The following is a 144,179-nucleotide window of genomic DNA, read 5'->3' on the forward strand; positions in this document are numbered from 1 at the left end:
TCTCAGAGCAAACACAGAGCAGGGTTAATTTAAGTTGCAGAGTTGTTATTTAGGGAAAAGGTTTGCCCAGAGATTTCAAACCCATGTGCTGACCAACCACCAGCGACCCCCGCGCTGCAAACAATTACGCTCACTCGAGCATTCATGTTGAAGCCCGGTGCCAAATGAGGTCGTTTTTTTTGCAGCGATTTGACTTCCTTTGGCAAATCTCTGAGGCACTTTTGAGAAAGGACAGACTGTTTACTAACAGTCTCTGATTGCATGTAGTGAGAGAGGAGCACACCTGTCAGACCAGCACCTCACACACACACACACACACACACACACACACACACACACACACACACACACACACACACACACACACACACTTAATAACTGATGTTAAATGATGCAGACTTTAATAAAAATCACCTGAATGACAGAAAATGCAGGTTTGAACTTCTAATAAGGCAGCTTTATCCGCTCTGTCAGCTCCTGAATGAAGGCGCTAAGTCTTTTTTTTCCACGCCGTATTCGCCCCCCCCCCCCCACCCCCACCCCCACCCCTTGCCTCACATTGCTGTTTGATGATTAGCGTCTGCATAAGTAATTAATCCTAGTTACACAGAATATTTGTGAAATAGCTAAATGAGGCCTCTTTTTCCAATTTGGCTAACATATTTGTATTAGGATTAAAGCAGCGGCGTTTAAGCGGCCGGCTGAAATACTGGCTCAGTGTGCTCTCTCTCTCTCTCTCCCCCCCTGCAGCTGTGAGTTCCAGAGCCGGGGGTCTGCTCAGTCTAAATGTGCTCTGATAGTCCCACCAGAGGATTTCCTTACACCAACTCCCGGGCCGCCGCTCGCTTGATCAGGCCCAGGCCCTCAGTGCGCTCATTCATCCCATGCTCCCCCCCTCGTACATGTGTGTGTGTGTGTGTGTGGGTCAGTGTGTGTGTGGGTCGGCGTGTGAGAGCTCACCTCGGCGGTAATGACAGCCCACTGAAAGGGGACCTGTGGCGAGCCAGAGCCGGCCAGATCTGTTCAAGATGCCTGCAATCAGGCGCTCAGGACCGTGTCATTGCTGTGCCCTTCGCGCTCGCACACACGCCTGTTGGAGCTCACTGATGAGCGAGGTTTCCTCAAACTGTGCCACGGCGAAAAATACACGAGTGTGTGGCCTCGCTGATTCAAACTGAACATGTCCTTATACCGCTCTGAAATGCTTTTTGGCTTCTTAGCAGAACTCCCACTTTGCATTCAGCTCACATTTTGCGTAATCACAACTGAAAGCTGCTGGATATTGCTTTTTTTGGGAGAGTTCAAAGCTTCAAATACTTACCATGGTAAACATCCAACCCATTAAGTCTGTTTTACATAATCTGACTCAGGGCAATGGTGAGGTGTATCTCTCTGAAGTTTATTTCCTGTAACACATCATTTCGGGGTCAAGTCTTCCCAACAGGTCATTAAAAATCTCTATAAAAGGACTTAAACTGCAAATGTTTGTGCCACAAGCTGGAAAAACAGTGTTCAATCAAAGCACTTTAATTTTAATCATACATGTTTCCTTTGCAGTTTGGTGCCCACGCTTTGAAACCGAAGAAACAAAAAATAAACACGGCGCTCCTGGTAAAGAAAACACGGACAAATTCACCCCGCTTGGTCTTTCTTGTCTGGGTTTGTCCCGTGTGTTCCCCCACAGCATGAGGCAAACTTCACACACCTACACAAGTAGATTAAAAAGGTTTCATAACGTAAGAAATAAATCACAGATCGAATAAAACATTTGTATTTGCAAATCAAAAATGCATATTTATAATTCTGTGCAGGTCCTGTTTTCGCTCTGCAGTCAGGTCTGCCATGTGAGGTGTTGCAGCAGACTCTGGCCATGTGTGGACACTGTGCAGGCCAGTCTACGGCCCGGTCCCTCTGCAGCCCTCTCTGTATTATTACAGCTGTAAGTGTGCCAGCCGGGGGGAAATTTGTCTGCAATTCACCTGAATTAGAAGCGCTAACCCAGCTCTCCTGTGGCACAGCCCTAATGGTTTGTTTATTTTTGAGGTTTTTTGCTTTTAGCAAATCATTCCTTATCTGTCATTTGCTTATTGTCCCATTGAGTAGCTGAAAAAAGGGGAGGTTGTTGGGAGGAGGAGGGCGCCCCGCCACATGGCCCTGGAAACTCCCACCTTTACACTCTTTTTTAGTTCAACAGTCCAACTTTGTGCAGGTTACACATCCATCCCCGAATGCCTGTGCGGTGCGTCCTCTGCCTCACTCATTTCAGCCTTTTGTTTATCTGACTTTGTTAAAGGGAGACTTTGAACAAATGCCGCAGTTATTCTAAATGAAAGATTGAATATGTCTAAAAATAGAGTTTCTCCTTGCCCATTGCTGACTGCAGCAACACATTGTTTAAGCAACACAACTCACTCTGTAATCAGTGAGGCGGACTCTACAAATCCACCTCAGTGAGCCACATGAGTGAGGCCATGGAGATGTAACTTATCTCGAGATTGTCTCTAAATCACGTCACACGGTGCACAAATATGGTAATGTGGTAAATATCTTGAGTCACCCAAATGCTATAATTGTCCTCAGACATTTCAAATGATTATGGGATAATATTCGGCTTATCAATTTTCCATTACTCATTTTATTTGTCCATGTCGGGTCATATAGTGGTTCTTGCTGTAAACTAATGTAGAGCACGCAGAGAAGAGGGGCCAAGGATAGAAAAAAAAAGTGCAAAAATGGCCCAAAAGTGAAGAGATCATTAAGAGACGAAGGAACATTTTAGGGAAGTGAAGCAGGAGCGTTCATTGATGTGCGGCTGAGTGTGCGTAATGGTCCAGCAGATGTCTTTAGCGTTCCTCCCCGTTGAGATGTGGTCGGTGTGGGATGTGGAGTGAGTTTTTTTTTTTGCTGCTGCAGGGTTGAAGGTTTACACTCGCTGGTCTAAATCAGCCCGTCACACACCACTGGCTCCCTGTCAGAGACCTATCTGCTACCACTTACTCAGAAATGCAACAAATTTACTTATAATTAACTTAAAAATTTTGCCGTGCTTGTAAACACTTGCGCACTGACAGTTCATTTATTTTGTTTGATTGCTGCCGACTATTTATAGCGGAGGGCCTTGCCTGCGTATGGACTCTGCGTGTCATCTAGACTCTGCAACGAGACAAAAGTGCTCCTGATGATTATCCACTAGTTTCAGGGTGTTTATTTACTCACCGAGGTTGAGGAGAATTTGGCTGTAATTAACGCACATTAAAGTGTAGGATGGCAACCTTTAGGGAGTGTCTGACAGCAGCAGCGACGAAGTCTCATTACCTTATAGAAACCTGCAGAATGATTGCTTCCCATCAGTCTCTGCTTGTAGTTTGACGTCTTCTAAGAGCAGGTCTCTGCAGGCTGGTGCATTGACCCCAAACAACTAGTGGAACTTTCGAGATCCAGAGAAGGTGTTAACTGCGCAGCAGTGACCAACAGGTTTCAGGGTTTAGCTTCATGGAAAGAGTCTTTTAACACTTTTTTTTTCACAATTCCCCACTGCAGAAATATCCAAGTGTGAACAGCTCATTAAGTACATTTGTTTCCATCATTTTCGTTCTTCTCAGGCTGTAATGCAAAGCCATTACTTGGAAGCATTTGTCACAGATATGAGTCATAGGCAGTTCAACTAAAGCTGAACCAATCATTAGTTTTATTAAACATAATAATCTTATTATTAATCATTTTCTTATTTGTACTATTAAAGGGGATAACTGTAGGGATTAACCCAAAGCAAATGGTCCTTGGCTTCATGCAGCCTTTTAATCAACTTTTACTACATTGTTTTGTTTTTTTTAAGGTAAATTTAATCGGTCTGGTGTAACTTTATACAAAGGTAAATGATCAACCTCATTTCAAGCTGCAGTTGGATGCTGTTTGAATAGCTAGTGTAGTAGGCACTGAAATCCAGATGTTATCCTCGTCGTTATGGAGAAATCAAAATGTTTTGAACTAATGTTCAACCTACATCAGTGAAGAAATCCAAATGTGTATGTTGTCTCTGCTGGATGTTTGTCGAACAACTTCTCTCTTTAGCTGTTTTCACACATGCACTCCTTAACGTTCCTTGGATTTCAGAACAGCCTGGCCAATGTATTTATTCACACATTTCTTAGAGCGTGAAGTCTTCCCTTGACAACGGGGGCGGGGTCAGGGGTCTCAGGAGCCAGGGAACAACATAAAAGTCCACAGCAGCCGTAATTATTACAAGATATCCAAGATGGCGGTCGAAGCAGAGTCTGACGCAACACTAACAGTGCTACATGTTATTGGATGTATTTACAGTATCAACTCAAGAACGAAGCAGAACAAACTGGTGAGGCCGCAGTGAACTCTTCTGACTTTATGCTGCACTCACACATCGGCTCATCCCGACTTCACACAGACATTTTACTTTAAAAATGTTGTGAAAATTTCGGCCATTCACATTCACGTCTTTTTGTCACTTATGTCATGTTTTTATGCTCTCTGTGCGAGGTAAATTCCCCTTAAGGTATATAAATATAATAAAGGTATTCATTCATTCACACATGCAGCTCAACCTGAAACAATTCAGGACACTTTCAGGAGTTTTGTGCATGTGTGAAAACACCATTAGCCCTCTGTTAGTCTCTTGTCATCAAGCCTTTTGCCCACCAGAAAAGATAACAGCAGCCTCATCCCTCACATCTCCTCTCCTCTAGTACACGGACAATTAAGCACAAAGGGGGTGACAATGTGGCTGCTGTCCATCTCCTCAGAGCCTCCAGCTGCCGCCACGCTCCATTTCAAGTCCACAAACACACAGAGATGTTTTACTGATTAAAGCGTCACTGATACACGAGAGAGCCGTGAAGCCAAGTTGAGGCCAAGATTACTTTGACTAGATAACGTCCACTTTAATTGTCCCAATCAAAACTCCTCTGATTGTACTATAGTTTGATTTCATGGCCGCTGTTTTCCTTTTAAAGGATAAGCGTGTTGGACAGATTTGACACCAGTTAGTTGTAATTTGTCATGAGTCATTTTGGCATGATCTCCTGGATCGTTCCTGCTCGGGGGCTCATATGGTAAATATACACATCTGCTCAAAAGGATCTGAGAAAGTACAGAGTTGCAGATTTGAAGAGAGAAAAGTCTCAAGACCACAATCTAATAATTTCCAGTCCGAAGTCAGCTGGTTCAAGTAAATTTCTTAAAAATCATTTGAATTTTTTTTTCTTTCGCTGAGGATCTGGGTTAAAATCATGTGCAGAGATTGCTTTGTAAAAAAAAAACCTCTGTCGCCACGGTGGCCCTTAAAACTCAACTCTGTTTTGTATCAGAATCCAAAAGTCTGCATGATAACTGCTCCGCATTCATCTTTTAAAAGAGCCCCGGCTGGATTTGTCCCCTCTAAGGAGCCCAACTTAGCTGGGTTAAAGGAAAGCATTACAGCCAGCAGGCATGTGACCACATAATTTCAGCCAGAGAGGCCTACGCTTCCTCTGTTTGCTGTCATTATGCCCTCAGTAAAGCCACATAAAGGCCCAGCCATCCTGTGGAGATCATTGCACTCCTCGCCGCTCCGCCTGATTGGCTATTATCTAAATGAACCAATGTTCTATATCAGGGCTTTTGACTACATAACTACCCTGTTAATATTCAGAGGAAGTGCTGGAGGTCAGGGAGCTCTCTGCCGCTTGACCTCAGGGTCGCAGGAACCTGAGCCGCAGAGTGGCACATGGCAATGAATGAGCCCTAATGATTTAGATGGTATCTGTTACACAGCCCCGGAGAAAGCCAATCTCTCCGGGCAATCTGGCCGTGGAGAAAAAGCAGAGGTTCAAAAATAAACCCCACTTGTTTCAGAGAAGGGATAATGCTGCCTCCCTTGCAGCGCACGTCATTGGAATCCTATGCAGAATGATGAATAATTACACACAGATGAGCACACAGCAGCTTTCGGATGTTCTGCCCGTTTTGGTGCATTTTGCATGCAGTTGTTTAGGAAACTGAAAGCAGGAAATTCAGCAAATAATTGGGATTGTTTGTTTGCGTTGTTGTGCTTAAGTGACTTCAGCACCTTGTTAAAAAGGCCTTTGAATGCGGGGGCCCGTCACAGGATCCCCTCGAGAGGATTAGGTGAGCGTTTGCTCCAGTTGGGTTAAAAAAACGAGGCCCTTTGTGCAGCCATTTAAGACACTTGTTGATGCGTGGCGTGGCTTTGAGTTTCCCTAAAATACTCCGGTAAACATTGGGCTTATGCACAGCAACAAAACCATGACCTTAAAGAGCACTTTCAAAAGCAATTTCCCTCCCCTACTACTGCATGTAAACAGAGTAATTGTACTTGGGAGACTCCCAGTGCCAGCTGAGAGTGATTTATTTCCACGTCATCCACAATGAAATCAGGATCACGATGATAACGGCTGTGACAGCTCTAACTTTGTCCAACACTACACTTCTTTCTACTGATGTTATCTTCACCGCCTGACTGATGATGGATTCTTCTTTCGAACAATATGCAAAGAAATGTTTAATTAGCCGGAAAATACAAACATGCTGTTTGATTGAGTCTTTAATTTTTGCTTATTGTAGTTCTGAGGGAATTTAACGACTTTAAAAGCTCTAAAGCATGAAAATGAAAATCAACTTTAAATAGTAGGACAATAACAATAAAAAATATTGACAAAAAGATAGATTGTTTTATATTACATTTCATAAATTATTCCCAAGTTTAAAATTAAGTTTAGAAAAAAGATATTTAAGACAATTAAATCAACTTTTTTTTTTTATAAATGAATATCTCACTTTTTACATATTGGACTTTGGGTCCACCATCTTTTATTTCCACAGGTTGATCATCATATTATATTTAAAACATAAATCAATACAGCCTTGATGTTAATAGAAAAACTCATCTATTTAGCCTTCATGGGTTGAATAACTTCAAGGCTTTTTCCCAGCGCCCTGTGTGTGGGTCATCCAGAGGTCCCAGGTGAGACAGATGGCTCAGGAAACTCTCCGATGTCGGGAGAAGTCGGTGGTTCTCAACTGGTGGTGTTGGGACCCCTAAAGTGGGTCATGGAGCCATTTTCCAGAGGGTAGCAGATGTGTCCAAACGCCTGTGAATTGTTTTCGTTCATCTCCATGTTCTGTGACATGTGTTGAACCGTCCGAGGGCCAAATTGTAAAAATATAAATTTTTTAAATTACCAGAACTTTGGAGTTGGTGATTGGTCCTGAAGCTAGACCAGTAGAGAACCACTGGTTCAAATCATACACTCTTAGACCGAAAAAATCCAACTCACCCCATTCCCTTAATTCTTTGATTTCCTTTGCTATGTAAATGTGTGTGTGTGTGTGTGTGTGTGTAACAATGTCAAACTAGCGTATGCATTTATCAGTATGGCTTCAATTATCATTACTACTACAACTCACTTCTTCTTATCCAATAACTTGCGATACATTTCACCACCATCACCATCGTCCCAAGGTCACGACCCCTTATTCACCATCATAAGCTAACTATCTAACTAAAGGTAGTTAATCAAAGCTTAACTGTTACTAACCTGAATTTGTCTTGAGTTGATTTGTTTTGTGGAAAAACTGTCTAGAAATAATAGTTCAACAACGGTAACAGATGTTTGCGTTTGTGTGTTTCAGTTTAAATATGTTGCATCTGTTGTTGGCTTCTCTGTTTACCGAGATCTATCACACGGTGTGGACCCGAGATGTTTATGTGAGGAGGCCTTGGTGCAATGACAGCGTAAAACCCTTCACTCACTAATTCCCCTCTGAGTAACACACACACACACACACACAAACACACACATTTGTTTGCCGTGTGGAGCTACACGTGTCCTGCGGTCGAGCCAGCACTCGGAGTAACTGAATAACAAATAGAGTGAAATGAAAGAGATACAGGAGGTCTTTAAATTAAAAAAAATACCAGGAAGTGAAAGAGTCATTTACTCTCAAGGATCTGTGAAAAGATGTAAATGTGTTGCAGCTACATAAATATGAGTTAAGAAGCACATTTTGAAAACAAATGGAAAGTAAGTAGTCGATCAGAATGCTCGATGTGTTCTTCCTGGTTATTTTTTTCTTTTGAACTGGTTTGTTTTGATAGCTCACTCTCATTAAATGTCCTCACTTGTCCTGTATTCATTGGTTCTATACGTGTGGTGTATATGTGGTGTCGCCGTATAGTTAAAACCACGAGCGTGTTAAATTTACCTATTCAAGCTGCATTTACTTTCAACCTACAAGGTCATTTATTTATCCTGCAACACAAGTTGTATTAAAATCTTGACTGTAGGGTCTTTATGCCGACAACAAAATGACAATAACAAGAATCTTTATTTATTCAAAACCTGCTCTACACCTGCCTCATCGGGGAAAACACAAGTTCAGATCAAGAACAAATCAACCAGAGTTAATGAACAGCTGATGAACCACAGGCAGAGAGATGGATCTGTGTCCGATGATGATCACCCCGTGTCCCCATGTTGAATGTTAGTCCATGACTTTATGATTAGGCAGTGCGGTAGGAGGCAGAAGTTGAGCCTCAGCAACATCTTAAGTTATTTACTGACATGAAAACACATCTTGCTGTTCTAAATGGACATTTTAGAAATCTGAATTTGAACACTTGGGAATCCTCGCAGAGAGCTCCTAACTTGGCTTAAAGCATCCTATCAAAGGATACTTAGAGCAACTCTGAGCAAGGAAGAGACGGAAACTTGTATTTTAGTGAGGAGGCGTGGTCGACCCTGTTGCTAGCTATGACAACTTTATCCCAAGTCAATCATAGAATCTATAGTCAGACACGGTGTGTTATTATGAACACTATGAAATTAACATCTCTGTGTGATTAATTATAAGACATACTTTAAAAGTATATAGTCTACAAAATGTTTGAAATCACATCTGTACTCTTGCAGCAGCTTCTTCACATGCTGAGAGTTGACGAGCATTAATCAGTGATTGGACGCACCTGTGGAGGTAACCACATGTAGAGAAACCCAACGACTCACTTTGCACGGAAAAAAGTCATAGATTGAAATGTTTGCGTGAGTATTTTTTGTCTGTTCGGCCCGACTATGAGTCAATAATATTCTTCATGTAGTGTTTAAAGAACATTTCTCTGTTTTCTCCTCAGCTTCAGAAACTCTTCATCCTCTTTAAATTCATCCTCACTACTCCTCACAGTTTGACACTGTAGGAGCTCTCTAAAGGACTAAGACACTTTGTGAATAACTTTCATCTTCATCAGGATCCAGTCTTACCTTTAAGGGGAACTTCTTAAGCAGTTTGTCACGAGGAGCAACTCTTCTTACTTAAGAGGCTTCGTGAATACGACACCTGGTGTGACACAAAACAGTTTGATAGCTGATAACAGCCGATACATTTTCCACAACTTTTTTTTTGTGCCTTTATTGGAGACACAGGACAGTGGATAGAGAGTGGGGATTGACATGTTGGAAAGGAACCATGGGTCAGATTCAAACGTGGGCACAGAGGACGACAGACTCTGTACCACTCGCCCCTAAACTCTACAACTTTTAAGGACTATATTGCTGTTACTGGGATGCTAACAAGACTAGCTAAGACGTGCTAACTGCTGGTCTCGTTCTCGTTTATGTCTCTCTCCATTGCATCTAAATTCATGCAGCATGCAAAGCTAACACTACTTCTGCTTATCTTGCTATAGCTACCATTCTGGCATATTATTCAGACAATAGGCGAATCACAAGCGGTCAACTGGGAAAACGAGAGCATCAGTCGTCGAGGCTTTACGTGGGAGAAGTCAGTGATATCAGGAATTCATCAAAACTTTTTTCAGACTGGATGAAAAGAACATCATAAGGCCTCCATCATTCATTTGTATCTAATGTTACATGTCAACAACCTGCTGCTGCAAGTATCTCACACAATGGAAAAGCTAAGACGGTTGTACATTTCTTTCATCAGTTAAAGGTAATGACAGGTGTAACCCACTCATTAATTAAATGGAGACATCATAAGACATTTTCATTCCACTGACATGATGTATGGCAGCTTCATAAAGCCTGCAGTGAGGCTTGGTTGTAAAGGAGCAATATGTAAGATATCTTCTGAATTAAATCATAAAGTGACTTCACTATACGATCAGACTATTATTATTATTATTATTATTATTATTATACCATCAGACATGAAGGAAACATGCTATGTTGAAGTGCTGGCTTCTCTGACAACAATGCAGCAGCCAGTGTGTCCTCCTTCTAACTTTAGATTCTGATCCTGAATGCTCTGTTTTTATTTTGACCAGAGAAGGTAAGCAGTTTCAGAAACATGGCCGTTTTGGACGCCCCTCTGTTTGCCAGGCAAACATCAAACCAACAGGTGTTGCAGCGATGGTCAAGAGAAGTGGTTCAGATAGAAGTGATTGTACCCGACCTAAAAAGCGTCTGCATGTTTCTAATAAGCTCCACGAGCAGAAACGTGCTCAAACTAGGATCAATATCAGAGATGCTTTTTGAAAAATGGAGAGAGGTTAGAACACAGAAAGGTTTACAGACCGATGCAGAGCTGGATAAACACTGAAGCTTCCGTATACGCAACAAGGCAACTAGTGTGTGCATCGACTCTGCGGATGAGAGGACGGAGCGAGACAGCACTCTCTAATGTTATTGAATTTGGACTGCAACACCAATACCTTTCAAAACCTTTACAGTTCATGTTTTAATATTACAAAAATGTCAGGAATGTCATAATGTGGTCTTGTTTAGTTTTGTGTTTTGTCTATTTCAGAGTTTAGGTTTCCTTGTTTTCATTTCTCCTGTCTATCCTAGTGTTGCTTGTTTCCCTGGTGTGTTCTCTGTGTGTCTCCAGTGTTTCCTGATTTATATTGTAGTAGTCCCCATGTGCTTCTTGTCTTTATTCCTGCCTCTGTGTGTTTCCCTCCAGAGTTGATTGCCCTGATTTCCTTCACCTGTGTGATTAGAGGAATTCAAACAAGGAAACCTAAACTCTGAAATAGACAAAATACAAAACTAAACAAGACCAAATCATGACAAGGAATTGAGATTCTAGTTCATCTTGAATATTAGTGTTTGAGCATAATCCTGTTTTCTAACATGTGTTAGGCCTTTGTCAGTTTTGAATTGGAAAGCTGTATAGTGTTTATCCTTGAGCGTGATGAAGGCCTTATGTCATAAAAAAAAAACACAATAAACCTTTTCTGTGCAGTTGATGTATTTGTTAATCCAAAAAGATGTCTACTCGGGTCTAACTGGCATCAGCACGGCAGCTCTCTCTGTGAGCAGTTCGTGAATAAAAGAGCCTTTCCACCGAGACCTTGATCACGCTCACATTAATAATACTCTCATTTGGGTGGGCTCTCACCTCACTCCTGACAGTCGTTTCCTTGATGGGCGTCAAAACTTAACGATGAAGTGTTGTTTTCCAGGTTCCAAAATTTCAGGCCTGCCAAAGGTTAAGGAAACACGGCACTATAAAACAGAGCCGCTGTGTTTTTTTTGAAAGCGGGCAGTGTTTACGTGCAATTCTCAAGCTGTCGGACGTATACGCTTTTTTTTATTCTGAGGCAAGAACTGTGCTCTGTTTGACAACGTTTCTTAAGTTTTTTTTGTTTCCTGATGATCTTTAGGCCTTTAAGTGGAGCAGCAGTATGTTTTGGAGGCAAAACAAGTTTTCCTGTCTCAACTTTGATCCCAGTTAAAGTCACCTGTCCAGGCAAAGGTGACATGGAAAACCTCCCTGCCTCAAATGCAAATATGCACCATGATAATAACCAGTCATAAAAAATATTATACATCTATTTAAGAGTAATTACATTGATACTTCTTGGGAAGTAAACCAAAATACACAGAAAAAAAGACACAGTGTGTATGTGTGTGTCAGCAGAAGCTAAACGTCTCTCCGCACGTTCGAGTTCTCTGAAACACCAGCAAAAGGAGTTCCTGCTGGCTGACAGAGCAGTTAATCCGCGCAGAGGGAAGCAGCTCCAAACAACTGCAGAGAAACACAAGCTTCGGGTCTGCCACTTTTCATCACCGGCAGCCTACGACTCTTTGTGCACAGATCGCTCCAGGGCTGGTACAACAGTTGCAGATAGCTCAATAGCTTTACCAATCTGTTGGCAGAGGACTCAGCGAGATTGCTAACGACAGGCCTGCACTCGGAAGAAAGGGATGAATAAAAGGCAGAGCGATGAGGGGGAGGAAAAAAAATAAAAATTTCAGCAACTTGTGTCAGTGCGCGGCCACACAAAGGCAAAAGCTTAACCTGACATTCCTGTGTAATTAAGACATCTCTCACATGGCACGTTTCTCTTGACCACTTGGGACTCTCGCACAGGACCGGAGGGTGTTCAAAGCGACCAAGGGCAGCCCATTCACATCTGTGAGCACTAGAGAGTGCAACATGGCCATGAATGCAGTTAGACTGTAACACTCTGCAGGCATTGTTTTTAATACTCTGACGTTTAAATTGTGATCCCACTTGCCCTTTCCTGGGGACCGACTGCAGCGGAGGAACTGACAAAAGAAACAAGGAGGACGGAGGAGAAAGTGTTCAGGGAATTCAAATTAAAAAAGAAAAAAAAATATCAAAAATGTATTATGAAAAAAAAAATGATTTATTTATGTTTTTTTTTTTTAAAGGTTTGCCCTTCTTTTTTTTTTTTTTTACCTTTGGTGAATAGGACAGCTGGAGAGAGTCAGGTAATGTTGGGGACGACCTAACAGCTCGGATATCTGGCGCCCCAATAATTTCTCTAATTTCTTTTTGCCTCTTTCTGATGAAATGATGTGTGTGCACGCACTGCTACATGGAACTACTGATATGAGTGTACAGCTGCTGAATCAATAAGATCACTTGTAATGTATTGTAACTTGTCATGTACCTGGAAACATGTTGCATTAATCTTCAATGGAAAACAAAATCTGCCACTGCAGTGATTTTTTTTCCTTAAGTATTATGATTTGGGCTGGCAAACGAATCAGTTCTTTTAAATCTAAATTAATTGCGAAGTTTCAATCGTTCATCACGAATAATGTAATTGTTTTAATCACATGTTTAAAAGTCTATTATTAAGCATTTAAAAACAAATATTGTTGACCTTCTATTTGACATTTTTGTACTGCCTTAAGTTTAGACGACTTTACTTTCTGGATGAATTCATCCCTGCTTTTATTTTGAAATATCGATTGAGCTACCTTCTGGTAGATTGAAGGTCATGACATTAACCTAAATGAGAAAAAGCAACTCGTTATAAACTAAATGAAAACAGCTCAAAGGAACAGAAAAATTTAAATCATTGATATCATGAGGTGGATATTACTTTGGACTCGTCAGCTCAGCCATCCAGGAGTTTTTTTAAAGTGATAATAATAAATGTGAAATAAAATGAAATGAGATGTAGCAGTGTCCTTCTTTTCCATCCCTGTGACTACATGGAGACACTGAAGAGGCTCATCTACGGTGCGCCTTAAGGGTCAAAATAGCATGAGATAAATCACGATTAAAATAATGACTGCATTCATTTCAGACCATAAATAATCATGATCAACTAGTTAATGCTGACAGTAAAATGTAAATCTACTTATTTCAGGATTTTTTTTAAAATCTAGTTCTTCAATCATTGAGTCAGTCAGCTGCCTTATTTCTAGGAAATTGTTTGGGCAAATTTGTTTGGGCTAAAATGAGTTTCACATGTTATGATAAAAATAAATTCTTAAATGATAAAAGTAGAATAGGAGATTTTTGTTGCACCAAAATTACTTTTGTACTTTTGAGTGTTGTCAAGACTCGTCAGTATCCACAAAATCTTATTCAATACTTGTATAAGCAATTTAAATACACAGAAAGAAATCTTTTTTTTTAAAGAATGTGGAGTTACTTCTATTTTTTTGCGACAGCCTACATCATACATAAACACTTTATGTTTAATCCAAATTATTTCTCCTTAAGTTTTTTCTTCATGCCTTAAACAAAACGTTTGATTCTTCTGAAATCCTTCTCGTATTAAAAAAAATAAATGTCCCGTGGTTTTGTCCCACTCTCATCCCGCCCGGTGTGAGCTCCCTTTCATGTCTGTGTGTGAAAACGTTCCTGAGAGGACAAATTATGTGATTGTTTCATTTTCTGATGCCGGAGCACTTCACGTTCTTGTGTTAACAATTAGCTAACAATAACAACTCACTTTGATGCTAACCAGGGTGGAAGCAAGGTCACGACCTTTAACAGCTGCACGGCTTCACTGCAACCCCCCACCCACCCACCCCCCAGACCTGATTCACTTACAAACACACACACACACACACACACTGATTTAGAATTTACATTTAAAAAATCCACTTAGAGAAATGCAGAATCCCATGAAGAACACTGCACACTTTTTTTTTTTTTTTTTTTCTGTGATATCGATGGTGTCCAGATGTTTTAAGGGCCGGGATTAAAACAACAAGAAACAATCTGCAGCGAGCATGAAGGCCTCACGACTTCCCTTTATCTGTAATTAGTCTTTAAACTAAGAGTTAATTGAGTTATTTTTGTTGGAGATTGTAATTTACAAATGTGCTGTGACTAATTCTCTTATAATCTCCTCGTGGATGTTCACATTTTACTTGTTAGAACTAGTTTTTCTTTTTCGTGTAACTGTGGATACAATCTGGATGTCATTGACTTTTTTTTAAAAATAACTGGAAAGAATCAGAATGTGAATGAAAAGCTTTTTTGAAATGTCAAACCTAGGAAAACAGTCTAAATATTTTCTGCTCTTGAAGCTGACTCCTGCAGGTGTGGCCTGTTTGGACGTCATCGCTCTAAGTTAACTTATAAACATGGATCTGTTACAATATTCAGATATTTTTGGACTCCATCTAGTGGCATGAACTCGCTGTTGCTGAAGAGCTTTAAAGTGATCCAGTTGCTTGTGCAGGCCGAGGACAATCTTCAGTACTGTTCAGGGTGTTGATCAGCTATTGTCTGGTTTATTTTTTGATCAGGCAGTCTTAGATATTAGAGAGCACTATCAGGTCTGATATCACAGCATGCTTTGGCAACCTTTCTGTGCAGTTAATAACCAAACTGACTCAGACAGCACGGGGATTTATGAGCGCTAAACATCACACGTCCCTGCAGACTGATTTTGAACAGACTACTCTAAAGCTAGCCAAAAAGATTATCAGTGACCCATCATCACATTTTCTACATGTAGAGAATTGATCCCTGTGTCTATAAAACTTTTAAGTAGTGTAAAATAAGTCAGGATAGGCTCTGGAGTATCATTTGTCTTTGCGTGGTATTTTAAGAACTGGATGTTATTTATATTCTTATTTATTTTCTGGACATTATTTCACAATCTTCATTGTTTTATGTTTAATGTGTATGACATTGTTAGGGGCCACAATGAAGAAGAAAAAGAATTCTGATATTAAACTCGTGAATGGATTAAAATAAGCTGGTGATGGTTAAAATGATTATTCTGAAAGGTTGTATCAGAAGAGCAGCCGTCCACCTGCGAGAAGACGATGAAAAGAGAATCCTTAAAGCCACAAAAGAGATGATTTCCTCCAAGTCTGTGTGGTTCTTTCTTTGGAAAAGCCCCGTAGTCTTGCAGCATCTTTTCATGGTCCTGATACTTTACGACAATGTGATGCTGATGCAACAAAAGCCTGTGCAGTATCATATTGTCATAAGTAAAGCTCCGACACAACTAATGGGATATTTAAAGACATAAAGCTTACTTATTTGTGAAACTTTTACTAAAGTATGACTTCACAAGATGCTCCACGTTCCTCATGTTCAAACAGACGGCTGCTCATCTTCTGATTTAGCTATAGACTAAAATAATGACTTTATGCTCGTAAATTTGTAACTTTATTCTAGTAAATGTATGACTTTAATCACAAAATCTAAAAACAAAAATCCCTGTAAGTGTGTCCATAATACTCCGTGGTAAATGTGAATGATGTTTGTTGTCTCTTTATCGGCTGCAGCACGGGTGTAGAGCCCAAGACCCACATTTCTCACTTTTTGAGACAACAAAGTTCATCTTTCATCTTGATCTACGAGTGAAAAGTGTTCGTCTAGGCCATAAGCAGTTGGAGGAGTTGTGTCAGTAGCTCCTATATACATTCAGTGTATGACTTATTTCAACTTTGTAACACCTGCTCTGAATGGTGAGAGGGCGTTCTTGAGTCAAAACACTGACCTCTTTAGAGCCATTCAACGTTTATACATTTTTAATGGAGTTGACTTTGGCTTGGTTTTAATTAATGACTTGGCTAAAGCAGCTGCTACAGCTCCAGGAGGCGGAGAGCCCAAAGTGAGTCCAGCAGCTAAAAGCTCGGTTGATTGATGTGTTAAAAAGAAGAAAAAAAAAAAGAGAGCGAGAGAAGAAGAAGAAGAAGCCGAGGTCAGTTTGTGATCAGTGTGGTGCTGGATTCGATGCGACTACAAAGCATGACAATGCGGAGCAGGAAAAAACAAACATGTTTAGTCGTCGTCACCACAGAAGCCTTCACTTTGCAAAGTGGAGGAGGAACACATTACAACGAAGGTTTTCCACAGTAACTGTATTGCAAAAGTAAACAAGGCGGACAATCATATCATTCAATAACAATATGTTTGCTCCTCGGAGTCTGCCATTTTTCCTCTTTATGTCTTAAAAAAGTGAGCCATGATCTCAAACAGAATCGTCTAAATACAGAAAAATATAGTTTCAGGTCAAAAAGGATTGTAAATACTTACTAGTACTGTAAATAACAGTGAGGGAAGACAGCTACAACAGGTATCATTCACTGTCCTGGCACAGTGGATGCATTTAATAAGTCAGACATAGAAAAATAAACCACGACAACGAAAACACACATGTTGTACAAATGGAAAAAAAAAAAACAGAAAAAAAAAAACCTGAAGAATACAGTATGTCCTAACGGCAGAGTTTGATCGGAGCGCATGTCATACTGTATCTGAGAGGCGGACGCATGGTTTACACTTCTGACTCAAACACTGCTGCTATATGGAGCACATGTAGCGCCGTTTGAATATGTCCGGACCAAAAATGAAAAAAATCAGTGTGATGGAGGCGTGGACGCAGTCGCTTATAATGATAATATGAACAATAAGAATCATAATGAACTGTTTTTATCATGATATCATAGACATTGAATGAAGACAGAGTGGAGGTTAAAAACAAAAAAAAGTTTGCTTATGTAGATTCGAGCGTGTAACATGTTCATGATGCCCCCCCCTCCCCCCCCCTCCTCCTCCTCCTCCTCCTCCCCCGTCACATACATCCAAAAACCAAGAGGAAGAAACGTCCCAAAAAAAAACAAAAAAAAAAAAAAACGTAAAAACAAAAATATTCTGCTAAGGGTCATTTCACAAGTTGATGAAATATTCCAAACGAAAAGAACTCTTAAGAATTGTACAAGTATAAAAAAGCTACAAACATTAATAAATTACATCACTGACACATAAACACTTCACAAGGTGCTAGTAAAATAATTCCGAAACCCTTCAGGATACTAGAACTCGAACAAGAGGCTGGTCATAGAAACTTTTAAGTGTCTTTTTTTTGTTTTGTTTTTTCTTTGTTTTTTTCCTTCTTCTTCTTCTTTTATATAATTTACACCCCCAAAGCTTCATCTCTTGCTCAAACAGAATCACAATACAATTAGCTTTGTGTATGTAAGGCCATATGACAATAAAATGTTTTTTTTTTATTTACGTCTTCAGTTGTTCTCCAGGCAACACCTTCCAATCTAACAGGACCGGAAATAATACAAAAATGAATCTCTGCAATTAAAGAAAAAAAAAAAAAAAAAATCAAAAAAGTTCCAAAATGAGGACTATAATGTATAACCATATATATATATATTTAGATTCATTTATTCATAATTAGCAAAACTGGTAAAAATGTAGAATTAAAAGCCTTAAGGGGATGAAAGGATAGAAAAAGTGGTAATTGAAAAGGCTATGTACAAGCTACATTCTACATACTGTACTGAGTGAAGCCACATAAAATGCAGAGAGAGGAGTGGGAAGGTGTCGGGTGCTGCCTGTGAAAGCAAAAGAAGAGAGAAAGTATCCCCATGTAACTGCAGACCTGACATGGATGAGGCTTATCATTAGCTACAGGTTCCTATGATGGTCATGTTTCCAAATACCCACAATCCTGTTCAGCAGGCGTCATCCACTCAGTCCCGTGGGAGCCAAATCTTTCAAACGGCGGGACTCGTCATGACCCTGCTGCTGCTTTGATACGACTTGTGCTTTATAATTTGTGGTGTGAAGTCTCACTTCCTATAGATATATATATATATATATAACAACAGGAATAAATAAATACCAGCGCTGATAGTGCTCTGCAACATAAGTGTTGACGTCATGGAGATAAATGCTTGACTCGACACAAATTCAAAACCGAAGAACGGAGGCGATTTCCTTTTCCTCCGTTTCAACCCGTGCATCCTCAGTGTGGCAATGATAAGCTGCATCCATTACGTAGGACTTAATGTGTAAAATCCCTCCCCCCCCCCCCGCCCCCCAAACCCACGACCCCCTGATCCAAGCGCACATGCAACTGAATACATGCAAGGGATACTTTCGAAAAATCTTGGAATGACTGCAAATGTACTTCTACTTCATGTTTTAGCAACCCCTGATAAACTGACAGCTGTAGTAAAATGAGACATGTTCTCTTAAAAAATATTTATAGTAGGTTCTGTACACTTCAATATCTGAAAGTTATAAAGTATAAGTAGAGGCAAAAACCTATTTGAGTGATGTTCTTCTTAGAAATTGAAAAAATGCATGATTTTCTGTTTCGTTTTCTCCTCTCCTCATTGTTGGCTTTATTCAGTGAACACGGGCTGAGTTTGGGATTGGACCCAGCTCGTGAATTCCCAGTCCCTACAGCAGTCTCTGCTGCGTGCTACAGGAGGAGCTTTCCATTTCGATGGATCTTTAAAATCTTTCCAAGTCTCTGTTTGGCTGTTGCCATGCCTTTCTTTAGCCGCTTAGCTGTGAGGAGAAGAAGGAGAAGACAGGGAGATGAGATATGAGTGTTACAGCTCCTTGTGTTACTTGACAGATTTCACTCTTTTCTTTACTTCAAAACAATCAATATAACAGGTACTACAGCGTGCAAGTCTGCAAGCATCACATTCTTGACCCATTACTGCCACCTATTGGCAACAAGGGGAATCAGATGAAACTCTTGGCAGTGATATGATTACAGCTCCTTCCTGCTCCTGCAGAGAAACAACAGACACAGTCTTCCATACATGCAGCATTAGAGCTTATAGTTCCTCCTTGTTGCCAGGGGAGACGGTCCAAAATTCTGACTGATAGGTTAATTCCATAAAAAAGAACTGATGGAGTTATTTCAGGTCAGTTTATTTTGAAACTGATCACTACGTGTAAATGTGGAAAATCAGGTAATTAAATGAAATCAAGCTGGATGAACATTCATGAGATAAAATCCAGGAGAGCCGACCTGGTCAGTGCAACAAAGTTAGATTCAGTGTGAAAAATCCGCTTCAGAGGTTTTATTTCCAAGAACTCTTTCGTCCCCCTGGCCGTATGATTGGCTGGAGGTTTAGCACACAGTGACTCTTGGATTAAGGCATTTTTTTATTTTTTTCCCTAAAGGAGAAAGCCTCTAGTATGACACTTTAATTTCCATCTTTACAAATAAAAAAATGTGCAACATTGCACCTTAAAGTTTTCACAGACTGCACGACCTGTTTTCAGAGTCTGCTGCTCCTTGCAACATAAATGCTGCTCTGTCACTCTGATCATGACCTGTAATTTGATAAAATCACTTCATAAAAGAAATCCATCTGGATGTACATTCAGTGGATGAATATTAATACTCTTCTTTACATTATTATATATTGGACCAACATGGCATGCAGCTTAGAACAAAGGGTTCCCAGACTTTGCCATGGACCCCCATATAGCATTAGCCACCGACAAGGATCCCCCTCGGGCAAAATGTTTTTGGCAAGTATTTTGGCAGAAATGAAACCTTGAAAACCTGAAATGATCCTTACAGAATCTAAATATGTTTCCTACTTTTTTTGATCATCTCATATGAATCGTGGTTATGATGACTCACCTTTGGCCTCCGCTGACCCCCCTCGGTCTGCCTTGGGCATGCTGCTGCTGTTGGTGCTCGAGGAGTTGTTGCTGTTGTTGGGAGAAGACATGGATGGTCGCCTGTGGCTGAGGAACACGCCCGGCGCCATGGGCTGCGGGCCTCCCGGCGACTTCACCGTGCCAGTGTTGAACTCGTGGTCGATCGGGCTGCTGTCGTGGGAGTCCAGATTGTGATCCGGCGAGCTGCTGTCCTGAGAGATTCTCTGGGGCTCCTCCATTACTATTGCCTTCTTTTTGGTACTTTTCTTCTTCTTCTTGGTTTTCTGCTGCTCCTCCTAGTGACACATGTTGTTTTGTTGAGTGTTTCTTAACAGGACCAGGTGCTCTTTAATGTAAAAAACACACACGATGACGACATACCTGATGGGACAGCTTTGCTGCAGCCGCTGCCAGCCCCGTCTCTATGGACGCCACTCTGGCTCCGTCTCTCGCAGGTCGCTCCTGTCGAGGAACCGAGGGTCCTACCCGGGCTGTGACGACATGGATGGAACGGTTTACAGATCATTCGGCTTTTATTAACTAAACATTACAGACCTTTGAATCCACAATCCACAGTATTCACCTGTCGGGCTGTACGGAGTGTCGTCACTGCTTTTCCGCTTTTTCGATCTGGATTTGAACACAGGATTATCCTCTTCGGACTCCAACGAGGGGTAAACTAGAATCCAGAGATGTCACAGATTACTAACATGTCATGCGTGTAAGGTCTTCACTGAGAGGATGTGGGAAGAAAAACATCCACCATTACAAGGTCATTATTTTCACATATGTTGAGCATGGAATGTGACTTAGGAGCACTTAATTCTGCTCCCTGGAAATTTCCAGTGACAGCATGCAGGACAGCTGTGAGACGGCTGTGGACTTCCCCTGTCTCTCTCTGTGTGTCTGACTTAACAAACCAATCCAATCCAGACCTTTTGATAACTGATAATTAGCTGATCAAGGTTAAAAAAATCCTGTTTACAGAAGAACAAAAGAGTCCCATTATGGAATAAAAGCTTCATGCAGGCTGTAAGATTTCAGTGCATGAACGTTCGTGCGACGAACAACTAAGTAGACACCAATTGGAAGTTCAAAAAAGCACGTAAAATAACTCGTGTTAATGGCTTATTAACAAGCTGGGAGGGTCCGCACAGATGTGTTTGGACGGGCTTCACAAAGAAAAGAAAAAAGAATTACAAATTGGAGCAGCACGAAAAGGAATGGAATCACTGCACGGAAAATAAACCTAAACCATCATCATCTCCTCCTGATGAAAAGTTCCAGGCCAAACTTTCAGAATTAAAGACCCGCATGTTGCTCCATCAGCGGGTCGATGTGTTTTTAACAGCAACCTGTTTGCAGATAATTATTTTCTCATTCAATTTGCTCAGAAAATCACCCTGCGATCGTGTCCTGACCTCGGGCCAGCTCCGATCACCTACCGCCTTTTTAAAAAACAAGTAATTTAAGAGGGAGGAGTCAGCTTCCACTGCTTACCATAATCAGAGTCCTTGAAGCATGCGTCCATGTGATCGTGCTCGTCATCGTAGTCCAGACTCTCGATGCTGCTGCTCTTTCTGGGTTTCTTCGGGAGCCGTTTGGTGGGCCGCTTGCCGTTGCTGCCGCCGCCGCCTCCTCCTCCGCCCGACTTCTTGCCGCCTTGCGCGCCGTGCGAGTTGCTCTTCGACTGGCTATTGCTTTTGGACTGGCTGTTGCTCCACGGCTGCTGCAAGCTGTCTGAAGACGACAGGTTGGCCATGGACAGCATGCCCTGAATGGCCTCCTGTGTGCTGGGAGATGCAGGTGGCTGACTGTAAGTACGTCAATAAAGAATACACAACAATACAGCCATTACACAGCAGTCGACACGCCGGCAGAGGAGAAGAGTGAGAGAAATCAAAGAGCTGCTGGGGGCTACGAGTCATCGTTATCTGAAATGATAACAGCTGCAGAATGTTTAACTGAATCTGGGCGAGCGAAGAAGTGTCGAACCTAACAAACGTCCACCTCGTTCCAGCTGGGCTTCAGAATGAGCAAATTGACCATCAAACGCGAGGTCCCTTCGTTCCCCTCACACCAACACAACTTCCTCTTCAAAAGCGCCAAAACAATTTGAGAAAATTAACATATTTCTGCCAAAGTCTTCCTCGGTTCTTTCATTGCTCATTTGTAGCTTTCAGTGCGGTGGAAGTAGACCATCAAGAGCCGAACAAAACAGCAAACAGCGACTAGGCGAAAGGGAAGAGCCTGGAGCCGAAACACGCTTTGATCGATGAAGGCAGGATGAAACAAACATTGACTTTACACAAACTGCTGACAGATTCTGACTAAACTGTTGCTTCAGTTGTTGCCTAATTTTTCAGCTCCGAGCAAAGTTATCGAATTAATCTTTTTTCATCCAATTACGTTCTCGTTGAGCGGGCCGTTTGTTTGTCAGTGAGCTGCCCCATTAAGGAGCAAACGTCTTCAAAGCCATGTACCGTGAAGACAAGAGGTCCAGCGGGAGCCATTTAGGGAGTAACGCTGGGCCTGTACTGTACTGTGTTTATATGTAAGAGTTCAATTGGCGTTGAGGGGAAATGGAGTGAAGAAGTAAAGGGGGGAGGGGGAGAGGGGGGGGGGAAGTCAGGGAGGTCAAGTCTACCTGTTGGCGCTGTAGTCGATCCCACCCACTTGCTTGCTCGCCTGCAGCAGGTCGAGAATCCCAGCGGCGCTGCCGCCCTTTTTCTTCACCTTGGAGTTGCGACCTTTGACCTCCGGCTTGGCCTCTGTGTCTATGTGCAGAGTCTCTTCGTCCGAGGACTCGACACTCTTTGATGGTAGAAAAGAGACGATTAGGACTGTGGGACAAAGCTAAGAGCCATCCATCATCTTTACAGCTTTTACAGATCAGGGTCACACGGGGGCTGGAGCCGATCCCAGCTGTCATAGGGCGAGAGGCGGGGGTTCACCCTGGACCAGTCGCCAGTAAATCACAGGACTGACATATAGAGACAGACAACCAGACACACTCACATTCACACCTACAATGTAGAGTCACCAGTTAACCTAACGTGCATGTTTTTGGAGTGTGGGAGGAAGTCGGAGTAACCAGGAAGCTCCTCGCTGTGAGGTGACAACGCTAACCACTGCACCACCATGCAGCCCAAAAGTTCAGATACCTGCAGTCTATTTGTTCTGAGAGTGATTTCTCTGTTTGAGCGATTCCCTTCTCTGCGTTGTTAAGTATTTATTTCTAATGACCGTGTTCCTGCTTTTTAATTTGATGTCATCAGTGAACCCGAGACTTCTTTAATCTGTAAGATCTTTAAAAACAGGTTTATTTACTCCTGCCTTCCCATCAGTTCAATCATTTTTCAATCTAATTTTCATTTAATTTCAAAGTGAACTGTTATATATATGCTGTGTAATGATTTTACAGTCTAACTTAATCATTTTAATATGATCACTATTTAGATATATTTTTGCCAGACGTCTTTCCTTCTTTTGGAGATTTTAATGTCTTGATTTAGTTTAATGTCAGATCTCTTTTAATGCTCTTAATGTTCCTAATGCTCTGTTTTGAACTCTGTAAAGTATGAATGCTGCTTCATAAATAAACCTGCCCTGCGTGGTCTTACATTAACTGAGCCTAAGAAAGAGGGGGGGCAACTGTAGACCCCTTTAGACCTCCATTAAACATGTAGGAATGTAGTTTCAGACACGTAGACAAAACATGTTGAAATACAGACGAGCCTTCAGACATTCCCAAACTAACGTGCGTTCACTAAAGTCACCAAAACACAAGAGACACAAAATGAATGTGGGACACGGTGAGTGTGGAGAATCTGGGTCAGTGGGACAAAAAGCCCATTTCAGTGACCCAGCCTCGGATCTGAGAAACTATAAAACATGAACGACATTGTTCCAACTTGTGACCTCTAACGTCTGGAGTATAACAGTTTCTTCCTCTGCCTTTCTTCATGCTCATCAGTGTGTGGCCGTCCACACTTACAGTGATTTCAACAACACCAATGTTACATTTTTAAACGATGCTGTGATCGGTGAGCTGGTGAGGAGACTAGCAGAGGGAACTGAGGGATCTTAATCGTCTCTTAAATGAAGTCCTCCACAGTTATCAATCAGGAAACTGTTTCTCACATTAACAGATATTAAACATTAAGTAACATGTCACACATACCTTGGTCGTCATGGGTTGGAACTTTGGTTTCTTGGCTGGTTGAATTGGCTCTCTGATGTCAGACAAAACTAAAAGAAACAAAAAATCAGTCAGTATTAATAATTCCCCCCCCCCCCAAAAAAAACACATAGAGGCTTATATGCACATTTAAAATGAATACAAAAAATACAAATAAATACACTTAATGCGAGAACTGAGCTGAAGATGTAGTCCACAGTCAGGTAAAAGTCACATGGTGGTGATGATGTTAAACAGTCTGACTGTTGTGAACAGCTAAAACAGCTAAATCACAATTTTTCTAATCTGAAGAGACTTTTATTTTGAAAAGGTGTCATTGTGCAGAATCTTTTGAATGAATGCTAAACATCATTCAGGGGATTATAGTGCCTGTAACAAAAACAAAAAGAATCAGTTTGGCTGTAGATACTTCAAGAGTGATCGTGATTCAAAAGTCAGGATTGAAAGTCGTCAACAACTCGTTCGCCTGGAGCGAGCTCGTGTTGTTAGAATTGTTCTTTTAAATACTTATCTGACTCACTTTTTATGATTCTTTTTTTTTTTTTTGACTTTCTGACAACAACAAATGAGCTCAAGGAGAAATGTTTATATATAATGAATCCCCGTGGCTCAAAGAAAGGAAGGAAGCTTATGTAGCTAACTACGTATGTAGAGCGATGATGTCACAGTTCTTATTCAGGATCACAAAGCTGTGATGGCTCCATTTGGGTTTAAAAAAAAAACAGAAAACTGAAGTGTGCACATCGAGGCAAAATGCAAACAGGTGCAGGACAAGAAATGTACAAACTGCAGAAGAAGAGAAAGGTCAGCGCGCTGCTCGGCTCCAAATGGGACAATTTCATTTACGTAAACGGGGCAGCGTTTCGATCTATCTTCCTCTGGTCTTAATGGGATTTTTTAAACTACAAAAAACAGTAAACCCAAGAGGAGGGAAAAGTTGCTCCAAGGGTCTGAAATTGATTTTTTTCAAAAAATACAAAAAAAACATAATTATCTGGCCAAACATGAAATGCCAATTTTTAACTCTTTTTTTTTAACCCAATGCTGCATTCATCCATCCATTCAATCCATTATCTACACCGGTGCTCGCGGGTGGGGCTGGAGCCGATCCCAGCTGTCATCGGGCGAGAGGCGGGGTCGTTGTGTTCACCAGCCAATCACAGGGCTGACATATAGAGACAGACAACCAGACACACTCACATTCACACCTACAATTCAGAGTCACCAGTTAACCTAACGAGCATGTCTTTGGACTGCGGGAGGAAGCCGGAGTACCCAGCATGCACGGGGAGACTCCACACAGAGAGGCTCCCGTCCGTCGGGGACTCGAACCAGGAACCTCCTCGCTGTGAGGCAACAGCGCTAACCACTGCTGCATTCCATGTAAGACATTTTTGAGTAAGCACACAGTGAGACTCTGCAAACACTCTTCTGACACTCACAGGACTGATCTCTCTTGACCGTGTTCTTTTTCCGCCTGATGGGGAACTCGTCGATCTTCAGCTCCCCCTCGTCCGAGACGTACTCATACTCGTCCCTCACTGGCTTGCTTTTGTCCTCTTTCAGGTTTTGTAATGATCCAAAAACACTCGAGTTGGTCTGTGGTTTCAGCGCCTTGGAGCTGAAAAGGAAAACCACAGGAGAGTATAAGGGAGTGATGTGTGAGGCTCAGCCAGGGCACTCACAGCGAGGAGTCCTTGAATTATCGCTAATGGAAACGCCGCTGATAGCCACATAGCTGTATAATAATCAGAAGAAAAAAAACACCACATGAAAAAAGGGCTAACGCGCTCTCCTCTCCAAAGACTGTTCATGAAACGTTTAGGCTGCAATCAGACATTCCATACATACCCCAGCATTTTCTTGTGAGACATCGTGAAGCTGAATCTGTCCTTATTGCCCGACAGCGGCGTTCTATCAAACTTGCATTCTTCCTCCATTTTCAGCAGAGAGTCGGGTTTACTGTTCTGTGAGGTGGAGAAAAAAAAAAAGGAGATGAGACACAAAAGAAGCTGACACAACATTAACTGAGAGACACAGCGGGACATGCACTTCTTTAAAAAGATTTATTTTTGGGGCTTTTTATGTCTCTATTGTAGAGACAGGACAGTGGATGAGTGGGGGGAAAACATGCGGGAATGTAGCCACATGCCGGACCTGAACCCGGGCCGCTCCTGTTGAGGACCCCCCCAACCCCCTGCACATAGGGCGTACAGACCTATCACCAGGCCACCAGCGCCCAGAACAAGCATTTAAAAAAAAAAGGACTAAAAGCTGAATTTATTAATAAGGGCACAAGAGGAAGAACATCTGTTTCTGCTGACCCGCTCAGCTCTATGAAGTATTTCTGTCTCTTCACACACTTGTTTTTGTTAAACAAGCCCTAATTAAAATATATAATTATTAGGGCTGGGAAACGATTATTTTTTTTTTATAATTGTTTAATTTCTATAGTTAATCATTACATTAAACCACATGTTTGAATTTACATTTTTTACTGTTAAAAATAGAAATTGTTAGGCTTTTATTTTGAAATAAGGTAAGGACCTTCTAGTAGATCAAAAGGTTACGACGGGTAAAATTAACCACTCTTAACAAATCAAAAAGTAAATGAAAACAGCTCAAAGGAACAACGGTACAAGATGTGAAATGTTTGATGTCATGAGGTGGATATTACTTTGGACTCTTCAGCTGAGCTGTCTAAAGTTAAATGAGACAATCAAAGACGCAGCAGTGTCCTTCTTTTCCATCACTGTGACTACAGGGAGACACTAACGGAGACTTATCTACGGTGAGCCTAAAGGGACAAAATAGCATGGGATTGACTGCGCAAAAAAACCCCAAAAACTTTAATTTCAGACATAAATTAATCGCTGACAGCCTGAATAATACTGCAGTAAAATATATATGTAAAAGAAATAAAGGAAGACATGGTCCAGCTGTAATGCTCGGGTTACTGACCTGTCCATCATACACACTCTGGTTTATTTATACTCATCAAAGCCTGGTGAATTTAACACTTCAGTGTGTAGTTAGTGATGAATGTTTTTCAGATTTATATATTCTGACACTATGTCGCCCTAATACTTTTTCAGGATGTGATCATAAGTAATTTAATTTCCTCCTACTAATGGCTGTTTCAAGCGTCTAAGTCTAGTAAAAAGTTATTTAATCAAGAACACAAAAATACAGAGAAAATGTATAAAACGATCCTAGTGTTGCTCTCCACAGATCTTTTCATTTCTAACTTCTTTTCTGACCCAATTTTCAGACAAAACCAAAATCTGCTCGGAGGAATGCAAACCAGCTGCCATGAGAATCACCACGGAGCAGACAGTGTAAATTAAGTGAAATCCAAGAATATATGTTTTCCAAATATTCACTCTTCAACTCCTAAATGAAAGGCATGTGATGCTGGAGTGTAACCCGACACTGATGATTCACATCGTCTTATTTTTTAATTTTTCAGTGCATTGACGGTGACATATGGAGCCACACTGTCCTGCACGCTGCACAGACTGAGCTGAGTGAACTTTTCTATGATTCAGCAGAATATCTAAAGAGATGATGGCGTGGTCTCCCAGTGACCTTTGTAAACATCTCACAGGGTCTCTGCTGTTCCTGATGCAAAGGAGCAGCGGGGCGGAGCTCCTCAGGGTCACTGCAAACATGCCTCAACAGAAACCGAAGCCCGTTAATGTCTCACCACCTCCTCCCTCATAAAAGCCCCCCCCCCCTGCTGGTCAGCATTAATTATACAGCAGAGTTTGAGGGCCATGTGTAAGTACTTAGATGGAACACAGTGGACATGGCGTTATTCCATTAAGTAAACAGCGGGCTGGGCGGATGTTTCTGAAGCGGCTCTAAACAACTACAGACAGAAATGTGTGACTTAGGCCACATCCTCTTTTTTTTTTGGCTGATTTCTTTGAAGTGTCCAAACCACTTAAGTTGCCCGGCTTTTAACCTTCACCCCTGCTGCGTCACAACTCCATCTTTCCAAGCTTTCCACTTTATTTATCCCTTAAATGTTTTTTTGTTTTTTTGTCGTTCTTTCTTTTTCTTTTTTTCTTTTTTATCTCAGCCTTTATTTCCATCCCTGACATATTTTTTTTCGTCCGATGAAATGAGCTTACCTTATATTTCCACTTTGCTTCTGTCTTGTTTTTATTCTGCTCTCTGATTTCAAACTTGTCCACATTGTTCTGCTTGGATATTTCCTTCTCTGACATACTCAGGACATTTTTAACAGCCTGGAAATGGACAGAATTCAATGAAGGGCACAATTTATATCTCAAAAGATTCTTCAGAAAGTACTGGCTGCATTGTCTGTTCTGCATGCTGTCACATCTGAATAAAGCGTTCTGCTCATGGCTAATCAAGATTGCGTGCATAAAGTTAACACTAAGACTATAAATAGTTATGTAAAAAGATAAGAACGCTTGTTAGTTCATGCTACGTCCACGCGTCGTTTCTCACCTTTGTCTTTTTCGGCTGGTCCATCTTACTCAAGATGTCTTTTGCGTGGGACTCGAGAGCTGCAAAGCTGGAGGGTTTAGGAGGCGGCGACGACTCCTTGGCTTTCTTGGCTTTCTTCTTTCCTCCTTCCTTCACCTTAGGTACCTTTGGAGGTTTGGGGGCTTTGGGCATCTTTGGGGGTTTGGGAGGTTTGGGGGGTTTCGGGGGTTTGGAAGCTTTCTTCCGGGCTTTCTCTCTGCTTGGCGAGGGGACGTGGGCCGGGGAGACGGGCTCTTCGGGCTCCGAGTGGGTTGACGGGGGCTCCTCCACTGGCACCTTGATGCTGGGCTCACTCTTAATGGCTTTTGTTGCATTCTAGAAAAAAAAAGCAGAGAACTTTAAAGTGAGCAATAACGACAAAGCCACAATGAACTCTGGCAGTGTGAGGGTTAAAGACTTATTAATAAATCATAGTTATTTGGCGACGCTGCTTTCAGCTGTTACGCTCCGAGACTGTGGAACGACCTTCCTGAGCGTCTGAGAGGAGCCAAGAATATCGAGATTTTTAAACGCAGTCTTAAAACTCATTTATTCAGTCTGGCTTTATATCAAATCTTAACATTACTGTATTGTCTTTTTTATCCTACTACAATTTTAAATATTTTCCTCTTATGTATTTATTTTAATATCTTGTTGCTTTGATATGTGTCATGTTTTATTTTATTTTATTTTTATACATATTTTTTTATTCTTATTGGTGTGCATTACTCTCTCAATGATTTTATAAACTACTGTTTGTTAATAACTTTTCTGCACTCTTGTTAAGCACTTTGAACTGCAATTTAATTTGTCTGAAAGGTGCTGTACAAATAAAGTTTGATTGATTGATTGATTGATTGATTCATATTATGTCCAGTAGAACTTGAGCTTTGCACAAGGAATGGATTACAGCTGCTGAACGTCCATTGCACCTTCTATCAGCTCTGTCTTACGGTCAGTTCACAAAGCATATTGCACGAATGATATTCAATCACAAACATTGAGAGTAAGTAGAACACAAGCAAAGATCTAGAGAGGAGGAAACAACATCAGTGAGTTTAAAAGAACAGCTTTAATTCCGACTGGACACACAGGTGCTGACAGGATGTGACCAGAGGCAATGCAGGTTAATATATCTATATCATACATTTCAGTTAATTGAGAAGTCCAGACTCAAAAGTTATGATGTCAGTTTGAATGTTTATGACCGCTTTCTGTCAGGGAGGAGACAGACACATAAAACAAACACTCATCAGTGTCCTCAAGAGCGTCCCAGAGACGCTGCATGCTGAGCTGTTGGTGGAGCCACAGGCGGCCCCTGAAGGATTTACCCCTTCATTATAGTATTTATTGCAATTTTAATGCCATATTATTAAATTTAATTTATAGACCATTTATTTCTTAGTTGTCAAAAGGTGGAACTGTTGTCATGATCACTGGAAAGTTTGTGTGTCACATCCCTTTATAAATACTGCGGCGCAGTTACCACCAACTCTCAGCAGACGGCAATTTTGTGTTGCAATAAGTTCTTTTTTTTTTTTTTTTAATTAGAAATATTTGCAAAAGAAGGAGACAGTTTTGCCCCAACGTCAAACATAATGGCACATTTAGAAATGCACAAACAGCAGCGTTGCACAGTGACACTGGTTTTGCTCTGCAGCTCTTTTAGGACGCTCTCTGCGCACAGCCCTCGTGAACTTTGCACAAAAGATATTGAATTATTTTCTAAATCTCAGAGTGGATTATCTTGCTGCATTTTTTGTCCCTTTATTTTTTCCAACAGCAATTCATATTGTTGGGTTTTTTTATGCTGAAGGTTGGCCAGTTTTTTTTTTTTTTCTTTAAACTGTTGCAGCAAAGCAAACGAGGCTCCTCAGGGCCTCCAGGTCGTATTCTCCTTTAATGGAATCAAAAAAAAAGAGAACATAACCATGTGAAGGCTTAAGCTGCAAACACAGAAGCTTAACATAATGTTTGTCCCGTTGGTTTCATGTAGAGACAAGGCAACGGAGTCATTACAATGAACTTACATAACCTCTTCAGATTATGTAATATTTCTAAAGCTGACATTTCAATGAGAAGCCAACATTAAACATGTCCATCCTCTGATAACTATGAATATCTCTGCAGCCTTTATTATGTTAACTTGGACAAAAACTAAAAGCAGAACAGTTAGGTCAGGTCTCACTGAAGCATTAGTGTTCGTCATGTGGGGCTCACAGGTCAAGTTCATTTGGAGTCTACATTATTTGGGACTTTTTTTTATGCCTTTATTAGAGAGACAGGAAAGTGGATAATATCTGAAATCTGGAGAGAGAGAGAGAGAGAGAGAGAGAGAGACAGAGAGCGAGAGAGAGAGAGAGAGGAGAGGGGAATGACATGCGGCAAAGGAGCCATAGGTGGGAATCGAGCCCGGGCCACCCACCACCAGGACTGTAGGGTGGGCGCGCCAACTAACCACTCGGCCACCAGCCGAAAGTAAAAATTGAAGCCATCAATTCTACCAAAGTAAAAAAAACAAATACCTCTGACAGTCTGATCTCTTTGGCAAGATCCTTAATCAGCTGTGATGGTTTCATGTTCTCTGGAAGCTCATCTTCATGTTCCAATAGGGCCTGTTACAAAAATACAAACACACACACACACACACACACACACACACACACACACACACACACACACACACAAAAATAATAATTACAAAGTGTTTCACAATATCTTAGAGTGTTTCACACATGCAGAAAACTCCTGAAAACAATCCTGATATTTCCAGGAGGAGCTGTATGTGTGAACGCAAGCAGACACATTTTTCACTCTGACTTCCCCTGGAGTTTCAGGACACCCCGACCCCCGACCCCCGACCCCCGACCCCCTCATGTCTGACAGGTATAGTCTCCCGCTGTGAGGAGCATAATGTGAACAGCCAGGTCAGGAGAATATCAGGAGCAGTAATCCTGAAATGATCTCGATATGTTCAGGAGTGCATCATGTGAAAACGTCTTTGGATGGCCACACATTCCACAGACACGTCCGTACCTGTTTCTTAGTCCAAGCTCTGAAGGCTCCATTGATGATTTTGGCACCGTGTACCAGATATGGGGCTGGTTGCTTATTTGCTTTATGTAAACCTGCAGAAAAAAGAAATGCAAATGTTATCATTGAATGAAACATGACTTTTAAAATCTCAGAGGTCATACGCTAAAAAAAAAGAAAAAGAAGATGTTCAGTGTGGAGAGCAGAGATTCAACGGGAGCAGACTCAGTGTTGTCTGAGTGTGTTGTTTCAGGGCATTAACGTGTGGGGGGGGGGGGGGGGGGGGTGTAGCCCCCAACAGAGTACAGGTCTGTGTGCACACACGTGTAGATCAGACACACTAAAGCGTGGCACCTTCCACCGGGTTTATCACAAAATCAAAAAATACTGTTTCACTTTCCGACTCACTGCTTCGTTCATGCTTTGCCCCTCACTCTCTTTGTTTACTCCCTAAAAATCTCCTCAATCACTGCCGGGTTTTTTTGGGGGGGAGGAGGGGCCGACTTTAACGGCAGAAAAAAGCAGCGTCCGAAAGGAGATTTAAAACCAAAACAGGAAATTATTAATAACATCAAGAGAAATACCACAGCAGAGGACGGAGACTGAAAGAGATGACCTTGAAGTTAAAAAGAATTATGGTACATTAATGGCAAAGCCTTGTGGGTAAAAAAAAAAAAGAAAAAAGAAGAAGCTGTGCACACACACACACAATACACACACAATACACACACATACACGGGAAAAATGGTGGAAAGATAAACAGCAGGCCCACGCCAGCTGAGCCGTTTAAACACAGGCTCGTAATGGAGCAAGTGATTCTAGCTGGGCCAAACCTTCTGAAGCTAATCATCTGTGAACTGGGCGATTCACCGATTTAATGACTGAAATAATATTAAAGCATCCAGCTCCTCATCTGTGCAGCAGACATGCAGCCACATGCTTAACGTGAAGTGAGGGGTGGAGGGAGAGAGAGAGAGAGAGAGAGAGAGAGAGAGAGAGAGAGAGAGAGAGAGAGAGAGGAAGTGTTTGTGTGTTCTCTGCTCTCGTGCATTCTTCTGCAGAAACAGAAAAGTTAAATAAAGCAAAGAGGTTTACATTCACACAATGAAAATGTAGACGTGTATCTAACTGATGAACGAGTTTACCTTTGAAACGCTCCAGCAGATGTCGCCCCACATACCAGCATGCCGTCTCGAAGTTCGGGAAGGGGGTGAGAGTTTTGACCTTTAGCCGCTTCTCGATTTCGTACGCTCTGAGGAGAAAAGAAAAGGTCGGTGGGATTTGAATCTACGATCAAGTTCTGATCCAGTCCCGTGCTAACGTCTCGACCAGATAAGATCAGAGGAGACATGATGTCATGAACTCCGTGTTGAACGATGAGTCGGCTCATTTTCTGAGATTTAGAGATTTGTGTATTTTTGTAACATATTGACTTTTCCATTCTGTCAGTGAAAACTGGAGTATTTATGAAGAACACAAGTTAACTATTTCTTCATGAATCATTTGATTTTCATTCATTTTATTTATAGATGTAAATACTCAAAGGTCAACCAGATGGAAGAATGAACTCCAGATATTTCCAAAATCCTTCAGCATGTGACAGAAAGAAAACGCTTACATATGTGATTTGTTTATGTCACCTGGTTTAGACTCTCCCGCTCTGTTCTGTTATTATTTAAATGTTTTAAAGGTTTTTTTTTATGCTTTTATGAGAGACAGAACAGTGGAAAGATTCAGGATTAGGGAGAGAGAGAGAGTTGAGGATGACCACGGAGACAGAGGTCGGATTTGAACCCAGGCCGCACACTTAAGAGTGCAACAGACTCCGTACAAGGGGCGTGCAGACACTAACCACTAGGCCACCGGTGCCCCACACTCTGTTCTGTTAATCGTTGAAAAATGTGCCTTCGTATTTGAAGTTGAATATTGTACTCTGAAGGGAGAAAATGTCCTTATGTCCCAGTAAATAAATCCAAATAAAAACATGACTCTCTGCAGCAGGCGTGTGTGTGTGTGTGTGTGTGTGTGTGTGTGTGTGTGTGCGTGTGTGTGTGTCATGAAAACAGGTCGACTCACCTCATCTGCATCTCCACACTCAGGTTGTGGACAAAGTGACCGGAGAACGCCAGGCAGTCCACGGGCGTCAGGATGGCGTTGATCCAACCTGAGGCACAAACGGATTGAAAAAGAAAAAAAGTGAGTGGATACAGATATTTATGTAACGCTTCAGATCAAAAAAAAAGAACAATTTCTATTATAGTTTTTATCCTCCCTTCTTCATCCACGACTTCATTACTAACTGGCTGATGTTTAGTGTTCACATTTTCCCTCCTCATATTTACACTAAAATTATAACTATTATAAGACTATTAAAGTAGTATTATTACAATTATTAGACTATTAAAGTATTATTATTACTAAACAAGAATTATTATTATTAGTTATGATTTCTGAAACCTTTTCATTTTTTCTTTGTTTGTTTATTTCATTTGGCCTCCTGCACCACAGAGTTAGATTAAAGTCAGAACTTTTTATCTTCATGACAGTTCTCCCTCACGTCCATCAAATGTTCAGAGCTCAAACTCGCATTCAAACATCAACCAAAAGATGTTCATTCATCTATAATTATTCAATAAATATATTCAAAAACGCAAAATATATTGCCTAAAAAATAATAATAAAAAGTGGACCACATTTACCCTATATATTTTGTATTTGTGTATATATTTGTTGTACACCTATAGATGTGTGAAACCTGTTTGATATCTATTGTCTGGTTCATTTCAGGTTCCTGGAGCCACAAAGGCCTTTTTCATTTCAAAGGCTGTTGTCCAAATCGTTCACTAAAATAATAAACTAATAGTACGTACTAGTAGAGTAAATACAGTATGCAGTAACCCATGCAAGATCTGCACTATGCCAAAAATACCTAACCCTAACCCAGTGTTTCCCACAATGCAAATGTTGAATGAGATCTGCAGTTTGATAGTAATATGTAGTAGGCGGTTTGGAAAAGAGTCAAACTATAGTTTTCTCGACTCTGACGTCCACTTTGATTGTGTCTGATAACTGACACAATTACCGTAGATTTTTTACACAGCAACTGAAGAAGAGAGTCTTGAAACGTGTTTTTTTTTTAATGCAGTGAGAAAATAAATAATCATCTCTCAGTGTGGTGAATGTTTGTACATCATATCCAGGAGTTATATTAGATACACTTGTGGTATCGTTTTACTGCGTTTGTTTTTAAGATATGAAGAGGTCAAAAAGCTCCGGCAACACTTTATTAACTAATCAGAGCCACACATTTGGCCTTGTGTCCTTCATCAGGGGTCTAATTAGTTAATAAAGTTTATCTTTGTACTACAAGTGCTGCTGCAGCTTTCTGACCTGTTCACTCTTGATGCACTCTGGTGAGTTGTTGAAGTCTTACCAGAATCCCCCACTCTGCGTCTTCTGTTTTCTTAGATATCAAAACTCAACACACATGAAGATTCTGTATTTTAAGACGACTTCTCCTAATGAACCAAATGGTTTGTGGTCTGACTCATGAGTGACCTGAGAGCAGCTCTGACCTGACGGGATGAACAGCGTCTGGCCCTGCTTCAGGATGCATTTGTAACACTTGTCCACCTGGTCGGCGAAGAACATCTCGCTGTTATTGGACGATGATCTCCAGCGCTCGTACAGAGACAGGTTGGCGGAAGTTGGCTTGATCAGGAAGAAGATCTTTTCTCCCTGCAGGAAAAAAAAAAACACAACACGATCAAGACTCCCGGCCATCAGCGTTACCTAGCATCACTTCAACATCAGAAAGTCTCTTCATCTGTAACTCAGTATAAACTGTTTCACATCAGCGGCGGAGCGTTACCGACCTTTAAGACGTGGTACCAGACGGAGGCGCCACCGCACTCGATGTGGAAGTCTGTGTAGCTGTCTTTGACACAGATGAGACAGTATTTGGTGACCTTCGGCTTCCCGAGCAGAGCGTCGTCGGGCCAGTAGTTTTCTACCCACGACAACCGCCGCACGATCTGCGGACTCTCCACGATACTGTTCATCCTGTCCCAGACAAACAAACAAACAAACAAACAAAACACCAAATCAGCACCAGGAGCGTTTTCCCCCCCCCACGCTTTCTTACACGACCTCATGTCCCCCAGCGTCGCCGCGTTACCTCGTGTCAGAGAACTCCAGGTTGATGACGTTTAAGACTTTCTTTCTGTTGGTGCTGTAGTAAAAATCCACAAACTCTTTGAGCTTCATCTTGCTGTCGCTCTGTTTGGTGACATCGACGACGTCCACTCCCACATCGGGACCTGAGACGAGAACAGAGGACACAATGAACATGAACCTGCCTGTAGTCGTGATACTGGAGACACTGTTTGTAGTGAATGATCTCATGACTGAGCACCAGGGCACAGGGAAATGAAAGAACACGTGCGCCCTCTACTGAAACAATACTATAGTTTACATAGAGATGATTTTACAAGTGGGGAAGTCAATGCACCAAAACACAAATATTATATATATAAATATATGATGTAGCTGTTAATATTCTCTGTTTTCTTTTTATGCTCAGGAGAGATTTACAATCACATAAAGGAGCAAAAAAAAAAAAACAGAATGAGGAGAAAGAAAGAAAGGAGTAAAGATGGTCACGTTTGTTAATCATAACCTGGAAAGAGAGAGAGAGAGAGAAAAAGGTTGACGTACAGTCAGGCATCAGACAACATCTGCACAATGCATACATAGTGATGATCAAGTTTATATGTTTTATTTTCTATCGTAACAAAGAGACACACAACTGTAGAGGACATGGAAACCGCATGAAGATAAAAAGGGAGCACACACACACACACACACACACACACACACACACACGATGCAAAGTTGTCCCATGGTGTGCTCTTAGGCACGACTGCCTTGTTTGTGCAAAAATAGTGAGCGAGGAGTGTGCAGATGTGTAACGGCGTAAAAGAATCAAACAGTGTGACAGAAGAAACAAAAGGTGCTCAGTGTCAGGGCCCTCATGGAGGTTTAGACTTCTGATGGACTGCGGCTTTTTGCCCGAGGGTAACAGGAGTGCAATCATAGCAGTCATAATTATAGTAGAAGTAGCAGTCAGGGTGACATCACTCGTGGTAGTAGTCATAGTAGTAGAAGGTGGAGTGATTTAGTAAGTAATCACAGCTATAAAAGCTGCAGCAGCATTACTAATAATTATAGTAGATGTAGAATAGAAAGCCTGCTTCGAGTGATAACAGTCAAAGTTGAGTTTTTAGTGGTTTTATGAGTAATATGAGTAAGAATGGTGGATAAGCACCATTACGCATGCCAGTTAATAAACAGGGGAAGTTTTTGTTTAAGGTGTACTAAGCTAGTCTGTACAGTGAATTACAGAAACAATAACACATTGTGTGTTTCTTTACATGTATGTTCACAGTCTTGATTTTACCTGATGTCATCCTCTGATCCCTCTTTATATTCTATAAAATCTTCTGCTTTTCTTCTTCCTTTTTTTTTTAAAGTTATTCTTTATTAGACAGGACAGTTAAAGAAAAACAGGAAATGTTTGGGAGGAGAGTGTAGGGGGATGGCATGCAGCAAAGGGCAGAGGTCAGATTTGAAGGGACGTAGTATCTAAAGTATCTTCTACTTGTCACTGTATCTTTAAATGACTGTTTTTCACTAATACCCTCATTTTTTTATTTCTGTTGCTTTAATCTGCTTTTACTTGTTTTTGTATCATTTACTGTCTATTTATGCTTTTATCTCTTAACTTATTTTTTTTTTTTTACATTTTCACTGCTCTTAATCTCTTGTCACTATTTCAATCAATCAATCTTCAATCAAGTCCCTTACATTGTTCAGATAGAGCCAATTCTTAACTAATGTTATCTCCAGACGCTTTACAAAAAGAGCAGGTAAAAGACTTTACTCATTGTTATATTTCAAAGACTCAACATGAGCATAGATCATTGGCAAGAAAGAAAAAAACCTCCTTTTAAGAGGCAGAAATCATGAGGGAAACCAGACTCATGATAAACAGCCATCTGCCAATGTGTATTGCTCCTACTGTTTAAGCATCTCTGTATTTTGTTGCCTTCACTCTTTTTATTCTTCTCATTTTTACCTTTTGACTGCTGTGAATTATATATATTTTTTGCTCTCATCCCTATGAATGTTTCTGTCTCTTTCAGTTGCTCACATCATCACATGGTGTTTCTAGGGTTCTTATGATGTTCTTATCATTATGTTGGTTTAGTTGGTTCTGGTATTTGTTGTTTGGGTTCCTCTGTGGTCAGGGTCTTGTGTTGTCTTTGTCTTTTTGCTGTTGTTTCTGTTCTTATTCATTCTTCTAAAGTTGCCTTCAGTAACAGAGGCCAACAGTAGCAGCAGCAGTTGTAGAAAGAATTAGAAATATTGAGTAACAGAATCAACACTATTATCAGCGTTGAAGCGTGCGCCTTACCGACGTAGTTCTCCACATCACTGATGTAGAAGGTGGGGGCCGGCATGGACATGCCCAGGCCGTCTTTCTTCTGAGCCAGGATCGGCTCATTGAAGCCGTTTTCCTCCAGGTAATCCATGGTCAGCTGACTGCCGCTGAGCTTCACCACTACATCGTCAGCACTACAACACACACACACACACACACACACACACACACACACACACACACACACACACACACACACACACACACACACATTTTACTGACTGAAGAAATTAAACGTGAAACTATCTGAGAAGCAGATCTTCATAGATTATATGACAGTGCCCTCTAGTGGAGTAATTACTTCAGTGAGGAATTATTAGAGACAAAGGCTGTAATCAAATATCTGGAGGTCTAATCAATATGAGGAGTCATTTCATTTTCTGCTAATTGAGCTTATTCAATATGCTCCTAATGAACCAGTGTTAAGTCGTGTTAAGTCGTTAAATCGAAGTTTGAATGGTCACTGCTTCTCATCTGGTTATATGTGATGGTGACATGTTTACAGGTTCATTATCAAACATAAGAAAATGATTGTTTACCTCGGGAACGTCCGACTGCGAAGCTCCTTTATGAAAACCTGACTGCCGTTCTGAACCGCTTTGATGTCCGTGCTCTGCCCCGTGTCATGTTTGCTCCAGTTCTTTTTTTTATTTTTCACTGAAGGAAAGCAAACAAAGCGTTATCATACAGACGACACTCTGGGAATCATTGAATTTCATATTCAGACAGAAAACAACACATTTTCCTTAAAGGGCAGGTTTTCTCTCACTCTCTGATTTGTTTTTAGAGTTTCATATCACGCCACAGAAAAAAGCTGGGAAGAAGTGAAACTGTCACATTACCGAGGCAGCTGTTTCACTTTTTCTCAAAAAAAAACAAAAAAAAACAAAAAAACATCTCTGTCAGCAAAAGTCAATAAATCTGCCCTGAGGGGGGGGGGGGGGGGGGGGTGGGGTTCTTACTGGTGGATTTGCCGTGAGTCTTCTCGCAGTTGGGACAGTGATAGATGTCGATATCTGGAGCGTCATCTTCATCCACCTCCACACAGCTGAAAGCACAAGAGAGAGAGAGAGAAGATTCAGTGATGAGGAATGTCACACTAAAGGATCGGTTATTGAGGTTATGTCAAAGTCTGTGATGACTCTCTGATTAAGATAAATGTCACCTCCGCAGTGTCTCACTGAGACTGAGTGTTCTTCATCAAGATGACACAGTTTATACATTCATTTGACAGCAGGGCTGCATTTATTGGTTTTTTATCACTATCAGTTAACCCAGCGATTCCCAAAAGAAAAGTTTAGGAACCACTGACTAAACCCAGCAAATATATTCTCCAATATTTGAAAATAATCAAAAATAAAAATGATTGAAATCTGTGTAAATTGTCCACCAGGCTGAGTTTCTAACGTCACATTTGAGAGTCAGGGAGCAGACTGGTGGTGACTGAAATATAAATTCAGCTGTTAATTAATTAAAAAAAAGTTTTTCAACTCTTCAATGAATCTGTATTTCTGAATGAACTCGTATTGCTTCAGCTGTAACTGAAAGTATCAAAATGTTCCCATAAAACACTTCAAAACAAACAAACAATAAAACACTTCAGCGACAAGAAAAACAAGCAGAGGTTTTATATTTAAACTATGGACAGTACAGCAGAGAGCAGCGCAGCACGCACAGCAGACAGCAGGCTATAAATACCGCTCCGAACATGTTGAGATGTTGTTTATTTAGCTCTCTGATTTACAGCGGGGCCCGCGTCTCTCTTCTTTCTACATCTTTCAAAAGCATCAGAAACATTCAAGAACATTTCAGAGACAAACTTTTCTAAATCAAATGTGATAATGAATGCAGGGAATGTCTCCTTTTACTGATTCATGAGCGCAGTGCAGCACAGACAGTAGTGTTTCAGGAGAGAAACGTTAGCATCCGAATGCTAGTGGAGCAGAAAAACAAGAGGCAGCATTGTGAAGAAGAGATGAAGGAACAAACGGAGAGTGGTCGTCTCTCCTCCCGCTGTTTTCAAACAGCAGCTGTCACGCTCTCTGCACAAGCAAATTCCTCCCATTTGGAGCCGCTGCACCCAAACTCAAACGAACTGGGAGTTTCCCAGAATGCTTCCTTTTCTTTTCTTTTTTTTTTCTTTTTTTTTTCCCCCTGTGTGAACTCCACGGCTTTACTACACCGCCTACTCGCTTTCACTGGAGGCAAACAAATAGAAGAGTGGGTGGGCCTGGAGGAATAGTGGAAATGCCTGTTCATGACATGCAGAACTCAGTGACTTGGAGGGAAACTGAAGTTTGTTGTGAACATTAACACAGGCAGACAAACAGACGCTTCATTGAGCGTGACGTCACCGGCCACTTTTTAATACTCAGAAGCAGAACTCGAGATAAGAAGATAATAAGGAAGACGTGTTATTCCACCAGTGCTATGCCATTACATCTCAAAGTACATGTTCTGGGTTGAGGCCTGTTTTTTTGTTGTTTTTTATCATTTGAAGGCAGGTTTGGTCTTTCAGTCGGGCTTAAAATCTTAACACAGCTCACTTTAAAATAAAGAGCAGCTGTAAAAATGATGTTTGTGTTAAAAACGGGCGGCTGGGGATCAGTGGTAGTCAGCTGTCTCTCAACCGTAAGGTCAAGGGTTCGATCCCCAGTTCCTGCATCTACAAGTCCAATGTGTCCTTGGGCAAGACACTTAACCCCAGATTGTTCCCGCTGCTTAATCGGCACATATAAATGTGTATGAATGGGATTAGTTACTACTGATGGTCTCACTACAGAGCAGCCTCTACCATCAGTGTGTGAATGTGTAGGTGTGACCTGCGGTGTCAGAGCGCTTTGAGTAGTCAGAAGACTTTACAAGCTCAAGTCCATTCACCATTCACCACATCTGTGTAGAATGCAGCACACATCTCTGGGTTTTTAACCGTCTTATTTTAAAAAAAAAGGAGGTGTCGCTCTGAAGTTATTCGCAGAGTGCAAAACTTACGAGGACTTCAACAGAAATCTGCTGCTCACTTTCAACCAAAGGTCATGTTACATCCTGCAGGCCTGATTATATCTGGGGGGTGGGGGGGGGGGGCAGTAATACATCAATCTGAGACAATAGAGCCTCAACAGATGAACATGAAGGAACTTCCAAATGTCATGGACAGTAGAAGGATTTCTATTTTTATGATGCATGAAGCTAAGATCTCATATAAGGTAATCCTTTATTGATACCCAGTGGAGAAAAGGAAGTGTTGCAGCAGTAAAAAAGACAAAAAGAAGAGCATGCATATGAGTGGATAAAATAAGAAAAATATCATGTATGTACAATTATTAATAAGTATAAAGTAAACTATATATGTATTAACTGTCAAACTACACAGGACAGTCAGACATGTTAATAAATGGCAGTCAAGTTAAAGTGACTGTTTATGAGCAAGTGACAATTATCTGATAGAGTATCCCAGGAGAATAACATAATAATACAGTTTATGAGTCAATAAATGTCAGGGATTATGAACAGCAAAGTTGTCATTGTGAGAGCTAGATCATGACTTATTGGTACAAAGATGACCTTGTTTATCTAATGGCACACGGGTACACTCTGAAAAGATCATCACAACAACGCTATAACGTCGAAACGAAAAACAAAATATAGCTGGAGTGAGTTTAATTCTACACATCACATCTCAAAGTCTTTCTATGAACAAACTATGGACATGTGACGATGGACGTGAACTAAGAAATGGAACAAAACAATATTTAAAAGGTGCTCCAAAGATGACACAAGTTTTTGTCCAGGTACAAATTCACCACCCACTCAGTACGTCCAAAGTCATTAAATACTAACCAATGAAACGGGCCACATTTATTTGCAAGGGACGCTACCAGCAGGCTGATTAGCTGATTTAGTCCCGCTTCTGAAAAGTCAAACAGCCAATAATATTTCAGGATTTTTTTGGGGCGCGGTCACAGGGTTGGCCCCCCCCCCCCCCATGGTCACCACAAAGCCGGTGTGTAAAACACTTTTTAAACACGGTGTCGACGACAGACATGACAACTTGTTGAAGTAATTCATAGAGTGTCACGATGTTTGACCTCATGACATGCTCCCACAAACAGAGTGGACACCTCTTTTAAGAAGGAGGTGTATTTTGTGATCATTCTACTGAAGTGTGCAGGCTAATAATCCTGGGTTTGTTAGTGGTGTCTGTAGGGACTGGAGAGGGGCCAGGTCAGCCCACGAGAACTGCTGAGGTACCCTTGAGCAAGGAACCGAAACCCCAAACATCTCTGGCGCGCTCCCTCTCAGTAACAGAGTGTAAACCACAGTTTTCCCTCATAATTCCCCTCAAAAGTAAGGAGCCGTGTCTATCTTTCTATCATCATGACAGTCCTTAGAGGTGAGTCACAGCCTGCAGTGAAGCAGAAAAATTACAAGAAATTGTTCACATCATGATGGGAGAAGAGGTCTTAAGAGGCATTGAATACGTATTAAATCAGAATGAGATACTGACGAACAGTATGAAGCTCTTTGCAGAAGAAATGACACCTACAGGACATGATTACCTCCTACAGGACATCCTACAGGACATGGTTACCTCCTACAGGACATGGTTACCACCTACAGGACATGATTACCTCCTACAGGACATGATTACCTCCTACAGGACATGGTTACCTCCTACAGGACATGGTCACCTCCTACAGGACATGATTACCTCCTACAGGACATCCTACAGGACATGGTCACCTCCTACAGGACATGATTACCTCCTACAGGACATGGTTACCTCCTACAGGACATGGTTACCACCTACAGGACATGGTTACCACCTACAGGACATGATTACCTCCTACAGGACATGGTTACCTCCTACAGGACATGGTTACCTCCTACAGGACATGATTACCTCCTACAGGACATGGTCACCTCCTACAGGACATGGTTACCACCTACAGGACATGATTACCTCCTACAGGACATGGTTACCTCCTACAGGACATGGTTACCTCCTACAGGACATGGTTACCTCCTACAGGACATGGTTACCTCCTACAGGACATGGTCACCTCCTACAGGACATGGTCACCTCCTACAGGACATGGTCACCTCCTACAGGACATGATTACCTCCTACAGGACATGGTTACCTCCTACAGGACATGGTTACCTCCTACAGGACATGGTTACCTCCTACAGGACATGGTTACCACCTACAGGACATGGTTACCACCTACAGGACATGGTTACCTCCTACAGGACATGGTTACCACCTACAGGACATGGTTACCTCCTACAGGACATGGTTACCACCTACAGGACATGATTACCTCCTACAGGACATGGTTACCACCTACAGGACATGGTTACCTCCAACAGGACATGGTTACCTCCTACAGGACATGGTTACCACCTACAGGACATGGTTACCTCCTACAGGACATGGTTACCTCCTACAGGACATGATTACCTCCTACAGGACATGGTTACCTCCTACAGGACATGGTTACCACCTACAGGACATGATTACCTCCTACAGGACATGGTTACCACCTACAGGACATGATTACCTCCTACAGGACATGGTCACCTCCTACAGGACATGGTTACCACCTACAGGACATCCTACAGGACATGGTTACCACCTACAGGACATGGTCACCTCCTACAGGACATGGTTACCTCCTACAGGACATGGTTACCACCTACAGGACATGGTTACCACCTACAGGACATGGTTACCACCTACAGGACATGGTTACCACCTACAGGACATGGTCACCTCCTACAGGACATGGTTACCTCCTACAGGACATGGTTACCACCTACAGGACATGGTTACCACCTACAGGACATGATTACCTCCTACAGGACATGGTTACCACCTACAGGACATGGTTACCTCCTACAGGACATGGTTACCTCCTACAGGACATGGTTACCTCCTACAGGACATGGTCACCTCCTACAGGACATGGTTACCTCCTACAGGACATGGTTACCACCTACAGGACATGGTTACCTCCTACAGGACATGGTTACCACCTACAGGACATGGTTACCACCTACAGGACATGGTTACCTCCTACAGGACATGGTTACCACCTACAGGACATGGTTACCTCCTACAGGACATGGTTACCTCCTACAGGACATGGTTACCTCATGGTAAGTGTTGGGGTCCTGCTCACCTTGAGGTTCTATTCAGCTATACCAACCAGGCACAGGCTGAATTTAGAGTTTTTACAGAAGCCAGTATAAGACTGTAAATCATGCAAAGCTCCTCTGTAGGTTTCACAGACTGACAAGATGAACGGATCTTAACGTCAAGGACAGAAACGATCTGGATCTGTTGACTATGCTGATACAACGTCTGCATAATCAGTGCAGCTCACTCACATTAGCTAACATGTTGTCTACAACCACATGATTAAGCTTTCATTCAAATATTCACAACATGCGGGCTGATCATCTTTTTTTTCCTCTGAGAAATAGCCGGCTAAATCCTTCACACACTCGTCCTCAAACTTGGGGCTCACAGCCCGGCATGCACTCGAAGAGAACATCTGTTGTTGTTGTGGAGATTAGAGGTGATCACACTGACACGGAGAACGAGAACAAAAGGTTTAGCAGGATGATACTCAAGTCGCTGCGGCTACACCACCGTCCACCACCTCCTCTAGTTTAATGTTGTCGATTTCGTTTGTTTCATTTAAAGAAACAGACACGCGTCTTTGTGTGATGTCATCAGTTCACCACCACAGTGTTCAGGCACCCATTTTTTATTCAAGAAAAGTTGTTGTATTCAGTTTAGAAAATATAGCATCGAATTGTTTCACTTCTCCAACTTTCAAATGTCACTACCAAAACCCCACAGTGCACCTTTAATCATCCTGATCTCAACATCCATCAAAAATAATGGTGATTATGATTTTTGCCATAATCGACAAACTGTGGATGATCTGTCTTCACCATTTATAATGAGGTTGGCCTTTCCAGGGGCTAACCCTTTATCCCTTGTTTTAGTTTGTTAAGTGGATTGATACAGAGGCTCGAGCAACTTAGTCAGGATAAGAAGTAACTTCTGTAAAATGCAAATGTATTTCTTCAGTGAAACTGTGAAAACAATTAATTAAGGACGTGTTAACTGAACAAGTAAATGGAAATGAAAAATGTCTGTAAACAATGCAACGAGAAATATAAAACCTTAGAGGATATTACAGAGACTTAATGAGTTTCTGTTACATTTATCTGTTTTACAGTGTAACTCTTCACCAGCACATGTCCTCTTATCATACATGCCAAATAATGTCAGCTGTTACGCCTGCTGCACAAAAAGGGGGTGTCGACATGGGAAGATAAAAATATTCTGAAGAAAAATCAATCAGGCATGTCGGCCACATGATTAGTCACTGTTATCGACACAGCGCAGACATTAGTCATGTTAGTACTGGTACAAGTGGAGGATCAATACTACAAAGACAGCTGATCTGCACTCAGCTGAGTCAGCTTTTACAGCGAGGACACAGCATGTTCAATTTAACTACATCACCCAAAAATATTAAGGACGAAAGCTGTCCAAAGACTTGTACCTTTAGCGGTTACTAAATTCATTAAAGAGGCCATTAGCAGGATAATCCATTTACCAAATCAGAAACCATACAGACTCTGTAATAATAGGCAGAGTTATCGTAAAGTAATCTCGACTTTCTGACCACGAGTATGAACTATGACTATTTTTCATCATCTTGGCAAATGTCAAAGCTTAGCAGTCTACACCTGTGACTAATCTATTGGATGTCTATTGATTGACCCTGGTATTTTCCACAGTGGGAGATTTTTGTTCAAGGTAGCAACTGAACAAAGCTATTCATGAATCAGACTAGAGAAGACAAGAAGACAAGCAGACTCTTCGATTGCTTCCTGGACGGTGGTGAGAGAGATGCGGGTGAACAACATGAAAACAAGACGAAGGTATCAACATGGCAAGTCTAAGAGCGATAACCATGCACTTTTGGACAGAGGAGGAGACAGTTTGTTGTGTCAGCTGAAGGACCTTAACATGTTAAAGTTTATGAATGGAAGGTAAATACGGGATGGCGACTGCTGATTGTAAGGCATTCGATGAAATATCAGGTAAACCAGAAGAAGGTGCAATAGTGACGAGCTGAAAGGGGGCATATCACCACCAAACTTATAGAGCTGGGCATTCTGATGTCAATAAATCAATTCTGCCCGTGTGCTTATATACTGGGGACAGTAGTCCAAGTAAATGGCCTAATCAAGCTTCTATGGCGTAGCGCGACCTAGACGTACCGACTGAACGAGCCAAGAAGCAAATAAGATCAATATTACAATACAACAATGAGTTTCTGTCACCAAAACGCTTGCTCTCTGATTTCTTGGACTGCCAGTTAGTGCCATAAACCTCACAGAGATTTAAAGTAATCCCAAAGACACCAACAACATTCAAAGCAATGATAAATTCAGCGACTAAGTTTGGCTGTATTGGTGTCCGGCGTACAGCCAGCAGGCTCCACCAGTCACTCACAGTGACCATGCCTGTAATTGTATCTTTAGGCTATTTGTTATTATATAGATTATGGAATTGAACAAGGCAGTAAACATGTATGGCTGCTGTTTAAATTAACATTTTAATATGGGGCCAAATTGGGATTTTTTTTCTGCTTTTGGAGCCAGCCTCAAGTGGACACTCCAAGAACTGTGGTTTTTCACAATTCCTTGGTTTCATTTCGTCGACACTGATGATTTCTCCTGGTCAACCACATGGCTATATACAACATGGCTGTGATTATAGTGAAGCTTTCATCATAGAGTAGCAGCAACAGCCAGAACCGAAAACAATATGAGTATGGTAGTGTGGCAGCGGCCTAGAGCTAATCCGCTGACAGTCAGGCTTTGTGAAGTTCAGGTCAAGTCAAGACAGATTCATTTCTAAAGACTGCAACACCAGTCAGAAATGGTACATGCAGTATGTGATCTATTTTTGAAAGCATGTCATTATGTGTAGAATAAATGACTGTTCCATCTCATTATATGTTTCTATCTTCATGTTTCCACATATGTCTGCATGTCATACACCTCTGAATCTCAAGAGTCTGTGTTTGTATCATCATGAGAGGCCTCAGAGGTGAGTCACAGCCTGCAGTGAAGTAGAAAAATGACAAGAAATTGTTTACATCACCATGGGAGAAGAGGTCTTAAGATGCATTGTATACCTATTCAATCTGGAATGAGATACTGCCAAACAGTATGAAGCTAAGGGGGGCTCATGGCACAATATCTAATCTCTTTATATATTGAGCCTGGAAACTGTCGTACTATTCAGTGATATTATTTTTCATTTCCAAGAATCTGACCATTTAGGAATGTTTTTTCTTATACTGATGTTTTTTTAATCCCTGCCTGGACCTGCTTGAGCTAACAGGAGGATAAAAAGGAAAGGATTTTCAAACTGACAGCCCTTTTTCTCAGTGCTGTGCGGTTGGTTTTTGCATGGCAGTTCATAGTTGGTTGGAGTGGTTTGTCTGGTTAATTCTTGTAGCGGATGAGGTTCCAACATGTTAAGCTACTTTCTGGCCCACCCTTCTGCCCTTCAGCTTTTTATTCCCTCTTTCACTTCTTTCCCCCGACCCACCAGGACCTGGGAGGGTCTCCGTGTCACGCCTGCATGAGTCGGGCAATGGGCATGCCTGCGTGAGTCATCTCTGTGTTGTTGACCACATTTTGCTTTTTTGTAAGTCCAGCTAGAATGCTGCAGCTGGAGTATGAGCGGTGCTAGGAACTGGAACATATAGGCCCAATAATGTCTACCTCCAACACGACATACTCAGCTAGACACACAGCAGGTTTCAACTATGAGCTTTCTTCATCATCAAGTCTGTGTTGATTTACCAATAGTGGGTCAAAAGAAAGAAATAGACCTGCCCTCGTAGGTCTCTGGGTCATATTCAGTAACTGAGCAGTTTGTGTGCCTCAAAACCTTTTGCTTTCTTAACAGGTTCCAGGAGCTTGCCTACTTGTTTATCACTCTGAAGTAGGGAGTTGCACATATGTCGTCACCCACAATTAGCCTACTAGTAGTTGTTACTGGGTGGTTTTCCAATAGTGTAGTAGTGGAAATTCATTTGTAATCACAGGTGCATTCAGCAAATTCAAAACTAAAAGCTAAAGTTTTAAAATAAAGAGAGAAAGTGAGAGCAGCAAGGTACAGAAAGAGTCTCATCAAGGTGAGTACATGATAATATTTAAACAATAGGTAACAGCCAGGCAAAGTACATTCAATGATAAACACTAGTCAGGATATATATGTTCAAGGTAACAATCTAAAGTGCAAAAAGCAGAGTGGTAAGTTCAGAGGATACATTAGTTAGTTCAGTGTCTGTGCATCATTTGTTTACAGTCTGATGGAGGCCTGTAAAAAAAGATCTCCTGTATCTTTGTTTTGAACAGTGGGGTGAATTATACTTCAACTGATAATAATCATGTAGCTTCTTTATCAAGTTGATGGCTTGTTAAATAGCTTTTATCAAGTTCTAGCAGCTAACAGATCATTTTTATTATCACTACATGTTATAGCAACAAGTTCCACTGAATGAGCACTGTGTTCCATAAATCAGAGGTTAAAACTTCTGTTTTTTCATTGCAAAATACTGGTAAATAAATAAAGAGACAACAAAATGGTGTTTTGTGTGATTATTTGTAATTTGAATACATCAGATTTCTCTGTTTTGACATTATACACTCCTGAAAATATCGAGATCATTTCAGGAGGACTGCTCCTGATATTCTCCCGACCTGGCTGTTCACATATGCTCCTCACAGCCCGAGATTATCCATGTCAGACGTGAGAGGGGTCGGGGGGTCTCCTGAGGTAAGACTTGGCATAAAAAAGAACGACGAGGAAGTGGCAGACGAAGCAACAGAGTCCGCTATACGACGCTATAATGAGAATATTTCCCTTTGGATCAATGCTTCCCGTAGTTTGACGGAACAGAAAATGTAATACAGCTGTTAAATCACGTGCAGACAGTTACTGCACCGAGCAGAAGTCACAGGATAGAAACGTCATTCCCCCCCTCCCACTGACTCGGAGGAGAATTCTCCGCATAATATCCTGCTAAATTTTCACATCAGCTCACTTGGACTTCATGCAGAAAAAAATACTCGGGTCTGGCAGGAGAGACTGCAGGTTAAGTCAGATTGAAAAATGCAGCTAATCCTCGTGAAATGAAAAGGAGTTTTGCAGGGGTTTTTCTGCAAGTGTGAAAGCCCTATAAGAGAAAGCCATTACAGAAACGTACACACTCAGCACACAACTAAGCACCGCTCATTCCTGGCTGCTGAAAGTGTTGTCAGCTGTAGAGACATTTACAGTGGACAGACACATCAGGGTGATGGAGTTACAACCGTCTGGTTCAACACGACAGTCATCCCCCTAAACTGAGAGGATTGGAGCAGCCTACAAACTGGATATGAGCTGCCCTACGGCTCTATCACCTAAAGGCAGAGAAGTCCCCTCCGATGGATATTTGCCCTGACTCCTGTAATACAATTATCAAAAGGCTGGTGCCAATTATCTATATTTTAGTAAAAACATGTAGCCCTATAAACAGAATGACCTGTTCATTTAACTCACCATATCATTACTTCATGACTTCTCACAGTGGCACTTAAGACATGAGAGCAATGTGAACAGAAGTGAATGATGTGACGACAAAGTTGACAGCAGAATAAAAGAAGAAGAAGGCAGTGGGATATTTTCTGACTGTGGTTAAAAGATGATAACCTAGCATACACTAGGTTAAGACTGGAAGCTAGCGACTAACTACTGGCTATGTGAATCATTTTTCATCAGTGGAGGGGAGGGAGGGGGTGCAACCCATTAGAACAAACGTATACAGTCTTGCCCAACCTGTATAATGGATATAGCAGGTACCGTTTGTCGGCTGCCTGTTTATAGGCAAACATTTGACATCTTTGATGCTGCTATGTTTGTTTTCTAGGAGCCACAAGTTGGACAAGAAAGTGAAGCTAGAGAAGAGAAAGGCCGGCCAACGGCAAGTTACCAAAAGCTGCACAGTTTGTAGGGGTGGCTCATGTCTCAGCGGGAGCGCGAGGAAACCAATAACCCACAGAATGAGATCCTACTTGTGGTGGTACATGACTGGAGCTGTTTATCCATTCCACTAATGATGCTAATAGAGAGTGCGGATTGTAAGAGAAAGCAACCTGTTAAAGACGGATTTATACCTCTGTGTTGAATCTATGCCGTAACATAGGCTACACCATAGGTTTGCGTTTAGAAGCCATATGCACGTAGCCTGACGTGCTAGTCTACAGAAGCAACGCAGACAGCAAGCCGTGTTATTTAGTCTGCAGTTTCCTCTCCTGGCTTACACCATTTGTAAAAAAAAAACATTGGGATACCGAGTCTCACTGTGACGAGAAGATCAATATATCTTCTTTTGTATCATGAACTTCTGTAGGCTAACTAGCAGCCTAAGCTAACAATGCTATCGGGTTGAACACGTCCTTTACATGCCAACGCCGTACTTCCATCTCCTCCAATGTCCACTCTTTTATTCTTTGAAATAATCGCAGTGTAATCAACTGTTGCTTAATATTTAAAATGTCCAACTCCAACAGAACACGGTCAGTTTTAGCCGCCATGGTTTTCTTTTTTAAACAAAGCTGAGAATGAGGCTTAACCAGAAACTGACGATATAACTAGCATAGAAATCTGCCAACAAGCATTTGTAGGCGGAATATCGTAGAGCTACCCAGACACACCAATGCACGAGTATGAAGTGCTCACAACGGTGTAGCTACTGTGTGGATCAGATGCAGAAGTATACCAGGCTTAATGGTAAATAAATACTCCACTCCATACTTAACAACCAGTCGACTCATTAGCCAGGAGTCTTCTGTGAGGACAACAAAAATCCTGAATCCGATGCACTGTCTGCAACAAACAAATCCATGTATATAACAACAAGCCAGCTGCACTGAACACAGACCTCACTACCTGCTAAAAACACTCTGAAAAAACCTTGAGCGTAGACTTCTTGAGTGGTCTGTTAGAACAATATAAACCACTCACAGCATCATAATGTTTGTCTGCCTGGTATTTGCATGAATAAATCCTCCTGGGGCCCCAACAACACAGACAGAGAAGAGACTTTAGGTTCAGTGTCTGAAAGGTGACTTCTAAAAGACAACAAAGCAACCCCACTTTACAACGCACAAGTATTTATTACTTACTTTACTTATAAAGCCATAATTGGGAAAACGCTGCCATAAAACACTTCCTTGTTGAACCAGTCTCATAGTCAACACTCAACACGTTCCAGTAACGGTCTGGAGCTCCAAAGTTCCCGGGCCAAACACATCATTTGGTGAAACCGCTTCTAGCTTCTCTGCAGCATCCACAGGAACACTTTGAATGAGACATTTAAACTTCACACACTTTGTTCCTATGAGTCGAATTAAAACTATGATTCAAAACTACTCTGCCTTTGAGTGTAACTGTGTTGTTGACATTATTTGTATGTATTGGTTGTGCACATCTTTGTTGTTGTACTCTTGATATTAAAAATGAGGGCATGTCCGGTAGATAAATAAGCTTCAGTGACCAAAAAAATGTGATTTGTTGTGTTTTTTTTGTTTTTTTTTGTTATACTGAATTGCTCAAGTGGCAACTATGGGAGCTAGAGTTCATGAGACTTTCTTGTTAGCTCAACATGAGGCTGCTGTTTTTGTCTTCACATATTAATGGAATTAAGTTGTTGTGGTTAGCAAAGGATTTACTTCCCTAATGATAGCGTTAGCACCCAATGCTCATGTACAAAACCCCAATGCATGGAAGCTAGCTGTACACAAAACCAACAAAACGCAACTCACAACTGAACAGTTCAATAATATATTGTTCAAATAGTATAAACTGCATACTAACACGACTTTTAACATGCTACTTGCACCATGCTAACGCTTGTCTGGTCTGTTAAATAATACCACTAAGCTAGCTCAACTGTCAGGCCATAAAGAATTTAACAACAATATGTTTATTACTTATATAGCAATGTAGTTATTTGAATATTATTTGCTTCACTTGTTGGCCAGCTCCACCATTGGATAGACTGAAGAACCACAATGCATTGTGGGGCAGATTAGAACGACATGTGAGCTCCCAATGTCATACTTAAAATAGTGGCAAATCGAGTTTGCACCCGGGGACTGAAACATACTGCACACTGAATGTGATTTCATAGTTTGAGTGTTATGACTAATATAAAGTATACCGTTTCCAGACAGCCATAGCACATTTAACACGTCAGCTTTATTTATCATTATCAAATTATGCCACACAACTTAGAACTGTAGTTTTGAGATTTGCAGTTTCAGCCATTAACCCTTCATGATCAATGACATCCAGTGTGTGAATGATTTTACACAATTTAAGAGAGGAAGGATGATAATTACATTGTTACATGCTTTTTTTTTTTGTTTTTTTTGTGTAAACAAAATTGAGTTTGTCTCATAAACTTCCAGGACTTCAGCATGAATCATTTCCTAACTGAGTATGTGACATGGCGAACAGGATTATCGCAGTCAGATTGTAATAAATCTACAACAAAACAATGGTTTAAAATGCATTAATATGTCAAGATTGTTCCCTTTTGTTTTGCAATTTTCAGGGTTTCTTGCTTATGCTGAGGTCATGCCTGATCCTCAGCATTTAATTCACCACTTCATAATGTAATAATAACATATGGTGAAGGCAGCTAGAGGAGGGGGGGGTGGGGGGGGTGGGGGAGCATTAAAGGGTTAACGTTCAGGCGCGTAAATACTCTTCATTGCTCCTCTGACGGGCTCGTTCACCGAAAAGGAAACACGATTAACAAATCATCTATAACCAATAAGACACACCGAGTGCAGCCGAACAGCGTGAAAGATGCCAAAACAAATCGGGAGTGTAAGGGGCAGACACGAGTGGCAGCAACTACAACAACAGGAGGGAAATAAAACATGATGATAACAGGGATTTAGTGCTGTGAGCATTAACAAGCATATGCGCGGCGGGGGGAAAGTGGCGAGGGGCGGTGGACGATACGTCGGCGAGTTAATCCCCCAAAATGAAACATTGTAGGGAATATGTTGAGCGCATAAAGAGCGACAGAACGAGATCAGTGCATGCAACAATGTTGCTCTGTTAACCCGCTGAAGCTTACAGGCATCGGGGCTATTGTCAGCCATAGCTGCTGCCTGGCAGGAAAGCTGTTACGGGGCTGAGCTCAAGACTCGGGTCGTGATTTTAACCGTGCTTTACTGACACAGTCGGTGCAAAAATAGACAAAATCGGATGGGTTGTCGCAACATAAACTGATAATAAAGAGGAAATGTCGGCTAGAAAGCGGGTATGAAGAGGGGAAATGGGCGAGAAAATGAGCAGAGAGTCTGCCTCGGCTTCCCCCCGCTGCCGCTCGTTTCCAGCGGGGACGGTTCAGACCGGGGCTATGCGGGGATGTTACCGAGCCATCAAGCGCAATTAAAAAGACGAGGCACACGCCGAATTCACTTTATAATGGACAGTAACTTTTAAAAAATATGAATCTACTAAGTGTTATACACGGAAAAAATGTCACAACCCCGCTCGGCTATATTTAACTCCGCCTTCTTCTTCTTCTCCGAGCGGCCTCTCTTCAGATGTAGACGGGGCGACTGAGAGCCACAAAGCTGTCAAACGCGCCGAGACCTCGCCATTTTTGTTTGTTTTCCACAAATGCAAAAACGCCACACACAAAAAAAAAAACAACCACAGTGAGCAATCTTCGGTCCTTACCTGCCGTGGAACCAGTCCTTGCAAGCATCGCACTCGATCATAAACTGGGTCACGTCGTAAGGTAATCTGCAGATGCAATATACTGGTACAGTCGCCATGTTCAATTCACAACTACGTCGGGATAGACTGGGGGGGCTGCAGGAGGAACAACGTCCTGCAAACAATATGATCCAATATGATCTTCCCCAGGAAAAAAAAAAGCCAGGGGCAGACCCGCCGGACACATGAAACTAAACGCACATCTCCATCACACCACGGCCGTGTGGTGGAAACGATGGAGGCTCGTCGTAGCAGACTTTCCTGAAATGCATGATTATTATTATTACTATGTGCATGCCCCCTGGTGACTGTACGTTACGGCACCAAGGCGGTCATATTTGAAGCCAGAGGAAAATGTAGCCTCGATGTCGTTGCGAAATAAATAAATAAATGTTGAATGTTACGTCAGGGAGCTGGTTTTAAATCAGCGGAGCTCGAATCGGACGAATAAATACCCGGATCAATTACAAATGCAGATAACAGTGAGGGTTTTTTTTTTTTTTTTAATCCTCACAACACGTAGCCATCATGAAAAATTAAAAATACTATTTTGTTATTAATGTGAGTCTGCGGAAGATAAAAAAAAATACACATGTATGCATTAGCAATTACGTAATACGTAATAAATATAACTATATTAAATAATGACAATTAAAAAGCGTAGACTTATAAATACAGCAATTAATTATAATGTGCATTATTTTGCACAAGATTATATAAGAATATGAGATTTAAAAAAAAAAAATCCTATTACATTAAATGCATTATGTCATCACAGAATCATTTTTTAATCCTTTATCAGCTACGGGGAAAAAAACATTTAGACTAATATTGATGAAATATCGATCTTTGTTAAACATTTATGGATTACTACCATAAACTGTAAATATTAAGGTTACTGCACTCGTTATGTTTTAAGGTTTTGACCCTTTTAGAATAAATGTTAGAAAGATTTTTTTCGTTAAAAAAATCTAATTGTAGAAGCTATTGTATTATTCATTTAAATGACATAACTGGCAGCAGTGTGAAAATGGCTTTCAAACCACATTAATATAATAATGAAAGATGTAAAATCTACAGAAAATGTCGTTTTATATCACTTTATGTAAATTGTAATATTTTAATTTGAAAAGCAAATATTTTAAAATGTGTTTTGGTGGTTATAATTAAAACTTGCACAGATTGATGGCTTAGGCGAGGGATTCACATTCAGTATTTGTGTTTGCAGCAAACATGAGAGATTGGACAATATTGTACACTTTACAAGTCTTCTCTTAAATTTAGTTAGAAAAAAATGATGTTATTATCAAAAAAAAAGTCCAAAATATCTTTTTTGCATTTTTATTTTCATTTGTAGAAGTGTCATATTGACAACTCTTTTATTTAAAGATGTTTTAATGACATAATGGATGTACTTTGGAGTAAAAAATTTGACAATTTCATCTGATCTCAAGGTGCACTTATAAGATTTTCTCTCAACTTTCAACTCTATAATACCATCGTTATCAGCCGTTTCTAAATGTCATAGTTATCGACATAGACACTTTTCATACAATAAATCTACGACAATCTTTCATCCCATCTGCATGATGAAGAGTGATATTGCCTGCCTGGAAAGAGATAGTAGCCCTATTTGTAAATATTAAACATGAATGAAAGATATTGTAGTTTAAAGGGTTAACAAATAGTGTGTTTTATATCACTTGACTCTATACAGGTCTTCAGAATTGGGATATAATCTTAAAATATACATAACCTTTCCAGGAGGCAATTTATTTTGGGCTTTTATTTTGAAAAAAATATTGGATTTTTTTTTTTTGCCTTTAAAGCAGATTTTCTCACTCTGCTGCTTTAAAAATGGATGCAGGGATTTAAATATTCAGGAAGTCAGTCAGTGAGCAGGAAAAGGGTGAAATATTGATGCATACATGCTGTTACAGCAACGATACATGATGAATAAACAAACCACCCACAACTTGTACTAAAAGAATATAGTTTTATTAAGCTTTGTAGCTAAGCTTCTTCAAATATACCACACCACAAATCCATCAACATCCAATCAATCCCAACAGCAGTTCATTCTTTAACAATCCAAAGAGTTAGGAAGAAACTTACATAGAAGGTTACCTATTCAGTCTTGCGGGGGACAAGGGGGGGGGGGGGGGGGAGGGGACAAGGGTACACCGTTTGTGTGATCACTAGTGAAGGATGAGAAGGAGAACTCAGAAGAATTAGGTTGAAATGTTAAACGACAATTCTGGTGTAGAAGAAGAACAACTTAAACGGACACTACAACAGAGCACTAAATTGATTACCGCAGACGGCTGAAGTCTTAATCTGAAGGTGGAGAGTGTTGCTTTCAGTTTCATATGGAGAGATTCTGATCAAAGCGTGTTAAGGTACATGTTCAGATATTTGACTAACGCAGGAGAAAAAACAACAGAGAACAATATCGTGTCACTTCACTATTTCAAAGTGGCTAGATAACTTTTTTGCTCTTTTTTTTTTTTGTAATTCAATGCAACAGAGATCAGTATCACTAACAAATCAAGATCAGAACAAATCGGTTACAACAGTTAACAACTTGTATGGGCCATCGGTGACATTAGCCATTTCTTTCTTTTTGCAAATGGGCACAGTACCTGTAATGATAGAAGAAAAAGGACCACATGCATTATAAGTACACACCTCTTAAACTGCCAACCATGCAGAGAAGGGCTTTTATTGTTGTGGAAGCGGTTTTTACTACAGCTCTCTATATTTGATTCAAGAAGTCGAGTATCAGAGATTCCTTGTGTCGGACTTTTTAAACGCAGTTTCTTGAAATGCTACAGATAACTAAACTTACATGGAGCTAATCTGAAATAATGGACACACAGTTGCTTATACGTGAACAAAAATTAAAGTTGCAACCAAAGGCAGTTGTGTTGCAGTTTCCTTTTTCTCGGTTACCTTGACGACAATAAACTGATAACCCCGATGCTAACGTGTAAGGCAGATTTGAAAGGAGAGTATTAACTCATAAGCACTGAAGTAATTAAAAATCAAAGCTCCAGAAGCTTTAATAGCTCGATAAAAAGGAATTGTAGTGTTCTCGTTAACAAGTAGAAATCAGTTTCATTAACAAGTGATGGGAGTGAACAACTCCTTAAACTAGCAGTGTAATAAATCTTGTGTTTCTTGAGAGGGGTTGGAATTTCATCTCTTTTCTTTGAGGAAACAAGTACATTGACTGTAGGTTTTCCAAATTTCCAGATATATTCTAAACCCTGTTCCATCTTTCATCCTTCACCCTCGCTAGAAAAATAGGCTTTACTCTTCTTTTCTCAAGACAGCGGCCTCTAGACCTTCATCTCTATGGCAGCCGCTGTCTTCGTTTAGTGCATTTAAGTGAGGATTAGAATTGCACGTCTTGGAGTCGCATTTGAAGGCACTTTCAGGTTGGATGGGAGCCCTGCGTTCCGCTTCATCTCCGTTCAGCTGGTCCGCCTCTTTGTCCTCCACGCCGTTCTCCGTCGTCGAGCCGTCGCACGGTGACGCGGGGGATTTTCTCTCCTCCGCTTTGGACCGCTTTCTCTCTTTCACTGCATCCTGTCCAGATGTATGGGCCGGTTTGTGAGGGGGCTTAATCGGCTAAGAAGGAAAAGACAAAAAAAAAAAGAGATTTTTTTTTAACTGATGCCAAAGAGGCTGAGACAGCGACTCTGAGCGCTCTTCTTTAAGTGATGTGAGATATGGAGAAAACACAGAAGAATGCTGAAGGTCATTGTTACAAACAAAATGACTGCAGCACAATTTAGAAGTCAATTAGCAGTCAAATTAAAGGGTTTTAAACAGCACAAAGACCTGCTGAGGGGGCTGTTTAGCTCCCACTCACCCCGCGCTGAAAGCTCAAACAATGGCGCGGGAATGTCGTTGTTGCACTGTAATTAAACAGTGAAAAGAGCAACAGCTGTATTATGATCTCTGTCTGTGGTGGAGCGTTACGACTAAGATTATAATCCTGCATTCCTGAAAAAAAAAAAAGAGGCCGCATGGTGGTGTAGTGGTTAGCGCTGTCGCCTCACAGTGAGGAGGTTCAAATCCCAGTTGAAGAGGAGTCTCTCTGTGTGGAGTCTGCATGTTCTCACCATGCATGTGAGGGTTCTCTCCGGGTGCTCCGGCTTCCTCCCACAGTCCAAAGACATGCTCGTAAGGTTAATTGTAGGTGTGAGTGTGGCTGCCTGTCTGTCTCTATATGTCAGCCCTGTGATTAACTGGCGAATAGTCCAGGGTGTAACCCCGCCTCTCGCCCAATGACAGCTGGGATCTACTCCAGCCCCTGTGCGACCCTGAACAGGAAAAGCAGTATAGATAATGGATGGATGGATGGAAGGATTCCTGAAGAAAAGATCCTAGATGTTGCTTAACCAGCTTTTGATTCTTCCACCCTGGCCTTTTTGTCCCTTTTTATTTTTAAATCAAATGTTCAAAGAAGCTCTCCAACATTAAAGCTCTAGTTTCAGATCACTAGAAGTGTGTCGTCAGTGTCTCTCTCACTTAAATATTCTCATAATCACACAGGTGATCACTGCTGCTGTTTTCAGAATGGATGTTTGACAAGCAGCAACCCTAACTTGACCCTCGAGGGCCCGGGGATTTAGTGAAGTGTTCCTGATCCATACAGAGCGTTCTGTGTTCTGACAGGATAAGAACGGCCTTCAGAGTACGGTCATGTGTCGAACTTGTCCTGCTGAGGGGTCTGTATGTTAAACACTGAATTTAAAGTCAACTCATGTTGGTACTTTAGATGCAACCTTACAAAATGTAATTTGTGACATTCTTGTTAAAGCGTCACTTTCACCCGTGTTCTTGTTCAGACACCTCGACAACATGATGAAGTGCTTTTTAACTCATGTCAAGAAGTGGACTTCACTAAGGCTCTATCGGAAACACCCGAAAGAGGCATGCCAAAAAGAAAGCATCAGTAACTTTTGACCCAGTCGTTGGGAAAAAAAAAATCAAAAATATTTGAAAAATAAACAATCAATCAAATTGTATACTTTATATATCGCATCATTCAGGCAAATCTAAATGATCAACGTGCTTCACAGAGGAGCAGAAAAGTGATCAACATTTGTAAAAATAATCAAGAGACTAATGCACACCAATAAGAATTGAATTATAATAAAATAAAGAGGGATGATAAAATAATAAAATCAATAAGATCACAAGAATTAACACACCAGAAACCTTTAAAATACATTTAAATATTAAATGTGATGACTGAGTGATGAAACACTTCTAATGCTGAATAATTAACACAGTTCAATTCTAAAATAATGTGTTAATAACGTAAGATATAAATAGAATAATCACGATGATGAAGAATAAATATAGAAACTAAAAACCAAAAATCAAACTGTCAAATGTTCACTGAAAAGTAGAATAAGGATATTGATCAAAACATAAGTACATAAATAGCCATGACATTATAAAGCACTTCATAACAGCCGGACTGAATAAATACATTTTGAAGATTTTGTTTAAAAATCTCCATCACACCACGAGACAAGACGCCGATGCCGAAGTATTTTTTCTAATTGCACTCACTCAAAGTTTGCTAAAAACATTTACTGCTTAAATCAAGATGCACAAAAAGCCCCACAAGTTTGTGGCGCCGGTAGCCTAGTGGTTAGTGCGCACGGCCCAGGTACGGAGGTTAGTCCTCCAAGCAGGCGGCCCAGATTGGAATCCAACCTGTGGCTCCTTTCCTTCATGTCATCCCCCACTCTCTCTCTCTCTCTCTCCCTGATTTCTGACTCTTTCCACTGTCATAAACAGAACCACTGTTTGACGTTTATATGAGACAGAAAGTGTCAGTGATTATTATTTCAAACTAAGATCAACTGATGTGACCCTGGGGTGTAGTTGTCCCTGATTCTTGCGTCTGCAGCTTCTTACAGCGCAGACAGATGGGTGATTAGATTAGCATGAGAGCACAGGATGAGTGAACGCTCCCTCTCCCACGATGTGTAATGAAATGTTACGATCATTATGAATGCATTGTAAAGGCAATATGTCTCCCATGTGAATGATGATTCATGTCTCGACTCACCAGGTATGCTGTCTGACTCTTGAAGACTCGAGTGTGGTACCTGCCCCCGCGACCGAACGCCCTGATGACGGGCGTTGAGATCACTCCTCTAGGACGACTACCAGTGACAGAAAAAACAAGTCTTTACTGTTAGCTACTAAAAAAAAGTAGCAGAAAAACTAAACATGAATCTCAGGAGATAAATACCCTCTGTTCGGTCCACCAACAGACACCACCTGGAGCGGGAAGCCCGCTCTTCCTCTGCCGCGTCGCGCTCCAGCCCACTGACCCACCACCGTGCCGGCTATCTCCAGCTTCCCACCCTGAGACGACATGCTTTGAAGTCCTTGTGGGGAGAAGAAAAACAAACAGGGTTTATACTAGAAACTGAACGTGTGATGGTCCGAGTGCAAATCTTGAAACACAAAACTAAATGGCCGCTGACCTTGGCTGTACCCTCCAGGCATCCCTCTGCCTCTCCCCTGAGGAGGCATCATAGGGGGCGGGGGGAAGAAGGAGCCAGTGGGGGGGTAGAAAGGCATCCCGTGAGGAGGTGGAATCGGCGGCGGTGGGAATGGAGGAGGATGAGGCGGTCGAGTGAAGTTGAGACCTTCGAGGATGCTGTGACGCATCTTCTCCGCCTTGGCAACCAGCTCCCCCTGAAGAGAGAGAGAGAGAAAGTGGTGAAACGACAGATCGTTCTACTCATCAATAATTCCTAAAATCAACCCTGAAGTTAAGAACAAACATGAGCTTTGAGACTGGAAGAGGTCATGCAGCGTTTTCTAATGCAGAATCTAAACGTCTAAAAGTAGAATCCACCTTCACAAGGATGTCACAGCATGTTTGTATTTTTCACATTTACTAAAATAACAGGTCCGTTTGCAGCTTCAGGATTTTCTACTAATCTGAAAATGTTGTTTTAAAAACATTTTGTGTTTTTTTTGTAAGGTATTTTTTTGAGGACATTTTGCCTTTATGGGATAGGACAGCTGAAGAGAGACAGGAAATGTCTGGGAGGAGAGAGAGCAAAGAGCCGAGGTCGGATTCGGACCCACGTCCTCTGTTAACAGGACTAAAGCCTCTGTACATGGGGCGAGCGACACACGGTCAGTAACCACAAGGCTATCCGGCGGCCCATGGTATTTTATTCTGGACAACCAGTTGGACATAGAAAAGTGCAAACATATAGTGATCAAAGTAAAAAGAAAAACAGAAAGAAAGACTTTCCAGGTGAATAAGTGCAGTTATCAAATCAGCAGCAATCATTAAAAATGATCAATATGAGTCTCTTGTCAATATCCAGGTGTTGAACTTGTTAATTTAAAGGCACAGAAACGACAAAATCCTGAAAGTAGGTCTTAAAAAGTGTTATTAATGGTGTAAATAATGTATTTTGTCTTATTGTCTACTCTTTGAAATGTAACTATTCCTGTAAGTTGTCTCGTTGTTGTTTCTTTATTTTCTGGTGCAGATGTTGACCTTTACCCCGTTTGACCCTGCTGGTTATTCGTCCTTATTGGACAGTGCAGGACTGAAACACAAAACAACTTACAGGTTTTAATTTTCGATGACAAGGAGAAGGTGTAGCTGTGTTCAACACTTTCTCAGAGTTAAGTAGAAGATGTTGTTTATATTGTGAAGTTTTGAGGAATCAAGCAAGTCTTCAAATTAGCATTTAAATGTTAGCAGCTCACTTTTGTTTTTGTGTTGATGACATGTTTAACATTAAACAGTGTGTGGTATGGGTAACATACATCCATGTTTCACATTAACATACTTCTCATTCGGCCTTCTATTTGGTTTAATGTGGCATGGCAGAGTTTACATTTCATTGTTTAATATACAGTTTCTGGGGGTCTGTTCTCCGCATACAGACACAGAAGAATAACAGCCTCTTATATTGTCTTAACTAACGGTGTTATTACTGTGGTGGAGACCCTGATGGATAAGGAAACGATTCAGAGCAACAATAAGCTGCTAAACAAATAATTATGAGTTCATTATTTACCCCAGGACACTTTACGTTCTAGTATACGCGTAAAGATGATTCATGTGCTCTAAGACGAGATTAACAAAGACTCAACAACAAGGGAGGAGGAGGTTAAAAAGGGGAATCCTACCCGCTGTGCTTCTTTGAATGTAAAAAAAAAAAAAGAACATGACAACTTTAAAACCACAGTTGTTTTTTTTTTTAACCAAAATACTCTTCATGTGTCTGACTTTAGACTTAATTACGTCATAATTAGACCTCTTCTCTCTCTCGTGCTTTGAAAACTATTAACCAGACAAAGAATCTGCAGGAATGGATCCTGCGTCACAGACACGCTCGTATGTCTGCTGCATCAACGCGCGTAGAATAAAACACAAAAAGCAGAGTGTCCACACGACACATGAACGTCTGAACGGAAAAAAAAACATGGGGACGCCTTTAAAGGAGAGACTTTCTAAAAGTGTGAACTTCGATAGCGGCGCTCTCACACGTTCCTGCGACAAGAACGAGCTGAGACTGTGTAGTTTAATCATTAACTCACCCTCTAGTTACTACAGTTACTTTTTCTAAGTGTAAGTGCAATGGGGTTGTTCATGAACTTTATAAAGATGTGGACATGGACAATATGTTTAGCAGGCTGTGAGCTGAGCAGGACTCAAACTTTGTCATGTTTTAACTGAAGCAAGCAGTAGCAATGGGGAACTAAGAAACTAAACAGGAAACAGAAGAAGTTCAAAGAAGGAGTGAAATATCAAGCTTCTGATCCGTCCATTCAGAGCAGCTTTAAAGCAGGTCATGTGATCAGGTGACTGGTGGGTGCTGTGTGTGAAGCTACCTGACCATCACAGAGATCAATGAGCTGGACCTTCTCCCGGTTGGCTCTGTTGAGTTTGCTCTGAAGCAGCTTGCCGTCAAAGTACATCCAGGGACAGCAGTGCTCCCAAGGTATCGGCTGTCCGCACGCGTCGTTGGCGAACAGAGCCATGTCCACGCCGCTCATGAACAGAGCGGCCAGCTGGACTCCTCGAGGGTCCAGGTTGTCTATCTGTCGAAGAGAGACATCCCCCGCTTATTAAACGCCCCCGCAAAAGAACATTAACAAACAAGACGATGCAATCATCTACCAGAGGCGCAGAGCAAAGCACAGAGCAAGCTTAAAGGGCTCATTCACTCGCGGCTGCAGAAACACCACCTGATCCAGCCAACACAACAAAAGCTCAGCAGACACAACCGAGATGTTCTGGCACAGCAGGAGAGCAGACAGGCTGACAAAGCTACACAGACTTGGGTTGCCAACTTTTCCAGGACCCAATAAATGGGTACAAAAATGTTTAGTTTGGAGCTCAGTGCCACAGCGGTGCGGGTATGAAGTGTGAATAAAGCGTAGCATATTTGATCTGTAATTTTAATAAAACTGTTTTATTGTGTAAGTTCAAAAGAATGATCCTACTTTTGTTTAAGATTTTATTCACCTTTGTTCCAAAAATGAGCCCTAAACCAACAAATCACACCCCAGTCCTCCATCAGAGAGCAATTTTAGATTCGTTTTTGGGGCTTTTTTATGTCGTTATTCTAGAGATAGGACGACAGTGAATAGAGTCAGAATATGGGGAGAGAGAGAGAGAGAGAAAGGGGAACGACATGTACAACAGGAGCCACAGGTCGGATTCTAACCCAGGCCGTCCGCTCTCAAGCTAAACCTCTGTACATGAGGCGCGCGCACTTACCGACGCCCCCTGATTTGAGATATTTCTTTAAACAGGAAATGAACAAAAGTTTCACATTCTGCCAAGATGATTAAATTATGGGCCCCGCTGTGGACAAAATCATTCAGTTCCAAATACGGGATGTCTCGACTAATACGGGACGGTTGGCAACCCTAACATAGACACACCACAAGGACCAAAGCGCACAGCTGTGTGGATGGTTTAAATCAACTGAAGGGGCCAAATGAGAGCAGAATGAGGAGACGGGGCGCTGTAACGCCTCGGTCTTCACACTTGATAAACCATCCACACATGACACGGGGGAACCCCCCTGCGACTCACTTGAAGCTCTACATCAATTCATCTTTCAGTGCAAAGCTACAGCTTCGGGAACAACAGGCTCGGACAAAACATGGGTTTTGTAGAGCCTCGTTGCAAATATGAGGAGTGTCCAGAGAAAACAAGCAGCATGAAATCAGACAGGAAGACGTTCATTCTCGCACCGATTTGAGTGAAATCAGGAGAATTTAAAACACAAATAGGTTGAGTACGTAAAGACAGGCGAATGGTGTTGCATACATTTCATGTGCTTCTTGTCTCTTTATGGTTCTCCGACACTCCTCATATATTTATCACTACAAAATCACCTTCAGTTCCTGCAGCTGGTCAGGCTCATAAAGTTTAGTGGAAAGTGCTTGGGCTAGGAAAGCGTCAAGTTCGTTACGACGCAAAATTCTTACTCCTGGCCATTGTAACATAAACCTGAAGCAAAACAAAGAAGGTTAACATAGTTATAACCGTGTCTGGATGAATCCTTCCTCCCTCACTCTCCATTGAATTCACACTACACTCACCTAGACATGTGACATCTACAGTACAACATGTTTCTGTGTGTCAGGTGTTAACAGAGTCTGGTCCTGGCTCTCCAGCAGTTAAAAACTCACCGCAGCACACAACAGAGCACCATGAGCGGCATGGGGACATTGGCAGGGTTCAGCATAGCCGGAGTGTCGGAGCGCATGCAGGCCAGGAACGCTCTCATCCTGCGGTTCTTGTCTTCGACGGCCTTGCCCAGCCACAGCTTCCTCAGGTTAGGGCAGGTCCACTCCCTGAAGGGCAGAGCCTCCACCAGCTCCGGAGTGTGGGGAGACTTGCCTTTGTAGGCGGCCCACTCTTTGACGAGGACGTGTGTGTCTGTGGAGCAATATTTGGGGGATAGAGATGAGTGTTTTCATAAATCACAGGATCTCTAGAAGATGCAGCACAAATTTGACTAAGGACTGAAAGCACTTCTACCTCAGAGGAGAGAGAGAGAGTTATTAATGCTACTACATACTGTCACTTCAAGGTGAGCTCATGCAGGGTTGCTAGACACTTTTTAAAATCAAAAAGAGCTTTTAAGACCAAAACGAATACAAATTAAGACCATATTATTGCACTGTCAGCATTAGGGCTTGTCGGATTTAATGCAGGATTCAACAGCTTTGATTCTCATTGTCCCGGGTTTCAACGCTTTTTTTTGCACATCTTGTAAGCAGCCTCATTATCGCTGTTTGCTCCGCCAACCAAGTCCCTGGATTTCTCATCTTGAAGCCAAATTTCCTTCAACTTTATGTGTCTATCGTCTTCTTCTGTTTGCAGTTTGGGAATGTGTTAGTAAAACACAGCCGTAATCAATGCTGTAAATCCTTTGAATTGTCATGTGAGCAAGCAAAACAACAAAACAAAAAATATATAACGCTGCCTAGATTGTGGATTTAATAAAGTGTTCAGATATTTCTCAGGCAATGAGGCATTAACAAATGATTTAAGACCTTAAAAAAAGGGTTAGGGGGAACCCATGCTTTATTACAGCTCCCAAAATACATGTTTCTCAGTCCATCTTCTTTAAGTTTTATCACACATGCATGAAAAAAAAAACATTTTATTGACTACACTGGGCTTGTGTCATGATAAAGTTCAGCTCCTCTTGTTGCTTTTGGACCGAGGTCGATAACTTTAAAATGTATTTATTCTGATGCACACATTGTTTATTTAAGCATCTGTTATGAGACTGTACAGAGTAATGAAAGATGTTAGTCTCTTAATCCCTGAAGTCCCAAACCCCCTCTGCTCACAGCTGGACCACCCAGTACCATGTCTCCCCTCGTCAGCATCAATAACTTCATCTTAAAGCATCATCAGGTCTGCCAGATAACTTCTGATATCTGTAACTTTGAGCTTAAGGGACACTTCACCCGCTGAAACATGAAACTGTACAGACATTGGGTCATACATGTAGTAGAAATGTGAATTAAATGTTTAAGTACAAAAACACTACCAGGTTTCTAATGATACAACGCTTAATGTAAATGGGTGAAGTATCCCTTCAAGCTTTACTTTTACTGGTATCTTGAACAAGCTTTGTGCTGACTCCCATCAGATATTTGAATGCCAAAGATATCTTGGATGCTTCTCCCTATGCATGATTTTCTACGGATATTGAACATGAACATTTTAACTGTATCAAGCCTCCCTTATATTTAATCTTTGTCCAGTTATGTGCCGTGTATGATTCACAACATCACTTCCATTTTTAGTTGAATTTGATGTATTTATTCTTCTGTGCTTCAAGAATGGAGATGAGAAAATACTTGAGGTTTAGTGTTTGTATACAGATACCGTAGTTGGTCAGGTATCAAATATCTCCCCACACACAACCAGGTAGGCCATGGCTAGTTTAAGGTCACTGAAGTAGTGACAGAAGACGCTTGATTTTGTGTGTGCACAAGTGGGTTGAATTTCCCTCGTAGCACACAGAGACCACTTCAGTCACATTCAGTCGGACATGTTACGACACCTCCCAAATATCAGATGAGTGGATAACCGTGTGTTTAATTAAAAAACTCATAAGAAAAACTTTTCTACTAAACCAGAAGTGCATGCTGGGAATATTTTGCCAGTAAAAGCTGTTCACCTTTTCTGAGACTCTAGATGTGATGAGATGTATAACGGTGGCATAAAGGTAACTTTGTGACCACAGGACTCACATGCAGGGAGGCAGTTCTTCCTCATGGCGAGTCTCTCAGCCTTCTTCCTGGCCTCCGCCAGGCTGAAGAGCACTCCGTAAACATATTGACGGATGGGACGAAACAGCTGCACGGCTGAAGGCAGGTCTTTGTTAGCTTCATCTTCAACGGTGACAGACAGCTTAATCTCACCCTGCAAAGACACACTGTTACCTCAAGTGGTGCATGATGCCACACACAGCCCACAGTAAACACTACACACTCCACAGATAAACATCATGTCTGTGTATGCTTTTGACAAGAACGTGGTGATGTGTTGGATTTGTTGGGGTGGATTAGTCCGACCTTAGTGACAACATGGTAGATGTAGGGGTACATAAGGCCCTTCTTGTGTCTGTGCTCAGCCACCCGCAGGACTTCGGGGGCCACAGCAGGGAGAGGCGGGATGGTGATGTCCATGTGGTTCCTGGTTGGCATAGAGAGCAGGGAGGGGATCTGGGCATTCAGGCTGTGGAGACCTCCGGGCTGTGACCCTGGGCAAGCCTCAAATTTTACACAGAGGTCCACCTAAGAGCACGGGATGCAAAATTAAGTAAGCTGGTGGGATGTCTGATCAGATGTAATGCGGTTCCTCTGAGGTGTTACTCACTTTTGTTTGGTCCTCCAGGTCTCCCTCTGGTGGGTTCACAGAGTGGGGAGAATGTCCGTTTTTCTCCCAGCCTCCCTTATGGTCACTAAGATGACTAAAAAAACAAAATATAAACGACTGAGTTTTTAAGAGAAAACAACAATTACAATATGCAAATTAGTTCACAGATAAAGTGCAGAGTCGTGTGATGACAGATTACAATTCAGAAACAGAGAAACTGACCAATGCTCTCTCGTTTTTTAAAGTGGAGATACAATTCTGAGGTCTGGACCTGAGGACAATCTCCCCGTCCTAAGGTCCTGTCATGAGCCCAGTTTGAGATCACACTTCTGCAACAACGCTGTAACTCCTGTTGAGTGGTGACCCACTTTACCACTGAGCCATGACCCCAACCCAAACAGTAAGGGGACAGTGAACTAGAAAGGAGTTTCTCATTAAAAGGAGCCAGCAGCAGCAGACATGTGGCCGTGTGTTGTGTTTGGACTCACTTGGCAGTTGTGCCTGAGCTCTCGTCGTTCTCAGAGGAAGACGATGCAGAGCAGGCGTGGAGGAGAGCGGCCCGTGTGTGGTTGGGACTGCTGGCCTGGCCCGGGTTGCTCGGAGAGGACCTCTCGTACAGCGGTGTGTGCTTCCCTTCGTGAGGAATGTCGCCGAAGCTGTTCTGCTCCGTAAGGCCTCTCTCCACAGAGTCGAGAGCGAGGCCGCGCTCCACCAGAGGCTCTAAGAACGGGAGATGGACCTACAGACGGCAGGGGGGGGAACAGACTCATTAATAAGCTGAACCCCTTATAATATTTCACTGTTAAGTACTTTACAGTCATTTCCCAGTCTTACCCCCGGTTTAATGGGCAGCGGCGCCTGTGGAATGTTGAGCATCTTTGGAGACGGCGCTGCAGCAGGCACTCCCATGTGTTTTGGTCCAACTGTAAAAAAAAATTAAAAAATAAAATTCAGCATTTAGACCAGAGAGATCCTGGAGCTGCTGCACAGAGATTTAGATTTTATTTTTGGGGCTTTTTGTGCCTTTATTGAGAGACAGGACAGTGGATAGAGTCTGAAATCAGGGAGAGAGAGAAAGAGAGAGTAGAGAATGACATGCGGGAAAAAGGATTTTTCGGATTTGAAACCCAGGATGCCCGCTGTGAGGACCGTAGCCTCTGTACATGGGGTGCGTGCTTACCTCTAGGCCACTGGTGCCCCCACAATGTAAGAAACAAATAGGTCTATTCAGTATTTTTTCACAGGAATTGCTTAGTTTGTTTAATGTCAAACAAAGGTGAGTTATTTGTAGGCTTATTTGAATTATATTCCAAATAAAATATAGCTGAAGTATTGCGAAGCCCATACTGTGTTTTAAGGCATCTAGCATTTTTTAAACTAAATAATAAAATCAGTCAACGATAGATGAATCATTAGACCCACAAGATTGTATTTCTCTAACACTGAAAGCACAGCATTAATATTTGTACTTACAATTTTCTTTCTAGGCCCCAAGCTGCACATTAACACAGTATATAAATATAGATAACTGGATGTGTGATTTAAACACATGCACAATGTTAGCTACATTATAAGCGTGCAGCAAATATGAGACTAATGGCTTGAACTGGACTCGACTGGTCTACTTGGACAGTATTTATCTTACTGCAGCTCATCAAACACACACTGCAGTAAACCAGAACACCACAAAAAGGCAAGAGAGTGTTGTCTGATGTATAGCGCTTCTCTTTGCTGATGTAGCACTTTTACGGGCATGAGCAGCTGTCTGAATGCCCTCTCTGGCAAAAACATACACAAGTTACATTTCTAAGTGAATCATATGAGCCCATTTTACAAAGAGAGGGATTGCTCAACCTATCCGAATCGGAGTCCCTCCAGCTCCTCTAAATGCAAACTAAAGCTGCTGATGAATACCAACTGTTGGATTCCAGTTCAGAGTAAATCATCATACTGTACAGTGTCATAACACAGAAACCCACCGAATAGTGGAGGCAAGTGAGGGGGTGTGCTGGCCACTGAGTAGTACTCCACTGCCTTCTTGAAGCGGACCACTTTGTCATCGGTGCACGACTAAAAGAACATAGAATGAGAGTAGAAGAAGAGCGGAGTCAGAGGATTGGCTGATTATTTGTCAACAGAGGAACGAAACTATCCAAGTTAATAACGATGTGACCTTAAGACAGAGTGGCTCTCTGCGTTCTCTGCTTATTATGGAGCACCTTGGAGCTCCGAGGAGCATCAAGTCCTTTTTATTTTACATTCGAGGAAGTACATAACGTGTTCCACACTGCAGTGTAGCCGCATTAACAAATACAAGGTGTGACATTTAAACTACTTTAAAGGATGCTGTGGCTAAAAGAGAGAAACAAATCTATCATTATGTCTGGTTGGTATAATGTATGATTACACACTGCAAAGTTTGACCATGTGAAATGATCTGTTTTCTTCTTTTTATAGGGATAAACATTTATGAATCATTATGCTCTGTTTGAGTCTGAGGCTGTACATATTTCACCGCACTCTTCATCAATTCACCAAAGTGACCGAGTGAACACATTTATATAAAGCTTCCCTGCAACCCTCTCCTGATGCTATAAAGGTTTTTCTGTAGGCTCATCATTGTTTACTGATGCACCACTTTATACACACTATACACAATCCAATGGGTTTTTCTAAATTCAAATATGGAACACTATAAATCTGTAATAACAAAAAGTCCTGACATAGTATTTTTATTATAGAAGTTTCACCCAGAGTCATTAATGCACTTCACTACCTGTGAATGCTTGAAGATGTCCTTGGCGATGGCCTCCAGGTCGGCGATGTCCGGGATGTTGCGGACGTAGTCGGCCACAGCCTTGATCACAACGTCGCAGGGTGGGAGCACGAGCTGGTGGGCGCGCACCTGAGGGGTCATTATAACACAGAGGTCACGGACAGGTCAACCACTCACATTACAAACGCTGATCAATCAATCAAATCAAATCATTATTTGCATAGCGCCAATTCATAAAAAGACTAGCGATAATATGCAGGTAGGATTTCTCCTTTGCATTCCTGTTGTCCACACTTCCTCGCCGCTGAGTTTGGAGGTCAGAGCAGGCCGTGCGTGAATGGTTGTGGGGACGATGCAGTCTGATGGTGGCGGCTGGGCGTCAGGGACGTCGGGTCGTAGTAGTGCCAGATGACCTCACTCAAGGTTGGGGTAGCTCAGTCTACACAAGACTGGCAGATGATACCGACATGCATGTGTCACTCTGAATAAGTTCAAGAATAAGTGAGGCAGCTGTAATGTAGGTGTGGTTGTCTAAATGGCAGAAAATAAAGAGAAACACCCTCATTGCCTCAGTCTTTACACATTAAGAGATTCAAAGTTGTCCATGTGACAGCAGCTGCAGATTAAGACTTTTAATGTCTTTAAACTAAACTCATACATCTCCAGGTCATAACATTATGTACCTTACAGTTATGGTGAAAGATTTTATTGATATGGTATATATATATTCAGGCCAGGAGTTATAAGCCAATCAAACAGGTGGGAGTTATTATATTTGCTCTATCTAATGGCACATTTGAACCTGATGACTTCGTGTTTAATCACAGCCAGCTAGTTATTTAAAAACCAACAGCTGAAGCATTAACACACCCTGCCCTTAAACGGTCTGGCATTGCTGTCATACAACTCTGTGACAGAGCTGACCAATCTCTGAATCTTCTGGTTCTGTAGACTCGCCATGCATGAGAATTCAGCCAAGTGACTACAGCCAGCGCGGCGGCAGCTGGTAGTTCACAGCTAAGAGAGCCATGAACAGTTTCACATCCATTTGTTGTCATCTGGCAGTTTTGTCACACATCTGTTAGAGACTACATGAGGGGATGTTCACAGCGTTGTTTGAACTCATACGAGAATACTGTGTGTAGCCATTAACACCACCCTTAGCTTAGCTTATAAACCAATGTTTTAAATCAAGAGGCTGGATGGAGGATGGACGATAGCTGTGGTGTCAAACTGATACTCACATACTTTAATGTTATTGTACTCAAACTGGGACCATACTTTAAGTAATGGACAAAATGATGTGATGCAGAAGACCACAAACATGCAATTGAAACAACTCACTAGAAACATTTTTCCTTAATAATCAATAAAAAGAGAAGTTGTGTAATGTTGTCGTTTTCTAAACAATAAGACCCTGCTCCTGGTAGCCATTTGGAAGAATTGCAAGTCAAAGGCACCTTCTTTTTTTCTTCACTTTTAGAACCAAGAAGCAGTGTCCATGTCCTATACATGATCTTATTTGAACTGAAGACCATGGACTGTCCTTGCACTCAAAGGGAAGTACATTTAGGCTGACCTCTAGTCTTCAAAGCCCAGAATGAATCATCAAGAAAACTGAATGGGTGTATTTTTTTAAGGTCATATATTGAACTCCTTTTCAACATAAATAAGTCTAAGAGCTGCCCACAACATGTCTGTGAAGTTTCTTGTTCTAAATCCACTCTGATCCTGTATTTGATCATGTCTATATACCCCTCTCTTTCAGCCCTGCTCAGAACAGGCTGTTTCTGTGTCTGTACCTTTAAATGCAAATGAGCTGTATTTGACCACGCCCCCTCTGGAAGGGCTTGAGTTGCTTGGGGCTTTCTTGAATTCTTGCCCAATCGTTTACGGTAAGAAGGCAGACTCAGAGGGCAGAACCTCACCTCTGTTACTACCTCTGAAGACGGTACAGAAATACATTATGTCTACGCGACATTCAGATTGGAGGCGAAATGTCTAAAGGGTGTAAATATTGGGGCTTGAAATGGGAGTCTAAGAAAATGAGTGACAATGTTGTTGTTGTTTTTTTGTGGGGGGGGGGGGTTATTTGTTCAGAAGGCCTTCTGCAGGAGAAACGCCTGAAACTATGACAAATGATATTCAGCTCAGCGATGTGATTATACCATCATTGATTATTATTGATTATTGACCCATGTTATATTAAGTATTTACCTTCAAGGATGCTAAAGGATGTTCTGGACCAAGTAAGCTCCAGTGAAAGGCAGCCAAGTCTTCATCAGGCAGAATGTGATTACCTGTTAAAACACACAACGGCACACATCTGTGTCAGTACGCATCACCTGAACTGTCAGTGTCATCTTTTTTTTTTTCTTTCTTTCTGTCGAGCGGAATCGCAACTTTACCTAAAAGTGATGCAAAAATGACAAAACGATTTGGGTTGAGGTCGAGCTGCCGCGCAACTTCGTGCATCAGGTACTGGCTGGTGGTGAGGCTTTTGCTGTTGCGGCTCAGCTTGAGGGCGTGGGCGCTGAAGTAGCATGGGATGTTGCACAGAGCGTAGTCCGAGTCGTAGGCCACCAGGCCGTGGAAGCCGTTCTCCCTGCATAAGGCAATCACTTCCAGGTGGTGGTCCTCGATGCTCTGGACAACCTGAGGAGGGGCAAGAATTAAGGCTTTAGGCGGTAAAAGACTCAAAATAAACCTCTTACATAGACGCGGTGCATTAGGCACGAGAAAAGGTTAAAGAAACAGGATTATCAAGCAGGGGCCGTTTTGTTTGAGCTGCTCTTAGTGAATTAGTCCTACACACCTGATTGGATACTCAAAGAAAGGGAGACAAATAATGAGCTATGTTTAAATCTTTGTCAGAGGGCGGGTCAACAGAAGCCGATCTAAACAGCATTACTGTATGAATACTGACACTATACACTGATCTGACAACGTAACTCCTCAGTGCATTGGAAAAATGAAATATTTTACAGAAGCAGAAGACATTTTCTTTGGCAGCATTGGGCCGATTTCCATAACAGCCTTACAGGATATATAGTAATTCAGGAGGCTACATGTAGCTGAGGTGAATTAAATTAGACTAATGCAACTCCACTTGGCTGTTTTTTAGGCCTTGACAGATGACTTTGTCCAATCGCAGGTCATTTGGCTTGCACTGCTGTATTGGATTTGTACTACAGAACCCAATATGGGAACGTCACCTTCAGGTGGTAGAAGCAGACGCCCGATTGGCTTGGATGAAAAAAATCATGCAAAACAACCTGCTTCTCCCAAAAACTGCCTCCACTGAACAGCAGCCACTCTAACTAACCACAAAACACGAGGACACATTTTGTGTTTCAGAGCTTGAGAGGTGACCGCAGTAGCCTGAAGTTGGATAAAAGGGTTGTTGTTCCTGTTGCTGTGCAGGTTATACGATAACTTCATATCCTGTCATATTTAAATGTGCTGAAGTGACAGGTTTGGTTGTGTAGGTAGACGGTAGTATTCACAGTATGCAGGTCAAAGTCTGTGGATATGCCAGTCTGTCTGTCTATCTGGTGGGACAGGCATGCAAAGAGAAGAGAGTTGCAGAATGACTTCGGTGTGTTTTTTGGGCACATTAAAAAAAACTGCTGAGTTAATGATTGATGTCTGGTTCAAATGTGTACTTTTTTTTTTTTTTTTTTAAACAAATCTCTCTCGATACCTGAAACAAAGAGGATCATTTCCCATCTTTTAAATCTGTACATGGATCTCTTTGGAACCTTTCCTTAAGGTGTCATCATGACCACGGCTGACCCTAACCTAATGAATATTTCTGATATTAGAAAAATAAAGTTTAAATACTGACATAAAGCTGCATTTAAGGTGAATCAGGTATCGGCCTGATGACTTGATGAACTTAACTCCGTACAACAGCTCACCTCTTGTGATCAGAGACCTGTCATCATGATAACATCTGTCTCTCCAAACTGTTATCTGTTCTGCACATGTTACATTTACAAATTATCCCTGCACTCATGTTCACTTCATCTGTCTGTCTACTCGCCGTTATATTGAATAGTTTCTGCTTATAATATGTCTACACTCATGCACTTTAACTTATGTCAATACTGTCCATTTACAACTCTGTTTTTGCACATTTACATTTAATCTTTCAGATTTAAGACTAGTAATGCTTAGTTAAATCCTGGTTGTATATATTCTCATTCTTAGTTTTGATATTTTTAGTGCTTTAGTTACTTTGTAGTTAATATTATATTGTGTTTAAATTTGCTAACATTGTGTTTTTTGCTCATATTGTGTGTTTGGACAACCTGCTGCTGTAACGCCACAGTTTCCCAGTTTGGGATCAATAAAGTAATTTCTATTCTATTCTATTATTAAGCTCTGTACTGTACCTGAATACCAACAAAGCAGATCTAAAGAAAAAATCCATAATATGATCTGAAACTTCAAATAAATGAGCAAGTAAACCAAAGTGCAATAATTTCTGCATACTTGAGACAAAAACTGCATACAGTAGGAGATAATCTGCTAAAAATATGTATGAATTTATGCACTTTGAAATGCTGCTGTGCTGCAATCTTCAGAGGTTGTTACTAATCTTTTGCTGTATTGATTAATTCCCCTCATCGTGTCATTGACTATTCGTGAATTGGGTGCGTTTATTTAACTGAACAGTGGAAAAAAAGTAATCAGTGCATCATCAAAGCTGAAGAGGAAAGCCTGTCAAACTGATCTAATCAACAAAGACATTTCTGAAATCCAGAAAACATTTACATCTCGCATATTATTCAATTGCTGTTCTTCTTCTAGTTAACCCTTCTTACACAAAGTGCAGCAAGTCAGTTTGCTCTTCTCTGCAACAGCAAACCACCTGACATTTTTTTATTTAGATCAAGATGTTGATCAAAATGCATCTGCTGTCATGTCAGACTGAGCTACTTATTTGGGTTTGTAACAAAGTCACTGAGTTCACTGCTAACGCTCCTCGTCACAGATTCACTTGGAGGAGTTTGATCTTTTATGGAGGTTTAAGTTTGCAGTGGTGACATGATGGTGGTGGTGGTGGGTGGCTAACAGGCTAATCCTAGAAAAAAAAAAAAAAAAAAAAAAGCCTGCTAATGTCTGCGGGTGGTAGCCCAAAAGTGGCTCGGCTCAACAGGCGCTGCCAGGCCGAGTTTTCACTCACCCCTACGCGGAACCTGAGGAGCGCCAGTCGGATGCAGTGGGCCATGCACACGGGGGGCAGGAACCAGACTTTGGGCGGCGGGGTGCCCTTGTTCTGGACGTGGCTGATGATCTGCTGAGCGGTCTGCCTCTCGTTCACCTGTCGCTTGACCCACTCGTGAAGACGGCCTTTCTCCAGGGCGCCATTAAAGCACACCAGGAGCTCAATGTTGCCGCTGAAGCAGGCCTTGGAGAGGGCGGCCAAGTAGCCCAGCATGTGGTTCCACTGGCCCCCGCTGACCCAGTCGGTGTAGAAGCCCCCGTAGAGCCGGTGGAGGCAGTTCTCGGCGTCCACCAGCAATCTCAGCGGACTCTGAGGGGGTCTCTGCCGGCCACCTCCAACTATACTCCCCCTGGCTAGCTTCTGGAGCTCCACCGGCACCACGGCGCTGGGGCAATGCTTTTCAATGTACTCCAAGAAGCCCTGCACACCCATGTTGGAAAAATAAGTTTTAGCAGGAAAATTATGGAAAAAAAAAAATTAAAACCCGAGGTGGTTGCAGTCCGCCTGTCACCTCGACAGTGACTGACAGCCGCTTTGGTAGCCGAGGATATTGCAGGAGTTGAAGTAATTTTAAAAGCCGCTATTTAGACATCTTCGGTGAGGTTTTTTTTTTTGGTGAGTTGTTGTTTGGGGTTTTTTTTTTTGGGGTTCATGGCTTCAAGCCGCCATGTGTCGATTCACGGTGCCATGTCTGGAGGGGGGGGTGGATGTGTGAGTGTGACTGGTGAGAGAGGAAGACCAAGGGGGGGAACACATGACGTCATTACGCACGGGCACGTACAGAAGAACACGTGGAAACGAGGGTGTTGTTATAGTTCATTGTTTCCCCCTAGTGGCGCGCTCGGATTCAGACGAAAGCCTTTGCTGATTTCCTGTATTCAGGTTTTATAATCTGGAAATGACATGTTCTTAAAATATGTGAATATCAGGACTGGACTCTTAAACCATTTAAACCAGCCTGTGGCTCCTTTCCCACATGTTAATTCCCCCTCTCTCTCTCTCCCTCCCTGATTTCCACCTCTATCCACTGTCCTATCTCTCCATTAAAGGCACAAAAGCCCCCAAAAAAATATATTTAAAAAACGTTTAAACCAGTTTTTCTTTTTTTTAGTATCTATCTATTTTTTGTACATTCTTAATTTTTCTTTTTTAAATTTAAATTGTACTGTGTTCACTTTCTGTTTGCAATCTTTGCTCTTTGCTGCTGTAATGTAATTGTAAATGTAAATTCCCCGTTGTGGGATAAATAAAGGATTATCTTATCTTATCTTATTTTCCCTTTACAGGGTTAATCAAAGTTTGAGATTAAGATAAAGTGTCAGTTGTATCCAGAAATGAAAGTAAATATGGATTAATTTACCCTGTCACTGAATGTATTATTTTACATACTTCCAATATTTAAAGTACTGTATAAGACTCTCGTTCATTTCTTTGAGTTCAGATAAATTTTGTTATTTTGGTGCTATGATTTCTGGAGGTATTTGATAAATTGGTTGATTTATGTGTGTAAATATGTTTGCTTCTAAGTGTCTGAATGTTTTAAATAATTGTTCATGATTTGACAATGGTTTTAAAATAATTTAATATATATATATATTATGTATTTCATCTTGTGTTTATTTTTTTTCTTGTTCTTTCTTCTTTAAGGTTAAGGCATTGTCTACACTGAGGTTGTCAAAATTAGATTTTCATATATCAGCTAAAATGACACTTACTGGATAATTTATACAAAGGTCTTATAAGAACAAATTATTCTGTTGGGATTTTTATTTTTCGTGTGAGTCCTGGGGGGCTCAGCCTTATATCTCTTTTCTAGTCTTCTGACTACTCAGAGTGCTTTTACACTGCAGGTCACACCTTCACATTCACACACTGATGGTAGAGGTTGCTATGAAGTGAGATCTTCAGAAGTAACTAATTCCATTCATACACTTTGATACGCCTCAGACGAAGCACAAAACTCAACAATAAACTTATAAAAAAAAAATATCAAACAAGCACTACAAAAAACAGGATACAAACCAGGATACAATAAAACAATGTAAAACAGAAAGAGCAAGATCATATGACTACAAGACCTCTTTAAGAACTGTTTCAGATTTAGTGTAAAATGACCCCAGTCTGGAGTAATGATGATGATAATGATGATTAAATTAAAAGTTTGGAAACCATTCCCAAATACTATGTAGATCATCCAATTTTTCTGAGGCCTAATTGAACAGTGATCACATAGGCCTACATGAAGTCATAACCTTAAATTGCTGCTAGGGGGCAGCACCATATAAGTGAGTTTTTTTTGCCAGTAGTGAATCAAGTGTGTACAGAACAATTAGCACCATGCGTTCAACGACGTAGCATGTATCCAACCTGCATGTTATTCAGCACAACTGAAAACATAAGGTAAATACAGGTATATTATAAAATTCTTAAACTCTCTAACATTATCAAGGTATCAGGTATTAGGTTCCTATCAAAGCCAGATTACCAGGTAGGGTTACCTTGTTCATAAGCTAAAAGCTAGAATGCAATTTTAAAACAAAACCAAGTAGAAAAGTTATCCAGAAATAACAGATTTTTTAACAGAGTTGTTAAGACTGAAACAGCTGGGAGATGAGAGACCCCAAGATTTTTAGAATACATTTAACCCTCACTTTTTTTTGTATGGTCTGCTTAAAAATAAAAAGGAAGTTATTTTTTCGGCCTTTTTGCCTTCATTGGAAAGAGAAGAGAGACAGGAAATGTTTGGAGAGAGCGTGGGGGGTGACATGCAGCAAAAGGTCGTGGTCAGATTCTAAGCCATAACCACTAGGCAATCGACTCCCAAATGGCAAGATAGTCTGAACTTTACGCTTGAGCCAGTTAAGACAAAACACACACACACACACACACACACACACACACACACACACACGATACTGGATATGTTTCACACAAACCAACCAACATTGAGACACCTTATCTCACCTGATCTCAAAAGTGTTCTTTTTCTGTCATCCAGGAAATTGCTGCGTCCCCTGTGAAACCAAACCACAGTGCTAACACCTTATCTTGATTTGAATTACCTCAAGATTTTACACATGGATACAGCCGAACTCAAGTACATCCTCTGTAAATGTCTCTCTGAGTCATGACTGTCTACAATGACGCTCGAGTCCTGCCATCTGTATTGTTGTCAGGGCTGTGTTTACATCACGTTTACGTGGACGGGACGGCCTTGTGTATGAAGCTGTTTTAGACGCGGACTAGAGAAAAGAAGAGTAACATACTGACTGATTATTTGGATGTCACGTTAGTGTCTTTAGGTCACGCTCATTCTGTGTCAATTTATGTTCAATATGAAGCTGTGAGTTAACCAAAGTGTGCTAACATTAGCCTGCTAACACAACAAAGCAGGACACAGGCAATTGCAATGCACATGCACACTATAATCTTTATAGTGTAACTTTACAAAAATTACAATCAGTAGTCACAAACAGATAAGTGGAAAAGAAGCGCCACCTAAATAAAAACTGCAGACCTGCTTCACAAACCAACATAAATAAAGGGTTTGAAGGTTTTTTATTTTGATATCAATGAAAATCCAACATGTTTTCATACCTGTGTCAAGAAAATGAAGGAATGCATAATACACATATTAGAATATTTACTTAGATATTAACACACAGTAGAACAAACTACTACCCTAGTGAGTGTTCCCCTTATGCTATAGTTTTAGTAAAATACATACAACATTTATATAACAGTTAAGAGTAAATAAACTTGCTGTATATAATGTCGACACATTTTATAATTAAGTTGCATTTTAAAATGGGCTTGACTAAAGTATCCTTAATGTGCAATTTATTTCAGAACTCCGTGTTGAAGTTTTCTTTTGAGTACAAAGTTTATATTTTAATTCCTCCGCTTGTCCCAGCAAGTTTTCTAATTTCATCAACATTTAAACCAGCACCTGCTTTTATTATATTGACATCATTCAACATACAGTTACAGCTGGCTGGTGAAGCCAGGACTTGATTAAATATGAACAGAAAGAAATAATGAAACCTACAGCTACAGGAAGTTACTGATAAAAAAAACAAAAGTCTTTTTCTGTACAAATAAATCAATATGCCTGATATGTGCCTTCTCACAGGTCCAGCGATATCCGAAAGTACTGTGCTCTTCGGGCAAGTTCCTTCGCAAACTCTTCGGCCTCATGCAGAGCCTGCTTATCGGGGAAGTGCAGCGCCGCCTTCTTGGTGGCCACAGCCAGCTGCTTCAGGAGAGCACACAGGTGGTTGCTCTTACACAGCAGGCTCTCGCTGGAGGCTCCACTATGGGCCACCCTGCACAGGGTGTCCACCAATCTCTGGCCCACCATGATGACCAGCTTACTGTGCGAGATGAATTTCTCCGGCGGCTGGCCGTCCTTAAGGCTGCCCACGAATCCCCTGATGGCCTTTTGGAGAGCACCGAAGTAAAGCCGGCAGTGCTCCGACTTGGAAGGTGGCAGATTTTGGAGTTTGTTATCAGCCTGAGCAGTGGAGAAAATAAAACAAAGAAGGTAAAGTTGTGTTTCCCTGCCACAAAGTCGGCCTTAAATCCTTGAAAGATGTTTTTTTTAATATACTCACATGCGCCTTGTTAGAGACTGGTGTGTCATTTTCTTTGGCTGCTGCCTCCACTTCCTTCTTCTGCTTTTCAAAATCATTCTTTGTCTGAGGTAAATAAAAAAGGATAAATATTTTTAACACTAAATACCATATGCATTTTAGTTTCCAAGGTAAAAAGCGAACAAATATGTAGCTGTTTATACAAATACACAAAGCTCTAAAATGTTCTGCTGCATGGGCGGTTCTAGGCAGGGGCCAACAGGGGCCAGTGCCCCTGTAACACTGAGCTTGGTTACCCCCTGTAGCCCCCCCTCATAACACATACACAGTATTTGACTCAACAACCGGACTCACAATCTAGTATTAAAAACTGTTACTGAAACAAATATAAATCATGGTATTTTATGTTGTGGTATTTAATGATGTGTGCTATTATTTGGCATAACATATATTTTTTAAAGCGATCATCTTTGTCTATTTTTCACCTGGGTTTAATGTTCCCCTCTGACAAAACAACTGGCCCCAGTTTGGCCCCCTCAGTAAAAAATGGTCTAGAACCACCACTGTTCAGCTGAGCTGCAAACGGCCAAAGTTTTCACCCTGACTTAACCCCGACTATTTTTCCTTCCAGTCCCCCAGTAAAGTGTCTATGTGAAGTCGGAGTGTAACGATGTGTGAACACAGCAGGAAATATCTGGGAAAATTCACCACAAGCGAGTGGCAGGGTTGATTGCGTTCATGCGACTGGTGCACAAATGGCGCGATAGTCGAGAATATAATGAAGCTGCCTTCTACTCTTTTGTGCTCAACAGTATGCTCTTTTCCACTTTTTTTTTCTCGAGCTCATTTTGTAAAAACAGCTACAGCATCTTGAGGATGAGGAGTTTTTACCTGTAGTTCCACATAGTCGTCATCGTCCTCCACTAAGTCTTCTCCTTGTTCACCCACGACAGGACTTTTCTTTGTGTCTGGCTGACTTTGGGCAGGGGGGCGCTCTGGATCTCTCTGAGGAACTCTGAAAAGAAGTTTGCCGTTTGCGTTGACGATGGACACCAGGCGCTTGACGTCTTCTGGAACAGTGCGCGCGACCATAACAAAGCGCTCCAGTTGGTCAGGTGTCTGGACCTGCCCTGGGTCCTGACAGAGCGTGTTGAGGGGCCAGCCAGCCAAGTTCAGAGTGCATACTGTTTGTTGTAGGATGACACTTGAGTCTTCTATGATGGACAGCTGTTTAAAAAGCCTCGTCTGAAGGTTGGAATCCGTCAAGCGTCGGGCGTTGCCCTTAATGTCGAGGGCAAAGTGAAGGAAGCATGTCAGAGAAGTTGCGATACTGTCTGCTGCTTCTTTGATCTCATTCAGATGCTTCTCCAGATGTTCTCTGCTTCTCCAGTGACTGCTGACAAAGTCCATGAGACGGGGCACGGCCCTGCAAACACACTCCTGCAGGTCCAGGAGTCTGCGGCAGGCCTCCTCCTGGCTGAGCGTCACTTCTCGCAATGGCTCGGGGGAGGAGGAGCTCAGAGGCAGAGATTCACAGGAGCTGGTGGACGAGCTGGAGGCTGTGCTGCTTCGTTGACTGTCTGACGCAGAGAGACGCAAGGTTCTGCCCCGCTCAACATCGTCCTGCACCGATGACTCCCCGCTTCCTGGAAGGTCGTGGAAAGACGTATAAGTCCGGAATTTCCTCATTCTTTGGAGCTGTACCCTTTTCAGTTCATGGGCATTGCTTGAGTCACCCCTGCACTCTAGGGGTATATGATCTCTTTTGGAATCGCCGAGAATTAGGGGGTTCGGTTCCACCTGAGGGGGAACTGCGTAGACCATTTCCTCTGTATGAGTTGGTGGCTTGTCGTAGATGGGAGTCCTAGGTAGAACCTTAGGGGGACTGTCAAGAGTGCTGGGCTTTGGTATATCATAAAGCGAGGGAGCTGGACTGCTTCTTTGAATGGGCCATGCATGTGCTGGGAGAGTGCCACACAGCTGCCTGCAAACAGCTTTGGCTGGCATGGTGTCATAGCAGCCCGGTGGTGGACTTTGTGTCTCAGGACCCACAGGCACATCGTAAATCCACTCAGGCTTGTGAGGGCTTGGCAGGGTGCTAAATCCAGCCATGTTTATCTGTGGTGCTTCTGTCACTGAGGGGACAGGGATGTCATAGTTGGGATCCTGACTCAAAGGTGGTGGAACTGCGTACACCTGTGGACGAGGATAAACTTGTCAGAATCATTGTTCCAAAAGAACTTCAGGAGAGAAACACAAGTTAGAAGGACAGTTAACAATCCTCTTAAGATGGTTTCTTTGTTTAATCTTTACACAATGTCTTTTCATTGCATCACAAGTAACACATCGGGTGCGTTCGAATTGTCCCTCCTATCTCCTTTCACTATCCATTTTACTTTAACCCCGGGAAAACGTCATGAGGTTCAGGAAAGATGTTAGGAGAATTCATAAAGGACTTAGGGAAAGGCAATCGCGTTGCTCTGACAATCCGACCACATTTCCACTAGGTGACGTCATTAAATGCGACGGGCCGGCGGAGGTTAATGACGTGGGTCCGCCGTGTTGAAACTACAATGTTCCGAAAATGGACTACTAAAAGCACGTCTAAAAAACTTCCTGTCCACTCAGAAATCAACATCAACATAAATATGATTGTATGAAATTAATTGTTACATTTATGCAAAATATAGCCTACACATAATGTTTTAAGCATACAAATGTACAACTGCACAAAGCATTCTTAAGTGAATGAAATATGTTGAATAAAACATCATCTGGATAAAAATGTGTCTTATCTTTTATCCCTTACATGATCAGTGTCACTTTATGATCATCATTTCCGTGAACGGTCGGATGTGCGACTTGCTTTAAATGTTGCGGCCGAAAGGAATTGTGGGGCGGCATATCTCATCTCCTTTCGTAAAGGATGGTCCAGTGTATCCTATTCTAAAGGAGGTTATAAAGGAAGCACTGACCCACCTTTCCTTAGCTTTTAGAGAATTCAAATGGCTCTTATCATGGCCGCCACTTAAATGCTTCCGGGTCATTCCACTCAGTTAGGAACCTTCCTAAGCAAAAATGACAATTCGAACGCACCCATCATGTATGCCTTAGAGAGAAGACTTCTACAAAAGTATTTTTTTCCATATATCCTTCCAACTTACATATACATCTCCAGGACTGCTACACCTCGAACTCTCCAGAGAGTCCAATCTTCTCTCCAGCTCTGAAATTGGTAGCAGTTTGTTATTTCGTGGCATGTGTCTTGGAGTGATCGATTCCTGTAAAAAAGAACAAAATAACAGTCAGGGCCCACTCAGTCAAATGGTAGGATGTCGACCAATAATCTCGACTTTTGATGCATTTTTTGCTGTGTTCATTTGAAGAATCTCACAGTGAAAAGAGAAGGGCGTCTCGCTTGGTTTGGGACATCGTAAACCTCCCCTTTCGCACCGAACGCCATGCTGAAGAATGAAGTCTGCAGACAAGACAAGACAGGATGTTATAGCGGAGTCGACTGGCAACATCTGCACCGCTTTGATCAAAGCTGCATCTACCTCACTGACCTCTACCTCAACACGTTTTATGGGGACAGTGTTTGCTCTGAAGACTGCTGAGACATAACCCCATTATGTATGCACTTTGCCAATTAACGCAGCTCTATAATAGAAGCCATGCTGCTAGTTGAATATAAGGTGGCTACTGCAGAAGGGAAGAGGACTCCCCCGGAGCAGGAAAGGAAATGGTGAACATGTGGGGATATTTCCCCCCACCTTCTGCTGCATAGGCACCCATACACACACTTCTGTCTTTCTGGGGTCTCTGGCGGCATGGGTTGCTGTTTGCAGTTAAAAGTGTCTGAAGTCTGTGTCTGTTTGTCTTTTACGGGCTAATAAAGACCCCAGTGCTGCATGCCTGTCCCCATGGAGAGGCCCCTGGTCCCCATCTGTAAGCTCTTTTGTCAGCAGGGGGTTCGCTGCGTTGCATTTCTGCCTCTCTAATCATGAGTGAACATTTCCCTAGAAAAGGGGGACCAAGGTTGACCTCAGAGCAGTAGACATACTCACAACCACATTAAGGTTTTACTCTTTATTCACAAATTCAGTCGTTCTTACATTAAAGTAAAAATGTCTGTGCTTACCTCAGGTCCTTCTTGGCTGAGTTTAAGTGCTGATGGGATTGAATTTCTTGAAGCAGATAAAGGAGCGGAGGGCACTTTGTAGATCATGTCCATGCGTTCATAAGCTGGGCTGCTGGATGGTCGGGGAACGCTTGGGATTTGGTAGATATTTTGCGCACCGTGATCAGCTTCGGCGTGGGTTAACCTGGGTTTCTCATGACTCCATGAACCTGCAGGAGTTTCGTTTTGTGGTAAAAGCTGCAGTCTATTTGCAGGGGCCAGGCCATGCCGTCCATGAAGAGAACACATCCACCATCCACTGGTGCCGGCCACGTTTTGATCCATCACTGTGACGATGTCGCCCTTTCTGAAGGCCAGCTCGTCTGCACATTCTGCAGTGTTGTCATACAGAGCCTTCGCAAGTTTCTTCTGTAGAAAGGAGAGGAAATGGAAGTTAAAATTGGGAGTTTCAAAAATAGTAGTCCTGAAGTAGTGCGTGGCACATTTTAAAAGACAAAAGTAGTCACAAAAACAACTTCAGAATGTAATTTTAGAAAGGTACTTATATATTTCTAAATTGTACTTTACACGTAGATCCCCTTGTAAATATTTGGAAGCTGGAATGTGACTGGAAGAGGACGAAGAGGAAGTTAAATGCCCCACACACATACATTCAGCACAGATATACAAAAAATGCTTAAATGCCAAAAATAGTCTGCATAAAACTTTTTTGGTTGGTTAAGTGGTTAATGGTTCATTTGTGTCTTTTCTAATGTAATCTTGTGTCCTCTTTTGTGTCTTATTTATAACTTTGTGTTCATGAGGTGTATTTTTCACACAAAATGCAGAAAATGTAATAAATTTAAAATGTGTGGACTTTAGTAGTTCTTGTGTTTCTGCACTATTTTAGCTCTGCAGAATTTATATAGCTGTAGCTTCATACAAGTATACTACATAGTGTTCACGTGTAGTTTTGTATGACTTTCATTTAGCTTTATTTATAATATTTTAAGAATAGCGACAAAAAAAATACCACTTAAACTAAATCCAGAACTTGACACATGGTCATGCAGTAGAAGAAGAAGTGACCTTATTTTAGTTTCACTGACATCTTGACTTTGATTTGAAGAAGTATCAGAACAAAGTTTTAATGGCAGACACAGACCTCCATGTAACCATAGTAACTCACTCCCCCCTGGACCAAAGGAGAGAGAGAGAGAGAGAGAGAGAGAGAGAGAGAGAGAGAGAGAGAGAGAGAGAGAGAGAGAGAGAGAGGGAGCTGTTCACTGATATATCTTGAGAAGCATGTGCATGCTGTTTAACAATTTTTTCTTGTTTGTTGCAATCTTTTTTGCAGCTCCTCAATGCAAAGGGTTCTTTTTTTTTTTTTTTGCTGCTGTGGGCAGATGACAACATTTCCTCTTGCAAAATGTTGCTAAGTCTTGAGACATCTGGGTCATCATCAGATTCACAAGAAAATCACAAACGTAATTTTACCAATCACAACTAACACAGCTTGTTGATGCAATCTCTGACTTATTTGTCCTTATTGTTCGAGTTATTGTGAAAGAAATACAAAACAGATTTTTGTTTGTTTTGAATGAGGTCTATCTTTACTCTATCTTTCACTTCCTATTTTTTGATTTAACAGAGAGATAAATGGAAAACAAGCGTCCACAAAGCTTCCTCTCACGGGCTTACAAAAATAGAATTGTGCAAATGAAACCATATTGATTTTACATATCTCAAATTCAAGGATGGTCTATTAATATTATGCATTATTACTATTTGCATGTGTCTCTGTGAAGTCTCAATGCTTCTCTCCTACATGTCCTGTTGTGCAGCTGATAAAACTCTCCTGATTCAGATTCAGCCACATTTAATGACCACGAACTGTCATGTGTAGAGATATTGTATATTTCAGTGTCAGCCTTTTTGCTTTTGTGGCCCCCATGTTTTAGGGCTGTCCTTAAGAGAAACAGGCCTCTGAACCACAAACCCATACAGAGGGCTGATTTCACAGCCTGCAGCTTGTTGTTTGATCTACTGCGGAGCTGTTCACACATGTCTCTCACCCATTTGTATAAGAAAAATCTGTATGAGATCAGTCAGAGGGGAGACAAATCAAACTGTGAGGTTAGTGTCACCACACTGACACAAGAAAAAGTGAATGTCTAACAGTAGAGTCAGTTGATACACCAGTATATGAGACACAAAATATATATGAGTGGATGGTATCCTTATTGATACATCCTGAAATGAAAATGTTTTCTCGAATGGCTTACTGACCAGCCAGTGGGTCATTAAAGTCTCTATGCAGTGCAGCCAACATTGCACACTTTAAAAAAAAAAAAACAGCTGATATTTAAATATCTATTGATGTCTACAACTTAACAACCGAAAATGGTTTTCAAGCACATCCCACACTATAACAAACGAAAACATCTGATGTAGAAAAATGAAGCCAATGTGGAAGTGCAAAATCCTGCAGTTCTTCCAAGTGTCTGCTTGAGGCTGGTGGCAAAAGTATGGGAAATCCCATACACACAAAAATCTTTTAAACTTTTTAAAATTTTTAAAAAGCAGAAATGAACGCATTGGTTCACAAAGCGAAACTATTCTAATTAGCTCATTTCTTGGTAATCACACACTGTGCAGGGGGTTTCATTTTATGATACCTCTTCTGTTCTGATCTTATGAAGGATAATTGTATTGACAATAAGGCGCAGAGGTGATCTGATCGACAGTTTGGTAAAGAGGCTTAAAACCCGCCTCAGCTCCAGCTCTCAGCCTTTCGTTAAGGTAACTGAAAGTTAGGGTGAGACAGCTAACTTGAACCACATCACAGAGTAAGGACCCTACAGACTATGAGAAAGGACTGATGATGATAAAAATAGCTGGACATTGAAATAATTCAAAATGTATTCTTGGTCATCGTCCTCATCTCCTCTGGAGAGTCTTCTGTTGATTCTCTTCTCATTTACTCTGAAACATGATCCTGGCTCTATTCTGCTGCAGAGGAAGAAGAACATCATTCACATGCCTCTATCTTTGTCATTACTCTGATTGGCTAAGTGAATATAATACCTTCCTCATAAAGATTCTACTTGCAGCAACATAACTGCTGCAGTGATTTTTCAATATTGTTAAACATTTACATGTTCTGCAGAATGACGACCAACTCCAATGCGACTATAAAACTGAACTAAAGTACTCAATCTCCACAGAAGCTATGGCTCAGCAGAGGAGTCAGAAACTGAACTCCAAGTTGCTCCAGAGTGGTATAAGTAGTGTGTGTAGAAACAAGATTAGTTAATACTGAAATGTGCATTACAGCATCCTCTGCAATCAGTGTGTGAATTGGTGGAACTGGCATGTAGTGTTAAAAACTCTCAAAGTTGTCAGAAAAATGGAAAATTTGCACTATACATGAGTACAGTCCATTTAAAATGTAAAGGGTAATAATGAACAATACTGGAGACGGTTCTTTTTAATTTGAGTGAAATTATGATCACTAACAAAGTAGACACAAAGTCCTGCATGTTTAAGAGTTATCAGCATGTTGTTCATTAGTATCAATAATAGTTTTGTTCCATAACGTATGGTTGATTGTAATTACTGTTGCATGGACATGTGGACATCATTCTGAAGTTGTATGTGTATTGAAGCTAATAAGAACTACGTTATTTAAAGTTTGATGGTTAAAACATGACGCTATGGTAATGTCTTTTTAATAATAAGGTCATCTGATAATACAATCTTTGAATCTAAAATGTATCTGCTAACCACAAATGTCAAATAGATGGAACATTTACCTCTTCAGTACACAGAAGCAGTTCATGATGCTACATTGCAGCCCTGACATGTATGAAAATCCAAAAGGAAAAACAGTTCAGACGGACCTCGACAAAACAAACACACCCTCACGCCACCCTCAGCTGATAAGTGTGCCAGTGTGTGTGTGTGTGTGTGTGTGTGTGTGTGTGTGTGTGTTGGAGGGTGCTTCTGCAGGCTCTGCCCTCTGTCTGAGGGTGAATCCTCTGCAACAAAGAGCCCTTTCACTAACACAGCCTGACACGCTCAGCACCTGTTGGGATGCAGGCCTGTGGAGCACACTGACCGCAGCACAGACTATGCACCCCCCCCCCCCCGGCTCATATACACACACACACACACACACACACACACACACACACACACACACACACACAGACACACACAGACACACACACGCACACCAAGACTCAGCAAACTCCCTCCTTAATCCTCTGGGTCATGCTACAGACATGCAAGTGACATACATAGGCTCGTATGACAGCCGGCCACCGCACCAAGATTTATGTTGTCCTTTCTCTCTGGTCTCTTCTCTGTAACCTCAGGATGACATTATGTCCTCTGACATTTTCAAACTCTAGCTGTCAAACGTATACTGTTTTTATCCATCCAGGTCATGACCACACATGTTGGTAAAAAGCCTGCAGAATTTAAGTGCTTGAAATAGATAAATGGAACGCATGTGCCATTTAAACCATGGTGTGGTGTGGTCAATGGGTTCTGTGACACTTCTTTTTACCACAATTCAATTTCTATTTTCATCTACCCTTTGTCCCATAAACTCAGCATGGCAAACTTTCATAATTCAGACAGCTACTTCTAAGCAGAATCCCCCTCCCCGTGCTGTGTTTACTGTTAATTCTGTGCCCGCATGTTGATCACTAAGTACAGTAACAAAGTCCGATTCAGCTGTGACTCTTTTGGATTCCTGCACACGCCTGCTTGTGCAGATCAGCCCCGCTGACAGCTGGTCCTCAGCGCTTTAACCACACAGCTGTCTCTGCCTCTCCCTCGCCTCTCCCGTCTCTCCGCTCCATCCTGTTTGCAAATTAACATCGGCCCGTCAGACGCAACGCAAGAAATGCTTTTAAAAAGTCCCAGAAAGGAACTCCTGTTCAGGCTGCAGGTCAAGTCAAGCCAAATGAAGACGCTCCAAGCTGTTTCAGCGATCTCAAATCAGCAAATATCCAGATACGAATAACTGTTTTCATGACATACAACATGAAGTCAAACGTCTTTAACAAAACACTCAAGTGGAGCTCCAGTTAACTTTAACTTCCAGTATTGATTCATTGGTTATATTCTATAAACCATAAAGACAACTTCCATCACACTTCAAGTCAACAGGCTCTGTCTGTCTGAGATTGTTGTTGTTGTTGTTGTTCTTATAAAAGTCTCACAGCTAACAAAAAACAAGTAAAAAAAGAAGCACCGCCATCGTCACGCCTTCGAACATTCATATTGATTCTGCAACTGCTTAATATTGGTGTCCCAGATGGTAAATGGACTTGAACTTGTTTAGTGCTTTTCTATAGTCTTCTGGCTAAAGTGTTTTTTTTTAGGTCACACCTACACATTCACACACTGACGGTAGAGGTTGCTATGTAAAGAGTCCATCAGAAGTAACTAATCCATTCATAGACATTCACACACCTCCGAGGAAGCAGTGGGAGCAACTTGGTGTTAAGTGACATCTTAAACGTACAGGATCTGGGGGATTGAACCCTCGACCTTCTGGTTGAGAGACGACAGATTCAACAAACTCAGCCACAGCCGCCCCCAGACTGTGAATTCACAATGGGTTATGACTAATGGTTATGGTTAAATGATTCCTACCTGCTCTTGTTGTCCTTTCTGTAGGTTTTCTTAAGACTTTTTTAGAATGGTAAACGTTTATAAAATCTGAACATGAGGGAAACTGTCAGTAACTCATCAAACGTCCACAGACATACAAATACATTGACCTAAAGATAGCTAACATTCGCTAAGCAACAACAGTTTCTGGATTTATCAGGCTAGGTGAGACTGCGGTATTAAACTCAGAGGGCCTGAACTAAACCTGAACTCAGAAATAAATAAATAAACTGACTCATAACAAGAGCAAAATTGTCCTCAGCTGCAGGATGTGTTAAAATATCACTGTGGGTCACTTTCTAATTCTGAGTGTGACTTCTAGTTGGGGGCAGATATCCGCTATTTTTAGGGAATTTCTGCAGGCGTTATCTATTTGTGACTAAGCACCAAGGTGTATTAAAACAATGTGGTGTGTTTTTTAAATAGAACATGAATCCCCCATTTTGAGAGTGCAAAGACTTTTCCTCTTCTTCTTCGTTCTTTCATAATCAGAGCGCATCTAAATGGACAAACATCTGAAGTCAAGCCGGAACTGGAACAGGACGCGGTCTCAGAGGAGTTTCTCAGTGTGGGAAAGACACCTCCTAAGTTCACTATGACCTTTTGACCATTGACAGCCAAGGCATGAACCCAAGGTCAGGTCAGACTCATCTATTATACATTCAGACACATGCCAGACCCCGCACAACACCCCTCGATGGTGATGAACTAATCTCTATATCACAACCATAGACATTTATAGAGGAAGTCGTAGCCACCATGTTGTCACCTACAGATTCTTGTTAAGGGCTTCAAATTTGTCAGATCTTTTTTTTTTTTTTTTTGCAGCCAGGAGTGACCATATTTGGACCAGAGGGTGGAGCAGGAGAGTGAGGGGTTAACAAACAGAACTCACCAGGAGATGCTAGAGCTGGCTTGGCAAGCTAAGTGCATTTGCAATTTATGAAATGTGGTGGACATGTTATGTAGGTATCAAATGTTTACTGAGATAATAAATCAAGTGAGAAAGAGATTTTTACGAGATCATTTTGTCGCCTGTTGGCCGATAGTAATGGACACGTTTAGTGTATTTCCTAATTCTGCTTAACTTCAGGACTTCTTCAATGTACAGGACTAAAAGGTCAGTCAAATTTAGACAAATGCTTATTTTCCCAGACAGAGTAGCGAGAGGTTTGTTCATGATGAGACCGAGCCCATAGTTAAGATAATCTCTGAATCTCATGAATTGAAACAGGAAGTCAGCCTGTAAATCTGACACATTAGACTTTCCCACAGTTTCTTAAAAACAGAGATAAGGGGGGGGGGGAGACAGCCACAGAAAACAACACCGATGGAGAGATTTACTATCACTGAAATGTACTTTCTGACATTTTTTTTGGAAATGTGTTGCCTGGTAGATCACTTTTACCGATGATCTTAAATGATCCTCACATGTGTGCCCCGACGGAAAATCGCCTCTTCAACCAAAACAAATTGAAGAAGCATGATGACTGATTCAGGCTCCGTGGCACTGACACTGACTCGCAGCTGCCCTGGTATTTCCTGTATGGGAACTGGTGAGAACTGTGTCAAATTCTCAGACGCAAAACTGATGAAAGCTTTGGAGGAATTTGAAGTGGACAACCTGCAATCCATCAAAGATTCTTCTCAAAACAATTGAAAACGAAAGAAACTGTGTAAAGACTTACAAAAACATAAAATATAAAAAAGTCAAACATGTCTTTTTCGTTCTTTATGATGCACATCTCGAAAAAAATATTAATAAATATTAAATCAATTTGACTGTGGAGCAATTCAACATATGGGACAAAATAAAGATGTGATACTTTGGAAAACTAGCATGATTTTGAAAGTAGCATTCCCTCAGTGCCCCGTCTGCACCCAACTCCTCCCCTCTGTGCTCCTTCAAAAGCCACGCCCCCTCACTTAAATACACGAGCGCCGTTGTTCCAGAAGCGGACCTCAGCTCATCGCTTGCAGTTATGAGTTATTAATATCTGTCAGGACCTAAAGACAATTTTAACCAGAATCTTCTGAAGTGTATCTGGAGAAAATTACCAACCCTGCCTTTAATGTTTAATAGCACAAGTTGTGGATAAAGTTTTAGAGGAAAATTTTGTAGTGAATCATCATCTTTCTGTTTTTTAATCAGTTTGCTTTTTGAGTTTTAACTAAGTGGACACTGCAGTTCCTTGAGTGTCCACTTGAGGCTGGATGCAAAAGCCAAGAAATCCCCATCAAGACCCATTTTAAAATGCCCATGTTCTTCTATTCATTATTTGTACACACTGGGGTTGAATTTGTTTATAACTCGTCCATTTAGATTTTATTAAGCCGAACATGTATTCTCAAATTTGCATAATTAAGGGGGCGTGGATGATTTGACTGACACGTGGAGACATTGCTCTGTTTTTCCAGGAGGCTAAAGGCTTGCCTCAGCTCCACCTCTTTGCCTGTCATCAGATTGATCAAAAAGTTAGGTTGAAATAAAATTACCAATATGTCGATCGCCATCATGGGGTTCATGAGGTATCTTTGGAAACCAACGGCTGACATCACGGAGACTATGATTGTATACAGCTTATGGCTTTTTACGCAAGATTATGACATTCTACTACTAGCCATTTGTTAATTGAATGACTCACTCAGTCTAACCCCACCATTACAAAGGCCGTGAGACCAAAGCTCCAAAACCAAGCTCAGAGTAACAGCAAAGGAGGCTGCGGGTTTCCTCACAGCTTTTGAAAGATTTTTTTTAGAGAAGTACGACAGCCACAAGTTGTTGATTCATCTTCGTTTCAATGTTGGATTTAGGCTGCATTTGAATTACAAGAAAGCTTTTTAACTTGTTTAACTGAATCCAAGACATATATATCTGCACTGCAAGCTGCAAGTTGTCTTCAATCATCTTATGGACAGTTTGTTTCCCAGAGGTGTATCTGTGCGTTTGGATGACAGGCTGAACAATGTGAACAGCTGCAGATAAAGGGCACGCTGCAGGCATCTTTCTCTGTGGCAGGAACTTATCTCACCCCTCACACTCTGCTTTTATTTATACTCACTTCCTGTGAACTCATCCTCTGCCTTTTTCACACTAAGTATGTTCACTGTGTGGCCGGTCTGTTGCTGTACTAATAGGTGTTAAAGTTGCGGGTTAAATGAGCGCGATAGGTGTTGTTACATGTGTTGAGTCCCGTGCAAAAATAAACTGCACCCCCCACCTGGGGAAAAAAAAAGAAAAAACCTACCCATATTTAATTTAAATGTATTTAATGATACACTTAAATGTCAATCCTCCTATAACCTATTATCAATACTATATTATATAATGATTTTATAGCAATATATATGGAAAATTTGGCTTAACCAACCTCCCATAAAATGTATTTATAATTTCAGTATAACGTGTTCATGTAGTAACTCTGATAACTTTAATTCACCCTGTATACTTTCTGAAGACCATCGATGCTTGACTCCTGCTCTTAGATGTCAACATGACAACCTATAAATTAATTTCCTGATGATGGATTTTGGGAAGACAACCAGTTACAGGCAGAAAATTAACCCAGAATTTAGAGTTTGTGCTGAAAACTGAATAGGTCAAGATTTAACCCCGACCATGCCAACGACCTGCTGGTTGTAAAACAGGTTTAAAATTGTTAAAAGTTGAAAATTAGGTCCAAAATGAATGCGTTACTTTTTCTTCATCCCATTAATTCTGTGCTAATATGTCCCTTACGGTGCTCCGTAGCTAATGGACCGCAGAGACAGAAGCGTCTCGTCTTTTCCATGATTAAGAGAACATTGTAAACCTTCGGTCTACAACAAGTTCCTTTTTCTTTCAAATTAAAAGCAGGTTCATTCTCAAACAGGAAGTAAAGTTCACTTCGCTTAAGACTACAAAAATACAAAATAAAAGCATAAAAAAACACTTTTTTGATGAATGTGAAATGTTGGCATTTCAAACGTGATTAAAAATGCAATCAAACCCGATAACTGTTGAATTTCAGTATAAAATTAATTTTCAAATGTAATAAATGCAATCGTTTGAAAGCCCTAAGGCCAGTTGTACAAGCATATGTAACTATTATAAATGTATATAGACACATATCAGGCCCAACACCACACCTACAGGTGGTAGTGATCAAATCTATTAGACACAATCATAACTAAGTGATCAGAGTGTCACCCATCAGTTTGTTGACTACTGTTTTGAAGAACTGAGTTTGATTTTTTTAAATGTCATCATCTCGTGCTTTCAGAGCTAGACGTGGCCATATTTAGATAAAAGATTGCTAAAGCTCGTCGAGGCGAAAGACAGTGCATCGCCATTGAAGTTACCCTTACTTTAAATTTAGGCGCTCACATTACAGATCAAGTAAGTGTGACTGTCATGCTTATGAATTAGCATCTGCCTACCCCTCTGTTGCTTCTCCACTCAATTCCAGCGTCATTCTAACACATCAGGTCATATGGCTGCAGGAAGGACACAATGAGGATCGTTGGTAAATATGTAAGAATATAAAACTTGTATACATTTTGACTTGATCAGCCAGTTGATTTGAGCAGTGATTAAGAGCAGTGTGGTAAGAGAGTCGGCCCTTCTTTTCAGCTGAACCAAACCAGTCATCTTCTTCTTCTTCTTCTTCTTCTTAATTCATTCAGAGAAATGGTTGTGGAAAGTCCCTGTGTGGGTGCAATGTTTCATGTGTAATGTTTAGTTCTTGTTTATTTACTGCTACCTTGGAATTTGGCTGATCCAGGTCTCACTTCTATTGGCCACTGACTATTACAGTTATTTTCATTAAATGCTCTGGAGGGTCCACACAGGAGATTTTAAACCCCGTTAGAAAAATATCTTTGACTTCTTTTTGGCAGACAGGAAGAAGCATGGGGTAAATTAATATTCCAGAAAAGGGCTGGATAATATCAAGGACAGATGGTGAATTAGACCCCCTCAAAAGGTCTTTACACGGAGTCTTTACACTGAGAAGAGGATGCTGCCACTCCATGCCAGCCTCCCGCCGTCCGTGAGAGCTCTCATGACTGTCTACTGACTCCTGCTCTCAGATGATAAAGACTGACAACACACAAGGCGTCCCAAAATAGCTCCCTGCGAACTATAAAAGGGATAAACTCCAATATGAAACAACCTTATAGAACGGAAATGAGATTGCTCAAACCGGCCGTCATCGACCACACTCGTCAGTGTTTTTAAAGAAGCCAGTGAATATGATGAGCTCAGCCACATATTTACATGTCATGAGAAAATGTCAGGATGATGCATATCCTTTCCCTCTACTGTGAGCAACAGATTTGTACCAAGAAGTTCATGCCTTGCTACCAACATTAATCATGTTGAGGCTTTTAAAGCATTTTCCACTGAAGTGCTCCCAAACCAACTGATGAGAGAAACATTCACAGAAAACCGATGTTGTTCTGGGTTATACAGCACCTTTAAAAAAACATGCACTTCTGATCATTTCAAGAACATTTTAGGGGACAGGCTGCCCCTGAAATCTTCCTGAGTCGCCTGCTCACATAGTGTATGAGCCTCACGCTTACCGTCCATGTTAGACAGTAGGAACAGGATATGATGTAAAAGAGGATTATGCAGAAATGGTGTGCAAAGAAAGCACAAGCGCCTGACGCTATGGTAAGTGTGTCGAGACCACCCTAACCAAGACCAAGACATTACCAGAATCTAGAATACTCAGAAACCGAGGCAAGACCAAGACCATAAACATATAATAATAAAAAAATCATCATGTTACTTATTTAAACCATAACACCTAGAAGGTTGGGTTCATAACCGGCGGCGGGCAAACCAAACTACAAATGAACTGAAGTTATTTGTTGCTTCAAAAATGGCCGGTTTTCTATTGACGATAATGACATTAGAAAAAAGCCAATCAATGGTGGCCTTGACGGTTCTGACCAATCCGAGACAAGACGCTTGTGATTCCGAGACCAAGACCAAGACCTTTACAAAAGGTGTCTCGAGCTCGGTCTTGGTCTACAACAACACTAGCCATGGTGACAGTTTTTGCTAATCCAACTTGTAACTTGACATATGAACAGATAAAGACTACATCTGCAAGCAGAAAAGAGTAAGAAGCAGCTTCAATACATGCACAACAATCGCGCTGGTCTCTCAGGTGATATCAGCGTGATATTTAAAACCCCCACCTTGTCGCTCGTGGTGAATTTTCCTGAACGTTCAGAAATCAACTCACTCTTTTTACTCAGGACTAGCAGGAAAAGGTCCGACTAAAGTCAGAGTGAAGGAATCGAAATTCAGGAGTTTTGTACTTGTGTGAAAACACCACAAGTCAAAGTCGGTCTACTAAAAGCTTGGTTTAATAAAAGTATGTAAAAACTTAGAAGAAACAGACGTTTGACTTGTCACTACCAAAGGTGCCGTTTAGTTCCAGAAACTACTTTTCAAGGACTACAAAGTTTGTCTGACTGTTTTTGTCTGTTTCGCCCACAGTCTTTCGACCTGCGGCGATTTATTGGACTGATTCTTTGTTGCTGCTGTTATTGTTTGTAAAGGACTTCAGAACAACAATGCTGATGCTGAAATAAAATGCAGCAAGTACTGGACCAATCAGAAATGCTTTGAGCCGCAAGGCTTTTGTTTAATTTAACACTATAACCTCTAGGAAAATCAGTCCCAAGATAGACAGAGAATTAAAGGTCACATAAGGCAAATGTAGAAATCAAAACCAACAAAAAGTTTTACTCTGCAGATCCCTGAAAAAGTTTACAATACACACGTTTTAAGAGTTCAATCATGAAGGGAGCTTGATCCGCGGTTTAGCTGCACACAGCTTGTTAAGAATAGCAAGTGACAAATGTAGAGTTGAGACATATTGAGGATGCACAGGTTCACATAAGCAAACTGCTAGATTGAAGAAAATCAAACATCTGCATGGAAAATGAAGAGTGAGCAGCCTGTGATTTTCTCACTGCTAAAGGCTTGTGTTAATGAGGCTCATAAAGTTTCACTCTCAGCTCTGTGTGAGGATCAGCGCTCTCAGGTTACAGCCTACAGTGGAGCAGGTCAGAGGGGCCGTGTGTGGAAATAGGCGGTAGCTGACAGCGCAATTTAATGTGAAATCCAAGCAGGTTGTCCAGAGGGACATTTCTTCTGGATGGGCAGAAGAAGTACACAACGCAGGAGATACTAAATGCATCACTGTGAGCATTAAGAAATGAGATTATAAATCCATACAAAGTTGACTGAGTAAAAGCAAAGCTAAATTAAGGTTTTTAAAAAAAAAGTTAGTTAATGCAACTGTTGTAGTACTCACCATGTTTGTTACGCAGTTGTGTTCAGTGCCACTTAGAGAAAAGTAAGTCCGTCCACAGAGGGTCAGTTTCAGTGAACCATCTCAACAATGAGTGTGTGTGAGAACTTAAGGGTATTTACTCCTGTGTGTCTCACAAGCATAATGTCTGAGCTGTCACTGAGAGCCAGACTGCTTTACTCCCTGGGCGGGGAAAAGGAGCTCAGAGTCACTAACAGAGCTGCTCAACTGCAGCCCCATTGGCTGGAGAGCCACCCCCCCTCCTTCTCTGCAGCTGCCAACCCCATCACTCTTTTTGTTTCAGCTTCTCTCTTTCCCGTTCATCTTCCTAGAAAAGCAGAAGTTCGTCTGTTGACACTAGTTCACTTCTCCAATTAACTATGGCGGGACTTTTCCCCCGTATTTTATTGTTGGTGTTTCATTTTCGAATTAATTTCACATATTCCCTAATAAGGGGGGGGGTTGTTTGAGGCTGAAATTCTTACTGCTTTTCTTGTTGTTGTCTGGACAACACAGACAGCAGCGTCTGGGAGAGTTGTGTTGGGGGTTGGGGAATGCAGGACTGATGTGGTAGGGTGACCTATCAGTGTCGGGGTGAATGCCAGAGCAAGGTTTTACTGGCCTTTTTAAAAAAAATGTTTACACATTTTCAGTCGGTCACTAAGCATGTCAAACTGTTTTTTCAGATCAGAAGATATAGAACGTTTGTCCAACAGAATGTAATTCAACATCTCTTGATCATATTTTTAAATCACAGTTTCTGATTGTTGCTAAGTGCATAAACCAGAGAGCAGAATAAGAAATGCATATGCACGATGACTTTGGCATTGAGTGTGTGTGTGTGTGTGTGTGTGTGTTTGGGGTCTATCAATGCCTGTTCGTGCTCCCTGCAGGTTGCTCAGTTCTTGCAGCAACAACTGTGGTCTTAAAATAACTACAGCATACCATCATCATAGCTGTGGTTATTAGCTCTGAGGGGGGACTTTCATCTGGAAATTCATAGAGGTCTTTATTTTTTCTATTAATTGTTTAATAAAAATCTGAATTTCAACAAAAGGACATAGACAAAATATAAAAGTGAAAAAAGACAACAATCCATCTCTGGTGTCTCTTAGAACGTACTACTGAGAAATATGAGATGTGAGAAGAGTTACAACTGAAGTGTCCAGGCAGTAAAAGAAGTTTGAAATTCGAAGAGTCTCAATTGAAGACGATAAACTTTCAATGTGTCACAAAGTCACAAAGATCTGTTATCAAAAAAAAAGTAGAAATAGTGCCCACGCTCTTTGAGAGATGAGATGAAGTAGTGTGTGACCGAGGTACTGTCCCACAAATTCCAAAGCAGGAATCTAAATTGAAAAAAAAAAAAAACATTGAATGACATGACATTTTAGAAGAAAATGGCAAGTTATCTGAGGTCATTGGAGACCTAAGTCCAGCATCCTGTTTGGTTTTTGGCGAGAGGAGTTGAGGCAGAAGAATCAAAGGAAACACGGGGATGTGGATGTGTCTCAGTCTGTGGTGGTGCGCCGGTACCAGAAGCGGGCCCTGAAGTCGTCGCTGCAGGTCATGAAGCCGGGATTGGTGGGCGAGTGGACGATGCAGCGGACGATGTTGTTGTGTCCCAGAGACAGCAAGTTTTTCCTCTCTGCTGTGCGCGAGTCCCAGCAGCACAGGCTGATGGTGCGCTCGTCTGGCAGCAGCACGTAGTCCTCCGTGTGGTTAAACACACCCTGTGTGCGATGCATCTGTCGGCCGCTCAGCCCGGCACCTGTAACACACGGGAGGAAGGCTCAGTGCAATGGTCTGACCACAAAATGTAATCTAACCTGAAGAGGCTAAGCCAAAATGTTTATTTAAATCCACTTTCTATGACCATTTCTCAAAGTATTTTATGCTCTTAAAATGATAATGTAAATTGAAAGAAAATAAAAGCTTTAATTTGCAGATTATATATAAACTTTAGCTAGCTTTGTGGTTCGGCTAATGAAAGCTTCACGAGGGGGTTAAAAATGTAATCTGCCAGGTGACAGCTTAACTCATTTAAAAGCTTAAAGGAGCAATATGTACGATTTTTACTGAATTAAAATGATAAAATGACCTTAAGCTAACATGCTGCATTTTTCTAATAAGCTCCAGGACTAGAAACGTGCTTACACATGGATTCAAGGGAGAAGAGGGCGGAGGGATACGGCTCTATTTAATGTTTTGAATTTGGACTGCAGTACCCATTTCAAACGCTAGGTGTCAGAGTTACATATTGCTCCTTTAAGCTTACTGAAGAGATCTTTAACTGTATACAGAGAGCACTTTGAAAGACACGTGACGTGGTAAAGACCTTGGGGCCAGAGCTACATATGCAAAAGGGGAAAAGTCAACACCACTTAATGGTTCTTTCAGTACCTTAACACACAGTCAGGTACTGTTGCTCCCAATCCCAAAAAGTATCTTTCATTCCTTCGCAAGAGGAAATACTTGGACTACACTATAATGAAAATGTAAAGCTTTATCAGGTTGATTGAGTGAGAATAAACACATTTTATTTTTTGCCAATGTCTTACAATTTGATTGCATTGTACAAAAATGTTCACAGTTTTCTGATTCTTATCCAGATGTTAAAGTAGGACACTAATCGTGAAGTAAATTTAGGTTTTTAAGTGTGGGGAAATTATTTATTCGATTGTATCTTATACGAGTGAAAACTTACTACACATAACAAGATAATGTATCTGAACACGTAACCATGATGTATGACGTAAAGACTGTTGCTGTCGTTGTTTTCATTTGCATCATCACACAGTAAGGAAATTTCACGCACTCACTGAAAGATATTACGCTATCATTCACTGGAATGAACAGCTCTCTCATTTTATTACAACGTCTGCACATTTGTTCTGACCAAACTCAGAGGAGGAACCCCTTCGCTTCAGGGTGAGACATGACCCCTCTGCTTCCAGCCAGGATCCTGCTCACCATGTCGGGGTTCCATTCCACGATTAGGACTAAGGCTGGTTATTGGTTAACTTATTCATCAATACACTGCAATTATTATTTTCCCAATTCAATATCGATTCAGAGAATTCCTGAGATTTTTTTTTTTTTTTTTTGTTGTAATGACACCCCTCTCCACTGGGGGGCACTGTGGCTGCTGTGAATTCAGGTCAGGCACAATTGTGGACTTTAAATATATCCCTCGTTATTGTTTTGATTGAGGATTTTACATACTGTGCGTTTAAAGAATAATGCAACAATAAATTACATTTTTGAGTCAGTTTGTTCTAAACCTATACAAACAAGGCACATAATTATTTACCTAATATCAGAAGGTACTGTGATGAGTTATCTGAGTATTCCTGTCATCTGAATGTATTATTAAATCCATATTGAATCGAATCGTGACCCAAAGAATTTAAATCGAATTGAAGTGAGGTTGTGGACAACACCCAGCTCTAATAACGACCAACACACAACATTATCTCGTACTTAACTCTATTACAATATTAACCTGGCTGTTTGACTGTTCACTCATCCCTCTACTTTAATTTCAGTGACCTTATGAATCTGTTTTTTTTTTTATTTATCTGTGGATTTGTTACCACGGGTAAATTGGTGTTCTCTCCTCCTGAATGGTTTACAGAGACACATTACTTTGCTGACTCTGAATTACGTCTGTCCATGGATGAATAATTAAAGGTGCTCGTACTTTTCAGAAATCAGGAAAAGGAAATCTTTTCCCACACAATGTACTGTGATACTTACTGAAACAGATTAAAGAAGTAGCGTTGTCACCACATCAGAGTTTTAAACTGAGATATGATACCAGTAAAAATAGAACAATATCAACACCTGTCTCAGCGCACAGTGCAGGGTCATTTCTTGTTGTTAAAAAACAAGAACTATGAGCAAACTCTTGCAAACTGTGCGCCCAAGCTGTCAGGGCGCTGCCTGCCACTGTGGTCAATGCTGCCATGTCAACATCACAAGCCGCAGTTCTTCTAAGAAGCAGCGCCATTTCTCTCTGCTCCGTTTAAACACGCACCCGGACAGGAAGTCAGACACGTAAACCCACAGAGCATCCATCAAATTAAAACACAATAACACTTTCTAAATAAAATGCATTTTACAGACTCACGATCGCATATATCCCATCACTTTTATCAAGGTCCTCAGAAAGACAAAGCAACATGTTGTTTGCATGTTTTTCTCTCTATTCCCTCGTGATCTTCTAGTTCAGATGCAAAGGGCAAAGGGCGCGCACCATCGCATGGAGCAAAACCGTGGCGCTGACTGACTGAACACAGCGAGCACAGAGACTTTGTGGAAATTGCGGCTTTTAGGGTAAGTGGCACAAATATGTTGAAATTTTGAAACAAATCATTGCCAATGTATTTGTGGAAAATAGGCCGTGATCCCTCGCATTTGCTCACTGCAGCTGCTGGTTGAAAATATGACATAAAATCTGTAGTTTTTAAGCTTTGATACTTTTCAATACTATGGATAATTAATGAATAATAATTAAAATAACAGATTTTATTGTTTTGACACATGCAAAAAGTATAAATGTAATGAAAATGTTGGCCACCTTAACGGCAAGTTATGTCTGGTATTTTAAGCACTGTATCTCAAATTTCCTCATCATGTTAATAGTAATTCCTTATCTGTTCAACACTTAACTACTTACACCCCCTGTATGAACCTGCACTTTGGCTTATCCACAACAAATCCTGCTTACCTGTGTACTTGACCAGTGTGCGGCCTGTAGAGATCTCCCATAGTTTGACCACTGAATCTTTGCCACTGGACAGAATGTACTTGGAGTTCTTGGAGAAGACGGCAGAGCAGACCTCCGCCCCATCGTGGGCCTTGTCGAAGGTGGTAACGCAGCGGTTGGAGACACCATCCCACAGCTTGATGCTGCCGTCCTTGCTGCAGCTGACATAGCTGTTGGCGGAGTGGTTGTAGCTGACCCCACTGATGGTGTCCGTGTGCTGGTCGAGGGGGTTGCAGGACACAAAGCACTGGAAGGTGTTGATGTCGTAGAGACGGAGGGTGGGGTGCTGTGTTCCTACCAGCAGGAAGTCGCCCGATGGGTGAAAGGAGATCGCACGCAGCATTTCAGCTTCCTGGAAGAAGAATAATAAGAGATCAGACTGCAGAATTAAAGTGCTATTAAATTAAAATGTTACTACTTTCTCATCCTTGTTTACATGAACTTTCTTCATTTCTATTCAACTTGCCACCCTTCAACCGAATAATTACCTATGGCAAATCATGTTAGCGTGGTAAGATTGAGGGCGCACTCGCAGTAGGGCGACCCGTACCATGCCCAAGCACGCTTCACCACTAAAGTCCAGTTTGTTTGACTAGTGTGAGTGCTCCAATCCGTGCTCAAGCACCGTACACTTCCTCGGCCCTGGCACGCTCTGAAGAGGTGTGCTTTGGCACGGTACAGTTCATGCACGAGCACGAGCACGAGCACGAGCACGGATACACAACGTTGACAGCCTTCATTATAAAGAAATCCTGGAGTGTTCTGGCTGTATCTGACGAAACTGACTCAAAATAAGACACAAAGTCAGTACAGTAGTTGTCATGTTGTCTGTGTTTTTCTCCGATGTGCAGACGCAGATCCGACAGCGCGTCCCCAGCGAGTCTGTCTTTTAAACTAAGCACGCTTCATGATCGCGTAAAGCCATTTTCAGATTAAAAGCAGCACTTCACCAACACTTGGCTGCACTTCTACCGACACATAATATGAGACAAGTGCGCCTCACTCGGTCAGTCTCACAGGCGCTCATCCCCGTCCCTACATACAAAAACAACTATGGTCGGAAGTCCTTCTTTTATACATACACCAAAATGACATTTCCCATCACATTAGAACTTTACCATCTACCTCATCTTTCAAAAATACATACAAACGACACCTTCTCCACACTTACACCTGCACTCATTAATTGTTCATGTATTGTCCGCAGTATCTGTACTGTTTGTTTCTATTTGTCTGTATCTACCTAGCCCATGCTAATGTCCTGTAAATGTATTTGTCTTGCTGTGTCATGACTGTGGTTTATGTTTCATGTTCCGCAGAACAGGAACCTGCTGGAAACATGTTTTTTAAACTGAGTCAGGCCCGTTAAACTGTAATTTAATGTTACTTTTAAACTTTCCTGTATAATAAATGAAATGAAATGAATGTTGTATTACGACGTTATGTACAAGAGGTAACCGTGCTCAGGGCCGGTAAGTCCTTGAGCAGTGTGCGTGCAGGCCAACAGGGGGGGGGGGGGGCGGACGGTACGGGACAACTTTGCTCGTGAGAGTGCGCCCTGAGACACCTGCGTGTTTTTACCTGTATATATTTAAATGCTCGTTTTGCAGAGGGCTTTGAGTAGTCGAAAAGTTTGAGGGTGTAATCTCTGGAGCCGGAAGCCAGAATCTGTTCAGTCGGATGGAAGGCGAGGCAGGTGACTTCGTCCACGTGGTCATACAGTGTTCGAATCACAGGGTGATTCTCCATGTTTTGCTGAGCGGTCTCGTTCATCATCACCTGACGGGGAAAAAAAAAACAAACAAACCATAAAAACAGTCAATGCAAGGCCTGCTGGATTTAAAAACAGTAAGAGTACTCTGGTCTCAAATGTGCCTCACCTCAATAGGCATGGCACTCTTGGCCAGCATGCGTTCAGTATCCAGGATCTTGATGGAAGCGTCCGCAGAGCCAGTGGCGATCAGCTGGCCGTCACGACTGTATGAAGCGACCCGGCATGGACCCTTATGGGACGTTACGTAGCAGGTTTCGTACTCCGACGCCTCCGGAGACATGGTCTGCACATCCGCGTCGAATTCCATGTCAATACCCACACCGGGGGCCACTGTATCCGAGCGCCCAATGGCATACTGCACTGCGCTGTCGTCATTCTCCATCCCTGGGGAGGAAAAGTGAATGAATCATCCCCTCAGACACGACTCAAAGAAGCAGAGAAGGAGAAACCACCTCTTACCTATCTTTGCCAGCTGCATCAGCTGCTCGGAGGGAGACACTACGTTGGGTGGTTTGACCTCATTGATGAGGCTGTTGGCGATGTTTGTGTATCCATCATAGAGCAACTGGCTGATGATGAGCTTGTAGAGGTGCTGTCGGTCCTTCAGTGTTGGTTTAGGACGAAACATGATGGATCAGGTTGACCACAAGCGGGCTGTGACACCTAACCTGGCTGCAACGAAACACACGATGTCATGAGTTAGTCTCGTTTTTTTTGACATTAGCTTCACAACAAGACAGTTTTATAAGTATTACAGCAGACAGATATTCTGCTTCCGTATCCAACTCGTGTTTCTAGCACACACCGTTACCGGTGTCCGGACACAACGAATGAATGGAGCCTGTATTTAGCATGGTTGCTATCGTTAGCTTTGTTGCCATAGTTTAAAACAGAGTAAAAAATAACATTAGTTTAAGCGCAGATTAAAACCCTCCCGAGCAGGCGGGACGTACCTCAGCAGCAGCAGCTCTCGATGAAACAGAATGGTATTATTATTCGCAATTACTTTTTTTAAAAAAGGGTAAATATGTGTAAAGTTAACCCTGCGCAAACTTCCAATGGCGCTTGAACCAAACCAAACCAAACGTGCGTTACGTTGCACGTCGTCTATTGCGTCTTACGTCACAGCTGGGGTGAGTAGAGTTGAGCAGCGTGGAGATCACTCGCAGAGTTGATGGACAGGCATTTTTTTACGACTACGTTTTGGTGTGTTTTTTTGTATTTTTTACGGAATTGAATGACATCTTCATACAGCATCAACGTGCCACTATGTTATTAAACCTAACATGTGATTTTACAATTTTATCATCATCATTTTATAGGCCTATAGGCTATACAGTTAATTGAAATATATTGGCGCTCCTTGTAAATACATGACCAAGAAATCACAGTATAAAATACGGATTTTATTTAATGAACATACATATGTGTGAATTGTATGAGAATACTTGTATGAAGATATTTATGGGTGTGTGTTTGTGTGCATCTGTTTAAATGAACCTTGTAATTTACAAATTCAAGATTCAAGATTTGTATTTGTCACATGCTCATACAGATGTGCAGTGAAATGTAAGGGCATGATAGCTACTATTATGTTTCCCTCAAGAGAAACATGTATCTTTCTATTATCATATGTTAAGAAGTGCAAGAAATTCAACCAAAGTTGTTTTAAATTACAACTCGCAAAATCAACAGAGGCTTTAAAATAATCTTTAATCAATATAACATTTTTTAAGATGATAAAAGGGTCAGTGACAAATAAGGGTGGGACAGATGACCAATTCAAAAATGTTTTTAAAAAAACCATTTTGAAAGCATGGATTCAGTTTGTCAAAATGTACATTTTGTGCTCATGCTGGTTTCATTTCATTTGATATTACATTTGCACCATTTTTTTTTTTTTTTTACAAAAGGTAAGACACCTTAACCTGAAAATGTCAATTGGTGTAACCGCCCAAAAAATTAGGAATATTGAACATTTTATACATTTAAAGTATATAAGCGTACTAATAAAAGTAATTAATTCATTTTAAAATATCACATCACGATAGATTTTTATTAGGATTATCCCTAAATTAAATGTTTAAGCACTTTTGATATTCTGGGATGGACACAAAGCTAAACACATCTCTGTTTTCTAAATACTTTTTGACAAATTGTGTAAAAATTGTTAACAATACATTTAATTTCACTGCAACAGAGGACTACATTTATTCCACATTACCTGAATATTATTATGTTTTTATGAGAAATACTGGTTACACCACTTGATGCAGACCAGTTACACCAACTGACCATCCTCCTTATACAGACAAAGGCTATTTTCTCTAGCAGAAATTGGTACTTTTAATAAAAAAATGATGGCTAACAAGGTCATCTGACTTGTGTTTATTTTATATAAATGCTGAAAAGACTAATGTCTTATATTGTGATTTCAGTAAAGACAGAAAAACATCTGACAAATAATCAGGGCGAACTCATGTCTTGAGTGGAAAAAAACTAAATTGTCACGATTAATACATGTATTCAGGAACATACAACAACATCTGGTTGAAATGGTCAGATTGAATTCATGTCTTCAGTAACAGACAACAACATATGACTTTAATGGTCAGAGTGAATTCATGTCTTGGATGATTTAATTGAAAAAAGAAAATGTCACAATATCAAATCAGCTAAAGAAATGTGAGTGAGCCAGAGAGGAGGGGGTGGCAGTGGGAGAGTAAGGAAAAGAGAGGATAGTGTTTAGGGCTGTGTGTGCTTTGAAACTGTGTCCATGTGACAGCAAATCTGTATTTTTAGGTTGCATGTTTCTGGAAATGATTCCAGTCCTCCTTCTTGAGTTTTGAATGTCACAAGCTTAAAGGTTCTGGCTCAGAGATGATGTGGAGCACGTCAGATTCATAGTAGAAAAGGAGATCAGGTGGATGAGGCCAGGTGAAGACATTCTTCCCGCCCAGCTGTTGCATGCAGCTCACTTCCAATTCTTCTCCAACAACCTGGATGACATGGCCAACGAAGGGCTTGTTTTCATATCTGACCATTATGAACTTGGATTTCAGCTCCTGCCGACAGTCAGTGGATGTTGAGAGGATTATTTCTGTTAGGTTGCGGAGATCGACTGCATTTGGATCAAAGCGCTTGCAGATGCCAGGTCTTTCACAGAAACAAGATATTTCCCTCCACTGAATTACAGCTGGCTCTTCAGAGGTGACTTGATGCCCTTTCAGTGTACCTTTCACAGCTGGGACAGACGCTGGTACTGATTCATCGTACTTCTTGATGTTTTCCTCAGACATCCAATAGAATGTTATGCTAGAGGACTGATCCTTCAGGAAGTGGTAAAGATCCTCTGCTGTTTGCAAGTCTTGACCTCTCTGGACTGCTTTATCTACAATACGCTTTACAGCCCCACCCACTCCATCGGAGCTCCTTTTGCATGTGATTTTTCACTGAAGTTCCAAGTGACCTTTTTGAAGCCACTAAGAAAAGGCACTGTGCTGAGCAGGAAAAGGTATTTTTGTTCCTGTATTGGGTCACTGGTCAATCACTGATAATATGTAGAGCAGAGGATGCTGTGCTACATTTGTCCATGGCATCCCTCAATACAGGCTCCATGTGAGCCCATACAGCACGCTCATCATGGCGGGGAGAGGCAGAGAGAGTGGCAAAGGAGAAGGATGATGAGGCTGTATGCACTACACAAGTGTGAATCGTAACCTGCTTGCGGCTGCCACCAAAGTGGAAAGCTTGAATTTCACTGCCAAGCTTACAGCCATAATTTTCAGAGAAATCTACATGAATGCAAACCTCATCCTCACGTAGTGTTTCTTTCAGCTCTCTGAATATTTTGACTTGGTGGAGCCAGTGCTTAGCTAGAGTGTCTAGCTTCTTGTTAAGCAAAGCCAACAGATCTAGCAAAGGTTTTACCTTCCTCAGATGTCACTACCCTGGACCACTGCTGCCACGTTTGAATAGTGTCCTCCAGAGGACCTTCAAACTCGACTTCCTTGTAACAGCACTTCGCACAGGTGCGATACATGCAGCTCTTGCTGTTTGTATCAAATGCAATTACTGCCAGCAACTCAGAAATACTGTTTGTGAGGAGAATGCCCTTTTGATGCAAATTGTCCACAAGCAGCTTGACCGTTTCATGGTCAATACATGCACATGTATTTCTGTCTGAGTCTTTTGTTGGTGTAACATAAAAAGGGCAGTATCTAACAAATTGTCTATATGACATTTTGAGGTGTCTCATGACTGTTGTCTGATATTCTACATGGAGGTCTTTCAGAGAGTGAAGCAGTACCCTTCTTTGCTGCTTGATTTCATTTTTTGTCACAGTGTCCTTTTTGCCAGATGACATGCGACTGTTTTCATCCCTACAAAGAAAGCTGGCCACTTCCTCTCTTCTCAGTTTTGAGGTTTTCTTATTGTTTTTCACCTTGTTCTTTTCACTGACCATGTTCTGTTTTTTCTTCTTTTCCTCCCTTGTCTCTGTAACTTTTGTGTATTATGTTTTGCTGCCCAGAGTAAAACTACCTTTCCCATTTTTTCGCAAGGTAATCAGCCCTTGCATCAGCATCAGCGTTCACTCTTGCTCTGTGGCGAGCCACTTTTTCTTTGCTTGAAAGTGGCATCTAATCGTAAAAAAAGGCATTTTATGAGATTATGTATTCATTATGAAATAGCAGAAACTTAATGAATTGTATTTTACAGTTGTACATTTCAGTCTTTGTAACATTTCTCCTGTGTATTATTGGAGGTCTTGGTCACTGCCATCACTATTCACCCACTTTATTCGGATACATTATGAAACCACATACTAGCACATTGTATATTGCTTAATATGGAACGTGAATGAAATACAAATATGCAATTTAATGCCAAATGTTTAAAAATGCAGAAGTTGTGCAACATGATTTTATCCTAGCCTTACAGACCTTTGATAATAAAGTTGTGTATAAATCACCACTTTTAACAAATCTCAACACTGGACACATGCAAATGTTTCCACATAGTAAGTTAATTCATATTGCATCTCTAATCAGCATAATAAACTACTGATAATTGACAAAATTGGCCTCCAACAGAAAGGCTTGTTATAAATATCAAATGGTGTAACCGGTTACACCATTTGACATTTCAACTTGTGTCAAATTTGACAGGCATTATCAAGGACAACTATGTAAGCAAATGTCGATGGTGTGGACATTTAAAACACGATTTTTAAAGTAAATACTAATTTTAACAAATATCATTAATGATCAATGTTTTTCTGAGGTCATACCATTTGACATGTAAACGAACGCATACCTGACTACGCCCTAAAAATGTTGAATTATTATAGTTTATAGAGAGTTGCTAACCTTGGCCTGCAGCAGTTGGGTTCATCAGGGGTCCTTCTGAATTATGCAATTTCCTGTCACATGGTATGCTGTACAATATTAATAAAATGGCTCCTTTAAGGGTGGTTACACCATGTTGACACTTTAGGAAGTTGACTTGGTGACACGGTTTCCCTAAATTAATTTTAATATTCAGAACAATGGTGTTTGATTACTTTCATTTATTATTAAATAGTTCTAGTGTAAGATTATGCCAGACTAGCTGATAGGGTGTTTTATTGAAAATTTAAACTTTATAAAGCAAGTTTAATTCTTTGGTCCAAGTTTTTACAGTTACACAACATTGACATTTTTGCCTAAATACCCCAAAAATTCTCACAAAATTCATTAAACCCAGAAATTTTAGACCAGGTCCTCAAAAAAAAGAAGGTATGTGAGTTATTTGTACATTTATTTTCAAATTAAATTGAACAAAACCTTATGGACATGTCAATGACCCAAAAGTAAATTCTTCTTAATGTTAAGAAATTATAACCTTACCTTTTTCATGGACATTCACCTATTTAAAAAACAAGAACAGATTGAGTAAAATGTACTTAAAAAAACAAAAAAAAATGACAAGAGGGATGATGATTTACAGGACACATTTGTTTGTGTTGTCATCAAGTTAACTTACTTTAATCTGCAATACTCATCTACACTTTATGGAGACAAACAGATACAAAATAGTTAGTAGAAGTAATCATATATGAACAACTGAATAAGTGAGTTGAATATTTAAAATACATTTTTTGTTGATGCCGTTAAGAATTGTGAACTTACCTCTGGTACAGTTATCTACAGCTTTATTAATACAATCAAATCACAAGACAGTCAGGTATGAATTAGAACGTGCTAGAGATACCACCTGAGTGATCACCAACCACATCAAATATTTGGGAAGTTGATCCTGGGCTCTTCAGTCCTGCTGGTCACAAAATGTATATACTTGTACACGCAAACAGGTCCTCTACAGCGACTGTTTAAGACCGAGTCGCTGTCGTCCACAGGAGCTGGTCAGAATCTTCTGAGTGTAGAGGAGCTGGATCCGGAGGTGGCAGGCTGCTCGTCGTCGATATCTTGGTAAACCTCTCAACCTTTGAAAAGCGCTCAAGAGACCTTTTACAAAACTTCAACAAACCTTTTGGATATTTCATCTCTAGTGGAAAGCTGAAGCGTCTTTAAATAGCCTTCAGCGGACCACTCATGGACCTGGGACACCTGCCGATGGGAGTCGCTCCTCCGAACCAGTGTTCAGATAACACTTTAACCCTTTTATGCAGCCTAATTTATCAGTTTACTACTTAATAATGCAGTATTAATCCTCCCGACAACTTTTAAATGCGTTATCAGTTCAGAAATCAGTGTAACTTTTCAATTTTAAGGTCGTTCACACGGTGTTATTAGGCCTGTTTGAAAGAAAACAAATTTGTAGAAACAAACTTTCGGTTGATGTCCCCTTGGAAAACACTTTTTGAGGACTTAAATCTTTCAAATATCCCGGGAAAAAAGTGGAGGGAATTACCTAACAGTTAAAGAGGAGCACCAGCGATCAGCCCAAACCCCAGTCAATGACCCAATTACTGTGGCTTACCCTGCGGGGTGTGTAGAGGGACTGTGTCAGGAGATGTGGACTCTAGTGTAAATTTTGGCTATCCGGCTGGCAAGTGCTATGCAGAAAACGCGAATCATGGCACTGGTCCAGGGTGACAATCAGGTGGTCGCAATAACCCACCGGTTCCACCCGAATGTGTCTATACAGGATAAAAAGCATCAGATATTCCTGATGGCTCAAGCCTTTGGCAAACATCTGCGTCTTATTCTGGTGGGTCTAGGTCTGACCCTCAAGCCTGAAGAAACATTGGTTTCCTGTGAGTTGTTTGTATACAGCAAAAGATTGTTTTATGCGGGTAGACAACTACCTCAATGCCTCAAAGCCGTCAGCCGTATATTGCCTTCTCTCGGAGACAATAATGGACGATGTACGCAGTGCTTGCTCCACCATTTTTTCAACTGTTCACAAGACTCTGTGTCAGGGCCTTTACCCATTGTTTTATTGGGTGGCTCTTTACTACATGACGCTTTCCGAATTTCTGACGAATCTTCTGTGTAGGATTGATGATCTTGTGTCCGATAGGACCGTCTTGAGATATATGGGCAACCTCACCCTATTCATAGCAGCCGTCTTGACACCTGCTCAGGTCAAGAAAATTGTTATATTATCATTACCAAAAGCAATCACTGTTATAGTTGTTATTATTTCTTTCCCCCTCTCTTCTTTTCATGGAAACATTACTTAATTAGTTACTTGAAAGAACAATATTGACCATCATTTGTATTATCACTGATTATATATTATTATATATGTATTATATTATTGTTGTTATTAATATTGGTATCATAGAGATATACATGCATATATATATATATATATATTGGATGGAAAGATGATAAGGCACATACTAATAATGATGTGTGTTGAGTCAATTTAATTTTCCTGCAGGAAAGAAGCTGCCAGACTGAACCTCCTCCACGCTGCACCTTCTCTGCCACCGCTAATCAGGTATACGCTTTCTCTGACTTTTTCCAAACACAGTTGAGTATCACTGAATACATGCACTCACAAGGACCAACTGTAATAATTCTACTCCCTTTGCAGTGGGAGACCTATGATGCATAGGAGACACATTTCACACCTTTCTAACACACTACCTGAACATAAAAATCATTGCTTGACTCTCATCTCATTTAAATGTATTTTGTCTGTATTGTTGCTCTGTATCTTTGCTTTTTTGTATCTATTTTTATTTTTTTGTCTTTGTTTGTTTGTTCTCGCTTTATTTGTCATGTCTATGTATTCACCTTATCACCAATAAAAAAAAAAGAATATCCCAGTTGCCAAAAGTCTCTCAAATCGACTAAAGAGAATGACCCAGATTGCAATACTTCAGAATGCCCAAAATAAGATAATCGCAGAGATTTTCCATGAGAACTTCGAGCAGGAGGATGAAGAGGTAGCGATGTACCTTCTTAACCAGCAATGGGTGTTTCCTAGGTTGGCCCGAGCCATCATGGACTTGCTTCCGACAGAGGAACGCAGGACACTTGCGGAGCTCGTGGAGACCACAAATACAATTGTCAAGAGAGCAGTGGAGATCGAAAGTATTGCCGAGTGCGACTTATCCGGCACCAATGTGACCTATGTGATAGTAGGCCGTCTTCAGTGAATCAGTCTCTGGAGCCGCTCATGTGGGTTGTAACAGCCATTTATTACATCTGCATTGTAATAAGACAAACAGAGTAGAAAGAATGAATCTTCGACGTTACAGCACATACACCTACCTTCGGTAAATTGGGATTTACTGTGTAAAATAGATAAATATATCTATGATCTTTACAGGCCGTGGCAACATACTTTGATCATTTAGCGGATAATTAAACTGAGGCATACTGGCAGAATGTAAATAAATAATAAAATAAAAAGTGTCCCTGTCATTCTTACATTAAACAGCATAGACATATACAGAAAAATATAAAACAAATTATCTGGGGTCTCATTTATAAAAGAGTGCGTAGACGGCATACTAAAAATGTACGTGCGCCAAAAACCCGGAAATGGCGTGCACACAAAATGATTCAGATTCATAAAACCGTTCGTACGCACACCTGCACGCAATGTTCCCTTTATAAATCACGATCCACCTGGAAATGTGCGCACGTACATTAGTCCCATGTTCCGCCCTCTACACGCCCACATTCAACCATAAACGGTCAGTGCAAAGCAGCTCGTGAATTAAAATGCAAACAAACGAGGGGGCGGATCAAAGGTTTCCAGCGCTGGATCCCGGAAGTTTAGACAAAGAAACAAAACTTTCTGACCCCACGTCGCTGCTGCTTTCACCCTGCCATATGTGCCTAAACATTCACCGTTCATTACGCACGAGTATATCTGCAATGTAGAGAGGATGTAGATATACTGGTAGAGAGGACACAGCAGTCTCCCTCACTGTATGATATTATTAATCAAAGGTTTGATCAACGAACAAAAACTTGTAATTGTTGGCCACATATTTTCGTGGACATCTCCGTCTGCACTGTGACTAATTATGATCAAATATATGAATTAATGATCGTGTCAGAGATGCCCCGACTTAATGTCCACACTTGAATTATTTACAGAATAAATACGTGCAGCTGATGAACATGTGCTGAGTATGGAGGAGGTGAAATGTGTGAAGCCACCGCCGTGTCTCTGTGCGCTCTGTGCGTCTTGATACAGGCATCTTTATTAAAACTAAAAATCACAATTGACGATAAATGCACGATATTGAAATATATTAATGAAAACTGGAGGCTCTATGGTCTTTGTGTTAGTCTAATTTTTAACTCTACATCAGTGATTACATTAGTGTACAAGTCCGGTCCTCTGAGGTCCGTCGGGGATAATGAATGCGAGACGGCGCTGATGCAATATGTATGTGGCGGACTTTTAATTTGATTTTATGTTTATATATTGTCATAATGAAAGTTACTTATCGGAAACGGCTCACTACATGCGCGATTATAGCCTAAATAAAACCATCGGTTTGAATGATTATGATGACGTGGATCTATCAGTAAAGTTTGATATTTAGTGGAAGAGACATCAATATGTATCTGCAGGCTTCAATTCACCACTTTGCCGTCTGTGTCGCCAATTTCCCATGCCTCCAAAATGTACGTACGCCTGGGTCAGAGTTTGCTTACCGGTGTGCACATTTTACCGTCAGGTTTGTTTTTATAGCTCACAAACTTTGCGTGGGAAAAGGCGTACGTCAGTTTCAGACCCCGTTTTGTGTGTACGCAACGCTTATAAATGAGACCCCTGGACTGTTACTTTGGCGATTTTTAACAACAGTATAAAAATAGTGCATTGTTTTTTTAACTTGTATCACATCACAAACTATTAAAATTAGCAAAGGATAATTACATGAAATGGTAAACCTTTGTGTTTTTGAACAACATTTCTTACCTTAAGGCACAGCACAACATACCTGCATTGTAATAAGACAAACCGAGTAGAAAGATGAATCTTCGACGTTACAGCACATACACCTGCCTAAAAGATGGTAAAATGCTAATGTTAGCTGGCGATCTTTTAGCAAACTTTTAAATGGACAAAACATACAAAAACAGAGCTTTAGCTTATCAAAAAGATGGCGAAATTACTGTTGAAACTCATCACAATTAACCAGATATAGCCATCTGTAGTGACGTTCCTTCTGGACGTAAAAAAAGCCACTTTCTGAGCTGTAGGCACAGTAACTTAAGTCTGACGCGAATGACAGGAGATGCAATCCAGTTCAAAACATTTAATAAAGAAAAATACAATTCAAATTACAGTCCGTCACACGGTAGAAAAACTATATGCTCCTATGCCTGCTGCAGCTCAAAGCATCAATCAACTGCGCACGTGACTCACCAAATTAAAGGTCCAATATGCAAGTTTTATCAGGGAGGGAGCATAAATGATATTAACCAACATGAGTTTGTTTTTTAATCTTTTAACATTGTTTCCCTGGTATGCACATACAATTATAAATTATGCATCATATTATAAATTAACTTTAATTCTCATCTTGTGGCTCTTGCATATCCGGCCCCTAATGATTAAGCAGGATGATTAAGCCGTTATCAACTACAATACTAAGAGCCATCAAACTAAAGCGCTCAACAAATTAACTCAAATAATAAGAGTTATAAGTCACTATTTAACTGCAATTACTATTTTAAACTCTTATTCATCAGTCCCATTTATGTTGTCCATCATGTAGTCTTTGTGATCACACTGCTTCTTGTAGCAGACACAGGCTGTTTTCGAAACCGCATACTACATACTTCTATCTAAATCAGCATACTGCGTTCAACAGTAGTATGTAGTATGACTGCCAGTCGTTGGTTATTTTGCAGTATGCTTGGTCCGGGTAAACGCTGCTACGGTGTAGTGAAATAAGCGCTTCATTAAAATAATTAAAATAAAACTGTCAACAATCTCTCATATCTTCTATCATTTATACATAACACCTGTGGTTGAAGTATGATTACCATGCTATTATTAGTAGTAATTTATTTAATTACAGTATGAAATATTAAATTAACATTGTTGTATACTTTTCAAGCATTCACGTTTAATTTTTACACAGCTGTGAATAATATTTAATCATATGAGCAAGCCTGGAGGTGAGAGACAGCATTAATGTGCAAATTAACACACTAGTTGAATAAGTGCTGAGCAGTGGCTATTAAATATAAGCAGCAAAGTAATACAGGTGTGGACATTCTGAGACAATAATGAAAACAAAAGAGCAGCGTAATGCAAGCTATTCAATCATGTTTACTTTCATTATACAGCTACATTAAATTTGTATTTTTTCCTGTAGATCAAGCCAACCTTTGTTCCGACAGTGGTGTCGACCTGTGTTTTCCTTTACAACCTCTCCATCAACAATGGGGATTTGGTGGAGCCAGAGGTGGAGGAGGGGGCCTTCCATGAACAGGGTGATGACCACCCCAACCACCCTGATCAAATGCCAGGGGAAATATTGAGGAACAGGCTGGCAGCAGAAGTTTCTGCACCTATTGGGGTCATCCAAGCACTGGAGGACCACAACTATTAATATATATATTTTCATTTCCAGTACTTTTATTTATGGAGGTTTAGGTTTTGTTTGTTCATAAATATAATTTTTCATGAGCATGTTCACATTTTCTGTTAATAAAAGTGCCTGTTTCACATTTTGCCAAATTGGATTTCACTTAGAAGTGACTGTGTTTTAGTTATTTCTGTACAGAAAAAAATATGAAGGTATAATAGGTTCACCATTCAGTTGAACTACCGTATTTTCCGCACTATAAGGCGCACCGGATTATAAGGCACACCTTCAATGAATGGCCTATTTTAGAACTGTTTTCATATATAGGGCGCACCGGATTATAAGGCGCATAGAATAGAAGATACTGCAGTCAAACGTTTGACTGGGGTTGCGTTATGCATCCACTAGATAAAGCTGTGCTAAAGGGAATGTCAACAAAACAGTCAGATAAAGTCAAACTTTATTAAGCGTTCTGACAACTCCGTTCACTCCCATGGTAACGATGTTCAAACGTTAATGTGCATATTCACAATATCTCCCGGCCTTGTTCAGTTGTAAACACGTAAAAGAAACACAGTCTGATACCGCTAATTCAAACGTTAGTGCATAACTCAACATTGTTCAGTTACGTATAACACGTAAAGCTCACTTTTTCAGTTCATTCCCCGTCCACGAATCCCTCGAATTCTTCTTCTTCAGTGTCCGAATTGAACAGTTGGGCGAGTACGGCATCCAACATGCCCGGCTCCCTCTCGTCATTATCCGAGTCAGTGTCGCTGAGCGCCGTGTACAACCAGTATGGATCAACCAATTAACCAATTGATCCATATATAAGGTGCTCCGGATTATAAGGCGCACTGTCGTTTTTTGAGAAAATTAAAGGCTTTTAAGTGCGCCTTATAGTGCGGAAAATACGGTATATTATCTTACCAGGACTGTTTGGCTCATCCACCCTTATATGGGCAGAAAATAAGTATTTCAGAGATGAATACAGGCAGATTTCATAAATAACATAGGATAATTAGCTGTTTACTTTTCAGAATGTAGCTTAAGCGTATGTGACCTAAGTAGTGACACTGCAAAAATATGGGACTACTTTATTAAAATTTTAATAATTCCTCCACACATTCCTTTTTACTTTTCAATTTATTTTTTTAACATGTTTTCAACAATTTCCATCCATTCCCTTTATCTCCTTTCCTCCCTTTCCGAATTTTCCCGTTCCCTCCTCTCCAGCCACTCTCTCCCTCTTCTCTTCTCTCTCCAGCTGTTCCTTCTCCTTCCTTTCCTCTCTGTCCAGTGCCTCTCTCTCTCGCGTTTGCTCCTTCTCCATCCAATGCTTCTCCCTTTCTTCATCCCTCTAATTCAACTGCCTCAGTATCTTGATCCATTCCGGCTCTCTTCTGCTCCGTGCCAGAACAGAACACTCACCTGCCTGAGGGGAGAGAGGAGAGACCACCACTACATCCTGGCCTGATGAGTCAATGGTGACCGGAGGCGTTATTGAGGGCCTCCGGCCCAGTGCCTCATCCATCTTTGGAAGGCAGCAGCTTACTTATCCTACCTTGTATTTTTGCTTGAGGTTCTCCCACTTTCGTTTTATCTTCCCCGCGTCCACTTTCCCCACAAGGGCACGCTCTTTCACAAGCTCTCTATCACAACACAACAGTAAAAGCTTATTTGTATGAAAACACTAGTACCTCCAAAGATGTAACTTTATCACACTACTGTCTGTAGATAAGTAAATTTACCTAGCAGCTAAGCTCACTTAAGAACAAAAATAACTTAACGTCCACTTACTCAAATCCCTTTTGGGCTGCATTCCTGCGGCCACTGAACAGGCTTTTGTTGGCTGTTCGCCAACGAATAAGGGCCTCTGTGTCCTGTTCTGTCCATTAATAAATTTAATAAATATACGTTAGTTTGGCATAATAGTAAAGTTGCCTGTGTATATACGGTGACGGCATACTAGCGTTGCCGTCGTTGTGATGTTTAACATTACGTCTGCAGCTTTACTCGGCGTACCATTCCACTGGAGTCAGGCAAGGTTTGGATTATTCTTCCCATTGTTCGTGTATTTCGTGGGGAAGAATTGTCGACTACAAGCACTACATCTCCAGAATTATAGTTTCTTTGCGGTCTTGTCCATTTCTGGCGCTCTTGAAGAAGGGGCAAGTATTCTCGAGTCCATCTGGTCCAGAATAAATCTGCGAGATACTGAACTTTCCTCCAGCGTCTCCTTGCATACTGATCATCTTTATTGAAGGTTCCCGGTGGCATGTTGGGTTGTACTTTCATCAGCAGCAAATGATTGGGTGTTAAAGGTATATAGTATTCATAGGTCAATATCACAGGGATCATCTGATGGGCTTGTAATCGGTTTGTCGTTAATTATGCTTTCAACCTCACACATAAGTGTGTGAAGACCGTCATCTGAGAGGGTCTGTTCTTTCACTGGTGCACCAAATATCCTCCGTACAGTATGGATTTGACACTCCCAAACTCCTCCCTGATGTGAAGCAGCTGGCATAGCCTTTTCAACATGCAATTGGTTCAAGTTTCCGATGGCTTCTCGCAACTCCTTTTCCACACCGACAAAATTTGTGTCGTTATCAGAGTGCATGATAGTGACCTGTCCTCTTCTGCTTATGAAACGGCGCAAGGCGTTGATGCAGGAACTGGTGTCAAGACCATCTGCTACCTCTATGTGTACTGCTCTGATGGTGAGACACGTAAACAGTACCCCATACCTTTTGACAGTTCCCCGGCCCGTTTAACATTGAAGGGTCCAAAGAAATCGACACCTACATTGGTGAAAGGTGGTTTGTCTGGTAGGAGACGATCTTCTGGCAGATTTGCCATTTTCTGTTGACCAGCTCGGCCTCGTAGTCTTCTGCAGATTGTGCAGTCCGATACAAGCTTCCTGATGGCTGAGTTTGCTTGAGGAATCCAATATCTTTGTCTTAATTGCGACAACATGTAGTTGCGCCCACAGTCACCAACCTTGTCGTGAACATCACGCAAGATGAGAGTAGCAGCTCTGGAGTGTTTCGAAAGGATTGCTGGATGTTTGGCATGGCAGTGTTTTCTTCTGCACAGCAGATTTGCACTTCTCTATGTGCTGATGTACAAGTACCCTCTGTCTCAATGGGTCTATTTCTGACTGACTGACGAAGCATTGGAACTCTTTTCTTTTGCCTTTCAGGTGGATTAATGTTTACTTGACTTGCAAAATCCATGCAACTGCTCTCTTCAGTCTGTCCCAACTTCAGAAGTACTGAAGCAATTGATTCATGGGGTCAGACTTTTCTTCAGCTGTGATTCTGTTTGCTGTGATGGTCTTGATTTCTGAATCATATTGCAGATCTTGAGTTGAACTATCTGGTCTCTGTGGCCATTCACTTGCTGGCTGCAATAGAAACTGTGGTCCGTTTATCCACGTTTCACCTTACATCAAGCTCTCGACTTTCATGCCTCTAGTGGCCTGATCCGCAGGGTTGTCTGTTGTTCTGACATACCTCCACTGTTCTGACTTGGTGGCCTCTCGTATGAGGGCAATCTTGTTTGCCACAAAAGTTTGAAGCGAGTAGTCTCACTGTCGATGTATCTGAGAACAGTCATACTGTCAGTCCAGAATATAGACTGCTGAAGTGGGAGCTGTATTTCTTCCTGCAGCATCTTGTCCACCTTCACTGCGACAACTGCTGCAGTTAACTCGAATCTCGGTATAGTAACCTGTTTGAGTGGGACCACTCTAGACTTGCCCATCACAAAGGAACAATGGGTTCTTCCTTGCTCATCAACCAACACAAGATATGATGCCGTGCCATAGGCATTCTCGCTTGCATCAGAGAAGTGGTGCAAACGTGCCTCCACTGTGTGTCCAAATCCCACAGGCTTAACACATCTCCCGATGCTGAAGTCTGAGAGATGAGCGAGTTCTTCTAGCCATTTGCACCATTGATCAGCGTGCATACCACTGACTTCATCGTCCCAGCCTCGCTTTTCCTTGCACAGGTCCCTCAAAAGCAGTTTGCAAGCAGCCTGATACTGTATGCAAAAGTATCATCTTCTGTGCACCACTGCTCACCAAGAGCTCGTTCAGTAGGTAGGTCATCATGCGTGAGATCAAGATCTTTTAGCTCATTGGCTCTGTGCGCTGCAGGAATGCATGATAGAACTTTCCTATTGTTGCTCACCCATTTTGTGGGGTTAAAACCTCCCTTCATGCACAAGTCCCTAAGGTTTTTTACCAAGGCAACTGCTCCATCTTCTGTACGTGCACACTTTAAACAGTCATCTACATAAAAGTTATGCAAAACTGTTTCCACTGCTTCTGAATCTGCAGTGTCCTTTCTGTCTTCTGCCGTTCTTCGCAAAGCATTAGAAGCAACACTAGGCGAAGACGTTGCTCCAAAAGGTGCACTGCCATCCGGTACTCTTTTAGGGGTGCACTTAGGTTGCCATCTGGCCACCACAAAAATCGCAAAAGATCGGCATCTGTGTCGTGAACTCTCACCTGATAGAACATTGATTCAATGTCTGCCATCATTGCTACTGATTCTTCGCGGAACCTCAACAGAACACCAATGATTCTTCGCGGAACCTCAACAGAACACCAATGAGCGTGTTGGTAAGGTCAGGTCCCTGAAGAAACCGACCGTTGAGCGACACATCCTGAAATGTAGCTGTGCAGTCAAAGACTACACAGATTTTATTTTTCTTCGGGTGGTACACCCCATGGTGTGGGACGTACCAGACCCTTTTGTCATTGCGGTCAAGTTGTTCTTGGGGGACTTCAACAGCGTAACCTTTATCAAGTATATTTTTCATGAAGGCTTTGTAGTCTTCAAGGAATGCGTCGTTCTTGCTCATCTTCCTCCGCAGACTAGCAGCTTGCTGCTCTGCCACACAATAGTTATTTAAAGACTCTTCGGCTTTCCACTAGAGATGAAATATCCAAAAGGTTTGTTGAAGTTTTCTAGAAGTTCTCTTGAGCGCTTTTCAAAGGTTAGCTTCACAGCTGAGATTTTGCAGGTCAACTCGTTCAAAGTTCAAGTGCAAAAGCGAAGAGTTGAAGGTTCGATGGCCTTATATAGCCTCGGTTGGATCTGTTTCCATGACAACTACTGACACGGTTGCGTCCGTGCGTGCGTGCATGCGTTTTAGTGCAGGCACAGAAAGAGAAATATTGTTTTTATCATTCATCACTATTATTTTATTTTCCCTATATTCATTTTTATTTTTCATACTTTTACAAATGTGTAAATGGTATAAAAATACTTTCATAATGATATTTGTGTGTGTTTGTGTGCCCGTCCTCATTATATAGCCTTCACCTGTATAAGAGGCTATATATTGCCTGTTTCTATTTTGACTGAGACAGTCTACATTGTACTTCACTGTACCAGAGATACATGAGCTAAATTACATCTGTAGGCCCTGGGCAGGAGCAGAGACAACATCTCTGTTAAAGTGACATTTACATGGTTGATGTATGATGACTAAATCATAAAATGACGATAATGATAAGCTACATCAAGAAAATAAAATCGTCGTTTGATTTTTTGTTTTTTGTCAATTTGTTTCTCTCCAAAAAAAACAACCACAATGTAGGCTACAACAGGAATGTGTTATCATCAAGCTTTTTTTATTTCCTAAATTGAAATACCTGATTAATTTATTTTTTATTATTATTAAATTACCCTATGGTGCATACAATATACAACATGCATTTTGTGAAGGTGAAAACATTCCAATCGCAAATATTTCATCAACTTAGCCTTAGAACAATGTTCATAACTTTGTCATTGTTTACATATTAATCATGTTTGTAGCTTGTAAATGTTTGCATGCATTTTCTTTCTGTAAGACACATTCGTTTTTAAAAGCAAATCAGCAGAAAAGAAGCTTTTGTATGTTGCAAAGTGTGTTAAGAATTTCTCTCGCTTTTTTGATACATTTGAATCAAAACATTAATGTGAAAGATAAAAGTCATCATATCATCTTTGAATGTAGAGTTTTTAAATGTTTCACATGTTTACCAACATGTGAGCTAAAGGTACCAAATTAAGAGCTATTATACAAATTTTGCATAAGCCTACTTCAGATTTGTACACCAACACTGACACTGACGAACCAGCAGAGGGCGCACAAGTACAGCATCTCCCAGTCTTAGGGAAAGGAAAGCTGTAAGCCTCTGTTCAGGTTTTTAACTTAAGAATTCATTCTTCAGTACAACATCATGAACACAGGATAATTGTGCATTATAGAGCATGTTAACACTTTTATTCTAATAAGCTCAATCCTGTTTTATTTACCAACTTTGGGCTATGATGTTATGACCTTGCTTGCATGACAGTATCCACATTTGTGATCATCAGTGTACAGTGTTCTGTGTAGGTTTCTATCAAGCCTCCAATAATTTGCACCAATAAAAAACGTTCAAAATGTAAATTAGGTTTTCATTTCAGTATTCTGTTTTCTATCAGACAATTTAAGGATGAATTTCCAAGGTTTTTTTTAAGCCAGGTATCTGTAAAAAATGATATCATATTGGCACGCACAACACAAAATCAGTTTACTTAATAAACCTTATCATTGCCCATGCTTACACACTCACAGAGTGATACAGAAAGGATTTTTGTGGTTCAGAGATTATTAATGACAGATTTATACACAGTGTTTGGCAGTTGTTGGAACATATGTTATTGGTTGTGGTAAAGAGAAAAGTGGGGCATGAGACTGCTATTCTTTAGCTCTGAAAAGGCAAAGCTGAACATGCAAGTGGATATAGGCCTCCAGCATTTAGTACCCACCCACACACTGTCTCTCAGTTGCCACCTCCTGCAATGTGGCTCATCAGTTCAAATGCTGGCAAGACACAAAAGTAATACATGCAGATGAATGGTAGCTTAGCCTGTAAGGGAAATGGTGTTATTCAAATTATAAATTTGCTTCTTTTTTGTGATTTTATGTGCAAAAAATGCAGCATGGGACCCATTCAAGCCTTAACGAAGCTCGATATTTCTCTAGGGTACGTTCAATGTGGGGCCATGAGTGTGCAGAGGCATGCTTGACAGGCTTGTCACCAGACAATACGATATTAATTTGAGAGAGAAGCAAGGAGCTTCTTGTCTCACTTGATTCAAAGTTGACTGAAGTTTTAATTCTGTACGACGTTTGCTTCACGAGTATTGTAATCGGATATATTTGCAGATATTGCAATAGTGCCGACTTTGTGTCTGACAGTTCCTCCCCAAGTTACCGTGGATACATGAACAGCTGTATCCTCACGGAGACATAACTGGATGACGGCAACAAAAAGGGTCTGTTAACAAAGTGTAGAAACAGCATCTGCACGGCCAGGAGGTGTAGCGCAACATATTTTCATGGTCTCTTGTTACTCTCCACTCTCAGCCATGAAACTTGACACACCCCTGTATCCATGGTAACTAGTGTAACATTGCCAAGACATCATCTATCAGCATAATTAAGTACATGTTCACAAGACCAAAAATGTGATTTTTAAACATCACATCTTACTCAGTCCTTAAACATGCCTGAAATGTGCCTCCACCCTGCAGGACTGTAAACTGTCTGTGGACGGTATAAAAAAAAACCATGCGCGGTAGGAGGTGTCTTGTTACCATGTCAACAGAAAGCATACTCTCAGTCATCCTGCAGTTGCCTTGGAGACCAGCTTGAGTCTAGCAGTAAAATTAAATAAAAAAAACAATTTGTTTTCTTTCAACAGATGTCATCTGATGATTGCACGGTCAATCCCACACAATGACACACTGTTCAATAAGTGAATAAGAGTCTGGAAAACATCACTTACTGTACATCAGAGGCATTTAGAGAAGGTATATTCCAAAGGTTTATTATGTTAAAAGAACACAGAGAGTATATCTACTTAAACTACAGTCCATATGAATTTACAATGGACCATTTAATAAGTCTGTATGCAAGGTAGTATGCAAGTAGTTGTTGATATTACCCTTTCCACAGACAAGAATAACCCGACCTTGCACTAACTCGTACTTCTGTAGAGTGTTAGCTTCTTGCAGCTCATTGTTTGTTTGGTTTCAGTCTCAACCCTCTCATCATCAATGTTTCCAGCTGCAGCATGAGCTGTTTTCACACCTTCAAAAAAACTCCTGAAAACACCTTAAAGATTTCAGATTGATCTGCATGAGAGTTTTTCCCCCATACTTCACCTGGCTGCTTCTCCTACAGCGCCCAAGAGAGTCGGGGTGAGCTGATGGACGCAGCAGGAAACATTCAGGAAAATTCATCACGAGTGAGCAGGCAGGGATGATGATGTTTTATATTATATTCAAATGGTGCGATCCTTTTCCACGTAATGCAGCTGCTTCATACTCTTTTCTGGGAGTGGACGGGGAAAACTTCAAGCCAGGAGAGACAAAAAGGAGGATTCCAGAGACATCTTTTAGTCAGCCGAAAAATAAACACCATAAGAAATAAAATGCAAACCTTTCCTCTGCTGGATGTGTAATCACAGCAAGGCAATCCAACACAGATATGACATAAATATTCCAATAGCAAAATTATGAGTTATAGTGTACAAGGTCATATGAGGCAACCAACAATGTGCAATATAACACATTGCTGCACATGAGGTCCAGAATGAGTCACTGGTTTTAAGATTGCTCATGATGTGGCTTTCAGATACAAAGTCAATGCATATGTAAAAAATGCATGTGTTGCTACCATGAAGTGTTGAAAAATACTCCGATGTGGTCTGTCCATTTACAATTGGGTCAAACAATAACCTTGTTCTGAGGCTGCATAATCTCAAAACGCTTTCAGTTTTATTGGCGAGGTGACGTGGGTGTGTCAGGACAAAGAGAGGAAGTATATATGTGAAAAGCATCTGTTGCATTTTTTTCTTTTTATGCTGCCATGAACATTAGGAAGAAGAAACACACGCTTTATGTGTAATGGTTTCCTCCTCGGCAAGTTGTGGAAAAAAGTGCTCACAAAAGTGACCCATGATTTCATTTTTTTAGATGTCAGATTGAGTTGGAAAAAGGACAAATTGATAAATGCTCTACAAGTGAAATCCATATTTTTGCTGTATAATCCAGCAACATTACAATTTTTCACAGAAGCATGAGTAATAATAAGATTTTTGAAAAGGCGTGCATGCTTGTGTGAAGGCATGTGTGGAGCAAACTGGTGTACCATTTAAAAAATGATTAATACTGTGATGGGAGCGGTGGTTGGAGGTGGGAAAAAATCTCTTCAGCCACTCACAACTCATCCATTTGTTCTCTGCCTGAGAGAGTGAGAGCAGCACACGTGCAGCCAGGCAGCCACATCAACATTAGCTGTGCTGCACCCTTGTCTTTGTGGGTGTATGAAATACAGTGTGTGGGAGGAAGAAGGTGGGTGGGGGGAGCGAGAATATAAGAGAGCCAGAAGTCAGGAACTGCATCAAACTGTTGATGGTAAAAGCCAGTCAGTCAGCCAATGAGATTGCTGAAGGTGTATGCTTGTCTCTGTCACGGCACTTCCTCTGCTAGGCGGTCACTTTCACTTCTGCACAACACTTGTGTGTCAGCCTCAGATCTTTTCCCATCAGCGCTCAGGGCCTGTCTGCTCCTGCTGATCACTAAATCTATGTTTTTAACTTGTTCTTTGTTTGGCAGAAACACAACCACCCACCCACCCACCCAGCCAGCCAGCCAGCCAGCCAGCCAGCCCTTCTCCTCCTTCTCTCACTCTCCTCCTCTCTGCTTCACCACTTTCATAGTGCATCTACTCTCTCATTTGCATGTGTTCCGCTTCCTTGTGACAAGTAACAGTTAATGTCAAAGAGCCGTGCGAGGAAATCAGGCTGGGGAGAACCAAACGAAACCTGGAACATACTGAAATGTGCAGGTTAACTGAAGAACAGGCTGCTCGGTGCAGGGTAATTGTTGCTGATTGAGGAGCAAAGCAAGAAGGTAAGTGACTTCTGTTTTTCTTTTTTGCTAACTGTTGCGCTTAAGTTTTGGCCTAGTTACAGCATGCTCTGGGTTCTCATAATGGTACTCTTATTATGTACACTGTGCGATGGCTACAACATGAACCATTTGCCCTTTTTTAAAAATGTTTCCTTTATTGAGTCAGACCATTTTATATTAAATCATAAGAATAATAGAAAAACATTATGAACACATGTAGTGACAAAAAATGATTAGCCTTAAGTTTAAAGCTTTGATGATACTTGTTCTGTCTATAATCAGCAGAATCTGTGCTCAAAACCACTTAAAACTATTTTTAAACTTTTTCCACCCGCAAAATAATTTTAAACTCAGGCTACTACAAAGAATTTGCAGAACTAAAACTCTCTCTTAAAATGAACTTCCCTCTTAACGATTTAAAGGTCCACATTGTGATGCACAATAAAGCAATTTCTTAACAGAGCCGCAGCATGTGCACTGTTAGGACATACTTGCAGAGCGGTAAGGAAGTGAAGGAAGTGAATGCACACAACACAGTATGAGGGGAGCTCTTGGTTACCAAGCAAAAAAAAACAACAGAAAAACAGACCCTGCTTTTTTATTTTTGTGAAGAAGTCAGAACAGAAACAAACTTTGCTCTTTTCACACTGACCACAAAAGTAATGTAGGCATGCTCATGCTGCACACCTAGCACAGCTTGTGCTCCATGCCAACTGTATCTCTGTGGTTGAATTATGCAAAAATCACAATGCAAGTAGAAGCAGCATGACAGCAACAGGAAATTAAATCTGCTTGATTTAATATGCAGCTATTTGTCTTTTCATGTAGGTGGTTTTTACACTTTGATTTGATTACTACACACGTGGCAGTCTGTCAGGAGACAAAGCTGCCCCGTACTATTGTGAACATCAAGTGCACACCGTTTAATTGATGCTGACAGGTGACAGAGGCAACAGCTAATGTCAGCAGACCTATTTCATTTGGGAAGATAAAAGCCTCAGCTGTACTGTATGAGTACCTGATCTCATTCCCTCACCCCACTCCTGAAGTGAGTCACTCTCCTACATCACCCCCTGTTTCTCTCTTCTACTGTATACATACAGTTCTATCAAGGTTTTTTATCTCCACTGCCTGGATACAAAACACATCTTAGTGTTGTACTCCTGCATCACCTGATCTGGAAATATAACAGCAGAGATACTTTTTTTCTGTGTTCAGTAACCACAGGTATTTTGGCTCATCCCGGATCCACAGTTTATTTTGGTGCTAAAGACATCCCTGGATTTGAATACCCTTTAAATTATAGATTGGATTAATCGCTTTATTAGCCATCTGTCCTAAAGTGAACTGCATATCTGTCATCACTGGATGCTTTTGTACATTTATTCATTGCCAGATTTTTTCTCTTTTTTTCCATTCCAGCTGGTGTGCAACAAAAACATTTCACAAGCAGTGGAGTCTCATTGTGTTCTTAAAGAGCATGACCAGCAGACACATCCACTCGAATAGACAGAGCTCCGTTTGATCCGAGACAAAGCAGAGGTCTAATGCAAACTGTTCTTATCTTACAGGTAATTAGAGTCCTGGCACTGGTACATCACGACAGCAAGCAGGGTTACCATGGAGACTGGCAAGCCAGGATTGGCGAATGCACTTGTGCACAGCAACTCCGTCGCAGCACAGACAGAGAAAAGGATGGACATGCAGGCCCCGCTGACGGCTGTTTACATCCACACAGGGCCTACTTTCCCAGCGCAGCCTTACACCCAGCCTCCTGCAGCTACCCGCTCGCCAGCCACGCTCCATCTGGCCATGCCACCACTTTATTCCAAGGAGACACTTCCCTTTCTGACATTCCATATTGCTGGTGGGCTGCAGGCTCAGCCAGGATTGAGTCTGGCTGCTGCTGCTGCTCCAGTAGTCAGACCCAAGTCAGCAGGAAAGCATGTCTGTCCACATTGTGGACGGGACTGTATGAAGCCCAGCGTACTGGAGAAGCATCTCCGCTGCCACACCGGGGAGCGGCCCTACCCTTGCACCACTTGTGGAGTTTCCTTTAAGACTCAGAGCAACCTCTACAAGCACAAGAGAACTCAGGCTCATGCCCGCCTCTCATCCGAATCAGAGCAAAGCAGCAGCCTGGACAGCATGTCCAGCTCAAGAGAGACCTGTACCCCCAGTGTGTCTCTGGATGAGTCAGGAAGCATGGAAAAGGAGGCCACACTATCTGCTGCTGAGATCACCTGTTCAGCTGGAACAGCAACAGTCTCCTCTGTACAGACGCAAGACTCTGTCAGCGAACTTAATGAGCCGACCCACGCAGGTCTTAAGTTAGAACCAAATAAGAGTAACAAGGTAACAACAGAAGAGGAAAATCAGAGGATTGACAAAGAAAAACCTCCACCAACTGCGAGTCGACATCTTCCTCTTCAGAGACAGGAAGCAACTCTGTTCTCCAAGCAGTGGGAAACCTCTGTATCCAGAGGAAAATCACAGAACCATGAAAGTACCGACTCAGGTTTCAGCGAGAGCAGCGACCACTACCCGAGCCCTGGCAGCGTCTTGCCTGAGCACAGCATGGATTCCCTCACAGAATCCACCAAGGAGCATCTGGAAGACACCAGCAACACACTAACGCTGTCCAAATTAGGCCACGGTGGACAGGAGCTCAGTAATACTTCGAGGAAACAGGAGCAGAAGACACTTGAGGAGCGCATTTCTAAGCTCATTTCAGAGAACTCGGCTGTTGTGGAGGATAAGCAGCTGGAGAATGTACGGCCACGGAAAACTGTCTTGTCAAAGCAGGGTAGCATCGACCTCCCCATGCCTTACACGTACAAGGACTCCTTTCACTTTGACATGAGGATCAGCAAGACTCCAAATGTTGGATTACAAGGAAACAGAAATCATGGCATCTATAGTTCTGTTCCTAGTCAGCGCTCCAACACGATGGATCATGCTCCCTTGACCCGCAGCAGCTCCCTCCCCTTCAGCGTGACCCTCACGCAGCCCGAGAAGAGCAGCCAGGCCTCCTCCTTTCAAAGTGATTATGTAACGCTCATTCGGAGGGGGAGCTCCGGCCAGATCAACCCAACAGGTTTCGCGATCAAGCCTGTGAACCAGCAGTCGTCCACCCACCGCCCACTGGTTCGGCAGACTGCCGTAGACTGCAACCACGCAACAGACGGTCTCTTCATGAATTCATCTGTGGAGGAGGCGTTCGCCACCGGCAGTCTCAGCTGCGACGCGGACAGCGGTGACATTTGCGGCGAGCCAAGCGGCAGAAAGTCCCGGAGGAAGAAGTCACAAAAGTTTGCCTACAACAAGTGGTACATGTACGGAGGTGGGACGTTTAAGAAGCTCTATAACTCGGAAAAAGGTGGGGATGAGAAAGCTAGAAAATGCTCGACTCACCCGGAGCAAGAGGTCATTCAGGGATTACAAAAAAGGTCATCAGCAGTCAACAAGGAGACAGTAACAACAACTGGATCGATTTTAAACTTTACGAGTGCAACAGTTTGTCATCCAGGCTGCCCTCCTGCTAAAGTCTCCCTCGTCTCTGCTCTGGATATTAATCAAAAAATGAACAAACTTCCTACATCATGCAGTTCTCTCAAGACGCCGCTCCATAGAAATTTGTCTTTCCCGGTTCTTCCATTACCTCCAATCGGATCTCTTGTTAGCCACAAAATAGACGGCATCAGTAAGGCAGAGGCTGGGAGGTTGATTGATGGAGAGAAACACACTGACTCCATCTCACAGCTCTGTGGAGACCAAATTCCCTCAGATAGGAAAAAGCAGAAAACTGACGACAGAAACATTTGCCCTCTGGAGATGGAGACCGACCCGAACACTTTGACTCATCCTCCTCCCTCTGTTCCTGGCGGTTTGCCTCAGCGGGATACGAATCGCACTTACATCAGCCTTCAGCGCACTCAAAACCACACACAGCTCAAAGGAGTTCTCTTCCAGTCGTGCATAATCAATGCAAATACACCATCTGTCAGCGCCTCGCCAGCCACTTCCACGCACTCTCCTGCCAAGACCAGCTTTCTGCCCAAGTACCAGCTCAAGTTACCTAACTCTGCTGAGCCTGATTCTAATCCTGCACCGCATGTGGTGGGTAAACCGACAGGAACCGATGGCCATAAATTCACCTCTGCTCTGTCGTCCTCTCACACGGAGCAGTCGACATCCTCGGTCACGACCTCTGAAAAGAAATGCATCGATCCTGTCGCCTCACCGTTGACGCAGAGTTGTGGTATCAGAAAGGTTCAATCTTTCAGCTCAACACGAGGCCAGCTGTTATCGCCTTGCTTCGCTACAAGCTTTTGTCAGGGTGAACCATCGAGACTCAGCAGATGTATGACATCGAGTGTTGCTGTTGCACGAAGGCAATTTGCAGATACCACAAAAACCACAACATGTCTGCAAGATAATCAGGCCGGATTGTGCAGCACATTAATACAGCCCACAGATCCTGCAAGGGCCACGGCATCCACGCAGTTAACCAGACCTGCTCCGCAGATGCTCACAAACTATCCTGTAACACATACGGTAACTACAGCAACCAATCAGATATCTCCCGCAGCTATCACGGCTTTATCACAGCATCAGCCTGACCCCGTCCCTGCTCTGTCACACACACAACTCTCGCCGGCATCAGACCAGTCAAGCCCTCTAAACAGAGCTTTCACCAGCTCAAACACTCCACTAGTACCTTGTCACATTGTTCCCCTTGACCAGATGCAGTCGGCTGCCCAGAATGTGTTTCACGTTCACACGGCAGATCTCCAGATTTGCCTCCAGATCATATCTGACGAGCAGTTGGCTCTCATTGAGCCCCAGATTGAGAGGCAAGCAGAAAGTGCGCCCTCGCACCGACCTGATTCAGAAGCCCTGGAAGAGAATCAGAGTAACGCTCACAGCTCTGTAAGCGGGGGATGTAGACATGTCGAAAGTGACCAGTCAGGATTTGGAAAGGAGTCAGACCAAAGAAAGTCTTTACCCACACCTAACATGCAACCTCAACTATCAGTCCAATTTGAGAAGATGGAGCCAAAACTTCAACTGACCGAACGAAGTGATTCCTCTCAGGCTGAAGTTTCAGCTGAATCCAAACCTCCTAAAGCCCTCGACTCGTTGCAGCAACCACATAATCACATTCTTGTAAAAACGGTTACAGAGACAAAGAGCTCTACAGGACATGAGTTGTCAACTGCAGCTTTGACTGAAGGTGTAAAGTCAGATAGAAGCCAAACTTCAGAGGAGGAAGATGCCCTTTCTCCGAACCATTGTGCTGAGGAGCAACCTTTACAGGACCTTAGGGTCAGCCAAGGTGGACCAATGAAAGCCAAGGGCGAAGCATACAAAAGCAGCAGGTTAGAAAGTGGTGAAAGCCAGCACTCTCTACCGGTTGGACTCAGTCGGGCCTCCAGTGCTGCAGGTGCTGATGAACTCTCTGGTTCAGGTTCTACTTTTTCCATCAATAAATGCAAAACCCCAGGACAGTCGAACTCACAAGCATCGATCCACTGCAGCCATCCGGTAAAATCTACATCATCAGAAGCTGAGAATTCAGCGAAACACGAAGGCATGGGATGTGAAAGGGTGGGCCTTACTGAGGATTCACAAAAAACAAGTCAATGTGGATCACAGGATGAAATCAGCTCAGCCGGCTCTCAAAAACTACTGGATCAGTTTAGTTCAGCGTCTTCTAGTGTCAAGAAGGAAACAATCAGAGACAACACAGCTGTGAGCTCAAGTACCCAAAGCCTTACTGCAGGTATGTATGACCATTCTTTTACTGCATGACGTTTTCCTATTATATAAAATCTAAAGGGTATACAGAGCATGAAGAATATATCCTTGATTTGGCTCTCTACTCCAGTTGCATCTGTTTTAAAATGTACTGGTATTTCTGACTTAAAGTGTTTGATAATATCACATGCACATTAATTCATAATATAGCAGTAATACCAAACATGTGTTGTAGACATGGCAACCGAATGTTTGTGGACATTTCAGTCAAATATTCTTGCTGTCTGTATTCCAACAGATGATGTAATTCACTGCTCTTAAACCAAGGCAAGGCAAGGCAAGTTTATTTATATAGCACATTTCAACAACAAGGCAATTCAAAGTGCTTCACACAAGACATCAAAAGCATCATGACAGAGGAAAGAAAAGAAACATTAAAATAGAACATTTAAAAATCACTGAAATTATAAAATCTGAAAATATGTTCAAATAATTCAAATTAAATTAATTGAAGTAAAAATATAAAAAGAGTTAAAAGTTACAGTGCAGAGTTAGTGTTTAAAATCGTCTTAAAATTGTTTAATTAAAGGCAGCTGTAAACAGGTGAGTCTTCAACCTCGATTTAAAAGAGCTGAGAGTTTCAGCAGACCTGCAGTTTTCTGGGAGTTTGTTCCAGATATAGGGAGCATAGAAACTGAACGCTGCTTTTCCATGTTTGGTTCTGACTCTGGCGACAGAGAGCAGACCTGTCCCAGACGACCTGAGTGGTCTGGATGGTTCCTAATTAATCAGAAGGTATTTTGGCCCTAAACCTTTAAGCGCTTTATAAACCAGCAGCAGGATTTTAAAATCTATTCTCTGACAGACTGGGAGCCAGTGTAAAGACCTCAGAACTGGACTGATGGGCTCCATTTTCGTGGTTTTGGTGAGGACTCTAGCAGCAGCGTTCTGGATCAGCTGCAGTTGTCTGACAGATTTTTTAGGCAGACCTGTAAAGACACTGTTAGAGTAATCAAGACGACTGAAGATAAAAGCATGGACAAGTTTTTCCAGGTCCTGCTGGGACAAAAGTCTAATTCTTGATATGTTCTTCAGGTCCTTATGCTCACTTCGGGAAGCTTGTAGAAGTTGAGGCCTTTCACTAGGGCCAGTGTTTTACTAAATATAGAGGCTCTATGTGCATAAGTCCCTTTTTCAATAATTACGTTTAGTATCTTCAATTAGTTTATATTGTTTTGATTTGGTGCATATGGATACCTGGATGTGTCGCCCCTAACATTTTTTTTTGCCTCCTGCTCTTAAGTATTTTTAATGATTTCAAAGATTTTCTGAGAAAACATTTGATTTCCCAAATTGATTTTCATTTTTTTTACATTTTCTTGCAACAAATTGATGTTTTAAAATAACTATATAATTACAATTATTCTGAGGAGGAACATCTACAGTGATTTATTTTGTTCCAGTACAATGTGATGGATTACAAAGAAAGTGTCAAGACATAAAAGCTGCAAAGGGCTTTTAGTACTAATTTTGATTCTGAGCACATTTCAAGGGCGACAGTTGCTCAGTCTGTAGGGACTTAGGTTGGGAACCAGAGGGTAGCGATGACCTAGAGCGAAGCACAGAACCCCCGACTGCTCTGCTGCGCTCCCTGTGCAGCAGCCCCACTCTGACATCTTTCTACTAATGCATGCACAAACACTTACAAACAGTTCATATCATGCACAGGTCCTCCTGTTTGTGCATGTGTGTATTCAGGCCTATGTGTGTAAGAAGCATGTCTCTCAATAACAGAGTGTAAAACCAGAATTTCACTTTTTGATGAATAAAGTATGTAAAAACCAAAAAAGGCAGGGACCTGTTTTTACCACAAGGTGGCAGTGTAAGTTTAACAATGAGTCAAGTTGTGGGTCCAGCCTTAAACAGTTTAGTTGACGTCAAACTAAATTAAATCTAAATAATCTATAGGAAGGTTTGCTTTAAAATCTCTTGAAAATGAAATCGTACAGTCCATGTGGTTTTCATTTTCACCACTGTTTTCCTATTTATAATGAAGTAAGCTGCCCCCCAGACCTGTGAGAACTGTTTCATTTGTAAATGTCATTCGATCCTCATCGTAGCACATGACTCCAATTTACTCAAGATTAAAGTTGAGGGAGCTGAGTGCTACAGACAATAACAAAGCTTAAAAAGCCACCAAGGGGAGCATAGGGTAAACAGAAGAGCTGACACTCGGCGACCTCCTCTGCCTCCTGGCAGGAGTGAAACAACAAACCCTGTTTTTTAAAGTCTGTGACTGACACTACAGTTCAGGCACAGAGTACATCTAGAATATGTTCATTTTAGATTAACTTTTTCTGCTTACTATGCCAGGGACTTTCTATTGCCCTCAGTTTGCACCATAAAAGAGGCATGACTAAGTTTTAGTGGAGTAGACATGGGGAGACAGTTTTTAAAGCACTATGCAAAGTCTGCCAGACTAAAGAAAACTAATCACAAAAGTCTGTAAGCCCATTTGTTTTTCATTAAGACAACTACTGTTTTATACACATCATATTTATAAAGTACGATTCCACTACTGACTAAAAACACAACCTTTGGTTTGGATGATCACCTGGGCCATTAACATGACATATATATTATAATTTTTAATTTTATTTTAAGCATTCATCAAAATGGAAATGCACCCACCAGCATTTACAGCTTCACAGGTTTTTGCATAAACTGTATACCAGTAATCTCCTTCCTCGTTGATTCACTCTCCTAAAGAAAATGTTTTTTTTCTTCCCGAAGAGCTTATGGAGGCATCCACGCTAAGAAGATCTGCAGCCCAGGTGGAGCCACAGACACAGACACATGAAGAGACCGCAGACACCACAGACAGGAGGCCAACGCAGACACAGGAGACTGAAGAGACAAACGTTCAGTGCATCGAAGGACAGCAGGCTGGAGAGGTTGGGGGAGAGGATAAAAGCGGAGAATTCGAAAGCGGTGAACAGCCAGAGGAGCAGGGCGAGTCATACACATGTGTGCAAGATTTCACAAAGCAAGAGGTGAGAAGAAATTAATTCAGAACATATTTAAAGATTACATTTCTGTCCAGACACTACAAGTTAACACATCCTGTATTTTAATGACTTTGTAAATGTTTGATCCATCTGACCAGTGGCGTTCCCAGAGTCACAGGAGGCCCCTACAACCAGTATTCATCCCCATTATGTTTAAACATTTTTATTGTTGGTGTCAGATTATTTATATTTCCAGAGTTTACTGCAGAGACAATGTTTATTTGGTAACATTTATTTGGTGTGTATACTGAACCAGCTAGCTCATTCACATTCTTTCAGCGTGCTAGCTCAGCTAACAAGTTGGCTGCTGTGTGTTGTGACTAAAAGCCCTATTCAGACTGCTGACTCAAGACACAATATTTACACCCCAGTGAAGTTTCACCGTCAATCTGAATGTAGCGGAGGCGTAATGTAGGGACTAAGTGACCAGCTCTGTAGTAACAGAGGCCTAACAGCGGTGAGACGGTTTCAGCGAAGCCAGCGGGGGAGTGCAATGCTGTCTGATTATGCGGAGCTCCCGCTGTGCTTTGTGAATTGAAGACTGGGACACCAACATTATGCTGTCGCAGAATACATATGAATGTACAAATAGATGATGACGGCTGAGCTCAGTTACGGGCTTCTGACTCCTATGACGTGCTCTCGACACGGTCACCACAGCTGCCATCAAACCTTTTTAAAATCAAACGAGATGAAACACACTACATCAAAACCCTTCATGATAATCTCACAGCTGGCTGAAATCACACCAACTAATGTAAAAAAGTAAAAGAACAAACACCATGATGTAATGCTAGCAGAAGTAAGTCAGTGAAGTGTCTCTCCTCCCATACTTAAAGCTATAGACTCGCAGCATTCAGTCATTTACTTTAATCATCATTACCTGCACTGTCTCGCTTTTTTTCCTCTTTCTTTGTTCACTTCCAGACTGATAATTCCTCCTCATTGTCCTGTGATTGACAAACTCAAGTCCTCACAGGAATAATGCATGTGATGTTTAGCAGCGCAGGCTTCCTATACTGACATTGCAATTTGAGCCACTGCTTTGTTTCAAAGTTTGTAAGCCCTCAGGAGTCCCCTTCAGGACCTGGGGCCCCCCCCCGAGCAGTTTCATGTTAACGAGCCACGCCTCTGAGTCTGACAAAATCCCCCATCGCTTCATCCTCATGTGTAGGTCTACTCTACATAAACCTCTCCTAACTGTGCACAGGCAATAGCTCAATTTCCCAAAAGAAACTCAAAAGGTACGCAAATCTTTCAAATTCAGCATTCTCTCTAAATATTTGTATTGTTATTCTCAATTCTCCTTAATCTCATCCATCAATCCTTCATCTGCAGCGTTATTTGCTGCAGGTGAAGGATTGTCCTGATCTGGGATGTGGAAGCAGATGCAGGCTTAATGAGGTGTTACGGGATTTAATTTTAAAAAAACAATTTTAAGACATTTTTTTCTGACATTCATGCAAGAAATCACGTCAAACAAAAATGTATAACACCAAGCCACACACAGAGGCAAGTTAGATAAAATACAAAACCTTCATGAGCCTTTTGCAGAAGTTATAAACACACTTTATCTATTATAACAGCATGACAGCTGACAGCAGTTATATTATCAGAAAAAAAAAAAAACATTTTGGAGAATTTCTGCAACTATTTTAAACTTCGAGTTTTATGCAGAATAGCTGAAACGTGCTTGGAACAAATAAAAGCGGCACTAATCAGATATTTCCCCAAGGGTGAGTTTATTATAACTCCTCATCTAAGAGACCTGACGCATGAAGGTTTTTTGGTATTTGAGTGATGCTAGACTTTAAAGAGAAGCTTTTATGGAGGAATGATAATGACTGAAATTCCTCCTCATATTCTGATTTTTTATTAACAGGGATACGACAGAAAGATCACGGCGGTGGCGGAGTCCTTCAAACACTCTTGGCTACCTGAGCAGCATCTTCAGGATCTTTCCCAGACACACTCAGGAATGTCCGACTACTCTTCACAGAGACCTCAGAGAGCTTCAAGCGTGTCAAATAACCTTAATTCACCTGCAAGCTGCGGTCAGACGAGACTTCAGAATTATTCACAGCCGCAATTGGACACAAACAACTTCTATTTCTCACAGCAACACTGGGAGAGCAGCGTCATCCACAACCAACAAACTCAGAACTTGTGTGAAACCATTTCAAGTCCTCTTGTCAAAGCACAGGTTCAACTAACAGAAACACAAAGTGCTGTTTCGCAAATTGAATCCGACCCCACACAAACTCAATCATCTTCATACCAGGAGCAAAAGCAGGCCACCACCGCTCTGTTGGTTCAACAAGGAAAAACTACGTCAGCTAACAACAACACAGAAGGAAGCTGTTGCACTAAGGTAACATTAGAAAGTCGTAAAAGTTGTTTGCCTGCTGTCAAAACATCTTCCTCCACCTCCCAACACAGCCAAGAATCTTTTTCTGCACAAGCCAGTGAAGCCACGGCTGGACTGACTGCGGACGTCCAGGCGTCGAACATCCCCGTGCTGGATGATAGCACTGTACAACCTTTGCCACATAGAGAGGATTATCAGGACAGCAAGGATAAGATGCCAAATGATTTCATGAGTCAGAGCAGTAACTCTGAGACTTCTGACCATGCAAACAAATACCAGTCTTTCTTCTTGGCTGGTCAGCTTCAGGGCTATCCGTCAGCGGAGTGTCTGACGGGCGGAGTGAGGCCAGTGCAAAGCTGCCAGGAATACGCAGAGGACACCAGCAGCAGTGACGATGAAGGGAAGCTTATTATCGAGCTTTAAGTGAACATTTACATTTTTTTTTTTTTATTCCTGATGTATAGACGTTTTTTTAAGGCAGCATTTCTCTAGAGGCATAACTTATACCAACAGCTGGGTTGAGTTTGTGGGGAAGCCAAAGATCTGGCAGCTACATGAAGTTACAATCATTCAAAATCACAGACTGCATATTGAAATGTAAGGAGCAACAGCTGCCTCGGAGTGAAGCCAAAATATTTAGAGCCCCCCCGCCCTCCCCTGCTGAGTGGCTGCAGTATAGCTCGTAAACACTGCCTCCTCAATGTTAACAGGTGGGAACATGGGTCAAATAATACGGATAAAATACACATTAAATAAATTGTTGTCAAAACCCAGATTCAGTGTGATGGTTTGTTATTGTCGAGCTGATTTATGTCCAGAATACCATCACGCGGAAGTAGATCATCAGCTACAAGTAAACGTCGGCGTATGACTGGCGTTTTCTACTCATCCTTAACACTTTGATTTCGGGTGAGAGAGCGCTTTGCTGAGATCCGCTGTGATTTAACTTTGTTGTAGGGAGGTAGCTTGCCTTGACGCTACAAACACTTCTTAATCAATAAAAAAAGCTAAGCTACTGAAAAGATATTTGATTCCGAAAACAGCGACACTAACACAGTGCTATTTGCGTCGCAATTTGTAGTGACGCAACTGCCCAACACTGCAACACAATATGTCAGGGCCTGTCGTGGGGGGGTAATTTGGCTTCACTCTGTCCAATGAAAAGTGTGGAGAAGCAGTCAATGGTCAAACTATAAATATAAAAAAATATTTTAAATACATTTTTATATTTTTTTTCTCTATGAATATTTTATGAGATTAAAAAAAAGTGGAAACTAATGTTACATTCATGTCTAATCATACTATGGCTCATAAGTGGGAACAGCTCTTATAAGCTTGTTTGTTATAATTCAATGTCCGATAGTCAGAAATTTCACAAAGCCATTAAGACTTCCAGTTACATAAAAAATATTTCTAGAATGAATTATTAGGTCACTAGGTTTCAATTCTTATCAAAAAAATATCCTAATTGGTAATATTAGTCTCGATTTTGGTTAAAGCAACATTTTGGACAAATTTGGATTGTTGCAATTTAGCATCTCCGTGTGCAACTGCACTGTTCTAAAACACACATCGCATATAGCTATAGCCAGCGCCACGTCTATCTTGTAGCCAACTCTTTGGGGAAGCGCTCAACATGTTAAAGCCTGCTTGGTCACTCTCTCAGTTTCTCTTCTTCGCTTCATCCGTCACGTCCTCTTCTGTGTCTTTGCCTCATCCATTGTAACACACCGTACTGAAACGGGCTAACTGGTTTCTTTTTTAGACCGCAGAGCTCTGTAGAAATGTGATAGTTGCATAAACATCTGTGATGAACAGGGCAACACTTCCTAAGAAGGAAAAAAAGAAGATTTCATGACTCCGCTAAATTGGCATGATTGCAACATGACACATAAAGGGACTTGCCCTCGAGGCTTAAGTGTCAAAAAGCAATTCTGTGCGCTCTGGGTGTGAGTTAATAACAAAGGCAAATTATGTATTTTTATATCTATCATGCAAGTAATGTTAGACAAGAGGGTCACAGAGTTATCGCAATGTGACTAACAGGGAGCTACCGGCTAGTTTAGGCTAGTAAGCTTGATTTATATGTTTTTGGAGTATAGCTAAAGTAGGAATGGAAGACCCCCTATCTAAAAAGGTTTTGTTCAGGACTTATTGTCTCTTTGATTGTGATCATATGAATTCCTAAAAGCAGTCATCATTTAGCCTAAGAATACAGTGCGATCTTATTTGTGTGTTAGCAGGCAGTGTCTTGTTACCCACGCTCCCTCCTTTTTTTTTTACCTCTCTTTTTTTTCTAGGTTTTATGAGTGTTTTCAGCCACAGTGAGACACCTTCTGCTACATAACACAACCAACGAGCTTAGTTCTGCCCCAGAGAAATGCTGTACTATTTCCGTTCTGCTTACACATGCTGAATTTGCCATATTTGTGTCTCACATCCCACACCCACACTGTCTAAATTGCACTGTTAGAACCTTCCCAGACAGCACCTGTGTGAATGAATCATGTACACACACACTGCCAAATACCCATTAAGTTGATCACTGCTGTCAATCAGATCGCACAGGTGAAGCAGGCATTGGCTGGAAGGGCATGAGCCTTTTCTAAGTCTGTCTTGTGTGATGAATCACCAGCTATGCCAAGGAACAAGAAGAAACAGGAAATGTGATCTGCAACTCCACAGCTAAATGCTGACTTGCTTGTCAATCGTCAACCAATTAGTGGTCTTATAACCTCTTAAACTGGAGAGGTGTGTGTACATCTGTTCGGGCATGTTCGACACATGTATGTAAGTTAATTAACTGTTCAAGTCAGAGGAAAGTAAACGGCACAATGAGGTGCAACAGTTTACCTGATCAGGTTAAAAGCGGATTTATCATTGTGATACACATTCAATAGATATTTGGTTTAAATTTTCTAATTTTCTATCCTTGTTAGTTGTTACATATAGAATATGTAACAATAACAGAAAAAAACAAATGAATTCTTCTCAGATTTGTCGTCTTTTAATAAAAGAAAACAGGAATGTGAGAGTGTGAGTCTCATTGGTAATTTACTAATGCAGCACTTTTCTCACCTTCTGACCACTCAAAGCAATGTAACACTAGACCTATTTGTCACATTCAAACCAAGCAGCAAAAATGAAGCAAATGCAGATGAAGTGCAACTCGCACATCATTGAGAGTCTGTTGGAGGCTGGATGCAGTCGCACAGGAAGTCACATACACAACATTCAAAAATGACAGTTTTTAAAGCAGAAAGAACATGTTCACAGCCTGGTTAAAAAAAAAATGAATTGGTCTGATTAGGTCAGGTATCTAACGGCACACACCGTACAGAGGATGATCTTTTTTTTTTATAACTCATCAGTTTTGATTTCATGAAGGATAAGAGTTATTCAGAACGAAGCGCGTAGCTGACCTGACTGACGTGCAGGCACGGTGAAGCTGTTCGTCAGGAGGACCCGCTTCAGCTCTAACTCTTCGCCTGTCATTTGGTTGACTTAAAGTAAAGTGCAACTACGGTGGCTGACGAGGGAAATCGGCAATGGCCACATTGACATACATGAGGGAAACATGCAGCAAATTCAGAAACAATATTAATTCAAAAGCAGACCCAAGTCTCCAAATGAACTGCATCAGCTTAAATAAATTATATATGATCAGAAAACATCTGCATTAATAAAGATGCTGCATTCACACCCCTGCTGTTAATCCTACTTGTGAGCAAGTAAGGTTCAGTGTTTTGTCCAAGACATTACTGCATTGCTGCAACAAACGGACTGCAGGAGCTTATATCAAAACCCACAACTCTCATGGAAAGATGACAGATTGAGACACAGCCGACACTTTACTACTACATCTGTGTCAAATTTGTCTTTAAATAATAGGTCTATAGTTGGTTTTTACTTGATATTAAAACCCATGACCCTCTGAGATGGTGTTCTGACCATTTAAAAGGGTTCTCATAGTCTCTTTTGATCCTATAAGTAAAATTAGAGTGATGTAATCCCATTCAGGTCCTTCAAATTATGCTCCCATAACAATCAAACTGTGTGAGGATCAGTGTCAGTGTGCAGCTCATGGTCTGTACAGGTCAGTTCAGTATATAAAAAAGGTTAAACATTACGTCCTTTGTGCTGAAGATTAATGCTGCCTTGTCCAAAAATGCTGTCATAGCTTAATTCCCATATATATATATCATAAAGCATAATAACCATATCCTAGAAAAGGTAAAAATCTGAGTTTTATGCCAACTTTGTTTTTGATTCAAAACATATGTAAGTGTGCTGCACTGAGAAAAATCATGATACTCTTTTATTACACTGTTAAGATTTCAATGTAAGCATATTTTGACAGACCAGTTGTAAAGATATAAATCTCAATATTAGCCCATATGAACAAAACACTGCCTCAAAACACTCTAGGATACAGCCGAGGTTTCTTTTTGGAAACAGCTCAACGGCAGAAATGTACTGCAGACAAAGATGCTTTCCCTTCTGTCTTCAACTACTAGAAAGCTAGCAGAGAAGTTCCATGTGGCAACAAAAAAATTCAAGCGACGATACTAAAATAGACACATTTTACATAATGTTTAACACCAAACACAGGATTTTAAAGTCCTGCAGCATACGTTTAATCTCAGATTGTGGGCCGCAGTAGCTCAGTCTGTAGGAACTTGGGTTGGGAATCAGAGGGTCATCGGTTCAAGTCCCAGCACAGACCAAGCTGGAAATTGGCCAGGTAGCTGGAGAGGTGCCAGTCCACTTCCTGAGCACTGCCAAGGTGCCCTTGAGCAATGCATCTAACCCCCCACCACCAGCTCAGGAGTGCTCGCTGTGGGCAGCCCCCTCACTCTGAGACCTCTTCATTAGTGCATGTCCACAGGATCCTGTTCGTGTATTTTGGCGTATGTTAGTGTAGCATGTTAACTAAACAGAGTGTAAAAACGAATTTCCCCTCATGGGATCAATAAAATGATTATTATTATTATAAGATTAAGATCTAACTTGATTAAGTTACATATCTCCAAGACATTCACCCTCCTCCAGACTTCTTCAGTTCTAAGCAAACTTGTGGACAGACTGGAAATTTAATCCTCTGGCTTTGATGGTCACTTGGGAGTCATCAGCTAAGTGGTTGACCTATGGCCTATAGTCGTTAACAACCCCCCCCCCCCCCGGTTGTATATGGGTCCTTGGGGTTTCAACTGGGTTGAGAGACAGTGTTTTAGATTGGTGATATAGATGGTGTCTCAGACCACACCCAGTAAAGGGATGGATTTTACAACTTAACATAACTGGTTCTTTGGGTGTTAAAGAAGCCATCAATGAAGCCATCTCTTAACAGGGTTGGTTGTGTGAGACAGTTGGAACCCCAATGACCCACAGACAACCGGGGGTGTTAACGACTCTAGGCCAAACTAGATTAACGACTCCAACTAGGACAGATGACCGGCGTTCTCCTTGAAGTGTCGAGGGCCTTTAGAGTTTAGTTGAGGTCAGAGACAGGAGAGGTCTATAACCGTTATAATGTGTATGGCTTTTATGATTCCTGTACTGACTGTAGAGATCAGGTAGGCCTAGTCCAACATTTTTAAGCAGAAGGAAACAATTATATCTCTGTAGTCACATTAAAGATTAGATCTGTAATAATGGCTTCACCAACGTGAAGATCTACAGCACGTGGCCTCACTCTATGGTTACAATGTGCATGCCTTAACCCCGTCCTAAGGTCAATAGATTTCTATCTATAATGGAATGGACATGGCACGCTTGAACACAGATGTCTTCTATTTATGTCTTAATGAGAAGCTGGAGCTTGGTCTGTGCTTTTGTAACCATCTCTAATCTGATTAAATGAGCCATTGCCATGCACTTAATATGAACCGACTACAATGATTAAATCCCAATGGAAGTATAGCTCAATGTTATTTTGAGCCTAAGCTACAGTATGTTGGAATTCGGTTTGGTGATGTTGTAAGTAAATGTGAGATGGTACATCCTCTTCAGATATATAAGGGTGCTGTCAGGGATGCGTGATCTACAGGCCGCTGATGAGGTCAAGACGTGATTACGGTTGCTTATGTTATGGAAGAGCGGCTAAAATACATTAAAAAAGACTGGATGTCATACAGGTGAAGGCACTGAGAATATGTTGTTACGCCTTTCGTACAGCTCCAGTCCCCGGCTTTACTTAAAGAGATTTGGATGGGGGGTGGGGTGTGGGAACACCATTGTCAATTTGGTGGTAAAACTTTGCAAAGCAATATATTGTAAAATTAAGGAGATATCAAAGAGCATTCAGCAAAATCAGTGCTGAATGGTGCTTGGGAGCGGGGAGGTTGGAAAATGAAGAAAGTGGGTTTCCCGTTTAAAATGAGTGAGGAGATGGAGAAGCTGGGACTGGGAGGGTTGGCTCACAGGCGCACCGGCCAGTTATGGATTTTGCCAACACTACAAGTTGATTTCAGTATTTTGGAAAGCATAAAAACTCATGAGAATACTCCATATCTAGATATTTATACAGATGGAGCCCATACAAGGAGCAAAGAAAACACTGCTTTAAGATGCACTGGAATACACAATGTATCATTTGGACTTGCCTCAGAAGGCAAGATATGATGTAAAAAAAAGTTGTGGCAGAAATCCAAGACGGCTGCCATAGCGACAGAGTCCAACACTATAAGGACAACTTTGGCTTAATATATTTTGGATTTATGAAGGAATAAACTGATTGGATGTATTCAATGGACTATTGGCAAAACAGACAAGAAGAAAAAAGGATAAAGCACTTACATAACGTGTTTGACGATCCCACCAGTAGGCTGATATGAACTTCTTCCCCCCTGCCTGCTTGGTCATGATGTATTTTCTACTGAATTTACACCTCAGTGTACCTCAACTTAATACAGAAATATACCAGGGGACTGACAGGAAAAAGTCAGGGTGATGCATTTAGGCGTTTGCCTTCACAAATACTGCTCACCCTGAGAATGATAAAAACACTG

General features: G+C 41.4%; 5 protein-coding genes across 8 annotated transcripts; 1 reads left to right on the forward strand and 4 right to left on the reverse strand.

Annotated features, from left to right (window-relative positions):
• Positions 1-16,486: 16,486 nt before the first annotated feature.
• phf2 (PHD finger protein 2) lies at positions 16,487-54,650 on the reverse strand. 3 transcript variants are annotated; one of them, XM_020647356.3, is made up of 22 exons: positions 54,246-54,650; positions 39,353-39,438; positions 38,930-39,047; positions 38,364-38,524; positions 36,066-36,207; positions 35,764-35,950; positions 35,464-35,626; positions 33,965-34,052; positions 33,034-33,140; positions 31,892-31,983; positions 31,381-31,470; positions 28,838-29,191; positions 28,495-28,611; positions 26,210-26,325; positions 25,801-25,979; positions 24,341-24,408; positions 22,805-22,971; positions 21,658-21,971; positions 20,741-20,836; positions 20,539-20,648; positions 20,138-20,453; positions 16,487-19,038 (listed from the first exon to the last, which is right to left on the reverse strand). In XM_020647356.3, exons 1-22 carry the CDS (start codon positions 54,341-54,343, stop codon positions 18,950-18,952), a joined length of 3,258 nt encoding a protein of 1,085 aa, XP_020503012.2. In that variant the 5' UTR covers positions 54,344-54,650; the 3' UTR covers positions 16,487-18,949. The 3 variants fall into 3 exon arrangements, with proteins under 3 accessions (XP_020503012.2, XP_065811417.1, XP_065811418.1); XM_065955345.1 differs by having other exon boundaries at positions 21,658-21,950; positions 54,246-54,649; XM_065955346.1 differs by lacking the exon at positions 28,495-28,611 and having other exon boundaries at positions 54,246-54,649.
• A 1,610-nt stretch (positions 54,651-56,260) lies between these two features.
• Positions 56,261-76,530, reverse strand: LOC109994157 (constitutive coactivator of PPAR-gamma-like protein 1 homolog). The gene is made up of 17 exons (XM_020647357.3): positions 75,684-76,530; positions 72,901-73,147; positions 72,710-72,792; positions 70,493-70,621; positions 69,696-69,786; positions 68,551-68,639; positions 68,205-68,455; positions 67,717-67,810; positions 67,413-67,634; positions 67,089-67,260; positions 65,004-65,253; positions 64,707-64,821; positions 63,189-63,398; positions 60,806-61,019; positions 60,568-60,706; positions 60,382-60,478; positions 56,261-57,917 (listed from the first exon to the last, which is right to left on the reverse strand). Exons 1-17 carry the CDS (start codon positions 76,155-76,157, stop codon positions 57,597-57,599), a joined length of 3,198 nt encoding a protein of 1,065 aa, XP_020503013.2. The 5' UTR covers positions 76,158-76,530; the 3' UTR covers positions 56,261-57,596.
• A 2,736-nt stretch (positions 76,531-79,266) lies between these two features.
• Positions 79,267-98,293, reverse strand: cass4 (Cas scaffold protein family member 4). Of its 2 annotated transcripts, none has more exons than XM_020647368.3 (7): positions 97,442-98,293; positions 84,459-84,866; positions 83,712-83,795; positions 83,482-83,598; positions 81,209-82,513; positions 80,339-80,422; positions 79,267-80,238 (listed from the first exon to the last, which is right to left on the reverse strand). In XM_020647368.3, the coding sequence occupies exons 1-7, from the start codon at positions 97,442-97,444 to the stop codon at positions 79,852-79,854; spliced, it is 2,388 nt and encodes a 795-aa protein (XP_020503024.2). In that variant the 5' UTR covers positions 97,445-98,293; the 3' UTR covers positions 79,267-79,851. The 2 variants fall into 2 exon arrangements, with proteins under 2 accessions (XP_020503024.2, XP_065811419.1); XM_065955347.1 differs by lacking the exon at positions 97,442-98,293 and adding an exon at positions 88,253-88,395.
• A 153-nt stretch (positions 98,294-98,446) lies between these two features.
• Positions 98,447-105,073, reverse strand: cstf1 (cleavage stimulation factor, 3' pre-RNA, subunit 1). The gene is made up of 6 exons (XM_020647369.3): positions 104,937-105,073; positions 104,443-104,655; positions 104,090-104,367; positions 103,791-103,988; positions 102,171-102,561; positions 98,447-99,209 (listed from the first exon to the last, which is right to left on the reverse strand). The coding sequence occupies exons 2-6, from the start codon at positions 104,609-104,611 to the stop codon at positions 98,950-98,952; spliced, it is 1,296 nt and encodes a 431-aa protein (XP_020503025.1). The 5' UTR covers positions 104,612-104,655; positions 104,937-105,073; the 3' UTR covers positions 98,447-98,949.
• A 20,426-nt stretch (positions 105,074-125,499) lies between these two features.
• znf831 (zinc finger protein 831) lies at positions 125,500-140,201 on the forward strand. The gene is made up of 4 exons (XM_020647353.3): positions 125,500-125,973; positions 127,545-131,758; positions 134,527-134,786; positions 136,684-140,201. The coding sequence occupies exons 2-4, from the start codon at positions 127,594-127,596 to the stop codon at positions 137,590-137,592; spliced, it is 5,334 nt and encodes a 1,777-aa protein (XP_020503009.2). The 5' UTR covers positions 125,500-125,973; positions 127,545-127,593; the 3' UTR covers positions 137,593-140,201.
• The last annotated feature ends 3,978 nt before the right edge of the window (positions 140,202-144,179 follow it).

This window comes from Labrus bergylta, chromosome 5 (genome assembly GCF_963930695.1).
Source record: "Labrus bergylta chromosome 5, fLabBer1.1, whole genome shotgun sequence".
Lineage (NCBI taxonomy): Eukaryota > Metazoa > Chordata > Actinopteri > Labriformes > Labridae > Labrus > Labrus bergylta.

Coding starts and splice junctions, on each gene's coding strand:
- phf2 (XM_020647356.3), bottom strand. CDS start 54,343: ATGGCGACTGTACCAGTATATTGCATCTGCAGATTACCTTACGACGTG. Junction 39,048..39,352: donor GACTCACGGCAAATCCACCA/GTAAGAACCCCA, acceptor GCTTTCCTTCAG/TGAAAAATAAAAAAAAGAAC. Junction 24,409..25,800: donor GGTCAAGAGAGATCAGTCCT/GTGAGTGTCAGA, acceptor TGTTTCTTTTAG/TTTTGTCTGACATCAGAGAG.
- LOC109994157 (XM_020647357.3), bottom strand. CDS start 76,157: ATGGGTGTGCAGGGCTTCTTGGAGTACATTGAAAAGCATTGCCCCAGC. Junction 69,787..70,492: donor ACATCTTCAAGCATTCACAG/GTAGTGAAGTGC, acceptor ATGTTCTTTTAG/TCGTGCACCGATGACAAAGT. Junction 67,261..67,412: donor TCTACCATGTTGTCACTAAG/GTCGGACTAATC, acceptor GTGTCTTTGCAG/GGTGAGATTAAGCTGTCTGT.
- cass4 (XM_020647368.3), bottom strand. Junction 83,599..83,711: donor GACGCCCTTCTCTTTTCACT/GTGAGATTCTTC, acceptor TCTTTTTTACAG/GAATCGATCACTCCAAGACA. Junction 80,239..80,338: donor CAGTCTCTAACAAGGCGCAT/GTGAGTATATTA, acceptor TCCACTGCTCAG/GCTGATAACAAACTCCAAAA.
- cstf1 (XM_020647369.3), bottom strand. CDS start 104,611: ATGTTTCGTCCTAAACCAACACTGAAGGACCGACAGCACCTCTACAAG. Junction 104,368..104,442: donor GATGCAGCTGGCAAAGATAG/GTAAGAGGTGGT, acceptor TTTCCTCCCCAG/GGATGGAGAATGACGACAGC. Junction 103,989..104,089: donor AGAGTGCCATGCCTATTGAG/GTGAGGCACATT, acceptor TTTCCCCGTCAG/GTGATGATGAACGAGACCGC.
- znf831 (XM_020647353.3), top strand. CDS start 127,594: ATGGAGACTGGCAAGCCAGGATTGGCGAATGCACTTGTGCACAGCAAC. Junction 131,759..134,526: donor TACCCAAAGCCTTACTGCAG/GTATGTATGACC, acceptor TTCTTCCCGAAG/AGCTTATGGAGGCATCCACG. Junction 134,787..136,683: donor AAGATTTCACAAAGCAAGAG/GTGAGAAGAAAT, acceptor TTTTATTAACAG/GGATACGACAGAAAGATCAC.